The sequence below is a fragment of the Cynocephalus volans genome, chromosome 4, assembly GCF_027409185.1.
Source record: "Cynocephalus volans isolate mCynVol1 chromosome 4, mCynVol1.pri, whole genome shotgun sequence".
NCBI lineage: Eukaryota > Metazoa > Chordata > Mammalia > Dermoptera > Cynocephalidae > Cynocephalus > Cynocephalus volans.
Window position 1 is genome coordinate 86,093,307 of NC_084463.1, and position 144,179 is coordinate 86,237,485.

The window sequence follows — 144,179 nt, forward strand, 5'->3', positions numbered from 1 at the left end:
ACAAAAATTATACCAAATTGGATGGTGCAATGTGGAAATATGGGCCTTCAATTTCCACTATAAGTATACCGTGCTGGTGGTGAGGTGAGAGGAAGTGTTGGAAAAAGCAGCTGCCCTGAGTTATCCTGGGCTTCATAAACCATCAGAAGGACCAGGAGACCATGAGGCTTTTCCCAGAATGGCAGTGTTACATGAAGACAGCACCTGGTGTATTATTCAGGGTTCTCCAGAGAGACAGAAACAAAAGTATATGTCTGTAATAAATATATGGCAGTGGATTTAGTAGGGGAATTGGCTCACAGGATTGTGAAGGCTGAGGAGTCCCACGATAGGCCATCTGCAAACTGGATGCCCTTTAGCGTGGCTCAGTTGAAGTGTGAAAGCCTCAGAACAAAGGAAGCCAATGGTGCCGTTGGTTTAAATGCTGGAACACAAGAGCTGAAGAGTCTTGAGTTCTGATGTTCACAGACAGAAGAGCTGAATGTATCCCATTTCTTGCAGATAAAGAAAGATTCATCTTTTCCTCTGTTTTTTTTTTTTTTCCCTCTCAGGGTCTCCAGTAGATTGGATGGTGCCCACTCATCTCGAAAGCACATCTTTCCCACCTAGTTCATTCAGGCCCACGTGCTAATGTCTTCTGGAAACACCCTCGTAGACACACCCCAAAATATTGCTCTACCAGCTTTCTAGCAAAAAGGGATGCTGTATATAAGGGAAATTTTAGCAACATTAATAAAGCTCACAGTTCTACCTTCATAATCCATGAATACTCCTATTAGTTCAATCACCCTGGGCACATAATGCCATAAAAATGGGGAGATGGAAAAGACATTGCAGTGAATGTCCTCCTTAACACATCCAAGAAGAAAGAATCCCTCCTTCTCGTCTATCTTATCATAACTATTCTTCTCTTTCTAATAATCATTACAGACACCAAAAGACAAATTCCAAGAGTCCCCCACATCCACCTCCCTGTAATGTCTGCCAGAGGTAAAAGTCTGCACACCCCACGCAAGAAAACATCCAGGTTTTGGAGAGATATAGGATGCATCATGAGGATCACATCCAACACTAGTCCTTCTCAACTCTCCATATAGGAGGACTTGACTATTGACTCTTTGAGGATCCAGAGAAACATCCACTCAAAAAAGAAAAAGCATACATAGACATATATGTAAATAATGAAAATTTAAAGCCCTGAGATAAAAGTTGTTCTACCAAAAGGTTAATTTCCTGAAAAATATAAGGTTACAACAGTGAGAATAGCTTAGGTTGTAATATCTAATAAATTATAGGGATGATGAAAACATCTACAGAGCAAACAAATCCCTAACCAAAAATATTGAAAATTTTTGAGAATTCAAATATTGAGAGTCAAATGTAAAATCAATCTCTTTCAATTCAGTTTTCAAATCAAAATAGCCAGTAGATTATCTCCTGAACTTTCTTTTTAGTTATACAGGTTAGTATCAGAAAGACATTTCTTATTTCTAAGTAATAGTGTCATCATTTTGAATGAGATGTGAAGATATTCCCTTATCTAAGAACCTCTAAGGGAACTGGAAGAAAATCTATATGTCCATATGTGCATTTTTAAATATAACATGCAGCTTTTTATATTGTAAGCTGAAATTATTTTTGTTTTTATTACTACTTTAGTCTATAAGAAATTCCTTTTACGTTTTTACATTGTAACTCATATTTTTTACATTATATGAATACAATCTATCCACTGTGAAAAAAATTAAAAACAAACAAGCTCTAGCAAGCTATATATCCCCCCAAAATTGCTTAACAATTCAAAATTAAATATACTGAATAAATGTATAATTTTGTATGTAACATTGAGAAATTAAGCTGAAATCTGATCACTGATCCATTTATTAAAATTTTCATTTTCTATGTGTCATTCCTTTTACTAACTGTATGACTCACTACATATGAACCTGGGTCATATTTATGTTTTGCACTATCATTAACTCTTGATATTGTAAATCTGCCTGTAAGGACATACTCAGTTAAAGGATTGCATAGTTATATGATTCATTTCTGAAAATATCTAAAACCATTAACAAAGGGGAAAATATTTCTCACGGGCTCCTAACAATAAATACTAGATCACGGGAATACAGCCAATGGGTTGACACTCACCTTGGAAGTGGTTGAGCCCGTCCATCAGTCCAGTGATAGGCCCCACACTGATCTCTGGATGCAAAGGTTGGGGCGTGTGCACCAGCACTGATGTACTCCTGCAAGGACAAAGATGCAGGGCAGCCATAAAAAATATTATTCTTATATATAAGAGACTTCATCAGAATACTTTTAATGCACTAATTTTGAAATTTAAAAATTACTACCTTGTCAAATTCTTATTCACAATTCCTGAATTTTTAAGTATATTGCTAAAATGTCAGCATTTAGTCTAATTGCTCCTGCTATTGCCCAGAAATCTGTAAAGATCCTTAGTCTCTTATGCCCTTGAGCATATTCAGGAATGAAATTCTGGTGTCCATTAGCAAACTTCGCTGAAATCTCCATCTGGAAATGAGGGGTTCTCTGAAGACTGGTGTGTCTGTTGCTATCTTCACAGGGTAGAAATTGCGGAACTTCTCCAGACAGGGAGATCTGCTTCCTAAAGCAGAGCTTTCCTAGAGGAAAACACAGCTGTTAACACCTTAAGGGTTTGTTTCATCTATTTTTCAAAACTTGTGCATATAGAGTCTGTTGATATACTCTCTTTCTCTCTCTTCCTTTCTCCCCAGCATCTGCTGGCAACCTCTGTGAGGTATTTGACTTTTTCACCACCTACAAAACTCAGCGGTCCTCCTTCATACGTGTAGGCTTTGGAGAACTAAAAAAAGTCAGGAATGAAGGGACAATTTTTTATCATTTTGTTTGTTTGTTTTTGCAACATTTGTATTAAACCTGCCAAATAAAATCACTCAGCATGACACTAAAAAGATGTATACCTGGATGGGAGAGGGGAAAAGTAGATCCAGGCAGATATTGAATTAATATCCCAATAAATTATGCCATCACTTTAGTAGATCCTGCCTGATATTTGGGGAAACTCTGAAAGATCATTTGCTGGAATCCAGGTACACACTCACCTGTGCATTATGTCTCCAAAAGCCCGTGAGAAGAAAAATGGAAACAGTGCTTTTCACAAGATACCTCTTCCACTAGGTCCGGGGTAAGATTGTGAAATGGTTTCAGAAGTTATTATTTCCCCACTGTCTTTCTTCCTGGGAAGCATTTTCTATGTCCTAACAACAACAACAACAACAACAACAACAACAACAAACAACAACAACAACAACAACAAGAAAATCAGTCTACCCTACTGTCATAAATTAATGTCCTGGTAAAATCTGATTTTTGAAGACATTCTCAGTGTGAGACAAGGGGGAGGAGGCCTGGGGAGTCTCTGTGCTCTGCTATAACTATGAATAAGTTAATCAGCCATCGTTCCCAGGCCCTAACTAATTCCAAAGTTGGTATACCCCAAAATGATAGTAATGCAAGCCTAGATTCCCAAATTGCTCCATCTTTCTATGTCCATGAGTTAACCTAAATGTCAATAAACAGCTTATTCTTTTTCAAATTTTCAAAAAGTCAAAATATATTATTAATTTTTAGGTGGGAAGTATTTCTTGAGGATGTTACCTTAACCATTCTACAAAATTCTGTTGTTCATGGATAAAGTAGGAGGGATCTCTGGTTTGTAGAATCCCTTAGAGAGGCAATGTCCTTGAAACTAAGTAGCTGCAGTTTTAGAACGATGTTTTTGGAAACAAATGATGAAAATAGAATAGGAGATGGATTTCAGTTGAGACAGAAAAATAACTTCACATGAATGTTCAACATCCTGATACCCCATTTGTCAGTCATTACCTGGAACAGCTCCATATCTGTTTCCTTCAGTTCCTCATATGTCCTTAATATCTCCCTCTTTGGAGCCATTCTGAATTTACTTTCCTTGAGTTGTTAAAAAATGTCCTTGCCCTCCTTTCATAGTCTCTCTAACTGATGTTTCTCCTCTTCATGAAGAATTGCAGGCATCTTCTGACGTTCAGCTTTGGTTGCTTCTCTCCTTAAACTCATAACCCTGCAATGACACTGGGTTAGTCAAACCATCAACCTATTTCTCCATCTCCTACGGAATCTCATTGATTCTGTTTTGTATCAATTATTTTTAACCCTCCAAAAAAATTTTATTCCAATTTTTTTTGCATTAGGATAAACATAGTTTTATCCAACCAATTACAGTCACTTAATTCATGATAAAGTGTTTTCTAAGACAGTCATAAAGAAAAATTAACTTCATTTCTTACTTGCAACCCCTATGTATGGAAAGGAAACCCAGTTCACGCTTGATAGATGGATTTTACAGCTATAGCATCTGGACTGGAATCTATTATTTAGCCCTTTTTCTGAGATTTGGGGCAAGGTACTTTAAACCATTTTATATGTGGTGACCTCAGACTAGCCTGTTCCTTTCCATGCATTTCCTCCAGGCAAACCTGTTCTATTAAGGCTTCATTTACCATCTCACCTCCATTATCTCTCTGATCTCCTTTCCTTCAATTCTACTGTTACTCCATTCTGCCACATAGACCTCACGGTGGTTCCTTAAACCACCTTCCTACTCATGTTCCCAAATGCAATAACATTGCACGGGCTCTCTGCCACCTAGAATTCTCCCGCTGTGTACATGCTCATGATTGCCTTTCTCTTCAGGACTTTGTTTCAATGTGAATTTTCTAATGAGAACTTTTCTGACCCCCCATCTAAAACTCAACACGCATTTCCATGACCTACTCTTCTGTACTTTTTGTCAACTTCCCTCCTTTATTATTCTTCAAGAAACGTATCATGCTCTAACATATCATATATTTTTCTTATTTACATATTGACCATTTGCCTTTATTTAACCTTGTTAGGGCAAGGATATTTTCTGTCTTGTTTACTGTTACATTTTCTAGGTTAACAGTTGGCATAGTCTTGGTGCTCATAAAATATTTTTAATTAATATTCATTTAAATTATCACATCCTCAAGATAACCATCTACAAAGAAAAAATCACTTATTTTTAAAATTCTTTTCAAGTACTCAGACTTCTCCTTATATTTATATATCCATTTCCATATTATGGCATGTTTACATGTACCCCTCAACATACAAAACCACATCTCTCATCATATTCCCCCACCACACATGATATGTTATTCAATTATAATTGCTTAATTTCAGGGTGTCCTTAGATTTGAGCCACTGCTCCCTCTGCCTGAGATTTTTCATCCATTTCCAAATGCTGTTTGTTCACCAGCATTCAGATCAATCCTTACCCTGCCTTTGAAGTTTCACTGGAATCTTCGATGCCTCCCAAATATCTCCTATACCCAACATTTAACCCATCCCAGCATATATGACAGTCTGTCTGATGCCTCATGTAGTTGTTGGTGTATAAGTACCGTGTTGCTTTACCTGGGAATAAACTAGCATGCTTTCGGTGATAACTGTGGCTTAGCTAGAAATTCAGCACTAGCCTCCTAAGATCTGGTTGTGGTAGTTTCCATATTCAGGTTTCTGTGATTTTCACAAGCTTTTTGCCATAAAGAGTACATTTTTCTTCATAGGCTTCTCCAGCAAAATAACCATGAATTGGAGTGCCATTGAAAAGAATAATGTAACATTCATACCCTAACATATGGAGGGGGTCCAGAATGAGAGAAAAACCAGCCCCATTGAAAATAAAGAGGTTTTAATGTTTCCCTTATTTACCTCAGATGTTCGTCATATCTGGGAGGCTTGAGGCAAAGGAACTCCAGAACAGACATTCTGAAAGGACTACACTAATAGAGTCCTCTGATACCCAAGGAAACCGACCCACAGGAATTTTATTTGTCCTTTACAGAAATGGATCTTCGGAGGCATCACTTGCCCTGTGTTCCTCAGCAGCCTACTAAGATACAGTGTCTGTGAATCTTGTGCTCCTGAGATTGACAGGAGGGCAAATAGTGTAGATTTTTGTCCTCTTCACAGAAGATCTCCTTTATCTCCTTGTGGGTCTTACACATATGTTCCTCAAAACTCAGGAATTGCCAGAGACTGGCTTTTCTGGCAAGGGAACCCAGTTTCTTCATATGAATATTGGTTTTAAGTCTCTCTGCTATGCTGATCTCTTGCATTCACAACAGTGAGCAGGAACTGAGATGTCTTGCCAGCAGAGGTAGAGACATGGCCTGCAAAAGCTGCACCCACAGCCCATGGTGACTAAGTCAATGAAGTACTTCATGCAGATGGAGCATGTGAGACCCTTCTGGAAGAATGCAAGATTCTGGGATCCATGTTTCTGAGAAAGAAGTAACAGGTCATTTCTGGGCCTGGGTTGGCGAGAAGTTTCTGAAGTTCTGTGTGCATAGTGATGGCTATACCCTCTTTTCTTAAAAAATGCTCCTTAAAGCAGGATACGCTCTATTTATTCTAGGACATAAATGAAAAACTGAGGCACAAGGAGAGCTGTCAGCTTTATAGCAGACCTTACTCTGACTACAAAACTTACCACCCCTTCCACTCCAAGTTGTCACTCCCTAACAGAATTCACATTTGTTCAAGTATTGATTTCTTGGATGTGGATATAGGATTTGGGTTGTGGTCCTAATTGCTCTAAAACAGTCATAACTGTCCCCATTATTCTTTCCAATAAGTGATAATAGATTCGGGAGTGAGTGAGAATCTCTATTTTGGCCAATGAAATATGAGAAGAAGACGGTCAGAGGGTTCTATAAAATGTCCTTAGAGAGAGGAACACAGAAGCACAGCTCCTTAAAACACAAACAAAACAAAACAGAATACAAATCAAACCAATCTAGGTTCATTCAAATAAAAAAAAAAAGATAGAAATTGGGGTCATTTATCTTCCTGGGGATTAAATTAACTTCTGCCCGGTGCAATACAAACTCTGAACTGACTTTTTAAATTTTTTTTTAATGAACATATATTTTTATCACAACCCTAACTGGTGGGTACTATAAAGTATTATAATTCTGCTTCCTGGCAGAAAAATTGAGGCAGAGGGTTTAAGTAACACATCCCTCTAAATTTGTTTTAAAAGAGTTTATTTATTTATTTTAATATGAAATATATATAATCACATTTCAGCTGCAATATTTATTTTGGCAGTTCTACATAGTCAATTTTACTGTCCTTTCTTTAATAACACTGAAGAATTTAATGAAAGAACCAAGAATCTTCGAATTACAATTAGATTTGACAGGCCAGAGTCATTGTCAGGAACTTATTAATAGTTTAATAAAAGGAAAATCTCAAATCTAATGACAACGTGCCACACACATAAAATTATTCCTTAAAGTAACAATTTATTTGGTCTAACAATCAGGTTCTGATTTCTAAATTAGGATATTTCGGGAATCTCCCGATTTCCCTTCTAGTCACTGTTCTACATTTCTCATTATTATTTTAGGAATTTAAAATCAGTCCACCCAGCGGTCCTGCGGATGTCTCCTGCTTCAGCAGAGCTTGGACGGAACAGACCGGGGTGCTGCTTCCTCTCTCCCAGCTTCGGACTGCCCTCCAATCTCCTCTTTCATTCACAACCTCTGGCACCATGTTCTTGGCCACCTCCTGCTTCAGGGACTAATGAAGAGCATTTTTTGTGGTGAGCTCCTTATTGACAACCAATCACCAGCTCCCAGATTCGTCACAATTATTCCACCAAGGTGGAGGCCGCAGTCAACCGCCTGATCTATCTGCATCTGGGGCCTCCCACACCCACCTCTCTCTGGGCTTGTGTTTTCACTGTGAAGATGTGGTTCTGGGGGGCGTGGGCTACTTATCCTGCGAGTTGACTCAGGAGAAGCGGGAAGGTGACGAGCATCTTTTAAAGATGCAAAACCAGCGCGGTGGCCCGTGCCCTCCTCCAGGACATGCAGAGCCGTCCGAAGATGAGAGGATAAAACCCTGGATGCCATGGAAGCCACTATAGCCCCGGAGAAGAACCTCAATCAGGCCCTTTTGGATCTTCATGTCCTGGGTTCTGCCTGCAGAGACCCCATCTCTGTGACTTCCTGGAGAGCCACTTCCTAGTTGAGGAAGTGAAACTCATCAAGAAGACAGGTGACCACCTGACTAATCTCTATAGGCAGGTCGGCCCCAACGCCTGGCTGGGTGAGTATCTCTTTGAAAGGCTCTCCCTGAAGCACGACTAGGAGCCTTGTTGGGACAATGGAATAATTTCATCAGGCCCCTTGCCTTAGGTCTGGTTGGGGGTGGTGCTGGGCATTCTTTGTAAGCAAGTTGTGTGTGGGTGGAGTTAGTGTGCACATGTGCTGAGTGCCACCTGGCTGGTGTTGACTGCCTCAGGTGTCTGCCCTGCGCAGCCATGTACTCCATCCTATGGCTCCAAGAACTGTTTTTGCTGATCACCTAGCTCAGAGACCTGTGAGTGAAGGGTTTGTGACCCAGTCTGTGAATGCACAGGAGAAGTCTGTGAGCTCCAGACCCAGTCCTAGCTCAACAAGCCTCCAGAGCCCAACAGCCTTTGAGGGGTCTTCCTGCGTCTTCTGGTATCAAGGCTCCTGCCTGGGCCTCACCTTCCAGCCACTAGGCAGCTTTTTAACCACCCTGGAGCAGCCCTTTCCTAAGCCTTGGACCAAATGGAAATAAAGCTTTTTGCAGGAAAAAAAAAAAATAGAAAGAAAGAAATTAAAATCAAGCCTAAAAGCTGAAGATTATGAAGGGAAGCATTTAGAATATTCAACAATAACGTCTTCTTAGTAAATTCAAAGTACCAATATTAATATACTAATTACATATGTGTGTATATGTATTAACATGAACTCTATGTATTCACTATACATACATACCTATAGCAGCAAACTCTGAATATTTTAGAGACTTTGCTGTAAAATTACATGATTTTGATAACTATCTTCTGAGCCCTAACAATATATTAAACAACCACAGAATATACAAAATAGAAACAATTAATATCCTAATAATCCATAAAATGCTTAGTAGGAATATGAGTTACAACTGGTATAATTTAGTAAATTTAGGATAGTAGGACATTTTTAGTACACAAGTTTATTAGTTTTTAAATAACAATAGAAGAAATTTCCTTGATAGTAGGCTTGATAGATAAGCTTACCCCAGGTTCAATTAATGATTTCTGCACTGATTCTTCCAAAACATCTGTTAAGTACAGCATAAGATCAGGAGCTCACTTGACGCAATAGTAACTTTCACAAAACTCCACAGTGCGGCCAACTCTAGGTGCAGTTCTTCTCTGGAGAAAAATGAACTTGTCTCTCATAGGTCCTTTTATTAGACTCTTTGAAGATCACACCCACCTCTTTAAAGCAATTATAGTCTCCAGGCATTTAGAAAGGTACTATTAGGTTTATGCAGTGTTAGTAACACACCTCTGCACCATTGATTAAGTTGACACTACACTTAGTTCTAAAAACCAAGGTCTAAATGGTGCATCTCACACATAAATACTCTCATATTAGATGTATGCCAGTAATTAACTAAGATTCATTTAATAATGTTTATTGAGTTTCTTTCGAGAGACACACATTCCTCTAAGTGTTCCTCTAATACATCTACAGGATACTCCTGGAGTAGACCAACAGGGATAAGTCCCTAAACCTTAAATTCTTTTCCCTTTCCCGCACTCTAGGAGAGATCATTGATTAACAAATTAATCCCGTTCTCTTAGGGGTTGGTATCAAATTTACAAATATTTTGCCAATTTCATGGATGAAAAAATGAAATTATGGTATTATTTCAATTATTTTGTCTTCATTATTAATTAGAATTAGCTTCTTTTCCTGTTTATCAGAACTTTCATTTTCCTTGTCATGAATTAGCTCTTCATTGCCCATTTTTCTATTGGGCAATCTATTTTTTTCTGCGTATAAGTACAGGTTCTTGATTGCATTCTGCACACAAATTCTTTTTAAAACAAGTATGACATACAACCCATTCTTCTTGTTCATTGTCCTTACATCCTATAAAGTGGCCATAAGCACTGTGTTAACCAATATTGAAGCATCGCTGCTATAGCTGAAATACGGATTCCATTCCTATGAGCCTTTGGCTACAACATTTTCATCCTTCAGTCAATACATAACCTTATTTTATTTGGGTTTCTGTTTAAAGACACCTTATTTAATACATATTATTAATTCATTCACATTGAACTCACAGCCAACAGCACTGTAACTCGGGCCTTCGCAAAGCTTATGTGACACACGTTATTTTCATAAAACACATCACAGACTTCTTGTGCTTAGAAACACTAGACGCTTCAGCTCTACGTTTGAGGGCCATTTTAAGCAATGAAATCAACAAGAAAAAGTGCAAAATGTGGCACCTGATATACTATGAAAATGACACTTGTTTACAGCATGAAAGTTGAAATAGGAAGGCAGATCGTCACCATTTTCAAAATTAGCTGGAAACATGCCCCTAGCACGACTCAAATTTTTGCAGCTCTGTGCATATCCATGAATAACCAAGAAAGTCCTTTGCATATTGGTTTTTACAAATAAATGGTAGTGAGTAGGCAAATACAGAATTTGAATATTGCGGGTCGACTGTTTTTTTCTTTGTATGCCAGATTTTTGTGTTTTATGTGAAAATCCAAAAAAAGAAAACAATTTGGAAAGAGGCTATCCAAATATTTACTGAGACAGTAGTTTTTTGCCAATGGAGCACACAACCTTTGGTTGAATTAGCTTCATCTGTTGCTTATAACAGGATAGTAGAACTGGGTAATTTATAAAGAAATGAAATTTATTTCTTACAATTTTGGAGGCTTGGAAGTCCTAAATCTAGGGAAAATATCTGGTGAGGGCCTTCTTCCTGGTGGGGTGACTCCCTACAGCCACCAAGAGTATCATATGGCTAGAATAAGAGTGAACTAATCTTCTCACTAGCTCTCCTTATAAAGCCATCAGAACCACACCCATGACCACCCATTAAACCATCAATGGATTAATCCACACACAATGGCACAGTCCTCGTGATCTAATCACCTCTTAAATGACCCAGCTTTCAAATACCAAAATTGCATTTCCCATCCTCTTAACCCTGTTACAATGGAGATCAAGTCTCTAATACATGAACTTTTGGGGGACCTATTTGGCCTGTAGCAATGATCAAGACAGTCATAACAGTGAAAATAAATTTATTGGATCAAGGTGCTGGCATTTGGTGAGGGTCTTCTTGCTCTGTCATCTTATTGTAAGAGGCTGAAGGACAAGACAGCATGATCCTGCAAGGGGGAGAGAAAGGCAGAGAGGGAGAACTCACAGCCCCAGTCCTTTTTATAATCGACATGAATCCATTCATGAGGGTAAAGCCCTCAAGACTTAATAATGTCTCAAATGTCCCATATCTTAAGACTGTTGCATTGGGGATTGAGTTTCCAATACATGCTTTTTGGGAGATACATTCAAACCATAGCACCCATATCCCTACATATTTATTTTTCTCTCTTTCTCTAATGGAAACAGTGCCACAGTATATATCCTTGTATATAAATCCTTGTGCACATCTGTGGGAAATTCTATAGTTTTGGTATTACAGGGTAAAATGTGTGTGTGTGTGTATACACTGTTAAATATAATTTTTCTTAGGAGAATAATCTGGACGAGGCTCCTGCATTAAGCCTAATAGAGTTTAACCACAGTAGCTGAGCTTTAGTTAATTATATAGGAGGCTCTGTAACCAATTAACCAATTAAGCTGTGACCAATAAATTTCTTCCTACCCTGAACTCCCATATTCTGTAAACATTGTCAGATCCCATGATTGGTTAGAGTTGTCTGAACCTGCAGTGGTTCTGAGATCTGCCCCATCCGCAAGTCATTTTGTTTGATTTGCTTTATTTCTTCCTGCTTTTCTGTTTGTTTTATTTTTCTTTGCTTAGCTAAACTCAAAGTTTAAAACTTGTCCCTTAACAACACTCAAATGTTTATAAATTCCTCCAAATTGCCCTTTCAAATAGTTTTCATGTTAAGAATAATGAATACTTACTAATTAGTGGATAAATTCCTTTGAAATTCTGAGGTGATTGAATTTAGCAGAGTGAATATTTGCATTAGGTTTATAATGGGATTTAATGATGAACGAATCAGGGTGTGTTGGTTGTTAATTAGCACATGGGTCAAGGGAAGGCGTGGGTATATTCAGAAGCCACAAATTTGACAGAATAAAAACAAAACATCACAATTCCATTTTAAATGTCTCTTTACTATGGTTTTATCCTCCATTTCTGCTCCATATCAAACAGCTAAAGCAGTTGCCTTGATCTTGCACCCTCTTCCCCTCTCTCTCGCTGCTCTCACTCTCTCTCCCCCTGCCATTTCTGCTTCTCCCTTTTCTTTTCCCCTCTCCTCTTGTATTTCATCCAGATTATTCTCCCACTTTTCAGTTTTCAGGTAGGTCTTTGTAGAATAACTTTATGTCCAACTATATGCAATACTTGCTCCTTTTCATGCATTCACAACACATACTACTCCAAGAAAAGTTTTCCCATTTTCTCAGCTAGCCGCATTGCTGACTCAGCCGCCCAAGTTTCTTCTATGCCAATCTGGTGAAGTTCTCAATTCTGACAGAATTATTTTTTTCCAATAAAATGTAAACAAAGGACACAGGTGTTGCAGGAACTTTTGATTTAACCACTGCTGGGATCTGGGGGCCACAGACTGAGGGACTGCAAATGCGCACGCATCACCTCTAAGGCACTGCACTCAAGAGGCAGCATAAGACGCGTACAACAGTAATGTAAGAGGCAATGATTATTTTTTAATATAGTTTAAACATAGACACTTCTGCCTATTTGTTTAAGGAATCTGAAAATTTCACTTATGCCCGATCTGACTCACAAGCTCTTTTCTCTGTGTAAAGACCAGCCACATAGGAAAGATGGGAGAAACCTTTGTTGTGCTCAATAACCCAAATATATTGAAGTTCTGAAACCAAGAGTTCTGTATTTGAAATTAGAATTGAGGAAAGCTATAGATGAAAATAAAATAATGTTGATAAATCAGAGATTTTCTTAAAGCTTGATTTTAATGAGGACATTAAAGCCAATAAATCCACAAAATTAAAGCAAAATGTTAAAATGGCATAATTTTTAAAAAATGGTAATATCAAAATGGGCTATTCCACAAATTCTGTTTACTTTTACATTTTGTAATTTTTTTAATGGTGAAAGCTTATCACTTAGTATTTGTCAGAAAGACAGTTTTCCTCTTCAAATAATATATTTTATTAAGTTCTACATTAATCAAAAAAATGCAGTCAGTTCTTAAGAACAGATTACTTGGTTTTCTGAAGGGTGGGTTGGGACACATGAGTGAGGGGGTCAGAACAGGCTGCAGGAGGTGGAGGCAGCCAGTCCAGGTGGTGGAGCTGCATCCAGGGAGGCCAGGCTGCAGGGCTGAGGGGAGGGGCCACTCAGAGCCAAACTCTCATGATGCGGATGCAGGCAGCAAGCTCACTGTCGCCTGGTAGCCGGGGTTCTTCTAGTAAGGTTCTCTCTAGAGGTCATTTTGTAAACAGTCATACTAATTTCTATTATTTTTGAAAATGCATTTCCTTCCCTCTAAACTTCCCTTAAATATGAAGTAGGAAATGTGCCCAATTGATGTTACTTACATGAAATTTATTTTCTTTTTTCTTTTTTTTTGTGACCAGTAAGGGGATCGCAACCCTTGGCTTGGTGTTGCCCGCACCGCACTCAGCCAGTGAGCGCACCTGCCAACCCTAGATAGGATCCGAACCCGTGGCGGGAGTGCCGCACTCTCCCGAGTGAGCCATGGGGTCGGCCCGAAAAAGGTCAAGATGGATGTCCTAGGTACCTAACTCTAGAGCTCTCTTGATTTCAGTTTTCAATAATATAACCTCTTATACTTTTTGCCAACTCCTAGTTCTACTTCCTTTCCCCATTTATTTTTTACGTATCTTCTTTCTTTTGTCCCCATTGTCCCAGTTCTGGCCGATACGTATTTTACTCTCAATAGTTTCCTCGCAGTATAGAACTTAGTCCTAGAAGGGAAATATGACTGGTATGTTTCAGATTTACATAAGGAAGAGATGGCCTCAGCCCCATCACACCTTATCATGGACTCCTTGCATATTAAGGTGTACAAATGACCTTCAACATAGTTTTAGCAGCTTTTCTGATATTGTACTGCCAAACTTTTTGATGAATCCCTGTTGGTGACTTTTGGGGTTCTCAAGTTTATCAGATGTCCTGTCCCCTCTATATGCTTCCTCCTACAGATGCTGATACCCCACAGATCTCACAGCTGAGCCTGGATTGTCTGCACCAGTTCCCTATGCTTTGACATCACTACCACTAGCCTTTTCTCATTTGACAGTTTTTTGTTTCTGAAGACCAAACCCTGGAATAATTTTCTTTCAGAAAATTGTTTGCATTTTTAAAATTTGCTGCACTTTCTATCAACTGCCATTGTAGCCAAGTATCTCTCCCACCATTATTACCTACAAAAATATATCAAAACAGAGCTGGTTTTATTTTTTAAATTTCTTAAGTGACAATTTGGGTCAAAATTAGGTCCATATTCCAGCAAGATTATAGGCTTCTGTGACATTGTAGACTAATTTTAATAACTTTTTCATTTCTTTTAAAGTTATTTATCTTGTCATATATTATTTATTACTTAAAATTTTTTCATTTTAATTAAATAATGGAAAAATATGGATTGGTGGGAGGTAGGAAGGACCGAATTAATCTACCATTTTTATTAAAACTACTGTGAATGAGGCATTTTACCAGCACTAATCTACACTTATAGATTACATTTATACCTAGTTCATGAGTATACAAACAAGGAGACATATGCAAAAACATAATTGTTTTAACCAATGCTACCTTATTTTAATGGTGCTCTTAGTTCATTTCGTGTTGCTATAACAGAATACCACAGACGGGGTAATTTATAAAGAAAAGAAATGTGTTTGTTAAAGTCCTGGAGGCTGGTGAGTCGAATAACAAGTGAGGCTCTCTGGTGAGGGCCTTTTTGCTGTGTTGACCTATAAGAGAAGGGCGAGAGATCAAGAGAGCAAGAGAGGAATAAACCTGCTCTTACAACAAACTCACTCTCTGGATAATTAATCTACTCACAAAAAATAAGGACTTAATCCATTCATGAGGGCAGAGCACTTATGACCTAATTACCTCTTATTAGGCCCCACCTCCCAACACTATTGCATTGGGTTTTAAGTTACAAACACATCAATTTTGGGGGACACATCCAAACCACAGCAATAACAAATTCTGAATTTTAGTACAGATCTGTCAAATTCCAGTATTAGAGCTGCTTTTTTTGGACCAAATGATGCAGGCTCTTATAGATGATGGTCAGTCTTCTCTGGTAGAACGTTAGTGTCATGAGGTCAGGAATTATAGCATTCATCTCTGTATCCCATGCAAGGAAGACAAGGCTTAGAAAAGACTAGGTGCCTAATTAATTTGAAAATCCATGCTTTAAAATCACAAGCATATCCCCAGTTGAATTTGTGTATCTCCCTATCTAGCCTGGGTTATAGACCATACTACCACCTAGTAGCAAAAGTGGGTTATAGTATCTGTTATTTGAAGTTAAAAGAATCATCTCTTTAAAGCTAATTTTACAACTTTAATGTTGAACAGGGCAGTAAATGGCATCATTTGTAACAGTGTTTTCCAAATGCATTCCACATTTTTTAGTTATCTAGAATTAATAAAAAAGATAATCTCTAACAGCAGTAAGAGAATGAAAGTGTATTTTTCATTCTTATCACATTACTGAAACAACCTACAAGACTCTAGAGGCAGTAAAAATATTTGACAACTTCTAGCATCATCAATGCCTTTTGCATTCCTTGTTTGCTTGTTCATTCAACATAAACTCAAACAAAATAAAAATATATTTAAAATGTGTGTGGGGGGTGCATGTATGTGTGTGTTTGGTAAAACTATGGTAAAACTTTCAAAGAGATTTCTGTTAAAATTTTATTTTAATTAAAAGTTTTAAAAATTATTTTTCTCTTAAGATGTTTCATTAGAATTCTCTTAATTTAGCAGAAACAATCTTATCTCGGCCCCAATCCTTGTATATTTTCAGTTTGAATCTGAAAGAAAATTATTTATTCCATTAATTTTTATTTTATTTTATGTATTTCAGATGTACAACATGATGTTTTGATATACGTATACATAGTGAAATAGCTACTCCCATCAAGCAAATTAATATATCCATCATCTCACATAGTTTCCCTTTTTCTGTGTGGTAAGAGCGCCTAAAATACACTCTCAGCCAAGTTTCATTATACAATACTGTATAATATTATTAACAACACTCCTCATGCTGTACATTAGATCTTTAGACTTATTCATCACGCATAATTGAAAATCTGTACCTTTGACCCACACAACTCCTCATTTTCTCCTCAACGCCCACCCACCCACCACACCCCTGACCCTGGTAACCACATTTCTATTCTTTGCTTCTATGCATTTGGCCTTTTTTTTTTTCTCTAAGATTCCACATACAAGTGAGATTATGCAGTATTTTTCTGCGTCTGGCTTCTTTCACATATGAAAATTAACTTTCTATATGTCTCCTAAATACGGTACAGAAATAAACTGCTAGTCAAGGGTATGTCCAAGTTTTATATAATTATTTTCCAGCTCATCCACATGTCAAGTTTTACTTTTTGAAAAAACCAAAATTTTTGAATGCAAAAAATAAAAAAAAGGGTTACCAGGTAAATGGTAAATAACTTTTTGGGGGGGGAAAAGAACCTGGGAAGTCTCAGATTTTTGGAGTAATGATTGGTAAGGATTCCTAGTGCTTTTACCTGGATTTAATTTCAGTTATAGGTGAGTCTCTGGTATTACCTATTCTAATATAAATTATGAAAGGTGAAGAAAGAGAATGCATTAAATATCTCCAGGAGCATCATTACAATAAGATACTCAGTATAATGGCTGAGAAATTTTACTGAATAGATACACAAACTGTCCCCATCTCCCCAAATCAAAGACAAATACTAAGTGTCCATAAAGTGGCTAATTCTGCTTGTATGTGCTGGTAAATCTGATTACCAACTTCTTAGAAAAATTTTAGCATCAATAGAAAAGCTCAGGAACCATAGGTGAAATTAAAAAGGGATGCTGCGTGAAGTCTCAGTGGGTAAAACTACACAATCTGAAATCACTTGAAAAAAAGGTGAGACAGAAAGAAATTTGTGACAAGCTTTTTTTTCTGATAGCTAATTAAGTGCTGCATGAAATATGTTGGAAGGATGAAAGAAAATTAACTGCAGAATATATATGTGATGCTGAGTGAAAGAATAAGGGAACATTTCTGATAAATATTTTCAAAATTTGTAGAATCATCTCTGTCTTAATCATCCATTTAAGGGACTAGAAGACAAGTGAGATGTGCCTCACCACATGACAGGTCTTGAATAGGAAAACACTTGACACCTTGACAATAGTGAAAAGCAGGGTTTGCTCATTCTTGAATATTGAGATCTGGTCCTAATCTCAAGTAATAACATATGCTTTTGTTAAAACACTCTCTCACTCTTTTTTTTTTTTTTTCATTGAATGCTACCTCTTGGGTTTTCTTCTGTTGTGCCAGTCATTTAATTATTTTTTTCTTCTGACCCAAACAATAAAAATAAATTATCTTTTTCTGTGTATCCAATATTCCCAGATACATCTCACAGCTTGGTGTGTCATATGCCCAAGCTTAAACCTTAGGATGGGACCAGAAGTGATGAAGAAATCAAGTCATCCCCTTAAAATCAGATCTCCTTATTGGGTATTTTTTGTTTGTTTGTTTTTGTCCAACCTTCCTGCTAGACGGGTCATGGCAAAAAATTGAACTTTCTTACACACACAAATAAAATTTTTTGTTGAAAATATCAATATTCCCCTTGACCATGTCCAATATTTGGACAAAAATGTGAGAAGTGCACGCCCTCCAACTCATTTAAAGTTCGGGGTCTTTGTTAGATCAGATTAGCATGTGCCCTAACTAGAGCCATAAGAGCTTTCTGCTTGCTCTGATTATCTGTTAGAAATGAACTCTCAGTTTCATAGGATTAAGCTCTTTACAGATGATACAATTTCTTCACATTTTAATAACTATTTATCAGTTATTGGTTCTCTCTCTCAGGGACATAGGTATCACATTCTATTATAAAATTTTGTATTCTGCATCATCTGGATTATTCTTTCAAATATAAATTTGTTTTCTTTCTTCTCTTGCATAAGATAATTTATGCCATTTTATGCTTAGTAAGTAATTACACATGTATGCCAATTTAAATCCTGATAGTCTCCGTTCTTCTACATTCAATTTTCTATTCTCCTATCACTTTATATAGGATCTCCATCTTCCACTAATTTGTACTAAGCATCCCGAAAAGTCAAAACACTGTGGGATAAAATTATGTTCCAATTATATCAGACCACAATATAAAGGAATTTTCTTAGGCTGTGAATCTGGAAATCAACCTGTTTCTTATATTTTCATGACATTATGCGTTAATATTTTCAGTCCTATTATGTTACTTACATTTTTGAAAACTTTCTTAATGCTAGAATCAAATTTGTTTATATTAACTGTTTCATTCATTTATTTATCCACTAATTTACCTCATATTTATTGTATACTATGTTCTATATACTACATTGGATAATAGGAATATAGTAGCAAATAAGACAAATACTTTTCCCCCTTGGAATTTTCAATCTAGTAGTAATATGTACCAATAAGGGTTTGTTATGAGAGTTTGTTGACTATTATGGTGAGATATTATATTATGTTCGTAGGGTGTGTAATAAGAGAACTACCCTGATCTGTGGAGTCAGAGGATTTTCCTGAAAAAAACTTGTTTGAGCTGAAATACGATGCATAACTAGGATTTAGAGAAATGGTGAGTTTGTCAGATACTTGGATCCGCTCAACTAGGTCAATCTTGAAGAGAAAATAAAAACCCTGTTTCTGTTTAATAAGTTGAGATATACACCACTTCTTTCTTGTACCTCAACAAGGTTAAAATATGGCTAATAAAGCACATTGTTTCAACATGGATGAAAAAAACTCACACACAAAAAGCCACATATAGTACAATTTTATTTACATGAATTCATAAAGATCAAAAGTAGATGAAGGGTTGCCAGGGGATGTGGGAGGGTGAATGGAGACTAACTGTTAATGGGTGTTGGGTTTCTTGTCGGAATGATGAAAATGTCTTGGATTTTAATAATTATGATGGTTGCACAACTCTGGATATACTAAAAAGCACTGAATTAAATGCTTTAGAAGAGTGTCTTTCACAATGTGTGCATTTATCTCAATAAACTCTTTATACAAAAAAGAAAAAAGCTATTGCGGATATTCTGGTAAATGCTTCATAATAAAAAAATTATAATAATTTAATAAACAAATTTATACACTCGGTATAGTTATCTTATTTTGTAACCATAAAGTAATTATGTTTCCTTAAATTACAATATGTTCGAAGACAGTCTGGCACTGTCCTGTTACCTCACATAAGGTGGTCTCAGGACCTTAGTTTCCTCCGACATGGGAATTCACAAGTAAATCATCATGAAGCCTGGCTTTCCACGGGGAAGCAAGGCAAAGGAAAGGCGTAAGAGGAGAAGAGAAGAAGGAAGGAAGGAAACTGTATATGAGGGAGCTTTTGTAAACATCGTAAAAGCTCACGATTCCATTGTCGTAATCCAGAAACACCCCAACTCGGCCCAGAGGCCTTTTCACATACTGAGTTAAGGGTGGGGAGTTGGTGGAGAGACTATAACGATCACCCCTCTTAAAAGAAAATAGTAAAAATGATTCTTCAGAATCATGAATGATATCAGTATCACCTGTCCAGGAATCTTTACAGACTCCCAGAATCCAGCTGGAGGAGTGAGCCAGGTCCACCTCCCAGTAATGCCTACCAGAGGTAAAGGCCTGAGCCCCCCATGCCGCAAAACTCTCCACAGTCTGGAGCTCTCTGGATACACAGTGATGGTCATCTCCAAATATCATACTTCTGACATTTTCAGAAAGACTCATGTAGCAACTGGCTGTTTCCTTCCTCAGAGGATTATCCACTGCAGTAAGAGGCAAAAATTAGACCAACAAATGGTATCTCTACGTCCTCAGGGGCAGAGGCTTTCTGCCCAGTTATTCACCTCATTTTCCCGTCCTTCAAGGGGAGTTCAGACTTACTCATCTTTGAAGAGGATGGGTTAGTAGGACCGCTACAGCACACAGAAATTCTTCAAGTCATAGAGAAAAAGAGAAGATAACTGAAAAGCTGGCCATACCACTGTATGAAGCAGTGATTTCATGTCCACTTTTAGATAATTTGTTTCAGTACACACCTAAAACTATTTCCCCTCTACTTTTAGTAGAAAACTCTTCTTTTGTTGTTTGTCTTTAGTGGCATTCATCAATAGACATCACTTTGCTGTGATGCAGGTATTTATTAGGATACATGCTGTGCCTGGTACATTCTCAAACATCAAAAAAATTGATAGAAATCGACATGCACAATTTATGTGTTTCTGATAAGAATATTCTGGCTTTACATTATCTTATTTTTAACTATTAATTATTTTTAACAAATAATTATTAATTATTTACATTATTCAATCTAATCCCTGTCAGCTCTCTGCTGTTCACACCTGCTCTCTAGTATGTGCCTAACATGGCTACGCTGTGTGCACAGACCCCTTGACTTTCAGTTGTCTTGACATTGATCTGATAGCATTAGAATTGCTCTGCTTATGGCAATTTTAGTCGTTTTTTTGATTGGACAAAGCTTTCTGATTTTATAAACAAAATGTTATTTGTACAATGCATGATAAATGCATTTGGAATATCCAACAAATCAAAAACCACCAATGCCACATTGTAAGTATTTACAACTGGAGGAAAGTATTTAAAACTGGAAAAAAATGAATAAACATACAATATTTCTTGCTTCTCTGAGAACTAAGCCTTGTAACTCTTCAAAACCACATGACCTGCATGAATACTCTTTCTTCTCTTCCCTATCTTGTGTTGGATATAATATGTGTCTTGTTAGGCATTGTCAACAAAGTGTAAGTTAAAAGTTCAGTCTTGATTATCCTTATATAACTATGCAGAGAGAGAAGATACAAAAGTTTTGGAAATCACTCACTACTTTCATGTCAGAAAAAATAAAATAGAAATGGGGATGGCTCATCGCCAGAAATCCACTAAAGAAAGAAATTGAGGCCTGATTGTCAGAGGGCTGACTCTTACCTCTGAAGTGGTTCAGCATGTCTAGGATTCCAGTGATGTGCCATGAATTGAGCTCTGGGTTCATTGGCTGGGGCTTTTGCATCAGCACCAGCTCAGTCCTGTAAAGAATGGCACCAGTTATACTTTTGGACTAAAAGCTAATCACATGGTTATTACAAAGATAGCAGTTTTTAATCCAAGACATTTCATCAGAATTCTCTCATTTTCAGTTCGTTGGTATACATTTTATTGTAACACTCTTGAGGATATAAGTAATGTTCATTTTTTTTCCTAAATGTAACATATCAAATTCCAACTTCCCCATTCTTCTCAGACATTATTCAATTTCTAAAATGATTGAGTGCCATTTCCTCCTTCCACCTCTTACTTTACCTCAGGTAATGCAAAGATCTTGTGTTTACCATAGAGCAGAAACTTCAGGCAAAATCTTTGGGACTTCAGTCAGCAGTAGTTACCAATGATGCAGTTAGTGTCTAAAAGGGAAAGTCCATTGAGCCAGAGGCTTTGATATTTTCTGCCAAGCAAGAGAATCTGCATCATGCAAGACAGCTCTGATCCTGAGGGTCCTGAGATAGCCATTCCCCTCTGAGTTCCTGCCTACAACTGGGGCACGCTGTGATGAGCCGGGAATTGTCATTACTACTCATGGCGTAAACACCGCACTCTCACTCTCATGCTTAGGGAACCTCTTTCCTCTCTTTTGTACCTTCTACTTCTCTAGGGTAGGGGCTTCCTCTGTGATAACTGAGAACAATCTCCTTGCTAAGATTTGTTGAAGTGGGCCCAGTTGGAGAGGTCGGGGGGATTGTGTGGAAAAAAACCCAAAATAGCAAATTGATTTTAGGTATATTTGAACTTGGCCACATAAGAAGGAAATTTCCAAGAACAAGGAGCAAGAGTCCTTATGGACTCTTTTGAAACAAAATGGAAAATAGCAACAAAGAACAATGTTAATATCTCAACACATTCACAACAACTTCATAAACAAGAAACAATTTTCTCAAAAATCAGAGATCTTTAGCATAAACTCACCTTTCCAATATGTTTCCAAAGTCCTGCAAGGAAAAATAAGATAAAGTAAATAAAAAATAAGATAAATTAAATAAAAAATAAGATAATCATGAAATTTTCATCATTTTGCATTTTCCCTGGTACTTTTCCTTTTTTTTTTTTTTTTTTTTTGTTTAATAATGTGTTTTTTTTCCTTGTTCCTCTCTAGGGAAACATCCAAGGCTATGTTAACAACAGAACCTAAACTAAACTACGAGGGGCTTCCTCAGTGTGCATTAAGAAGAAAGGAACTCAAGAAGAGACCATGCAGTGTTGCAAGAAGATCCAGGTTCCTAGTTTTATCACCTCCCAGTCTACTTCCAGGGAGAGGTCTGACCACTTATGACAATTGAAACAAAACAGGGAAATATATATATAATAGACTGCATTAAAATTGATTACAGAATTCTGTAAACCTTGAGTTGACAAGAGGCAAAGCCTCAATGTCTTCAGCAAACTGATTTTGTGTGGGACAGCAGAGAGTGATGATCGATTAGGGGACATAAATGGAGCATTACCCCAGCAAAGTTGACTTTCCTCTGATCACACCGGTTGGCTGTTTTGTATAATCTCTCTGTGTGGATAATACTCCCAATCTCCTGAAGAGCATTCTATCCTATGCTATTTCATGAAATGGCAAAACTCGCCCGGGATTACCAGAATATGCATAAGTAAGTGATTGAACAAACATAACGATGGGAGACAAGGAGCACATATCACTCAGCTGAGAGAAATGGCATATGCAGGGGACATTTCAATGTCTGGACTGCGTTGCCAAGAAAAGCATTCCCGTGTCTCAGGATGGACCCTCCCCCTCACCTGGAGCAGCTCCGCGGCAGGCTTCTGGCACGTCTCAGCCAGCTCTCTGTGCATTTCTTCTAGGTGTTCTTTCTGTTGGGTCATCCTGACTTCACTGTTCCTGAGTTGCTGGAAAGTCTCCGCTGCTTCTCTGTCTAGTGTCTCTAGATGGAGTTGCTCCTCCTCGTGGAGAAACAGATGTATCTTCTGATATTGAATTTTGATCGTCACCTTCCGTAAAGCCACATAGTGCTGCAGAGATATTCAGTTAAAAAGATCACATGTCCTCATTCTCAACAGAAAACTTACAACTTCAGGTATGATTTCCTTACAACTTACAACTTCAAATATATCAAGCAAATCATTTCTAAACTTTCTGCCTCAGACCTTCAAAGGGTCTTGAATATTTTCCAGTCTTTTCTGGCCATCCTTTATGTTTCCTACTCACTCTTCCTATTTAAATCAAAATTTACAGAGTCTGAGCTTCTCTCCCTACGATGCTTCTACATAATTCTTACTACACCAATTACTTTCTCTACTTCCTGAATCTTCTTACTTTCCTGTTGTTCCTTTGCCCGATTTTTCTAAATATTTCAACATATTTAAGTATACATCATATTATATAGATTTTTTAAAATTACTGTATTTTTCTGCTATGTACTATTCTATTTCTCTTCTCTCCTTCACACTAAAACTTAAGACAGTTCAAGGCTGTCTTAACCTCAGTGTTGGAGAAGGTTTATCCGAACCTTCAAAGTTGAACTATAAATACCTATCACGTCCCATTTATCCAATATACTAGTATTCTTTGCATTAGTTTGTGTTGATCTGTATACTTGTAATAACTGATGTACCTCTTGAAACCACTACTTTTCCTGGGAAGAAACCACTATCCTTTAACATGTAATTTGACTTTAAATAGTATAAGCCAGCATTATGTCAATTTGCATAAAAACAAATAAAACATTTTCATTCTTACCGCTAATGAATGGATTTTACTAGTTTCCTGATTTAGATGGTTTTGCATTTCCTGAGTCATTTTCCGTAAGGTGTCCATTTTCTTTAGAAATTTCTCCTGCAAAATAACCAAGAGCTTTAGTGACAAAGAAGATATTGTAGATTTCATCCCATTATCTATAGGAAAATCTGTGGTTGAGCGAATAGTAGTCTTGAGTTAGAATGGAGTGGTCAAGTTTTTCCATGATAAGCAATTTGATTCTAATATTTGGGATATTAAATGTGACAGAAATATTTAATAGAGAGTTTTAAGTCACCCTGCAGATAATGTAATCCATCTCCTGAGAAATTTGTTTTTATATAATCTTTCTATAAAGGAGTTCTGCTTGCAGCAGAAGCCAGTATTCCTGCTACTAGCCACCTGCTCCACATCCGCACCAATTCCCCATATTTGGACAATGTTCCTAAGGAAAATTCCCTTACTGAGTGCTAAACCCAACCATGATTATAGTATCACATTGATTAGCAACATGGAAAGGACATATCGATAGCTTGGGATTTATATTGAAAAATTACCACCTCCAACATCTCCATTCTCATCAACTTCATTATCATAAGTCCTCATCTCTCTCTGATTTAGAATCCTATAGATTCCAAATTTGCTTTAGGGGTATCACATACCCGGTATTCCTCCGCAGCACATTCTATCGAACTGTGGCTGTGAGCCCTGTGCTCCAGTGATTCAGAGCAGGGTCCACAGAGCAGGTTTCTGTTCACTTCACAGAAGAGCCCCTTTGTCTCCTTGTGTGCCACACAGATCTGGTCCTTAGAGCTGTCAACGTGACAAGGTCTGGCTTGTCTAGCAAGTGAAGCCAGCCTCTTGAGTGCAATATTGGTTTTGAAGTCTGGCTTCTCTGATATTTCCCTGCACTCAGGGCAGCACATTGAAGTTTGGGCTTCCTCCCAGCAGAGGTATAGGCAGGGCCTGCAAAAGCTGTGACCACAGTTGATGGTGACAGGGTCTATGAAGTAGTTTATGCAGATGGAGCATGTGAGCTCACTCTGGAAGGCTTGCAAGGTATCTGAATCCATGTTTCTGAAAATAAAATCAAAAAAAAATTTAAAGAGAGAGAGAGAGGAGATAAAGTTATTCTTGTGGAAGTTATTCTTTGGAAAAAAGCTTTTGGATAGTTCTACTTGTCTGCTTGAGCTCTGTCCAATCTACACATTAATTTACCCTCAGTAGAAACCTAGGCTTGGTAAATGTAGACAGACTGGATTTATACTGTGATACAAATGAGAACATGAGATGAGATAGCCCTCTCATATCCTTTTTGTTTAAAAAAAAAAGCAGTGTTCTCAATCATACCTAAATTACTTGGACAAGCTTAAATCTTGGGGCAGAGGGTAAAAGTTGGGATGATACTAGAGTTATTTGTATTAGCTGATTAATCCAGAAGCACTTCCAAAATCTCTCTGTCTCTCTTTTTTTCTCTCCCAATGACTCCATTATTGTAATAAACAACACAACTCCTAGCCTCTCTGCTAATAGTCCATGCTCTCTGCCTCCTATGTCACTGATGCAGTTTTCCAAAGACGATGAAAAATTGATTCAGTTTACTCTATTTTAATCAACGTTAACTTCAACTTTCAATGCCTAAAACTATAAACAGTTGAATTTATTCTTTTAACTTAAAAATCAAACTCATCCTTTCAAAAAAAGCAAAAGGTAAAAATTATCTATTATTTCTAGTTTAGGAAAACAGTTTTCCCAGAGTCAATTCAGACCATCAGAGAGAGTACCTTTACTTTAGGAAAAGGTAAATATTCATCCTACAGTGATAATCAGTAACAATTAATCGATTGCCTTTAAAAAAAAATAGATAAACACAGGGCTTTCTGCTCTACACTAAAGAATGCAGAGATAGGTTAATGGACCACAAATTTATCTTTATTTCCAATATTTCCTATGGTGATCAATGCTACTTCTTGGGAGCCCTTACCAGTTGGTTGGATTGTTTTTGAATACTTTTCAAATTTTAGTCTGCAAACTGAAGGGTTTAAAGAGACAGCAAATAGGAATTTTACGATGTTTTGTAATGAATTCAACACATTTTATGTTAATGTGTATAAAAACTAGTATATTCACACATTATATTGAACATTTTAGGTGGTTATGGGTTTGATAGTTGTGTAACAACTGCAGAAAATTATTTTTAAGGCCTAAAAAAATCTAATAATATAGAAACTAATGGAATAAAAATAAATCAAATAACTTAATATAACTCAAACCATATATTACAAATGCTCTAGTTACAGATACTTTACATTGATGTCATTTAAAATAATTAGGAGCTACTTATTTGATTAACAAGACCCGAATGGGCTGACAGGTAAATTTAAAGTATTTCTGTAAAGGAAAGTAAGCATGAAGGCCTTTACTCTCAATTCCATATGCACCAGAGTCTACTATGAGCGGTCTCACGACTGGAACCTCTGGAACATCTGTTGATACCAAGGTCAGCAGTAACTCTCAGCTCTTCAACACCTGGCAGCTGGAAATTCTGTCTTCCCTGGAGAAGAGGTCTTCTCTGGACCAGTGTGCTATTTAAGTGATTAGACTCACCTAAGACCACACCCACTTCTAGGAAATAGATGATTAAGTTATGCAGAAAGGTGTGAAACTGGCTGATTGGATTTACAAACTATAGAAAACAACACCGGGGGCTGAGAGTAACAGTAGAGGAGGTTTGTGGTGAGACTAAAAAACGTTGACCTGATGCGGGTTTTTCAAAGAGATATTTTAAATGAAGCACTTATTTCATTAAATAAATTTTTATTCTATAAGAAATGACCTCACAATTTTTAACATTTGGTTTGCTACTCTACTTTTAAATTTATAATTATTAATTAAGTTCCCAGCCATTCTTTATCTGAATATGTCCGACAATAAAACATTAACTGAGATAAACAACACATCTGACTGTGTAACTGTATCACTTTAAAAAGTGCATCTAGAAACACAATTATATTTTAAACTACTGTATCTTTAATAGTTGATGGAATTACTTGTAATAATTAACTTGTAATGATTAGTTATATAAAAATAAAATCGATTTTTTGGATTCATTCAACTTGATGCATAATTTGAAATCAGATACTTTACACATGTATATATACATATATGTGTGTGTTCATATATGATATCCACCACAACGTGTGTATTTATATTAAAAATACTATATGAAGGTACTTCAAAAAGTTTATGGAAAGACTCATACATCTCTTAATTCATGTCTCTCAATTTTTACATAAACTTTTTGAAGCACTTTCGTATATAATAAATAATTATTTAAACAATGATTATGTAAATACTCATCTTTAATAAATAACATTTAGAAAATTATTTACAATAGGTGTCCCACACTACCTATATTTTGTTGTCACCTATCAGAGTTTAAGAAATTAGCAATGCTTATGTATAAGTTGTGTCAATAAGTTATCTAGCAACTGGGGATTTATATCCTTTTTAGAAACCTATGAAAATAGTTTAATCCTGTTAGAAATTGGAAAAGTGAACAACTAAATAAATGTCACCATTTAAATATAATCAGATTGAAAAAAATTATAAAAGCTAGCATATCCTAGAAAGAGATGAAGTGTTTGTCCTCTTACCAATATATAGTGATATGAATTAATAAGTTTTCTTAAGTGTCATCTGACCAGCAATTATTCTTCAAAAAAAGGTATCCTAGGAGATTAAGAAAAGGTTATCATATGTGTGGACCTTTCCAAAAACTTTTTTCTTTGAAAACTGCCTCAGTCATTTCTTACAATGTTGCATATCATCCACGTAAATAGAGAGAGGAAAGACATTCTAGTATTCTCATTTTTAAGTAATTAAAGGGTCAGTGGTATAGGATACCTTCCTTTAGTGTTGTTAAATGGAGCTTCCCCATAAGAGGGACTTATCCAACATTTGCTTACAACATCACAGTTGTCCCCCAGTATCTGTGGGGAATTAGTGCCAAGACCCCCCTCAGGTACAAATTCTGAGGATGCTCAATTTCCTTATATAAAATGGAGAAGTATTTTATATAACTTATGCATATCCCCTCATATAATTTAAATTATCCCTAGATTAATTATAATACCTAATAAAATGTAAATGCTATGTAAATAGTGTAATACTTTGTGTTTTTATTTGTCTCATTTTTTATTGTTCGATTTTTATTTTTCAAATATCTCCAAGCCAGGGTTGAAATGAAGGGCTAAAATGAAGGGCTATGCCAGGATCATGTATTGAATACACAATATGGTAAATATGTCAAATCTTCCCAAATAGACCTATAGAGTAAATACCTTTCCAATTAATGGTCATATAGAGCTTTTTAATGCACGTGTGTGGAAAAGGAGAATTTGATTTATAATAGTGTATGTGTGACTGGGGCTCTTAGAAGATGCTTGTACTCTAGAGTGTAAGGGACAGGCTGCAACACTAAAAAGGAATTAGTGCTGCATTATCAGTCTTATCAACTCCATTCTTTCCGTACCTATAGACACAAATGAAACTGCTACTACATTGTTGCAAATGGCAGAGTTTCATTTTTTATGGCTAAGTAGTATTCCATTTTGTATATATATATATATATATATATATATCACATTTTATTTATCTAATTATCTGTTGATAAACATTTAGTTTGGTTCCAAATCTTGCTATAGAGCCACGATAAACACTGGAGTGCAGGTATCCCTTTCACATGTTGATTTCCTTTCCTTTGCATAAATACCCAGCAGTGGTATTGCTGGATCATGTGGTAGTTCTATTTTTTCATTTTGTGAGGAATCTCCATACTGTTTTCCATAATGGCTGTACTAATTTACATTCCCACCAATAGTGTATGAGTTTCCTTTTCTCCACATACTCACCAGCATTTGTTATTTGTCTTTTTGAAAATATCCATTCTAACTGGGGTGAGATATCTCACTGTGGTTTTGCTTTGCATTTCCCTGATGATTAGCTGCTCAGGTCATTTGTCCATTTTTTAATCAAAGTATTTGTTTTCTTTTTTTTTTTGAGTCTTAGGTTTTTCCGTTAATGAGATCGTGTCTTCTGCAAAGAGGAACAATTTGACTTTCCCTTTTCCAATTTGGATGCACTTCTTTACTTCAGTTCTCTCTCTTGCCTAATTGCTCTGGTTAGGACTTCCCGTACTATGTTGAACAAGAGTGGTGAAAGTGGGCATCGTTGTCTTGTTTCTGTTCTTTGTTGGCCTTTGTTGTGTTGATTCTTTTCTTCTATAGCTAATTTGTCGAGTGTTTTTTTTTTATCATGAAGGAGTTTTGAATGTTATCAAACGCTTTTTCTGCACCTGCTGAAATGATCATATGGTTATTGTCTTTAATTTTGTTGATGTGATATATCACACTTTTTTATTTGTATATTTTGAACCATCTCACCCACAAGATAAATCCAACTTGATCATGGTCTATAATCTTTTTGATGTGCTGTTGAATTGGGTTTGCTAGTATTTTGTTGAGGATATTTGCATCTGTGTTCATCAGGGATAATGGCCTGAAGTTTTGTTTTTGTTGTATCTTTTTCTGATTTCAGTTATCAGGGTGATTCTGGCCTCATAGAATGTGTGTGGAATAATTTTTTCTTTGATTTTTTGGAATATCTTGAGAATATTTAATTCTCCTTAAGAGAGGTTTTAGGTTAATTATGATAATACATATTTATTACAAATATTTTTCTCAGTATGCTGTGTTCATTTTGTTTACATATCATTTACTTTGTGATTTTTTTTTCCTTAGGTTTAGTTGATCCTAATTCATTCATCCTAAAACATACCTTCATTCCTTTCTGATTCTGTGGTTGTATTCTTCACATTTAACTGTTTATTTTATCTGGAATTTAATTTGGTATTTGACTGTATTTTACCACTGAATTGAATTTAAATTATTTAGAGATTTAACTATTTGGCATCTGAATTTGATTTCTGTCCAAATAGTCCTAAATGATTTATTGAAATATACAGAAGTGTTTGATTTACTCAAGTGAATGTAGTGGATAGCATATGAATTGAAATATTTTTTAAAAACCTGAGTGATAGTCCCTGACAATCAGAGATGAAATTCCATATCCATTGGACTTTATAATCCCCTTCAGCCTTCCAAAGTTGCATATGTTTTGTTAACATTCTTATCAGATGAGTATAAAGTATTAAACCTGTGGATTAATCTAATCCATAGAGTTACATGGAGAAAGACAGTAGTGTCCTAATACTAGAACGTAACTTCAGTATGTACAGATGGAGCATCCCTAATCCAAAAATCTGAAAGCTGGAATGTTCCAAATTCAGATATTTTGGAGCACCAACATGACACTGCAAGTTGTTCATTCGCTGGCTGATGATGAAATAGCCAAAATGGTTCTGAGTCAAGGTGATTATGATAATAGTAACAATGGAGATGAGTGATTACACTGCAGAAAAAGTGCCTATAGACAAAATGGTGAAAATGTGTGATGGGCTTATTGGAGTCCTAGTGCAGCGTGCATTCATAACAGAACAAGAAGTGATGTCAGTTTATAAAATCAGAGAGAGACTTCTAAGACAAAAACCATTGTTAATGAAGCAGATGACTCTGGAGAAAACATTTTTTAAAAAATCCAGTAGAATGTCTCCTCATCCCTAGAGGACGCACTTCCTGGTCTCTAATGTTCTTCTGATGTTTCTTCTCACTTAAAAAGCAAATAAGCAAACAAACAAAACAAAACCAAAAACAAAAAATGCTGTACGGTAACATTTAATCAAAACACACTAAAATCCTGCCCTTGTTTGCTGTTGCTGTTGCCTAAGAGCTGATACAGGCATTCTGGCAATGCTGCTGTGGTGCTTGGGTGAGCTTTACGTATATAAGGTCAGTAATACCATTCCATCCCAGGATAAAAAGAACAATGAGGAATACTTCATCTATTCCATAGAGGCCCTTAATTATGCTGGAAACTGGATATGTTCTCCTAAGATTCCTCAGAATACTTTCTGTTAAATCAGCTACAGACAGGCCAATGACCCCCAGATCACAACCTGACATTTTCATAATCTCATAGGTGCTGGCAATCACTTCTTTGTGGATATTTTTCTATTGATCAGGATCTTTATCAGTTATTATATCTGAGTTCAGCTCCTTCAAAGAGACACCAGCAACGTGAACTCCACTCCACACAGGAACACTTGAGTCTCCATCTCTCCAAGGATCCACCCATGACAGCTTTCATAGTGGATGCCAAGACTGTGCTCAATCAAGAAATGGAAACGAGCAATATCTAGATTACAGCCACTTCCAACAACACGGTTTTGGGGAAATGCACTCAACTTCCTGGCTACATAGGTTAAGACATCCACTGGATTGGAAACAACAATCACTTTGCAGAGGGGGTTGTATTGGATAATACTGGAAATCATTAATTTAAAGATGGCCACAATTCACTGGACTAGAATAGATTAAGTCATGTTTCTCCTTTTGCTTGATATGCCCCTACTGTGATAATATGATAATCACTTGGCTGGAATATGCAGTGACAAAGTAATCTGTGCTGCAGACACTATTTGGCATTTTCATGAAAGGACTGTCAAGTTGAAGATCCATAGTCTCACCCTTCAGTTTGCCCTCATTGACATCTATGAGGGCAAGTTCATCATCACTCAGGCCTTTTAATAAGAGGTTGATAGTACAGACGAGGCCAGCTGACCCGTTCCTGTGCTGGAATCTTATTATGATGAACAGACTCCTCTGAAGTGAAATTCATAATAAACTGACACTTCACAATCTCCATCTTGGACTTGGGGGTGAAAAGCCAGGCACCCCTGAGCAGGCCTGGAGCTGCCTGATGGGTACACAAGGCCATGCCCAGGTACAGGAAATTCGATCCCACCATGCTCACTCTATGGCTGGCTCGCAGGATGCTTGCACCCCCGCTCATGGCTGCTCACTCAAGGGCTGGGAGAAGAGAATGGAGGAAGGTGCAGTGATGCTGGTCGAGACGCCGAGTAAGTCTGACCACTGGACGTGCCTCCACTGTGGCTGCACAGTCTCGGCCTCAGCCCCCAACGCAGCTGCGTGGCCCACCCTCAGCCTGAGCCTCCAAGTACTCCTCTGGTCTGCTCAGACTAAGGCAGGGCTGCTTCTGCAGCAAGTGTATCCTGGAGGTAGTTTAACAATCATGTATCCTATTAGACAGTTGACAGGTATAACAGGCCAACCCAGATTCCTGGAATAATTAGTTTTCTACTTTTAGTATGTACCCCGAAGAAAAACGCTTCTCTGAACTATAGATGAAAATAAGGTGAACTCCTCCAATCCATAACCCACCAGGAAGTGTGAGGTGCATGTGCTTTGTCTCCCAAAAGCTGCCCGCACCACTTCCCAGGGCTGCAGGAAACATGGGTTCGTGTGTTCTGGTGTAGCCAGCTGGAGGGCCTTCTACTGAGAAAGGATTCCGGTGCTTTTAAGCCAGTCCTGACCATGACCCACATCTGGGAGGTCTGCAGAAGCTTGACAGCAGGAGAAGGACCGACTGTGACTTACTGCAACACTAAAATCTCACCAGAGAGGATACAGCTTCTTGTGCCAAAGGAAAGCCTGGGATTGTAAGTCCCAATTAAAAACGATTCAAGAAGATAGTGATGTCACTCTACTGTGAATTTCTAAAGCTTGCCACACTGCAAAGCTGAGCACACCCACCCCACACCCCGCATAAAGTGAGACCCAGCCCAGAGCCCACAAAGAAAGACCTATTCTCTGATAAGGCAGCCATGGCTACTTTCCTGATTAAATCATTCGGGGCTTTTCTTTTTAGCCAGTGATAATGTTGTAACAAATCCAGCCACCATTCTACTGCAGCAACAATACCAAGGAAAATTCCACCTCTAACTAGGAAAAGTCATTCATCCCTGGATCCTGGAGCTTCCAACCCAGAGGAGGGTTCCCCAGTCCCAGCGCCTATTGCTGCCATGTTTATACCATAACCACTTTCAAGATACCATTTTATACCCATTTTAGAGATTTAGAAACTTAAGAACAAAGTGCCTTAATAATTTGCCTGTAGTCATACTTTGAGTAAGTGGGAGCACCAGGGTTTGAACCCAGGCAGTCTCTTTTCTAAAATTGTGCTCCTCTCATCGCACTACCTCTGTGAATAAGTTATATTAAATGGTTGCTGAAGTATGTTCTTAAGCCACAGAATTACAAAATGCTGTGGGGGAATTCGTAGTGCATGCTTGCAGTACTGACTGAAAGTTCACAAAGATTTCAGATTTCAGGTATTTTGTGGGTCTTTGTCTGTTTTTTTAGAATGTTAATGTTCCCCTTGTCCCATGTCTATCATATTGTCCAGCTCTCTATCAATGACACCAATAAAGGCTTTTAGCATGCTCAGTCAAACCTCATTACAAAGGCATTGCTGAAGTCCTAGTGCTGACACTGCTCCACTTTGCCAAGTACGTGATTTCCCAGACAGAGTCCCATATATGCGCGCTACTCTGATTATTTACGAAATGAGTGTCTGATATGGACTCTGCATAATAGCCGGGACTGGAGCCACAACTAAATAACAAACTTTGTCCCTAAAGAGCTTATGGACTAGTAGAGAATACCAGGGAAAAGACAGTCATCCTGGAAGTCCTCCTAGAAGAGATAAAATCTAATCTGAAACCCAAAGGATAAGAAGAGGAGTCATTTTTTCTGAGGGTGAAGTCCACATGACGCAGCCATTATCATGAGAAAAGATTCAGGTTCTGGCCTGTTGCTGGTTTGGTGCCCCCATCTATACTTAGGCCAAATACTTTCTAAAATGTAAATATGACCATATCCCTACCTTGCTTAACGTTACTATGTGACTTTTTATAGACTACAGGAAAATAGTTACACTCCTTTGGATGACTTCCCAAGCATGACAGGATGTATCTGATGCTTAATATATGGATGCTTTTCCCCACACTCCTTGGATTACAGTAACAATGAGTTCTTTGAATTTCTCTAACGTGAGACACTCTTTCATAAATCTGTTATTTTTTATAACATGATTACTTTGCCTGTGGGAATATAAATAAATAAAATCACTTTGAATCAGTTTGGCACTGCCCAGTAAAATTGAAGATGCACACATTTTACAACCCAGAATTTCCACTTATAGATAGGAATTGCCAGGAAAGATAATCTCTCGAATATTTACACTAGGAGACATGTTCATAGGAGTAAAACACAGAAAACATTCCAAATATCCACCAGTAGAAAAGTGAATAAATATATTTTATGCGCCAGTTATACAGTGGTTCCTCCACTCCAAAGTCACTCTTTGATTGTCTGATTTTCATAGAGGGATCTGGGCCCTCCATATATTTTTCCTTTCCCAAGTGGTTTGATGCTAAACTTTGTGAGTAGAAGGCATTGGAGAGACATTTCAAAAAGGGGATTTTTTTTCTTGCTTTCCATTGGCTCACTTGGCAGGCTCTGCACTGCAAATGACTTCTCCAGCATGGCCCCTACTGCATACATGGCTGCACCAGTGCCCAGATCTTGCATTGCAGGCTGCTGCTATAGTACCTGGTTCCTGCAGTTCATGGTGCTCAGCAGAACCCAGCAGCCAAGAGCTTCTCCTGACACTGCCCTTGGGAAGATTTGTAGTGGAATGCCTCTGGCAAGACATTTCCTCATAAATAGCTTTCCACAGTTATCTAGAAGTCAAGTTTCTGGGGCGTTCTGGAGTGAATTTGCAGCAAGATCTGCTAGTGAAGCACCACAGTGGTTTCTCTACTACTGAGTGTGGCCCATAGAGTGGAAGGAACTCTTCACTGGCGGCTCCAAATCAGCCGTAAGGATAGTGGCTACTCCTTTTCTCTGTTATTCATTTTTTTATTTAGAGTTCTCCTTACCTTTTGCTATAAAATAGTTCACTGCTCCAATGCTGTTATAATTAATCAATCTTTATATAAACTTGCCCTGTTGACCTTACTGTGTAGTTTCTCTGTCTTGATGGATCCTGACTGATAAATATTACATTCAGACAAGTGAATGCTCTATATTAAGGATCTGTTGAACTCTGGCCACAGTGATACACAGATGAAACATCAAAGGCTAATGAAATAGTCAAGTATCAGAAAAATACACGTAGTATGATTTTATTTATAAAAAGTTCAAAAACCACAGGAAGCCAAAACATGTAAAGATACAGTAATGTGTGCTAAAAGTATAAAGAAAAAGAGTAAAGATAAATCTGAAATTTAAGAAAATGATAACCTCTGGCAGAAAAGGCACAATTTATCAGCAGTACATGGGGGATCCAAACATAATGGAAATGTTTCTTTCTTAATCTGATTATTGGGTTTACAAATGTTCATTTCTATTAGTTTTAACTGTACACATATGCTACATATAACCGTATATATAAATAAAATGTTTCTTAATTTAAAAATAATAATCTCTTATGGAAAAAAATGACTACATTTACCAGGAGTGTGATTAGATCAGAGTTTCCCTATTAATATGCTAAGATAAGGTTCTTGTCAGCTTGGGGTGGCCAGGCAGGGCCTGAGGAGGCCTCTGGCTTGGAGCAGCCTTGTGCATTTTCCTCAGTGTGCTCTATAATAAACATTATTTTCTATGTGTGCAATCACATGAATAGAATTGGAAGTGCTGTAGTAGAGTTGATAGCCTAATAATTAATGCAAGGTAAGAGTTTTACTATGTTAGTCTGCTCTCTTTAATTTTAATACTTAGTTTTAATTCAACTTCAGAATAACCTTCTATAATTATAGAATAAAAAGTCTTTTTTATCTACAGAGAGAAGAAAAAAGAATGGGCAAACAAACACGCGCGCGCACACACACACACACACACACAGACACACACACGAGGGTACTTCAAAGAGTTCATGGAAAGATTTGTATTCTCTTTTAATTCGATTTTTTCATAAATTTTTTGAAGTACCCTCATCTTTGTTTGTTTGTGTGTATATCCTTCAACTTTTTCAGTTAATCGATATTACCCGTCATGATTCTCTCTGAGTGATATACCACACAAATTCAACTCGGGTTCTGTAAAGAACACTTTTAGGCTACTTCTCTCAAAGTTCCTGCTGCAGCCTGTACTGTAAAGGATGCAATAGAAATCTGTCTCTTCACCTCGCCCCAAGCTTTGGAAGGGTCCACTTTGCTTTCAATATCAAACAGAGCATCATAAATTCCTGGGAAGGATTCCCCTGCATACTTGTTGTGGCTGCTTGGAGCATAGATGATATGCCTGTTGACAAAACAGTTTGCAGTCTATTAGTTGTCCAAATGACACACAAGAGACAAAGAGGACTCTATAATTCCTGGATTGCATATTTCTAGTTTTATGATTTGAATAAGCCACTTGTCAACCAAACTTCCAAGTTCAATCATCTCCAAAGACTAATCTACGAAATTTGTGTTAATTAATTTTGACATTAAATAGATAATTTAAAGTGGCTCAGAGCTACAACAACAACAACAATAGCAACAGCTGCTGATTACCTATTATGGACGATGCCTCGTATTTATGAATTTACCTACGATTTTTCTAATCCTTATAAATAAACTCTATAAAGTTGATATTAGTATTTCAGAGGAGGAAACTGTGGTCTGAGCAATTAAGTGATTAAACGATTTGTCTCAAGGCACACTGCAAATAAGTGCTGATTTGCTGCTATACCACAGTAGCCTCTGAATTATACCCACAACTGTGATCATTAAAGTCCTGTTTGCTTTCATCCCACTTACTACTGTATTTTTTTCTTCTCTTTAAAAAAGTCACAACAGGATGCTAGAATGCTTAGCTCAAAGCATGAAGAATAATTACAAACAGTTTTGTGATGTTCCACATGACCTAGTCAGAAAACTGTTTTATTGGAGCGTCTAAGGCAGTTCATGCAATAGCCCTAAAAGAGAAGAACTAACTCCAAAGTAAAGAGGTGAAGAAGTAAATAAGCACATTCATGCTGCCATTGGCAAACCAGCCACCCTGCTTGGACGTCCTTGCTCCCAAACCCTTTGAGAATCCCTAGACTGAAACATGAGGCCATTTCCAGCTGTCTAATTATCAATTCATTCTGCAATACTTATTAAGAATAGCCTGGGAACAGTTGATGTTTATCAGAAATAATACAATTATCACAATTTAGGGGGAAAGAAAACCTAGATGTCAACATTAGGGGAGTGAGTAAATATCTATTTATTATATATTTATATATAGATTTATTAAGTGTTATGTGAATACATAAACACAAGTATATTTACCATAGGAAAGATTAAAATTATATACACCAAAATATAAACAAGATTTTATATTTGGCTAATGGGAATGAGGAGATTTTTATTTTATTCCTGTGACTTTCTGGATCTTTTAAATTCCCTAAAATGAACATATTTGTCTTTTATAAGAAGAAACGGAAAAAAGATACTTAAAAAGAAAGATATTCAAGAATCTACATGAAGAAACATATATTTTTTACTTATTGCATATATTTTGAAATTTTCTATTTGCAAGAAATCAACTATAATATTTTTCTAAAGTGCAAAAAATAAAAAAAAGTGATGTTATAGCAAAGAGACATACTATTTTTCTTACCTATAGAAAGGCCTGCCTGGTAACCCTAAAGGATCAATAAATGCTCGTTCCAGAAACATCAGTTGATCATTCATAATTCTCAATAATATTGGGCTAAAGAAGGAAATAAATATAGTTATAACTTCACAAAATGTACGTACTACTAAGCAAACAAAATTTAAAGCAACACTAAAATATTTTAAATTACCATAAGCTAATTAAATAACATACATAATTACCATATTTTTAAAAATCCTATAAAATATTATTCTGCTATTTTGCTTACTTCATGTTTTATTATAAGTATTTTATATTATATCGTCTTTGTAATCATCAATTTTAGGGTTACAAGATGTTGAAATTGGTGAATATTTAATCTAGTAAATTCTTTCCTCCTAGGCATTAAGGTGTTTTGAATTATTTGCTGTTACAATTTTATAATTCATATTTTTCTCTGAGCAGTCTTTTTCCATCCAAACTTGAGACTCTTTCTTTAAGCAAAAATTCAAGAAATGGAAATACTAAGTCACAGTATCAGAACTCTATGATGGCTCTTGAAACCGTTGCAATGTGTATTTATGCCTTCCAGAAAAATGCGAGAAAAATGCAAGAGCCCCTGCTTCAGTATACCGCCTGGAGCAATGAACACAACCAACTTTTAAATTGTTTTTAATTTAATACGAAAGTAATACAATAGTATTTTCATTTGTATTTCATTTTTTGAATTATTAGTGAACTAGAATATTTTGCTATATGTATCTTCTTTTTGAATTATTTTTCTTGTCCATTAGCAATATTTCCAACTTTGTTCTTTTGGAATTTCTTACAAAATAAGTTTCCAACTCTTTTCTCTTTGCTTTTTAGTATTAATTTTCATATTCTGAACCATTTTAATCTTTGCAAATCTAATGGCATCATTTTCCATTGCTTTTTAACTTGGCATCTTTCCTTCAAGAAATTTCCATTTTTAATAAATAAGTCTTCTACACTTGTTTACGTTTGCATAAAATGTGAAGTGAGAGTCTGAATTTACTTCTTTTATTAATTTCTAACAGAGATTATATAATATTATTTATGAATAATTCTTTCCCCATTGATTTATACTATATCCTTCATTACAAATACTTTCTTAAATATCACTGACCCTATGTCTAAAGCATCTATTCTTATTTTTCCATGTATTCTTGTATCAGTACCCAAGGATTTGATATTTCTATCATGATATTATGTTTAATACACAGTAGATGTTCATCCTCATAATTCTACTTTTAAAAAATTTTCCTTAGTGTTCTTACATTTTTTTCTTCCATCTTTATATTTGGCTCAAAATATATTTTATGTTTGTGATTTTATATAGAATTAATCCTAAATGATTAACATTTCCAAAAATAATGGCTTCACAGTATTTACCATTCTATATAAATAGAATTTAGCCAGCTGAAAGTGGAAATGAGGAATTCTATGTAGAGATAATGACTTCAAGAGAAGGTAGTGGGAAATTATGCTCTGAAAATAAGGCAATTTGCTGAAGTATGATGTATTGATGGTGAAGGAACAAGAGACAAAACTGGAGAAAGCTGGGGTCACACAGTGGAGAATCATCGATACTCAGGTGGGCATGTTGTAACAAATCCGTTGGCACGGAGGAGGCATTGCATTTCTGAGTGGCACGGTTCTCATTCAGAATGTTGGAAGCAGGTCTTTGAGAGATATGGCAGACCTGTACAGGATTTGTTAGAGGGGAGACACAGAAAACAGCAAAAAATTTCCACAAATATTTCAGCAACAAAGAATGTCAATTAGTATTTCCTTTCAAGCATATCTATTATATGCACAACTTACAAATGTAGAACATACTTGGTTTTCTCGAAGTCTTGTAGTCTCTCACTGAACTGAGAAGCAATTTCTGTAAAATTCTTTACTGCAGAAAAAAGTGAATCTGAAACAGAATTTGTGGTCATGAAAAGCTTAAGAACATTTCTAATGGAATTGTTCTACAGTTCAAGAACAGGGAACAATACAGAAAGCCATGTTCTTTTGTGTTTTACAAGGTATCTTTACTTTGTTTATCATAAGATGTGGGAACTTATGAAATGAAAAAAAATATTTATAGACAAAATATTTGATTATATGGAATAGCAATAAATAATAAATGAGCTAAAAACAAGGTGGGTCATTACACTTCAGAGATCAACAGAAACATATAGATAATGAAGTTGAAAGAGAAAGAGTAACATACCAAATGATACACCATATGTTTTCATTTCTTGTGGATGTTTCATTGAAATATTGTAGATTTTGTCAGCATACTTTCTTAAAACTACAGCATAATCTCGACAGTCAAAAGGGAGCACTACAGAATTGGCTAGTTCAAACACCATCCCTCCTCGAACCTGGGCCACAGTAAGGTGATATTTAAATGTTGGGTCATAGAACTTTTCCACCAATTCATACGTTTCATAGACACTGTGATACAGTGGATAGCTGCTGAATTTGTTTGTTTCCTACAAAAAAATAACAAAATACACCTCTTGTAAGATAGCTTATAAGAAAATGCCTAGCGCCATGTTTACTATTGATATCAGTAAGAATGCTTGGTCAATGGTGATTAAAGGAAAGTACTTAAGCACCTACTTAGTAAGCTACTTACTAAAAGACTAATATTATAGTATTTAAACACACTTTAGGTTTGTGCCAATTAAACTATATGTGTAAATAATGTAAATAATATTATAAAAACTTTTTTAAAAAGATACCTAAGAGGCTTGCCTTTAAAAATATAGATATGGAAATGTTTTTAAAACTCTGAATAAAAGACAGAACATTATTGCAGTTGAGTAAAAATAATTTATGAAGACAGACAGAGAACTTTTAGAGGCAAGTAAATAAGCATTATGCAATATTATACAGGGGAGTACAATAAATCGTTTAATCACTGAAATTCTGTGGATAAACGATTCTCTGACAGGCAGTTTGCTGAAGAGTGGAGTTTGAGAGGTGAAGGGTTCAGCAGGAGATCTGAAATCTCACTAAGGACAGAGAGGGGATACTAAGACAGGTGTAAGGAAAGCCAAGAACATACAAAAAGACAAGGAGAGGACTTTTCAAACTGTGAGTTGCTGATTTATGTCTTTGACCATTTTTAAGATGCTCCTTTTTTTGTTATCGATATAAAAGAACACTTTATATAGCAGTGTGTTGAGGAGACTGGAACTCTGAAATTATCTTTACAGGGTTTGGATCTAATCTTCAAGACTTATTACCAAAAACTTTAGGTGTTCACTTCACCTTTCTTAGCAGTAGTATTCTCATGAGTAAAATATAGATAATATCAATATCTACCCTCACCACCACCAGTATATTAGCCCAACACTCAATCTCCATGGCAGGAGATTAAAGATTTACAGTCTGAGAAGAATAACTTTTCCCCAAAAAAGACCTAGAGATACATAACGTTGGCTGTTAATCCCCAGCGGTCTTTGTTCTGTTTGGAATTGAGTTCAATCTCTTTCTGCTGTTATAGTATCCCTATTGCAATAGTCTTGAATAAAGTCCTTCTTGCCATTATAATAAGTGTCAGAAGATTTTTTTTCTTTAACAACATAGAACTGAAAAGTGAAGTTGCAGTGTAAGCATGTTATTTATAAACATAGAGGTAGGTATCAAAGAAACCAATTTTTAAAAAGTTAAAAGAGTTCATTTGATTAACAGAAATTAGTGGTGGAGTGACCATGCAAGTGAGATAATGAACCACTTTTTTAAATCATAAGCTCTTATGGTAATGACATTTTATAAACTATGTACATATGATACCTGATGAAAGTTAAAGTATAAAAGTTATCATTAACAACAACAAAAGAAATCATGAATTTTATGTGTTGATGGTGTATTATGCTACTTACTGTTTAATGATTTGCTGTTTGTTTAATGATGGGAGACACAATAATATACAAAAATTCAAATATGTTTAGGTCTGTATACTGATTAATTTTGAATGATAATGAGGATAGAGGAGTCATAGACAATTCCTCCATTTCCAACTGAAATGAATGAGTGAATACATTGCCATCAAAAGAAAAAATATATATATTTAAGGGAGTCCACGGAAGTTCAAGTTGGCAGACGTGAGTATTGGTGCCAACTGACATGTCAATATAGGGCTCAGGATATGATATGTGGGAACTATACCATGCAGTAGGAGCACCATCAACCTCTGAGACATTCTTCTGTTCACAAATTCCTCTATTCCTCTAATGTTTGAGTCACTTCATTGGAGTCAGAATTGTTTGTTTAATATATATTTATAAATATGGCAGAAAATTTCCCAAGCATGGAGAAATATGACAGCAACCAGATACAGGAAGCTCAGAGGTTGTCAGTCAAATTCACTCCAAGGAGGAACACTCCAAGACACATCATAATCAAATTATCAAAAACCAAAGACCAAGAAAGCACACTGAAAACAGCAAGAGAAAAGAAACACATGACATTCAACATAGCACCAATACTTCTGTCAGTGGATTTCTCTGTGGAGACCCTACAGGCCAGAAAAGAGTGGGATGATATATTCAAAGAGATGAAGGAAAAAGACTGTCAGTCAAGAATTTTGTATTCAGCAAAACTAACCTTCAAATATGAAACAGAAATAAAGTATTTGCCAGAAAAACAAAACCTAAGGGAATTCATCAACACTAGACCTGCCTTACAAGAAATGCTAAAGAGAGTTCCTCAATCTGAAAGAATAAGATATAAAGGAGCAGGAAGAAAACATTTAAGGTACATAGCTTATTAGTAATGTAAATTCACAGACAACCTCCAAATACTCCAGTGTTGTAAGGGTGGTGAATAAACTGCTTACATCCTTAGTATGAAGACTAAAAGACAAACCTAACAAGTAAATAACATATACACAACTATATAGGACACAGGCAATATTAAAAGATGTAACTTGAATCAACACAATGTCAAAAAGTGAAGGGGAATGACGCCAAAGCCTAGAGTTGGCTTTGTTTTTTTTCCTTAGATATCAAAATTAAGTTGTTATTAGCCTAAAATAATCTGTTATACCTATAACAAGTTTGTTTGTGAGCTTCATGGTAACCATAATACAAAAACTTAGACGTACTGAAAATAAATAGTGAGTAATCAAAATACAGTACTAGAGAAAACCACTCAATTAAGATCTTTCAGTAAGATCAGAAAAAAAAAAAATCAACAAATCAACCAGAAAAAAAAGTAACAAAATGGCAGAATATATATCAATAATAATTCTACATGTAAATGGATTAAATGCACCAATTAAAAGACACAGACTGGCTCAATGGATTAAAAAACAAGAACATCAACTACAAGAAAATCACTTCACCTATAAAGACACGTACCATCTAAAAGTGAAGGGATGGAAAAAGATGTTTCATAAAAATGGAAACCAAAAAAGGAGCAGGAGTAGCTATACTTATTTAAGATAAAATAGACTTCAAGGAATTAATATATATATATATTTATATAAGGAATGTTACTATACATTGATAAAGCGATCCATTCAATAAGAGGCTATAGCAATTCTAAATATATATTCACCCAACTCTAGAGAACCCAGTTGTATAAAGCGATTACTATTGGATCTAATGCGAGAAATAGGCTCCATCCAACACAGTAACAGTTGGGTGTTTTAACACCCTACTTTCAGCAAAGGACAGATCATCCACACAGAAAGTTAACCAGGAAACATCAGAATTAATCTCTAATCTAGGCAGATAGGATGTAACAGACATATAGAACCTTTCATCCAATGACTGCAGAATACACATTATTCTCAGAAGCACATGGAACATTTTCATATGTTAGGTCACAAAACAAGCCTCAACAAATTTCAAAAAACTGAGATCATATCAACTACTTTGTCAGACCACAATGCAATAAAACTAGAAATAAACATCAAAAGGGATATTAAAAACCATGCAAACACACAGAAACTAAACAACATGCTCTTAAACAACAAATGAGTCAAAGAAGAAATATAAAAAATTCCTAGAGACAAATGAAAATGAAAACATAACATACCAGAACCTAAGGGATACAACAAAAGCAATTCTAGGAGTCAAGTTTATAGCAATAAATGTCTACATCAAAGAAGAAAGACTTCAAATAAACAACCTAACATTATATCATGAGGAACTATAAAAATAAGAACAAACCAAACCTAAAATAAATAAAAGGACAGAAATAACAAAGATCAGAGCAGAAATAAGTGAATTAGAGATTTAAAAAAATACAAAAGATTAATGAAATAAAGAGTTGGTTTTTTGAAATGATAACGAAACTGATAAACCTTTAGCTAGACTAAAGAAGAAAAAAAGAGAGAAGACTCAAATAAGTAAAATCAGAAATGGAAAAGGAGACATTACAACTGATATCACAGGAATACAAAGGATCATAAGGTATTATTATGAACAACTATATGCAAACAAACTGGAAAATCTAGAAGTAATGGATAAATTCCTGGACACAAACAACTTACCAAGGTTGAATCAGGAAGAAGGAGAAAACCTAAAAACACCAATAACCAGTAATTACATTGAATCAATAATGAAGTCTTCCAACAAAGAAAACCCTAGGACCAGACATCTTTACTGCTGAATTCTAACAAATATTTAAAGAACTAATTCCAATTCTTTTCAAAAGTCTTCCAAAACATTGAAAAGAAGGGAATACCTCTAAATTCATTCTACAAGGCAAACATTAACCTCATATGAAAACTAGAAAACATACAATGAAAAAATTGCGAGCAATACCCCTAATGAACACAGCTGAGAAGATCCTCAACAAAATACTAGCAAACAGAATCCAACAACACATTAAAAAAATCTATCACCATAATCAAGTGGGACAGACCCCAGGTATTTAAAGATGATTCAACACATGCAAATCAATAAATGCAATACGGCACATCCACAGAATGAAGGGAAAAAAATGATCATTTCAATAGATGCATAAATGTATTTAATAAAATCCAGTATCTCTTCCTAACAAAAACACTCAACAAACTAGGTATAGAAGAATATATCTCAACACGATAAAGTCCATATATGAAAAACCCACAGCTATTATTATACAAAATGGACAAAAATTGGAGGCTTGTCCTCTAAGATCTGGAACAAGAGAAGGATGCTCATTTCTCTCACTGTTACACAACATAGTACTCGAAGTTCTAGCCAGTACAGTAAGGAGGTAGAAAGCAACAAAGGGCATCTAAATTGAAAAGTAGGAAGATAAACTATCCCTATTTGCAGATGCCAAGATCATATACATAGAAAACCCAGAAAACTTCACCAAAAAATTATTAGAATAAATAAATGAATTTAATATAATGGCAGGATACAAAGTCAACACACAAATATCAATAGGTTTCTTATATCCAAATAATGAAATCGCCAAAGAAGAAATCAAAAAGTAATCCTATTCTCAATAGCTAGCAATTAAAGTAAATACCTTGGAGTAAATTGAACCAAGGAGGTGAAAGATCTATAAAACACTGGCAAAAAATATTGAAGAGGATACAAATAAATGGAAAGATATCCCACGTTCATGGGTTGGAAGAATTAACATTGTCTAAATGTCCATATTCCCCCAAGGTATCTACACATTCAATACAATTCCCATCAAAATACCAATCACAGAAATGGAAAAAACGATCTTAAAATTTGTATGGAACTACAAAAGACCCCATACTGCTAAGGCAATCTTGAACAAAAACAGCAAAGTTGGAGGCATAACATTTCCTGTCATTAAAATATTTTATAAAACTATAGTAACCAAAACAGAATGGTTCTGGAATAAAAAGAGACAAATATGCCAATGGAACAGAATAGAGCCAGAAATAAATCTGCACACTTACAGCCAACTGATTTTGAACAAAGGTGCCAAGACTATAGAGTGGGGAAAAGACAGCTTTTTCAATAAGTGGTGCTGGGAAGACTGGATATCCACATGCAGAAGATTGAAACTTGATTCCTATTTTTCCCATGCACAAAAATCAACTCAAAATAGGTTAATGACCTAAATTTAAGACCCAAAACTGTGAAACTAACTAGAAGAAAACAGAGCAGAAACACTATGCAAAATGGTAGTGGTCAGCACTTTTATAAGTGAGACTACAAAGGCACAGGCAATTAAAGCAGAAATACACAAATGGGACTACATCAAACTGAAAAGCTTCTGCACAGCAAGGGACACTATCAACAAAGTGAAGAGAAAACTTACTGAATGGAAGAAAGTGGTTGCAAACTACACATCAGACAAGAGGCTAATATCCAGAATATATAAGGAACTCAACTCAACAGAAAATAATAATAATAATAATAATAATAACAACAACCCAATTAAAAGTGGGCAACAGACATTTATCAAAAGAAGATATACAAATGGCCAACAGACACATGAAAACATGCACAAAATTACTAATCATCAGGGAAATGCAAATTAAAATTGTAATGAGATATCATCTCACCTGAGTTAGAATAGCTATTATCAAAAAGGCAGACAATAACAAATGTTGGCGAGGATGTGGGGAAAAGGGAACTCTCCTCTTTTGTCAGTGGGAATATAAACCGGTACTGCCATTGTGGAAAACAGCATGGAAGTTCCTCAGAGAAATAAAAATTGATCTACCTTATGACCCAGCTATCCCACTACTAGGTATACATCCAAAGAAAATGAAATCAATATATCAAAAAGACATCTGCATCCCCATATTCATTGCAATGCTATTCACAATAACCAAGAGATGGAATCAACCTAAATGCCCATCAATGGACGAATGGATAAAAACCTGTCATATATATTCATAATGGGATACTATTCAGCTATAAAAATAAAAGTGATATCCTATCATTTGAAGAAACATGGATGGAATAGAAAATTATCATGTTAAGTAATGTAATTCAGGCACAGAAAGACAAATACCACACAATCTCTCTCGCATGTGGAATCTAATAAAAAAAAATGTGATTCTCAGACTCATAGAAGTAGAGAGTAGAATAATGGTTACCAGAGGCTGGGAGGGGAGGTGGGTGGAGGGAAAGAGATTTGGTGGACTAGCAGGTAGAAAACTATGCTATCTACCCTAACTGAATCATTGTGCAGTATATGCATGTATTGAAACAACACTGTATCCCACAAAATGTACAAGTAAATGTTAAAATAAAAAACATATATATTCATAAATAATCTTGAAGAAATTATTGATAGACTCACCCAATTTTTTGTATAACGTGCTCTACCTGAAGGAATTCCAAGTCTTTGGAAGAACACCTCAAAATCATTGCCAGATCCTAATTTGCTAATCCTATTAGGGGTAAAATAAGAGAATTATTTCAGAGTAATTTCTTCATCAAGTAAAGATTAAAAATCAATAAAACTAAACTTTATTCTTACTATGACAAATATAATTTTTAAGTGTACAACCTTAGACATGCAGCAAATAACGGGAGAAATATTAATTCTGATCACAAAATACCTAAGTCTGTAACGTAATTTTGTGTAGAAGTGATATTTTATGTCATTTTTTTTTAGAGATTTCTTAAGTTGGAAAATATTTTCCTTTAGATTACTTAATTCTTCTTATCATCTAAAGTTATTATACATGATAAAGTAAAAAGAATCAACTATTTTCCAGATAATTTAGAAATGTTATGCCCTTAATACTTAAAATTATTCATAATGTTGACATCTACAATCTCATACTGAGATATTTATTCCTCTTCTCTTGCTTGTGTAGATACACAGTGCTGAAGTGATGTTTATACTTTTATTAGAGTAACCACATTTCTTAACTGTATGATGTTCAGAAAAAAATAATTACAGAGTGATGAGGGGACTGAAATATGAACAGAATTACTTTCCACCATTACCTCCATTATAATCTTTTTAAAAATCTCCTATGTGTATATGTTACCTCTTGTAAAGAGCATCAGTTTTTGAAGACCTACAGTTAACTTCAAAACACACAGTAACATTTTATTTGTAAACCTAAGAATTGTTTTACCTTTATGAGATTTTAGAGCATTATGAATGTTAATTTTTTAAATTATTGATTGAAATAAAATACTCTTTTATTTTCAAAACAATCCCAGACTAAATTCTGTAGAAAGTTTTGTTTGTTTACCTGGGCACGCCACTGAACTCAGGTGAGGAACTTTTCTCACTCCAGCTCTCATAAAGAGATTTGCCTTCAAAGCCTTCATCAGGGCTTTGCAGCTACACAAATTAAAACAAACAAACAAATAAAAGACAACACTTTTAAATCAGATGTATTAAGACCTAGATATCCATTAGAATGGGAGTGAATAGCTAAACTATAGATTAGCAAAACAAGGAATGTGATCCATATATTAGCAGTCACTAAGAATTGCAGTGAGTTTCTGAAAATATGGGAAAATGCTCATGTTATCCTGTATAGATCCTGTATAGGTGCAAATACATTATAAAAATAAATGCATGAATACATAGTAAAGAAGGCTACACCAACTTATTACCAAGCCATTGTTTTTAAGTGAATGATCATATTGTATGATCTTTTGTCTGTTTTTCTATTTTCTACTCTCAAAACCATATATTCCTTCTCCTTTTATAAAAAATAAAATGGAAAGAGGCAAACTGGATAAGGGAAAAAGCAGTCCTTTCAATATTATTTCTTGCAACTAAGGGTGCCAAAGTCTTAAATAATATATAATAAAGTACAATGTTAGTAATAATGTATTTAATTAATTATTAATGGTAATTTTGTTAAGCATTGGGCTTCAAATAAATTTTCTGGTGTTACAAATGAGAAAACAAAGGGAGTAAAATATGACCTATTATTGAATACTATACACAGAGAATTAAGTGTTGTGCCAAAAATATTCAGCAAACTAAACTGTAGTTAATACCCCATAGTTATTTACAGGAAACCAAACAATACATGGTATAAAATGTTTTTATTTTATATTTTAAAAAGCACTATGTACTATTTTTCCACGAACTCAATTCAGAAAGTTTATAGAGGAGTATCTATACTGTTTAATACTTTTTGTAGATACCAGAGACAGAGATAAATAAGACATATAGCATACTCTCTAATAGAGATGATTAGTATGTAAGTAAAAATGTAGAATTCAGACAGGAGAGGCACCCAGGGAGGCAGGAGAACAGGCCAGCCACCTACCTAGCCCCACCCCACCTACACAGTTGGCAGGACCCCATGCACCATGCCACAACCATGAGTCTTCACACAGCTTCTGTGGAGGTGGTGCACAATAGCCATGAACACAGGTAATATTGTTGCAAGGATAGCTCACTGCCTTAGTAACATCCACAACTACTGTGCAGGTGGCCCACCACATATTCAACTTCATTGTCACAAGGAGAGTCACCGGAGGAGCCTGGAAAAAGAGGAAGAAGTCTTTCTCCTAAAGTCCACTTCAGAGTAACAGAAGAAGCAACTGATCTACCAGATGAGCAAACATCAACGTAGAGATACTAGAAATATGAAAAAATCAGAAATATGACACCCCAAAGGAATTCAGTAACTCTCAAGGTCAAAGAAAGAATCCTAAAAGCAGCAGGAGAAAAGCATCAAGTCACTTATAAGGGAGCACCCATCAGTCAAACAGCAGATTTCTTAACTGAAACCCTACAGCAAGAAGAAAATGGGATGACATATTCAAAATACTGAAAGAAAAAAACTGCCAGCCAAGAATATTATATCTGGCAAGGCTATCCTTCAAAAATGAGAAAGAAATAGAGTATTTCCCAGGCAAGCAAAAACTGCAAGAGTTCTTCACCACATGACCAGTCATGGGAGAAATACTCAAGGGAGTCCTGCAATGGAATCCAAAAAACAATAATCATTACCATGAATACACAAATAAGAACAAAATCCACTAGGTAAAACACAAATAAAAATGAGAAAGATAAAAGAAACTAAATATTACCACCTCAAAAAAAAAAAAAAAAGAAAGAAAAAAACCACAAACATTGAAATCAATAATACAAGGAGAAGAGAGGAACAAATGTTACTCTCAAAACATATAAACATAAAGCCAAAAAGTGCCAGGAATACAACAATACCTCTCAATAAAAACCCTAAATGTAAACGGAATAAACTCCCCACTCCAAAGACACAGACTGATGGATTAGATAAAAAAGCAAGACCCAACTATATGCTGTCTTCTGGAGACTCATCTCACTGGTAAAGGTGCACACAGACTAATAGTGAAGAGATGGAAAAACATATACCATGCAAATGGAAACCAAAAATGAGCAGTAATAGCTATTCTTATATCAGATGGAAAGACAATCTATGCTCTTGGCTTAGGAGAACTGACGTTGTGAAAATGTACATACTACCCAGAGCAATATACAGAAACAATGCAACCCCCATCAAAATACCAATGAAATTCTTCACAGAAATAGAAAAAAACAATCTTAACATTCACATGGAACAACAAAAGACCCTGAATAGCCAAAGCAATGCTGAGCAAAAAAATATTAAGCCGGAGGCATCACACTATCTGACTTCAAATGATACTAAAAGCTATAGTAACCAAAAAAGCATGGTACTGGCATAAAATAGACACTCAGACCAGTAAAACAGAATAGAGAACCCAGAAATCAATCCACAGGCTTATAGCCAATTGATATTTGAGAAAAGCAACAAGAACATACACTGGGGAAAAGACTGCCTCTTCTGTAAGTGGTGCTGAGAAAATTGGATATCACTATGCAGAAGAATGAAACTAAACATGCACCCCTCACCATATACTAAAAACAACTAAAAATGGATAAAAGACTTACTTAAGTGTAAGATCTGGAACTACAAAACTACTAAGGGAAAACGCAGGGGAAACACTTCAGGAACTAAGACTGGACACAGATTTTATAAAGAAGAGTACAAAAGCCCAGCAACAAAAGAAAAGACAAATAAATAGGTTTATATCAAACTAAGAAGCTTCTGCACAGCAAAGGAGACAATCGACAGAGTGAAACAACAACCTACAGAATGGGAGAAAATATTTGAAAACTATACATCTAACAAGAGATTAATATCCAGAATATACAAGGAACTGGAGAAATTACACAGTAAAATAAGTAAATAAATAACCCAATTAAAAAATGGGCAAAGGTGTTGAATAAACATTTTTTGAAGGAAGACATACACATGGACAAAAGGTACTTGAAAAAATGCTAAACATCACTAATCATCAGGGAAATGCAGATTAAAACCACCTTGAGATATCACCTTATCCCAATTAGACTGGCTATAATCAAAAAGACTGAAAATAACAAGTGCTGATGAAGATGTAGAGAGAAGGGAACACTCCTACACTGTCGGTGGGACTGTAAATTAGTACAACTACTTTGGAAAACAGTACAGAGGTTTCTCGGCTACAGGTAGATCTACCATATGATTCAGCAATCTCACTTCTAGGTATGTACCCAGCGGAGTGGAAATTATCATTTTTTTTCTTTTTCCTTTTTCTTTTTCTTTTTTAATTTTATTTTCTCGATATACATTGTGGCTGATTATTGCTCCCCATCACCAAAACCTCCCTCCCTTCCCCCTCCCCCCTCCCCCCCAACAATGTCCTTTCTGTTTGCTTGTCGTATCAACTTCATGTAATTGTGGTTGTTATATCTTCTTCCCCCCCACCCCGGTTGTGTGTGTGTGTGTGTGTGTGTGTGTGTGTGTGTGTGTGTGTGTGTGAATTTATATATTAATTTTTAGCTCCCACCAATAAGTGAGAACATGTGGTATTTCTCTTTCTGTGCCTGACTTGTTTCACTTAATATAATTCTCTCAAGGTCCATCCATGTTGTTGCAAATGGCAGTATTTCATTCGTTTTTATAGCTGAATAGTATTCCATTGTGTAGATGTACCACATTTTCCGTATCCACTCATCTGACGATGGACATTTGGGCTGGTTCCAACTCTTGGCTATTGTAAAGAGTGCTGCGATGAACATTGGGGAACACGTATACCTTCGACTTGATGATTTCCATTCCTCTGGGTATATTCCCAACAGTGGGATAGCTGGGTCGTATGGTAGATCTATCTGCAGTTGTTTGAGGAACCTCCGTACCATTTTCCATAGAGGCTGCGCCATTTTGCAGTCCCACCAACAATGTATGAGAGTTCCTTTTTCTCCGCAACCTCGCCAGCATTTATCGTTCAGAGTCTTTTGGATTTTAGCCATCCTAACTGGGGTTAGGTGGTATCTCAGTGTGGTTTTGATTTGCATTTCCCGGATGCTGAGTGATGTTGAGCATTTTTTCATATGTCTGTTGGCCATTTGTATATCTTCCTTAGAGAAATGCCTGCTTAGCTCTTTTGCCCATTTTTTAATTGGGTTGCTTGTTTTCTTCTTGTAAAGTTGTTTGAGTTCCTTGTATATTCTGGATATTAATCCTTTGTCAGATGTATATTTTGCAAATATTTTCTCCCACTCTGTTGGTTGTCTTTTAACTCTGTTAATTGTTTCTTTTGCTGTGCAGAAGCTTTTTAGTTTGATATAATCCCATTTGTTTATTTTTCCTTTGGTTGCCCATGCTTTTGGGGTTGTGTTCGTGAAGTCTGTGTCCAGTCCTATTTCCTGAAGTGTTTCTCCTATGTTTTCTTTAAGAAGTTTTATTGTTTCAGGGTGTATATTTAAATCCTTAATCCATTTTGAGTTGATTTTAGTATACGGTGAGAGGTATGGATCTAGTTTCATTCTCCTGCATATGAATATCCAGTTATCCCAGCACCATTTGCTGAAGAGGCAGTCCCTTCCCCAGTGAATAGGCTTGGTGCCTTTGTCAAAGATCAGATGGCAGTAAGTGTGTGGGTTGATTTCTGGATTCTCTATTCTATTCCATTGGTCAGTGTGTCTGTTTTTATGCCAGTACCATACTGTTTTGGTTATTATAGCTTTGTAGTATAGCTTAAAGACCGGTAGTGTTATGCCTCCAGCTTTATTTTTTTTGCTCAGCATTGCTTTGGCTATGCGTGGTCTTTTATTGTTCCATATAAATGTCTGGATAGTTTTTTCCATTTCTGAGAAAAATGTCTTTGGAATTTTAATGGGGATTGCATTGAATTTGTATATCACTTTGGGTAGTATGGACATTTTCACTATGTTGATTCTTCCAATCCAAGAGCATGGAATATCTTTCCATCTTCTTGTATCCTCTCTAATTTCTCTCAGCAGTGGTTTGTAGTTCTCATTATAGAGATTTTTCACCTCCTTGCTTAACTCAATTCCTAAGTATTTTATTTTTTTGGTGGCTATTGTAAATGGGCAGGCTTTCTTGATTTCTCCTTCTGCATGTTCACTATTGGAGAAAAGAAATGCTACTGATTTTTGTGTGTTGATTTTGTATCCTGCTACTGTGCTGAAATCATTTATCAATTCCAACAGTTTTTTTGTAGAGGTTTTAGGCTGTTCGATATATAGGATCATGTCATCTGCAAACAGGGACAGTTTGACTTCCTCTTTTCCAATCTGGATGCCCTTTATTTCCTTCTCTTCTCTGATTGCTCTGGCTAATACTTCCAACACTATGTTGGAAATCATCATTTTGAAGGGATACCTGCACTCCCATGTTCATCACAGCTTTATTTGCAACAGCCAAGATATGGAACCAACCTAAATGTCCATTGACCGAAGACTGGATGAGGAAAATGTGGTACATATGCACAATGTAATATTACTCAGCCATGAAAAGAATGAAACTCTGCCATTTGCAGCAACATGGATGAGCTTGGAGAAAATTGTGTGTGTCAAGTGAAATAAGCCAGGCACAGCAGAAAAAATACCACATATCTTCACTCATAAGAGGGAGCTAAGAGAAAGAAGAAAGGAAGAAGGTGACTTGGACTTGTAGAGGAAGAGAGCAGACCTAGGCTTGCAGAGTGGGGTGGAGGGGTGGAGAGAGGTTGGGGATTAACCGGGTTAGGGACATGGAGAATAACTGCAATTCGTGGTAATGGGCATGCTCATAGTATTGACCTGGCCATCACATCTTGTGCACAAGTGGTGATGGTCAGCTTTGTACCCCATGAATATGCATAATCAATTTTTAAAAAGGTAGAATTCAATTAGGTGCTATAATAGATATATATGCAAAGTTCTATCAGGACAAAAATTAAATTTGCATAAGCATGAAGAGAGATGCATAAGCATGAGAGATGTTATGTCAACATCTTAACTTGTAAAATATGAATGAATGAAGCAATAAAACAATTTGTCATGTTTATAAATTTACATGAAACTTTGATACAAGGGACAGCAAAACTTCATTTATTCTAAAAAAGGCAAATTTGAAATAGTGTGAAAGTATACTACTAAATTTTCAGTCTATGAGCAAAATTCGAAATGTTACAAATCACTATCCTAAAAGAAACACCGCAAAATAAAACAAAATATAAAATTACAAGCATCACATAATTTCAAACCTGACCTACAGTGCAATATTTTTGCAAGTCACAGGGTGCCACCAACCCAGCTAGTAAATAAAAATAACTGCGAAGCTTCTTTAGCATTCATCTTAAATTACATGAATGGTGGAAATTCTCTGGAATACCATGTTTCAGAGATTTTAATTTTTATACATTGCATGGTAATTGATAACATTGAAGGCAAATTATGAAGCTCTTAAATAACTAGATAGATATTTTCAAATTAATTTTAATTTTCCTCTAAAAGAAGTTAAGATATATGATTAAATCCCATGCTTTTGAAACCAAGGCTTAATGGCATTTAGGTTTTATTTATAATCCCTATTTGAAGAAAAAAAATGTGCTTTTCTTGGTAATTACATTTTAGTTGGTAATTTTATCATGTTGTGAAAGTTGTCAGAATCGAAATGATTCACTGTGTCAAACCCCGACAAATAAGAGTTGGGGAAGGTCATGATGGGAGGGTTCTCACGCATAAATGCTTGATGACGGGAACTATTGCAAAAGACTCTGCAAAAACCGTAACCTTGAACAGAGTCCATCACAACCTTACACACACAAAAATTCTTCTGGAAGGACATATGCCCAGCAGCTGCCTGTCCAACCTCGGAATGTTGCCACCCTTGTTATTGATCCTTGTAGCCTAGGATAATCCCCAAACCATCATGTAATGCTCTGCATTTTTCTTTTGTCTTCCTTTACCTCTCTGAATACCCACGTAGTTTACTACAGCATGTGTATTCTCACTGCAATGCCCTATTGCTGAATAAACATCATTTTCTTTTAGGAAGCCTCTCTCTGTAATTCAGTTTGACATAAATGGTGTTCAGAAGCAGGACCGAGTAAGCTCACCTTGGACAAACTGGCAGCCCCTGGATCTGAGTGCTGTGTAAACCAAGCCCTGATGCTCTACATTTCTGAGGTCACCTTTTCTGCCCTGGTGAATCTTCTCTCAGATTCTCAGACTTCCTCCCTTTGGTCAGTTCTTTGACATTACTTAGGGTTTGGTACAAAGTCACCTTATTGAGACCAGGAAAGGTTTTGTTTTTTTTATTTATTTTAATTTTTTTGGCAAGCCTCTTCTGGTAGAAAGACAAGTGTCCTGCTGGTTTGAGAAATCTGGTTTCTACACAATTTACGTTCTGTCTGTGAGGCCTGTCCTTTTTTGGTGAATTTGTTTTCAGTTCTGCACAACTGATTTATTATTTTGTTTGGTCTGCGTGCCTGGCTTTTTTTTTGGGTATTTTGGGTCCTTTTTGGTTTGGTTATGCGTGTCTTTAAATGATGTGGATCATTTCTCTTGCTTGTTTCTGAAAATACTGTAAGAGCAAAAATAAACATTCTAAATGATGAACACCGATTAGCTGATTGAAAGCCACTAGGGTGGTCACCACCATTAAAAACACTGGTCCAAAATCCTGACATTCTCTGACAGGATTTATAACATTTTCTTTGCTCTTCAGAGATTAGTAAGAAATGGAATGAGATCCTCAAAATTCTAAAGCAAACCAAACCCTCTAAGGACTTCAAATGGCTATTCATTCAGAATCTATGGTCTATTCTTGTGCAGATTTCTAATCAATGAACAAATTACACCAAGGATAATTTATGTCAATTAAAGGGATCACTCAAGCTCTTCAAATTTATTTTTTCATAAATCTTCCCCAGCTAATTCTGGATTACCTATGGATGTTAATTCTACTCAAGTAGCTTTTAATTCCATGTTTATGAATAGCCATTCTTGAGTGGTTTACAGCTTGTTAAAAGAGCTCACACAGAACGGTTAACTATGCCAACTCCTGATTTAATCAACTTAGCAAATCTACTTGCCTGCACCTTTGAGGACACCTCTCAGGAAAAAGAAAACCACTAAGAATTTTTTTAAAAAAATTATTGGTTATGAATATTCATGAGATACACAAAGCTGATTGTCACCCCTCATGTCCATGATGTGGGGGCCAGACTCATTCTGGCTGTATACCCATTACCACAAATTGCATTTGAACCCCATGTCCCCCACCCAATTATCCCCAATCTCCTTCCCCCTCCCCCTTCCCCCCCACTCCACTTTGTACCCCATAGAATGTTCTCTCCCTCTGCATGTCCAACGCACTGCTGTGGTCTTGCTTTCCTTCCTTCTTTCTCTCTTAGCTCCCACATATGAGTGAGTACATGTGGTATTTATCCCTCTGTGCTTTGCTTATTTCATTCAACATAAGTTTCTCCAGGCTCATCCATGTTGTTGCAAATGGGAGTATTTCATTCTTTTTTTTATGGCAGAGTAGCATTCCATGATATATATATTTCCTTATGCAATCTTCCATTGATGGACAGTTAGGTTGGATCCATGCCTTCATTTACAACAGATCGAAATGCCCAGACAAAGCATTAAGTGGAGACCCTCTGGTCTCTGCCACGATTGTAAAAAACTAGGTCACTGGAAAAGAGATTTCCACAATAGAAAAAGGGCCCTGAAATTTTTTTATCAACTTCCTCCATCCCCACCAGAAAATCAGTCTCAATGAACTGAACACTTCCTAAGAGTCATCCCTTTTGGAAATGTAAATTTAGGTTTTTCTAGCTAACAATTGCTTAAGGTGATAGAACAATTAATTAAAGGATTGATATTCTAAAAGTAAAAGAACTAGATAAATGTTTATAAAAGTTAGGCTCTGAGATCAAACAGGTACAAATCTTGAGCTCAGAGAAAAAATATAAGTAATTTCTTTCCTGCATAAAAATTGTTTTGTCTCCCACTCAAGGAACAGAAACAAAGCAAAAAAGAAAAAACAAAATCACCTGTAAATGGTTTTGTTTTCTTTTGGTTTTTGGTTTTTTAAAATACTTCCCTGCCCACACCCACATTGACTATTTCAACAAACCAGACTGGTAAACAAAAGAAAAATGTGTTGTTAAAGATTCAAGGCTGCTTGAATGTTTTGGTTTTCTTATACAATTCAGCTGCTATTAGCTAAAATGTAAACATTAGAAGTTTAACACTAAATTCATTTGAAAATGAAAAAAGTGTTTTACCTATTGGGGCAAATAAAGTTTATCCATGTAAACAGGTACCATGTTGTAAGAAGTATAATTTAAATCCAAGTGTCTTTATAAACCAGTGAGTTTGTATTACTATGTTCTACTGTTTCATGACTAAAATTAAAAAATTAAAACGAGGAAATCTGCTTCTATCCATGTGTTTGTGTATTTGTCTCTATGATTTTATGCTGTGTATGTAATATTTTTTATCAAAATATATGAAAGAGCTATGATTACTTATTTTTTTAAAGTACGTAAACCAAATATTTTATCAAAAATGTAGTAACTAACCCAAATGTTTTTAGTTCATGTGACTTAAGTAAATCTTTGATAAATAAGCTGGTTTTTAAGTTTGTGGATAGAATTTTTAAAATGTCTTCAGAATGGTCAACATACATTTTTGCCTGGGTTTACTGGTCAGACGATTTTAAATTTGTCTCTGTTAGATGTTTAATGGTGTCAGGGTTTGACACAAAGATTATAAAACTCTTAATCCAGCCTAAAAGCAGAATGATCTTGTTTAATATTGTTGGTTTATTGACCACAGCTATATCTTCTGAGTTACAGGCAAAATACCCATTTTTTTTTTAACTTTAAGATTATTGTGTAGGTGAACACCTGATATTCACAGGCTATAATGATGTCTATCAGCAAAATAACTTGAAATGATGACTAGCTTTGTCTAACATCTCAGTTTATATGAGCAATCTAGTTATAATTGATAAAATAAATAAATTAGGTGAATGTGAATGAGTTAATTTACAAATGAACTTTTCATGTAATTTGAAATTTCAAAGTTATGTCATGTTAAATTAAATGATTGATATTCATTAAATGTCTGTATCATTTCCAAATAAGTAAAATACTAATATGTGGCAGACAGTTCAAGATATCTTGATTTCTTGGTTTTCACTAGATATTAAGGTTACTAAGAGTTAAAAATTCTAATTAATGTCTAATTCTCTATACAAAATGTATTGAAAAATTAAGGTGAGTTTTTGATAAGAAAAATTATAAGAATGGCTTAAAATATGTCTTTATTAAGGAAAAGAATAATTTTATCTTAATTCAGAGGTTATTAAAGTGACCTACATGGTCACACCTAGCCTCTGTCCCACATTGATTTGTCCCTGGAAATCAGCACCTGGTTTTCTTATGTATACTCTTCTCAGTCAGAACTCCTCCTGTGTCTTTATTTAATTGGTACCACTATAGTAAGGAGTATAAACCAGGGTTAAAATTAAGGAAAGCCATAGGACCAAGTCATGGATCAGCTACTGTACAAGTTGTATGACTTTGGTGGTTGATATTCTTTCAGCTTGGTTTCCTCATTTTCAATATGACGATGGCAGACATAATGCTATTCAAATGCTCAGATACTGACTTACTGTGACATGGAGAGGAATGAAGAAATGTGTGTGAACAGTTTGTTGCATTTGATGCTCTACAGAGTGGATATTTATTATATGAAAAAATTAGTTATAAAACAACGCCAATGTGTAACATAATAATGGCACCTCAAGAAAACATCATTTGTAGAATTTAGATTTTCTTAAATTATATGTAATCATTTTTACCTCTTTTGTTAGGTTATATACCAAGCTATACATCAGTGGTGTACAGTCAACTCTCAGAGTGTAGTTTCCTGAAAAATAAGGAAATAGAAGATTGCTTTTTATTTCATTTATTTCTGAAATTCTTTTATTCAAAGACCATTGTTAACTCCCTAGCCAGAATGATCCTCTTAAAACCTAAATTCAATTAAAACTCTCCAACAGTTCCGCATCTCACTCTATAAAATCCTCATCTTCACCATGGCCCACTGTGCCACATATGAAATGACCCCAGGTCACCTCTCCAAATCTTCATCTCTTTACTCTGCCCAAGAATTCTGTCTCAGGGTCTTTGCACACACTGTTCCCTCAGCCTGGAACAGTGTTCTGCATTATATCTGTGTGCCTTATTCCTCCTCTGGTCTAATGTCACATTTTCTAAGAGGTTTCCCCTGACCACCCTACCAAACAGCACACTCTTCCCCACTCTCTGTCTTAACCACTCCATTTCTCTCTTAACGTTGGCTTATTTTTCTCCATATTACTCATTTAACTAACATTTCAAGTACATGTCTTTTTATTATCTGTCTTCCTACTAGAAAATAAGTTTCATGGGACTAGGCGCTCTATTTAACTTGCTGCCATAGCCCAGTGCTTTAAAACAGTTGTAGCATTTAGCATGCACCTAATACATATTTATTGTGAAAATGAATTTGTGAGCCAGGAGCCTTCTACCTGGTTCTGAATAGAGAGCAGACATGGCATTCCCATTCCTCAGGAGTTCAAGGGCTGGCAGGTGTGAGAGTCAAGAGAATCAGCCAGAAGAGGTGCTCTTGGGAGGCCTTGGGAGCACAGGGACGGGAGGCCAACTCAGGAGGACAGTGTGGGGGAGAGGAAGTTAAGACAACTTCACCAAGGGGGTGACTCTTGTACTGAGTTTTCTAGAACCAGAAGGAGACAGCTGAGCCAAAAGGAAATGGTACTTTCAGCTATGGGCATAGCCTGTACAAATGCCCAGAAATATAACAGAACACGATACACTCAAAGGATGGCAAGTAGCTTTTATCCCAAACCTTAGGATCCATGTTTGGGAACAGAAAAAGTTGAAGCTTTAGAAATAAATAGTGACACACTAGAAGGATTGCTTATGGAACTTGAAAAGTTGATTTTAAAATTCTAAAATTCATCTGGAGGAATAAATGTGCACAAATAGCCAATGCAAGTTTTAAAAGAGAAAAAGTGCTTAAAAGAATATCAATTAGGGAAGAGGGTAGATTGGGAGCAATTCTACAATTTAAATGCACATATTGCAGGACCAAACAATTATGTTTGTAGCGCTCTACCGTCCCCTCTCCTTATATAGAAAAAAGCATGCAAATAAAAGGATATTTACTGCAACAAACTGAAGCGATCTGACCATCAACTGGAGAATTGGTACAAAAATTGTCCTATTGAATATATTGTGGCATGTTTCTTTGTTTTCCAGTGAAATAGATCCATATTTATTGATATGAAAAGTTTTCCATAATATGTCGCTGAATGAAAAAAGAGCAGATGCAGAACCGTATAGCTGTAATATGATACCAAAAACGTGTAGAAAGGAGTGAGAGGCAATAGAGTGTAGTGGTTAGAAGGAAAAAGCTGAAACAGACCAGCTTGATTTGAGTCTAAGCTCAACATTACAGTAGCTGTGTGACCTTGGGAAAATTAATTTACCTTTCTGAATCTCAGTTTCCTCTTCAATACAAAGGAGATAATAAAGCATACTTACCTTACAGGATTATTGTGAGTATTAAATAAATTTTTACATGTAAAGCATTTAAGACAGCACCTACTACACTTTTGGCATTCTATGTAAGCTAAATTCTGTACTGTATAATAATGTCAACATGATGGAATCAATCCAAACAGAAGACATAGTACACTTGGACAAGGGATTAAGTTTAAGAGTGGTTTGTGTTGGGAGTGCTATGGTTTGACTGTGTTTCCCAGAATTCATGCATTAGAAATTTGGTCCCTGATGTGGCAGTATTGGAAACTGCAGCCTTTGAAAGGTGATTAGGTCAAGAAGCATTACTGCCACTTGCATGCTGGACTGGATTAATTCTCACAAGAGTGAGTGGGTTCTCCCTGTCACATGAGTGGATTAGTTCTCACTGGAATGATTAGTTCCCTAGAAAGCAGGGTGTTATAAAGCAAGGACACCCTCCTGTTTTCCCCCTTTCTCATGCGCCCACTTTCCCTTAGCCAGTAGCCCGAGAGAAGGAGGAAAAGACAACTGAAATGCACTGTGTAAACTAACTTTTAGGACAATGTAGTTCAGATGTGTGGACAAAGAAGACAGTGTAAATGTCAAAATGACTCCATCAAGGTACCATGTCCCAATTGTTGACATGGAAAATGTACTAATACACTAAAGAAAATATTCTGAAAGTCCACCCTGCACTCACATATTCCTTCATTTTTTTGCATCCATGCCACAAATATTCACTTAATGAAATACTCCATGCCACAAATATTTACTTAATGAAAAACTAGAAATCAAGGAGTGGACAAGCTAGACGCTGTCTGTTCCCTGCTGAAGAATACTATCTATTGTGGGAGGCAGTTTATAAAACAAATAATTTCTTGATAACGATAGCAATGAGTGCTATGAAAATACAGCTTCTCTGAAAAAGTGACGTTTCAGAGGAGACTGGAAGGATAAGAATCAAACAGGCAGAGAGGTACTGAAGAGCAGTCTGAGAATAGAGAACAGCAGTTGCAATGGCTGGTACGCTGCATTTGGCCACAGAATAGAAAGATTAGCGGAGCTGGAATATAGTGACAATGGACTCTTTCATTTTAGTGAAATCAACTTGAGATGTCCTTTAGTTCACCTTTTTGCTTATTAAAACCGTATCCATTCTTCTATCTCAAATTCCTATTCCAATGCTTAAGCCTTTCCTGAAGTTGCTATTATTAATTCCTCTGAACTCCCAGAACAGTTTGATTACATCCCTCTTATAGCACCTCTGTATATTATAATTCAAGACTCATTTATTCTACCATCTATACTGAGCCATAAACACCTGAGTATAAGATCATTCCCTGCTAACCTCTGACTCCTCTGAATCCCTGGAAAAGTACATTGTGCAGAGAGGAGCTCAGTAAATTTTGTTAGAATTAATAAAAAAATTAAAAATAAAAATACTAGATAATAAATGAAATCTCAGAAATCAGTTTTTTTTTCAAAATTGGTATGCATGATATTATGATGAAACTGAGGGTTAAATTTAAATGCTATTTTTCTACCCCATTCTAAATCATAAAATTATTTAGATCCATGACTTACTTATTCAACAGATAGTTAATACATTCCTGCCATATAAAAGGTAATCTGCCAGATGGAGCAAATCAAAAAATGCTGTTGTACTGAATTAGCACTCCATAGGGCAAAGCACATAAAAATTTTAAAGAATCTTTCAACTAGGGCTGCCACACGGCTGTGAGTCAGGGGTAGCAACCTGACAAACCAGCAGAAGATTCCCTAACCATACATTAATAGAATTCCTCCTGTGTTAGTGCATAATTTATGAACTAAACTGCTTATCATAGCATGATCACATCTTTTTTATGAGACAAATTATATTCACCTTCTATAGATGAATCAGCATTAATATAGGCCACACCACGCTCTTGAAGGAGTCTGGAATTCTCCTATAATAAAAAGATAGAAAATTAGAAACATAAAGTTGTAACCCACCCTCTCACCCCCCACACCTCCCTGCACATCCACATTTACTGTATGCAGATTTCTGATTTAGGCTGATCCATGTTAAGCAAAAATTTGACATGTAAGATTCTCAAAAGAGAGTTAGTTTGAAAGAATTTCAATAAAGATTATTGTTAAGAAACAACAGGAAAAACTTTTTTAAGGCTAGCATTTAAGGTGAAACTGTTCCTACACTTACGATAAATGGAAAAGGAGTTAATTTCTTATCCATATTGTTGTTTATCCTTCAAAAAATTCTCTTAGCAAACATGAATGACTTAAGAGACTTTTCAGTGAAAATCTTCCCATGAACATCTTTCTATTTAAGCAAAAATTCTTGCCTGATTCACAGGGAATGAGCTACTTCAAATTTACAGGTTGAAAAATGTATGAAGTTGATGTCTCAGTGCCTGGAACATGATGTCAAGTTCTCCTGTGGGATGCTACCACCTACTGGTGAAGATTGATAATTGCACATTTTTAGAAAACTGACAAAAAGTATTAGTTTTTTTGAGATATCAATGTGGATTCTGAGTCTCCAAAACATGCAATTCCTAGGCATTTTGAGTGTATGATAGAAAATACAAAAAATATATTTTATCAAGTCTAAGTGATAAAAATAATTTGAAAGATACAAATCAAAGCCTCAAAATATCTAGGCTCCTTCTAACATCAGCATAAATCTTTCCTGTAAAAGCTTCAAATAGGTCTACAGGAGCACTGTTTTTTTGTTTTTGTTTTTGGTTTTGGTTTTTCCCAAACAAAATTGAAGTTTACAGGGTTTCACATAATACGTGGAGTATAGCAGGAGCCAAATAAATATTTGCAGCATGACTGGAAATAAATGGAATAAATATGAACCTTGCATGTATTTACAGCTAAAGCTTCTATTACACAAAGCCAAAAATACATGCAGGTAAAATCACTTTTCAAGGAACGTAGTAAATATTATGTGATGGGACTTTCTGCCTCACTTTTAACATTATTTAATATGGAGCAGGTCATTATGATATAAGGAAGATAAACTTGAAAAGTATACCTTATTGTACAAGTTCAAGGGGCCTTTAAATGAGGTTAGCTTTCGAAGCTATTTTGGAAAGAATAATAGAATCATGATAGAAATCAAACATGTTTTGAGTATATTGTCTAGTATACCTACTTATTTGCTACCACGCTTCTGGGAAATAAAGATAAATTAATTTTAACAAATGACATTAAGTGCCTCTAAAAAGCTCAAAGAAAACTTCGGTGACAAATGGATTTTTATTGCTGATTTTTGAATTAGGTTATATTGCTTCAGATTTTTTGGCAAAAACTGAATATTTTCTCACTGGATTCACTTGTTATTTTTACATGCTTTACAATTAAGCCCTAACTTTTATTATGAAAATTTATATTATAGCAAATTATCCACTAACCTCTGCCCACTCAGTAGAACCAAGAAGACCAAATTCTTCTGCATCCCAGCTTGCAAACAAAATTGTTCTTCTAGGCCTCCATCCTAAAATATGTGCATACATGTAAATGCTGAAAAAATTAATCATATACCCCAGACATTACTAAGCCCAAGATAGAAAAAATAAAAAACAAACAAACAAACAAAAAAACCCAGAACAAAAACAAAGCCTTCACTGGTTGTTTGGAAGGAGAAAATTGTGGTGAGAATCTTTACTTATATAATTTCCTTTTGTTTATTTAAAGCTGATTTGTCAATAAAAATAGCACAATTGTATTGAAAACTGAAAAAATATATAGACATAGTAAAGCTCCTGCAAGGTTATAAAATATTCTAATAGGTGTATAATGATTGGCTATGAACAGGAAGCCATTGGGGTCTACAGCTGCCTGGAATAAAAGAAAAAATTACTAGATGCAGTCAGTGTTCTGAGAGCAGATATAGCACAGAAAATCTTTGAGAACTCTTCCCTATTGTTCTGATATCACAGGAACAATTAATTGTTCAAGCTCAGCTGGTTGAGTGATTCAACTCCATTCTCTGCCAGAATTAGACAACAGGACTCAGTTAAAATAGAATGTTTGCTGCTGCTGAAAACTATGGAAGTCAAAAGGGAGGTCATAGGCCTTAGGGGATGTAAACACTGACTTTGGAATTAAAGAAAAATCTTGTTTAAAATCCTGGTTTTCTCACGTACCAGTAATGTACTGAGGAAAAGTTATTCAAACTTACTAAGCCTCTGTTTTTTCATCTGTATTCCGTGTGTACTGGGAATAACAGAGGAAGGATGAAGACATCACTTGATAATTGGGAGGACTGAGTGGAATAATGTTTATAAAGCATTTAATAAGTGCTCCAAAAATTGTAAGTTGTCATTAAATATTTCATGTGTTCTTACTAAGTGGCTGTTGACTCTAGTGTTTTACTTTTGTCCAGTTTAATAATATTATTCAAATTTTCTATTCATTATTATTCATTTCTTTTGACTTACTCTATAATTGCCACAGTGATGTTCTGTATTTCCCACAGAAATTTTCTTGCAAAATCATAAAACTTTTTGTAACGAGTTTAAACCCTACCTATTGCATGAACTATGTACATTCAGGTCTTCATTGCTTTGATTTCTTAAAATATAAGGTGGCTGTGGGGAAAAAAATTAAGCGCCTTTACATTTTATGTTACATGAAGACATCATGCTTTGGTGGACTAGTAGCCATAAATTTGACTTTAAGCCCTGGTTCTCTCATTCTGCCACACACTAGCTATATTATCCACCTGAGCAAATTACTTGATTCTCTTATCTATAAAATGAGAGCAGAAATAACTAAGGCAACTTTGCCCTGGTTGTTATGAGTTGAAAAGAGGTAACACATGTGAAAACACTGTTTCTCTGAGAAAAAGTACCATGTAAACTTTCCATACATTTACCATTGTTTTTACTGTTGCTAAAAATATATGGATTACATTTTACAGCCCCAGACACCTTGTCTGCAGGGTCAGTAAAGAAAATGGACTTTCTGCTCTCAATGTGTAATGATTATTTAAGAAAATAACCACTTGAACTGAATTTTATGTTGGTTTTCACATGAAGATTCTAAAATGACGGGAGTGATGATGCTATGAGTATGAACCTAATTTGTGGGAGAACAAACCAGGGCTGGGGGTGTGTGAACACAGATACTAAACTTCTGACAGAATCCTATTAGGCAACAAGATCAGTATTTTTCTGAATAGAGAGTGTATCTCCTCAGCTACTTAGTACACTTGACCTGAGGTGTGAGGCTGGAAGAGCCTGAGGAACTTCTGCTTGCAGTTCTCTGACCAGGGAGCTCTGGTTTATGACCTAAGCCTAGTGTGTCCTTTCTAGTGAAGAAATCCATCTTCATCTCCTTAGTTGCCAAAAGCAACCAGTAAGAGTATAAATCCTTGAATTTAGATTAAAATTTAATATGTGAGTATCAATAAGTATTGTAGAAATAAATGCAAACATAAACAGTATAATTAACTAACCAACCTAAGTACTAGAGCTACTATTTATTGAAAACTGCTTTATGCTACAAAGTACTCTGTGCTACTAAGATGATACAGTTTATACATCCTCTCAGTTCACTCTTTACGCAAACCTATGAGGTGGGTTTTTTTAACACTCACTTTGCACAAAATAAAATTGAGACTGAGAGGCTGGCCTTTCTACTCTCTCTTTATATTACCTTCCTTTTTCAGTGTTCCAAAGCTCCTCACAATTTCATGAACAACAGCTGCTCCACTCTGAGGGTCAATCCCACCAAACACCCATGAATCTCGGTGACCTCCAAGAATGACATATCTGTCTAGAAAGTATCATTGCAAGATTATTGGTCATTTCAGGTCAATAACAGAGTAAACTGCAAGTGACTCAATGGCACATAAACACGGAGCACTCAATACTCAAAGAAAAATAGCAAGGTTGCTGAAGACTTGTGCAAATATATTATTCCTGATTTTAAGGTACGTTTCCTCTACCTGAAAAAAGTATGAAGGAAATAAAACAAACATATACTTCAATATATTATTTGTAATTATAAGTACATAAAAAATTATAAGAAAGTATAAAATTATCCTTATCCACACTTTACATAATTCTCTATTACTCCTCTCACCTTACTTACCACTTTGTTGCCAGTACTCAGAGAGAACGTTAGTGGCCACACAGTAAGTTCTCCACTTCCTACTCTTTCCATTAAATTTTCAAGGTGAAGATCAAAGAGTTTCTCTCTCTATGAATCTTTTCTATTTCCTATAGGAAGAAGGGATTTCTCTGTCTACCCAGCTCTCATGGCAATCTTTTCACATGTGTGGAAGCATTTCTCACACTTAAATGTATGGCTTCCCTCTGAAACTGTGAGCTCCTTGTTCCTGGTCTGTGTTTTTTTTGTTTTTTTTTATCCCTCCATTTCCAATACTTAGCAAAGAGCTGGACAAAACAGGAACTCAATAATATATAATAAATAGCAGTTGCATATTGCTTAGTACTCATTAGAAGGATATCAATATTCTTGAGTCCTACAAGAAAACATTAGCTGCTTGTACCAAACATATAAAATTTAATGGTATTTGTTCTGGTGAGAAATATAAAGCCAAATATTTTCTAAGGAACTGAAACATAAAGAAAAATTAAGACTATATATAAAATGTATTAGTCAGCAGGTCATCTGAAATCATGTGTCTATGTGGTTAATCAATGACTTTACTTGTGGAAAATAAACTATGTAAAGAATTTATTAATTCAAGGTTACCTTAATTTTATGAGTGCTATCTTTTATATAGATGTTTATAGTTTTCACGAAGATACTTCCTTATGCAAAGTGCATTGTAAACAAATCCAGAAAATTCAGAGAAAAAAAATTCCCAAACTCTCTCCCCCTGCCCTTCTTCCCTTGATCCTCTAAGTGAAACATCAACAGTTTATCTCTCACCATGGTCATCCACCAACCTAGCCCAAACATTCACTTTTCTTCACAAAATGTATTACAATACAAGTTAACCTCATATTTATCTATTTTTGTTCCATAAGGGCAAAGTGTTGCTTTTCTTTATTAACCCTACACTCCCAGAGCTCAGATCAGTATCTGGCATGTGAAAGTTGCTCATATTTGCTGAGCACATTATTCATTTACCTGGTTCCACTGCTCCCCTGAGAGTGCCAATCACATTGTAAATTCTTGTCACTTTATTGTTAGAATGGATGTGCATCTTGACTTTTCTAATGCAAAAATAAAGGATACATTTTAAAAACAACTGGTTAACACATCGACACTCGCAATTTTAAAATCATCCATCATTGTTTAAAGTTTTTCGTTGTACACAGGCAAAAATTACATTGCCCAATTTTAACGATGTAAGAGTATTCCCCTCTTAAACCTCTGGTTTTGTTGTCTGCTGATATTAGAGAGATTGCATTTTTTCTCTCATCCTTTATGTTCACTTTTTTTCCCCCTTGAAAAAAGCTTCCCCCTAAAAAGAGTTAAAATAAAATAGCCTCTTAACTGTGTAGAAAAGTTTCCAGTAAAGCCAGGCCCAACATTGTAGGGCACTTTGAGACTTCCTTTCCAGCTGCTGTCTGGTGGTGCTGAGCCGCCCATTTTTCTGTTGGACACAGAAGATATTATTGGATAAAGAAAAATCTTGATATAGCAAGTTAAAATGTCAATTAATTTGCTTTCTTGAGCTTCTGCTCATAATAGCTTCAGTAAGTCAGGAATAGTGAAAAGTGCTTTGCACATAATAAGCCATCTCACCCTTACTACAATTCTTATGAGGTGTTATTACTTCCACGTCACAGATGAGGAGCATGAGAGATTACATAACCCACCCAAAGTCATGCAACTGGCAAGCAGCATAGCTGAGATTCAGTGATTGATAAGAATTGGTCTCTATGTTACCAGTATCCAATAGTGAATCATGTTAAGAGTGCTCTCCAAAATATGCCCTGAAGGAAGAGCTCGATTTGGAATTTTCCATTATGTTATTTCTCCTACAGATAAATATATTCCCAAATATGTGTATGATCATCCTTTACAAAGTACTTTCGCACCCATCCATTTGCAGGACAGGGAGAGCAAAAAAAAAAAAAAAAAAAAAAAATGAATTTCACTTCAACCAGCAGTCCCTAAAAGCTTCACACTGTTTGGTTTTATTTTTAATGAAAAAGAATGATTCAGACGAACCAGCCAGTACATACCACACCACTAGCCTCTGGTTCTCTCTCAAAAGTGACCAAGAAAAATAATACAGTAATGATTATGCAACGTTGGGGTTCTTGTAGTTTCACTTCAACATATCTGCCTTTACTTTATTAAGAGCACGTTTTGGCTTATTCTTGATTTGAGCATGGGAATGAAATATACCTTCATTAAATAACAGCAGATAGATGAATGTGGTTCCAACAAATTTAAGACACTGACAGTTCTAAGTGAATATTTTCTGCTTTAACTATAACTAAATTTTGATGCAAATCAGCTGTCAGGCAGAAACAGACTTGGTATAAGATGATTAGGGTACCCTGAGAGAGAAGCTTGAAAAGTAGTGGAACTTGCTTCTGAGAAGATGCCGAACATGTGGTATATACCCTATTCCTCCTGCTAATTACAACTAAAATCCCTAAGGTGGGAAGTGTGTGTGTGTGTGTGTGTGTGTGTGTGTGTCAGAGAGAGAGAGACTCTGAAAGGTGGGGAAGAAAATAAACCAGCTAGGAACCTCTGGGCACAAGGAATGACGCAGTGGTGAGTTCCCTGGGTTGTCTTCTGGCTCGTATGTGCAGACTTGGTGCTGCTGAAGCTGGCAAACCAGAAATGCTAAGTGGCACATTTAAAACACTTTACTCAACAACACACAAATCCATATTCTCAAGTTCGCATGGAACATTTGTCAGGGCAGTCTATATATTAGGCTGCAAAACAAATCTGAATATATTTAAAAGGTTGAAATAATACAATCCCTTAATAAAAGGAGAAATCACAAGTGCAATTAAAAAATACTTTGAGATTAATGAAAATGAAGACACAATATACCAAAACTTATGGGATACAGCTAAAACAGTGCTCAGAGGGAAATATATAGTTGTAAACATCTATATTAAAAAAGCAGAAAGATCACAAATCAATAAACTAATTTGCTGCCTTAAGAAACTGGACAAAAGAGAAAATGAAACCCATAAGGCATAAGAGAGGAAATAATAAAGAATAAAAGAGAAATAATGAAATAGATAATAGAAAAAAAGAGAGAAAAATTGGTGAAACAATTTTAAAAAGATTAAAAAAAATTGACAAACCATTAGTTACACCATTAGTCATAAAAGGGAAAAAGACGTATTGCTAAAATCGAGAACACAGGAGGAGATATTACCAGTGATTGAACAGAAATAAAAAGGATTATAAAGGGGCCGAGCCCCTGGCACACTCGGGTGAGTGCGGCGCTGGGAGTGCGGCGACTCTCCCGCCGCGGTTTCGGATACTATATGGGAATGGCCGTTGCACTTTCAGTGCTGGTCACGAAAAAGACAAAAAAAAAAAAAAAAAAAAAAAAGTATTATAAAGGAATACAACAAACAATTGTATATCAACAAATGAGATAACCTAGATGAAATGAATAATTCCCTAGAAAGACATGAACTATCAAAACTTACTCAAGAACAGAAAATGTGAGCAGACTGTGATAATCAAAGAGCTTGAATAAGTAACAGAATCTTTTCGAAAAGATAAGCCCAGTATCAGATGGCTTTGCTGTTGAATTCTACCAAAAATTTATAAAATCAACACCAATTATTCACATAATTTTCCAAAAAAAATTATAAAACATTTCCAAACTTATTCTATGTGTTAAACATTACCCCGATACCAAAATCAGATAAAGAAATCTGAAGTAAACTATAGACTAATATCCCTTATGAACATTGATGCAAATATCATCAACAAAATATTAGCAAACTAAATTCAACAGTATATTGAAAGGATTATGTACCATGACCAAGAGGGATTTATCTCAGGAATGCAAGGCTGAAACAACATACAAAAATCAATCAATGTAATATTCTACATTAACAGGAGTAAGAAGAAAAAACACATGGTATTAATTAGTGCAATAAGTAAAGAAATAAACCACAAAATTTACTAAATTCCACCCTATTTTATGATAAAAAGCTGTCAGAAAACTAGTAATGTTGAAAGAAAATACAAAATGAGACTGATATTTTGTGATGACAGAACCTAAGGGAGTGCTTACAAAAGTTTGAGAAGAAACTATGTTACTTGTATATTGCTAGTAGGATGCAAAATGGTACAGCCACTCTGGAAACAGTCTGTTAGTTTCTTATAATATAAAAGTAAAAATTATGTTATATGACCCAGCAACTGCACTCCAGATAAACGAAGACTTATGCTGATACAGGAGTCTGTCCATAGTTATCCGCAGCAGCTTTATTCATAGTAATCACAAACTGGGAACAACCCAGTTGCCCTTCAACTGATGAACTGTTAAACTGTGGTGCCACCATATGACGGACTATTCAGCAATAAAAACAAACTATTTATACACACAGCAACTTTCACAAATATCCAGAGAATTATGCTGAGTAAAAAAACAAAAACAAAAAAAACTATCCCAGAAGGTTACATAGATTATTCCACTTATATAACATTCTTGAAATGACAAAATTATAAAAATGGCGAACAGATTAGAAGTTGCTATGAGATAAGTTCAGAGGATATAAATGGGGGAGGCAGTGCAGGAATTAAGTGAGTGTAGCTATAAAAAGAGCAACATGAGGGAAGTATATATTTTGTATATTGACTATATCAATATTAACTGATACCTTGGTTGTGATATTGTACTATATTTTGCAAGATGTTATCATTGGAGGAAACTCGGTAAATGGCATATAGGAACTTTCTGTATTATTTTTTACCGCTTCATGTGAATTTGCACTTATCTCCAAGTAACAAGTTTAATTCTTTAAAAAGGAGGTGGGAGCCAGATGATGAAGGGCATACAATGATGTGCTAGAACTTTGCTATCTATTATGTAACCTCTATTAAGCTGTGAGCTTCTGTGCTAAATTGTGAGGCTCTTGAGAACAAAGCCTACAGGTAATTCATCCTTTTACCTCTGTGTCTGAAATATAAAAGTTATTCCATGAACGCAAGTTGAGTGAATGGGCTGTGGGCAGCTGTTAAATGTTTCCTGAGTACAGACATAAGAATGACACAATGCCCTGACTGACAGAGGTGCCTAGTAAATGCTTGTATTCTTGAGTAGAGAATAGGCAATGTTTAACAAAGCTGTCTTTTGCAGCACAAATAAGTTTGGGTCCCATCTCTATCACAGACTCTCTGAACTTTAGTTTCCTTATCTTCTAAAAAGAGTGTCACAATACTAGCTCATATAGTTGTTTCATGGATTAATTGAGAAAATGTATGTAAAGCATTTAGCACAACAGTAAGTGCCGGAACATAATTAGCACTCTATGCACGGTAGATGCTATTACTACTGTTGTTGCTATCACTATCATACTAGTAGTTACTCTAGAAGGCAGAAAAAAACCATGTGATCACACTCCCTTTAGTACAGATATAAAAAATAGGAGAGAACACACATGGCATCCCCTTTTTTTCCAACCGAGTCAACATGCAGTTTTATTTTACTATAACTCATACTTCTTCAACTTTTTATTTATATTGTCAGCATTCGTAGGCCATTGTATGACTTTATATCTTTCCTCTTCATCTCACATATTTAATAAGAATCTTTCTGCTATGGATTGAATTGTGTCCCCCCAGATTCTATTTATTAGAAACTTAATCCCCACTGAGACAGTGTTAAGAGGGTGGGAAATCCTATTATAATAATTGAAAGGTGGGGCCTGTAAGAGGTTATTAGATTGTGAGGACTGCTCCATAGTGGCTGGATTGACCCATTCATGCAATAATGGTTGTGGTTCTGATGGCTTTAGAAGCAGAGCAAGTGAGGAGCTGGCTTACTTTGGCTCAGCTGTTTCACCACACGATACCTGGCATCGATATAGAGTCACCACCAGGAAAAGGCACTCACCAGATGTGTTCCCTGACTTTGGGTTTCCCATGCTCGGGAACTGTAAGAAATAAATTTTATTTCTTTATAAATTACCCAGTTTCAGGTATTTTGTTATAAGCTCCAGAAACAGACTAACACAGAAAATTTGTACCAGGAAGTGGAGTACTGTTTATAACAAATACTTGAAAATACAGAAGTGGCTTTAGGACCAGGTATTAGGCAGAAACTGGAATAATTTGGAAGAGTGTGCTAGGAACAATCTAGAGGCTGGTGAGAGTTTAGAAAAAAGACCAGGAAAAGTTTACAATATTTTAAAGATTGGTTAAACGCTGGTGACCAGAATGCTGATAGAAATTTGGACTATAAAGACCATTCTAAGGAGGTCTGAGACAGAAATGCGGAAGACCTTATCAGAAACTACATTAAAAGTCACCCTTGTTATAGAGTTGCAAGGAACTTAGTTGAATTCCATTCAAGCCCCAAAGCTTTATGGGATGCAGAACTTAAGTGTTATGAACCAGAGTATTTGGCGAAGGAAATTTCTAAGCAGCAAAGCATTCAGGAAGATTCACAGATACTTCTAACAGCCTACGCTGAGTTATGGTGGCAGAGGAATCAGGTAAAGATGAAATTTATAATTAAAAAGGAAGCAGAGGGTAAAAAATTGGAAAATTCTCTGCTTGACTGCATGAAGAGTGACAAAGTCTACTGGAGAGAGGAACCAAAGGTGTAGCTCAGCAAGTTTGCTAAAGAGATTAGTAGAGAAGAGAGGCATTAGCAAGAGAATGGATAAAAGACCTTGAAGCCGTTTTAGAGATCTTCGAGCTGCCTTTCCTATCACAGGCCCAGAGGACTAGGGAGACAGAATGGCTTTGAGAAACAGGCCTGAGGCACCCTCCTTGAGTTTGCTACCTAGGGCCACCTCGGGATGCTGCTCCCCACACCCTGGATGCTCCAGCTGCTCCAGCTGTGGCTAAACAGCCCTTAAATTGGGTGCAAACCAACAACATTCTGGATTTCAGCCTCCTCACCTGAAAAAAATGAGGGCTTTGCAATAGGTCAGAAAGTGCTTTTTCACAGACATTAGAATAAAATGATTAAGAATGCCTTAAACTCAAATAAGAAAAGAGACTCACTGGACAGATGCTTTGGTCTCCATCAGCTTTACTCTCACAGAAGTCCATATTCTTTCCTTCCAAAAGAATAATGGAGAAGGAGGAACGTGCTGATGGGATAAAGCAGGAAAGGAAAGGGGAAGGAGTTCTGATGATGCCAGGTTAAACAGTAACAAATGTGGGGAAGTTTCAACAATGAAAGCAGAGAAGAGGCATAGAGATGAAAATAAAATGGAAGTTCCCAGAGTATGTTATTCTGGGTCCTCTGAGAAGTAGACAGTAAGAGGATAGATAAGAGGTTTATTCGGGGAAAGGCCTGTGAGGGGAATAAGGGGGTTGCTAGGGAAGGCTGAGACAGCCTCAGACTGCAGTGTAGGTTTGATACTGGGTACAGGAGAAAGGAAAGAAAGAAAAAAGAGAAGGAGCATTGGATGCAGCATGTATCTGAGCAACTCCATCAGGAAGCCATCGAGTCAAAGTTTCTCACCAGAGGAGTCCTGTGCCTCCCAGGAACAGGCCTGTCCTGGTATCCCTACCACACTCACTCGCTGCCTGACAACACCCACGGGAAGCATGGCCTGAACACAAACAAGATGATGAATTTCAAAGCACAGTGGCTGGAGCAGTGGGTCAATTATGCTCCCTGCAGTGGGAGATCTGAAAGGCTCATTTTTATGGCTGTCATACACTGGATACCCACAGGTAAAGTAAATTCCAGAATAGAACCACTATTCCATAAAATAGTGATAAAGTTGCACACTCCACCCATCTCAGAAAATCTCAGTATCAAATAATGGAAATAAAAGCATAGCATTTGAAAACTACCCATAATGAGAATTACCCAAACGGCCATCCATTTGTTTCTTACAAACTTACTCTAGGAGTTTCTGTGCATCGTAGTATCCAATTGGATGAACAGGAATACTTGGAAGACCGACAGCCTCTGTAATTCCATGCCTATAAGCATATTCTGAAAAAAAAAATGTTTAATATATTTCCAATAAAATTCATTCCCTTTCATATGGTTCTTTGTAAAGCACATTAAAGACATTCTCATTTTGCATCTACTGGAATTGTTAAAATAAAAACAATTGACGATTCCAAATGTTAGCAAGAATGTGGAGCTACTGAAACTATCATATATTGCTTGTGAAAGCCTAAAATTGTATAATCACTTAGAATACCTTTTTTGGAAAGTAATGTTAAACAGAAATGTGGCACAGTAATTCTACTTCTAGGTATTTACTCAAAAAAGATAAAAACATAGGTCCACAAAAAGACATGTACAAAATTGTTTATAGCAGCCACATGTATACTAGCCAAATATTAATCATAGTCCAGACTTCTGACAATAGAACAATAAATAAACAGTCCATAATATGATAAAAAGAAACAAACTGTTAATACACATAATAATACAGAAAATCTCAAATCACTACACAGTGAAATAAACACGGTGCAAAAGAACATACACTGTCTGATTCCATTTACATGAAGTTCAAAACCAGGTTAACAACAATATATGTTGCTCGATATCAAAAAGCAGTTGCTTCTGGGGGCTGCAGTAAAAATTGAAATCAAAGGGGCACAAGAGTACTTTCTGGAATGATGGAAATGTCCTTATATCTTCTGAGTAACATAAACGTATAAAATTTTCAATTTATTGAAACGAACTCTTAAAATCTGTGCATTTTATTGCATGTAAACTCTAAATAAGAACACACATTCTATCATTTCTTCAGATTAAAAAAAAATTGCAGCAGCTTTTTCCTTTTTTCCCCCAATTTTTAAATTATCTAATAAGAAACGTAATTGCAAAAGGTTATTTTTTTATGGTTAAATGACATAGTCATATGTTGTGTGGGATTTGTTTTCAAATCCTCCAGAATAATAACAAAAAAGGAGGAAATGAATAAATGAAACAAGATTGACAAAATGCAGATAACTGTCTCTACTTTTGTATATGTTAGAACTATCCCATAATAAAAAGTAAAATTTAAAGAAAGAAAAAAACAAATAGTGCACCAAAGAAAATTTGATGTTAGCCCCAAAGGGATAAACGTAATTTTTTCCCCCTAAAATACCATCATTTAAATTTGAAGATCAACAGAAATATTCCAATTAATCTCATTTTATTTTCACAATTTTAGCTTTGTATAACTATAGAATTATGGTAGAAGTCACATTTTTTAAGACTTGGGAATAAAAAAGTAGATAAGTAAAACTCAGGTAGATTCACGTGCTTTTATTATAAGGTAATAAATTATTGTCAAATGAAAGAAAACAATCTATGACAATGTACTATGAACTAAGATTTACATAGACAACAAATACATAAGCTTTAGATGACTCTATAATTTGATAGAAAAATCAGATGAGAAATAAATATGTAAATGCCACAGATACTTTGGGAAACTATTTTATCCAAGTTATACCATTTAGGTACTTTTAAACTACACAAACTGAACCCAGATATTTGTACATGTCATCAGATAGCTGAGTACATGCAAAATAAATTAGCTCCCTTTGTTAATGTTTTACAAGGGAGCATTTCAGGATAAGACAACTATGTAAATGCGGGAGCCAGACTGCCTAAATTTCAATCCCAACTCCTCCTCGCTTAGTGGTGTGCTGATCTTGGGTGGATTGCAGATTCTAGTGTCACTTTCCCCCCTGTCAATTAGGGATAATAATAGCACTTAGTTTATATGGCTGTTAATGCATGTAAAGTGCTATCATTTAGGAAACACAACTTGATAATTATCACTGTTATCTTTACAGAGCAACAAAACAATATGCATTTTCTGAGCTCTATATTCTAAATATGCTATTTAACAAATTTATAGAATTCTGTTCTCCTATCCCTTATTCATAACTGAGAAATCCAAAAACCTGTGAAAACCATAAATTTGTGGGGAATTTACTTGACAACAAAACTTAATCTGACCTGAACTCCTTTGACAGCAAAATCTCACTTGAGCATACTTGAGTGCATTTATATTCCTTTTTACCCTCACTTTGTATGTTCATATACACTAAGTATGTTCATATATACTAAATATACATCACACAGTACCTTCATATATCGCCACAAAAATATTTATATGCTTGTTTTCTGCATTCTGTCCCAGCCCTCATGTGAGTGTTACATGATATATGTTATACGCAGCTTATTACTTTTTAAATATCTGAGAAAGTCTGAATTCTAAAATTCATCAGGCCCAAGCATTCCAAATAAGGAATAGGGGACTTGAACCAATAATTTTCAGAGCTTGAGATTCTTTAATTCTCAGATGCAAAGAGAATAAGGAAAAGACATACAGCACGTTTCAAAAACAATACTAAAACATAAGTTTCCTGTGATATTTGAGGCTCATCACTCACCATTTGCTGGATAACCTGGTGTGAGAGGGTCCCCTGCACCATTCAGATTTAGGATATTTCCACGCTGGACTCCACCTCCAGGAAGATTCCAGCCATCTGGATAGGGCTCCACCCCAGGAGCAAAGTAGTCAGCAGGGTCTGAGTACAGAATGATTCCTGTGGCCCCTGCCAACTGAGCATTTTTAACCTGGAAAACAGTGTCTTTCATTCTTACTTTATGTTGGTTGTTCCAGAATTGGCAACATCAGTTTTCAAAATTACACTTCAGTGAGTACTTGAACTTAATCTTCAACCCTTTACTGTTAGGCTTACAGTGAAGGACATCTCGCTGAGAACTGGCTTTTCTTCTTCCTACTATAAGCTTTTCAAAAACTGAGTCAGCCCTCAGAGCAGCAGATTTGAGAAATTTCCATATTAGTGGTAGCAAGTATTCGCTGTTTCCTTCAACTAGTCTAGAAGCACCAGCAAGTAGACTCCACAGGCCAGATTCCTATTTGTTCTATGGTTGAAAGGGAACATTTTGAAGTTCAATTTCCCACAAAAGGTAAAAATATGTATATTAACAAATCAAGTGATAGTAATTTTTAAACCTGCTATGTGTAAATTTGTTTCTCTCATTATCTATAATAACTATTTCATATTAACATTTGATTTAGAAAATATTTTTGGAGATAATATTGAAAACAAAGGCAAAGAAAGTTAGCAACAAACCCAGTTCATGCTTCTTTGGAGGCCACAGGCATAATTTGGAAGTACAGAAAAATCATCTCTGTTCATCCTGACCTTTTACACTGGCCAAATGCCAATGACCCAGTTTAAAACCATTGCCTATAGGCTAGTTAATGTGTTCTTCCTATAAGTTGTCATGTTACTGAATACAAGAGGATCACAGTCCTCAAAACTTTTAAGGAGATGCTTCTACACACGTAAGATACATTGTAACTCCCTGTACTGCGGGGGGGGGGGGGGGCGGTGGAAAGAAAAAGATGACTTTTACCTTATTTCCTCTGAAAATTTTTCCATATCTGGCAATCACAATTTTCCCAGAGCAATTGATTTTCATGTCCCGCTCCATTTTTAAAAAGTCTTCAGTCCGTGCATAGTTAACATACACTAGGTCACCCTGTTGAAATAGGAATAATTTAGTATAATTTATAGTACAAGGAGGTTGCTCTGTGTGAGGACTATTTGACATCTCTGAAAGAGGGAAGAGGCAAGAGCATGTAAGAGGGACAGAAAAGCATGAGCCTCAAGTAAGTTTCAAGGGATAAGTGAATTTAAACTGAGAAAGCAATTACGTGGGTTTCAGACATATGAACTGAATAATGAGTTTTGTTTGTATTTGTCTTTTATTTAGTGGCTATGAAGCTTTAAAAGCACTCTCCCAGAAAAATGCACATAAATATACACATTGCCGCATACAATTTGAAAGGGGTCCAGGAACCCTAAGTTAAGAAGCTCTTGATGAGAGTTTTATTCTCTTCAGAGTACATTCACAAATAGTAGCTTAATGGGTCTTCATAGCCACCACATAAGGAAAAATGAACAGGTAATAAGACTTCTGTGCAGGTCTGGTTTTAATCACTAGTATGATTATGTTCAAGTCTTATAATATCTCTGTCAATACTCTCACTTGTAAAATGACTTCTTAGATTAAATCAGTGATCTTCCAACATTCTTTGCTTACTTAGTCTCTAAATTAAGTTTGCAAAGCAATGTACCCCCACATATATTTCAAGTTGACATCCAAAGTTTTTATCATACCTTTAAGTAGCTACAGAGAATGAAATTTCTGGCATACTATAAATATTAACATTTTCAGAAGCAATTTTACACAACTTTTTATATGTATCCAAAGGAATTTAAATACTATATTTATGATTCGGTATCATCTATTTAAAAAATACATGAACACACTCCTCTACAATCAGAATTTTATCATTTATTTTTCTCTTTGAACTTGTATTTTGTCCCCTTTCTCCCACAGCATTTTACTCTAAAGTAAAAAATATTTTTGCAGGATACTGGGATGCACCACCCACATTCCCACTCAGTGAAGGACTTCTTGCCCCAGCTGCGGGGAAGGCTTTCTGCAGACAGCCTTCAGCGATCAGCCCCTCAGTTACTGTCTCAGCTGCAGACAGCCCCTTGCTCAATGTCATACACCTTCTTAGGGTGCCACACATTCAATGACTGATGTGAGAGTATAAAGACCTGCACATCTCATTCCAATGAAGGACAAAACTGAAGAACTATTCCAGAGCTCCCCATAGGGTCAGCCAAAGCTCTAGAGCTAGCTAACCCAGCTTCCTTCCCCTCCCTGTCACAGAGGTTGATCCCAAGAAAACATTCCTTAATTATCATCTAGCACACTAAATTCCATCTCTGTTTGCATTTTCTAGAAGCTGGGTATGCTTGAAACTCTTTTACTAATCCTTGCCTAATTTCCTTGAGTAAGTATATGGATGTAAATCAGAAATTGTCTTATTTATTGAAACATGATTGTACATACCTGTGGGGTACAGCAATGAATAATACCTGTGTGCAATGTGATCTCAAATCAGGATAATTAGTATATTCAACATCATACAATGTAATCATTTTTTGTGGCCTTTTACCAATTCGTCCCTTACCCCCCTCCAACTCCCCCTTTCCCACTTCTGGTAACCTCAGTTCTCTTCTCTTCTTTTGAAAGTTCAACATATTATTACGATTGCTGAATCTTACTTTTTAAAATTATTTCTTTATTTTGTTCTGTTTTGTTTTAGCCCCCAATTGTAAGTGAGGACATGTGATATTTCTCTTTCCATGCCTGGCTTATTTCACTTAACATAATTTTCTCGAAGTTCATCCATGTTGCTGCAAATGGCAGTATTTCATTCTTTTTTTTTACAGCAGAGAAGTATTCTATTGTATAAATATACCACATTTTCCTTATCCAGTCATCGAATAATGGACATTTAGGTTGGTTCCAACTCTTGGCTATTACAAATAGAGCTGCAATCAACAAGAGAGTGTAGGTATCCTTTTGGCATTATGATTTCCATTCCTTTGGGTATACCCAGAGTAGAATTGCTGGATCATGTGGCAGTTCTATCTGTAGTTGCTTGAGGAACCTCCATACCATTTTCCAAAATGGCTGCACAAATTCATAATCCCACAGAAAGGGTAGGACGGTTCCTCTTTCTCTGCATCCTCACCAGCACTTGTTATTCTGTCTTTTTGATAACAGCCTGTCCAACAGGGGTGAGATGTTATCTCAAAGTGATTTTTATTTGCATTTCCCTGACACTTAGCAATATTGAGCATTTTCTCATGTGTCTGTTAGATGTTCATATAACAGATGGTGTGTGTTAAGAGAATTCCTCAGGAGTAAGTTATCATTATAATTACGAGTAGTACCAAATTAAGTCTAACAACATCATTGCAAATTTTTATAAATAATGCATAAGCAAAAAATTTAACCAGAAATATATCTTTTAATACAGTGAATAGGAAAATAAAGCATTATCTTATGCATCTGTGAGTGAGTGAATTATTGCTACAATGAGACAATGATCAGCAACAATTGTATTCACATTCTTTGTTTTACACATTAGTTCTGAGTAACCTTGGATAGGAATTATTTAAACTTCAAGTTACAACTCAAAAATCACACATTGATCTATCCTCCAAGTGATTTTCAATGATGTCAGCTGGACACTTACTTGGGCTCACCTCTAACTTTAAGTGATTTGCCAAAGGATTTGTTGGCCAACTATTAGAATTGTTGATGATGTTAATATTGAAAGCAATATTTCTAATTGTCTCTTTTTTGGAGCCCCAGAGAATTTTGCTACTCAGAGGAATACTTTATATTGTGTTTTAGGATGGGTGGGAGATGTCTTTCATTTGTAAAGTAAGAGAAAAATGATTGTAAATAAAAAGGAGGGGACAGAGTACCAGCTGGACCTCATCACAGGCTAGTTCTTAAATCCATGAAAGAGTACACTGGGTAATTGATGATCTGGAAACTGATTTTCTTAAAGTGATACCATGCCTGCCCTTGAAAGGTCTGTATGCACCCCAGTCTGAAACTCCTGTCCTAGATGATTTCCAATATTCTGTAATTTTATTTTGGTTGTTTTCTTTTTTTTTGACTACATTTCTCATTGCATGTACACAACAAATTCACATCAGATACTAAAATAGAGTTGTTTACAAGTTGATTCTATGACTCATTTAGCAAATTGGTTGAAGATCTGCCATTAGTGCCAGGCAGTGTTTTTGGCCATACAAAAAATTCCTGCCTTGTAAGTTGCTATACAACTTACACTGATATGGATGGGAGAAAGATAAGATAATAAACATTACATTTAATAACTAAGCAAATTATGTAGTATATTAAAAGTTGATAAGTGCCATAAAAATATCAAAAAAGGTTTAAACAGAGTAGGCAAACTGTGAACTAGTGCTTGAATAGGTGAAATTTTTAAAAAAATAGAATGAGGAAAGTCTAATTGAGAGGGGTGCATCTGAATCTTCGCTTTAGTAAAAGGATTTCTTTTAGAACTTGTATTTCTTCATAGGACCAGTACATTATTAATACATTATTAATGATATCACTATGTCTGATTTATAATTGTTACCTTTCTCTGGAGAACATTCATTCTATTTTAACTGTAGCTACAGTCATTAAGCAATTTGATTTCAGAAAAAAAAAATTTAGTGTAAGTGTCCTATTTGAAATTTATCCTTAAAAAATGTCACCAACTTAGGGGAGACTATTATTTTTTAATGACTCTAAATGGTTTCTTTCTTTTGGTAAATCAGCATTCCTCACAAAACAAATTATAATGGAGAAGGGACTGGAGAAGACATTAGTTTAAAAATCATAGTAGACTTTGAAAATGAAAACCAGTGCGATAGATATGCCCTCTCAGCACTTCTCAAATCCAGGCTGTCACCGAGTTAGAAAAAAGCTTTGTTCTCAGATAATTCCTTTCTTGTATAATTTACACTGTACCATTGTTCTATGACTGTGAATAATACAATGTTGTACTAACGGCCTGGAATTTTCCATTTCCTGCAAGCTTCACTCTTCCTACCCTTGTTAATAGAGATAGAATTGGGAGGCAAGACCAGTGGTCCTCAACACGTGGTCCTTGAACCCTCAGTAACAACATCACCTAGGACGTTTTTAGAAACATAAACTCCCGCCCAGATGAACTGAAACTCAGAGGTGGGAACCAGAATCTACGTTTTACAAACCCTCTGATACTGTGATACATACTAAAGTTTGAGAACCACTAGATTAGATTATATCATACACACATTGTAAAATTGCTGATTTCAAATAGACTAAACTAGAGTCCAGCATTTCACATTCCAGAGGATTCAGATGTAGATTCAATGATTACTGGTAGTGAAATATCTTAACCACACATACAGACATACATATGTTTAGAGAATTAACACTTCACTGGCTGGTTACAGGTGATCCGGCGAAGCCCGCCAGCCAGCAGACGCATCTAATATTTGAGCATGAACAGCAAACCCACACACTGTCACATGCTCCTTCCGGCCTGCCACTGATCTGACAGAGTTTAAGTCTACTGGAAAGAAATAAGAGACAATCATCTCTATGACTCTTTCTTATGAACAGAATAATTGTGTCAAAGTCCAAAAATTATTTGGGGGATTTTAATTGGTTACGCAATAAACCTGTAAATTAATAGGAGTGTAATTTTCTTCTCATAACATTCAACGTTCTATCCTCCTTTCCGGAAACATAAAGTTTTTTTAATACATAATCTTTTTCCTGCTCAATACCTTTCACAGTATTCTTTGACTAGTGCATACTAGTCAAAGTGCATTTTATATTTTATAGCTATTTTAAATTAAATTACTTTATTATATTTTCTGCTATCATATATCATTTGTCTAAACATGCTTAGCTCAAATCTGGTAATATTAATACCATTTTTGCATATTCTGCTTATACAGACATATCACGGTAAATAATGAAGGAGAGAATTAATAAAGAAGACACATAGTATAGAAACATAAGAACAATCTGACAATATCAAAATTAAAGATTTCTGTTCAATAAAGGGCAACATAGGTAAAGTGAACAAAGGATTAAAAATTAGGAAAATATGTTTGCAATATCTAAAACCAATATGAGATGAATAATTAAAATATTTAAGAAACTTCTACAAATTAATTAAACAAAGGTTAGAATTCAACAGGAAAAATGAAAGGTTATAATTAATCATTTCATAAAGTTATAAACCAGAATAGCTAATAAATAAGTATGTATAGAGATGAATAACCTTATTTATAATCAGAGAAATGTGAATTAAAAGAACAAGAAAACGGTCCGATGGGTAAAAATAATTTCAAATGTTGGTAAAAATATGAGGAAAGAGGCACATCATACACTGTCAGAATATAAACTGCTACAGGCGGGATCCTGTGAAATTAAATATTCGCTATAACCCAGCGATCCCCTGCTTGGCTTACTGTTCACACAGGAATTCTCACAAGCCCGTAGGGAGACTCTGATACTGTTTGTGGTAATGGGGATTTAGAGGCAAACTATGTGTTTCCACTAAGAAAATGGGTAAATTACTTGTGGTATGCATGTAAGATGAAATAATATGCCACAGAGAAAACAAATGAACTACCCAAACATAAAGCAACATGGACAGATTTTGAAAAGACTGTTGACTGAATATAGTAAGAAATGAAGGGGGACCTAAAGTATAACCCTATTTATGTAAATTTAAAATACATCAAGTGCAAAACTAAGCCATGCGTTTTCAAGAACACGTACGTATATAAGGACATAAATACAATAGAGTAGGTGGGGAATGAGGAAGAGAGATAGAATTGAGAATAAGAATAAGAGATGAAAAAATAAAATAAATGACCTCATGTGGACCCATAATGCTAGTATGCCTTAACTGAAAAATAAGCCTAAATGAGTTCAATACACCTACGATCTAAAATATACTGATGCTTCATTTTCAACTTTTTTTCCCTTATTTCTATTTCATGTCAATTATGAAATGAGTACTATGATTGCAAGCATTTTTGGTATGTGCCAATTTTTAATGAGAATTTTTCTAGTATACCATTAAATATGTTTACTGTTCATTTGAAATAAGTTTCATACAATCAATAAAAATATTCTTCAATTCTAAGTTTGTGAGACTTGCAAAAATTAAAAAAGTTAATAAATCAAATACATTTGAAAATCATAAAAATAATACATATTTTTTACCTTACCTAATAAAAATATGGCATAACCTGATATCAAATCATCATTATGTTTTTACAAAAAATTCTAACTGATTGGTGAAGATAGATTTTAAAACATCAATTCAATTCTAAATACAAACATTTTACTTAGGATTTTTTCAATAATAGTTAAGCTCTTTCTTCTCTATTAAGTTATAGTCCAATATATTCAACTATCAGCTAGCTAGCAAGTTATTGTGAATACATCCTAGGCAACTCAAACTCAACACATCCAAAATTGAATTTACTTAATGTTAAGTCTTATATTAGAAGAAAGATCTTTTTAAAAGATACTAATAAATTATATTTAACCTCTTCAGATTTAACTTTCTCACTGCTATGGCATGAATGTCTCCTCCAAAATTTAAGTGTTGAAACTTAATGGCAAATGTGATAGGATTAAGAGGTGCAGCTTTTAAAAAATCATTAGGCCATGAGGGCTCCTCCATGAATGGGATTAAGGCCTTTAAGAAAGAGGCTTCACTTTTAGTATTTGATCTGCATGCCTTTCTAACTTCTTCTGTGTCTTTCCCCTCCTGAAGATACAGCACAAGATGCCAACTTGGAAGCAGAGAGCAGCTGTGACCTGACACTGGAAACTGCCAGTGCCTTATTCTTGGACATCCCAGCCTGTAGAACTGTGAGAAAATAGATTTCTGTTCTTCATAAATTACCCAGTCTGTGGCATTTTGTTATAGAAGCACAAGTAGACTAAGGCACTCACCAAAAGCAAAGCATTGTGTGTGAATCTGAGGATTGATTATAAAATTTCAGATGATACTCATGCACAGTATATTAAGTAAACCAAAATTTTCTAGAATGGACATTCATGCTCTTCACTTTGAAATGAAAATACCTTTATTCAAGCCCTTTCAAAATTAATCAATGTTACGCAAGTATAATAAAATACATAGGATATTCATACAATGGCAATTACTCAGCAATAAAACGAAACAAACTACTGATACATTTTAAAATATACGAATCTCACAGACTCTACGCCTAGTGAAAGAACCTAGACCCAAAAACTTACATGCCATACAATCCTGTTTATAGTCACATGCCTCATGATTATGTTTACATCAACAGCAGGCCTCATATAAGACGGTGATCAGAGCGATAGGCTGTACCATGTAGCCAGAGCGTGTGGTAGGATATTCTATCTAGGTTTACGGAAGCACACTCTATGATGATTCCACAACAACAAAATCAGCTCAGGACACATTTCTCAGAACGTATCTCTGTCGTTAAGCAATGCATGACTTATGAACATTTAGAATAGGCAAAATTAACCTGTAGTGGCAAAAAAATTTTAAAAAGCTGAAGAATGACTGCCTCTGGGGAGTTGATTAAGAAGAGGCATAAGTAAACTTTCTGAGGTGATGGTAATATTCTATACATTGATGAGGTTTGGATTACACAATAGTATGCATGTGTCAAAAGTCAATAAATGTACATTTGAGATTTGTGTGTCTCATTGTAGTAAATCTTATCTTGAATAAACCACAAACAAAAAAAAGTCAATATTCCTTTTTCTTACTAAGAAATTCTAGTTTCTTAAATGCGACAAGAGAATGAATTTAGATTACATCAAAAATCCCCTTATTACTCTTTAATTATTGCCTGCATGTATAAGGGGAATGAGGGCTTTCGTTTGTCATTTTTATTTTATTGTGTTGCATTTTTACCTCTGGCAATCCTTGTGGAGAGAAAGCACTGAAAGGTGGTACAACATCTGAGACATTTTCATACCCTGGAGGTGGTGGTTCAAATAATGATGTGTTGAAAATCTAGATAAAGAAAATACAATAATCAAAATAAATCAGTTAATGTTTGATTACTACAATCAAACAAGGAAAAAAATGTGCATTATCTCTTCGGTCAGTAGAGGGTTAATCAATCCTTTGGTATTTTGATAATACATATCAAATATCCAGCACTGTGCTAGAAGCTGTGAGGAATTCATGAGACGAATAAATGACAGACCCTGTCTTCAAAATGGTAAATCTACTTAGGGAGACAAAGCTAAAATCAAAACAAAACATATACAATAAGAATGCAGAAGTAACCTAAATACTGCACACAGGGAATTTCAAATAATGCAAATGGAAAAAAAAAAAAGATTAAAAAACAGTATGTTTGACTAAATAAAATCAGCATGTACCATTTTACAAGGAGTGATTTAAACATGGGCAAGTTTGAAACTAAAAAAATTGAAAAAGAAATACCAAGCAAATGCTAACTTAAAAAAGAAATTATTTTATAACATGAATTTTAGCACAAACTCAAAGAATCTTATTAAGAGACAGAGAAGGCCAAGAATTCTAAATTTGTTTACATCGGATAATAGAGACTCAAACTATAGGAAGCAGTAATTGACAGAATTACAAAGAAAAATTTTTTAAAATACACCATTATAATGAGATAATTTAACATTTCTTTTTCTGTAATTAATAAAGAAAGCAGTCAAAATGAGAGCATATGAAGGATAAAGGAGATTTCAGCCAAATAAAACTCAAATGAATGAAAATAAAACATTAAACCAAACAACTGACAAATACATATTTTTCCAATGAATTACAGAACATTTATAAAAATTGACCACATATTAGGCCCTTAAGAAAGCCTCAACAACAGTCAAAGAATTAGTGTCTGCAAACCACATTATCTGATCACAATACATTTAATTTAGAAATCAGATAAGATAAGGAAAATCATACTTAAATTCAGAATTTTAAAATACTACTAAAAAGTTCCAGGATCAAAGAAGAAAATATTTGAATTAGAAAATATTTAGATATTATGATAACTAAAATACTTCTCCCCCAAACTTGTGAGATCTAGCTGAAGTGGTTCTTAGAGAAAAACTTAGGGCTGTAAATATTTATATTAGAAAAAGTTGAACATCAATAAGCTAAGCATTCAACTGAGGATGTTATAAACAAGAGCAAAGTAAACACAAAAAAAGGTAAAAGAGGAAATTCTAAATTAAGAACAGAATTAATATAACATAAATCACAGATATATAAGAAAAAATTGTCAAACAGAAGTTTATTCTTTAAATACACCAGTAAAATTGGCATATCTCTTTTGAGATCAATAAAAAATATAGTAAAAGCACAAATAAATAATATTAGTTATAGAAAAAGCAGATCTACAGATATGCACAGACTAAAAAAGATAAGAAAATACTAAGAATAACTATGACCATAAATTTGAAAATATAAATAAAATGGAAAAAGGCACGTTAAAAAACTTGTAAAAACTAACACAAGAATATACAACCTATCAGAGAATATTAAAAACTCAACTTATTTTATAAAAGATATACTCCAGAAACTACGACCCAACAAGTAAATTATAAAAATACAGACTAATCATGTGATGAATATAAATTGAATATATATGGATAGGTAACTTTAAAACCCTAATACTGACTAATATCACAAATTTCAAAAATGTAAGGATAGTTTAACATTAGAATATCACTTAATGTCATCATCAGATTAAGAAAGAAAAATCACATGCTCATCTCAGAAGAAAATGTGTTGTTAATTCAACATAAATCCATAGAAAAAGGTTGTAGTAAACTTGGAAAGGAAGTAAATTAAGTTAGCCTGATAAAGATTACAGCAAATATTAAAATTAATGGTGAAACAGTAAATGCATTCCCTTCAAGACCAGAGGTCAAGCCTACTCGCTATCACTACTTCTTCTGACATTATACTATAGGTCCTGGCCAGTGCAATGATACAAAGATGATGGGAATGGGAGTAAATCTGGGCTGACCTTAAGTACAGCACCAGTTATCTCCCTTTTCTGTGGCTGATAGAACCTAAAATAAAACCAAATCAACTACTACTCCCCGAAATCCTCACATCTTCCAAATTTCCTATACTTATTCTGTGATCCACATACGGGACCAACTCATCTGAATCACTGAGAATAATGTTAAGAGAAACTGAGAAACTATGCTAAGGTGCAGTAAAAATCTATCTAGAAACAAAGTCATTATATCAGCAAGTCTTTCAAGCAAGGGAGTATTCAAGCTTGTCTCTCTTGATTTGCCTTTATACTAATCTTCAATTTTACAGCACCGCTGTGCAACAGTAAATTTTACAGCAAGTTTATGAGTTATTCTAATAACCAGGAAAAGTTTTTTTAAGGTCAACGAAATAACTTTTTTCATTGACTTTATCAAAGGTAGAATATATAGCAGTCTTAGAGCATTATTCACTTTCCAAAATTCACTAGTAGCCTCAAATAATGTATCCTGAGTATATCCAAAGCAACTTTGGTTTACAAATTTCAATTTACTTATTTTGACATAAAAAAGCAATATATAGTTCAATGTATGTGGTATATAATCTCTGCATGAACAAAGGTGAAACAATGTGTCTATATACATTAAAAATATCTCTGATAGGATCCACAAAATACTAATAACATTTGTTGTCTATGGGGAGGGGAACTTTTCTGTATCATGCAGGATGGTAAAAAGAATCAGTTTACCACAAAGCTCAGCTATGAATAGTCAGTCATAACATTTAAACAACACTGGGAGATGGGAGATAGCAAGAGAGCACTGGTGGTTGGACAGAGGGATGGATATAGAGAGAGCTGAATTGTCATAATGTCAATATATAACACCTGAATCAGAAACAAAAGCAACATAGGCTTGTTACTTATAGAAATATAGGTAAATATCAAAAGAATCAACTGATAGTTCAATAGTGATTGCCTCTGGAAAGGAGAAAATAAGAGAGACAGCAAGGCACTCTAAAGAACTATGGGATTATGTGTATGTGTAACTAGGATATAAATTAAAATGAACTAATAATATAACTTAAAAAATTAAGAATCTTAATTCAGGAAAATATCCAACATGAAGCTTCTACATGATCCATTTTGTACTATGTGACAGGCTTTCACAAGTTTAAAAACACTTGTAACAGCCAAAATAAATAATGAAATAAAATAATAGAAGCAATAGTACAGTCAAAATTGAGAGGTGAGGAAGAAAAAAATAAAAGGAAGAAAAAATAAAAGGACGAAAAACAAGTCTTCTATTTTTCTCATTGTAAATAGACAATCCCCCAAATCTGATAGATCAAGACAGAAGTTTGAGTACTTGTACATTTTTAACATTGTCAATATTTTATGTCATACTTTTAAAGACCCCTTAGTACTTAACTTAATTGTATAAATATGCCACCACTTATTTTATGTTATGAACCTATGTGATATGTACTGCTATTCCCCATACCTTTTTAAAAATACTTTTAAATTTTGAAATAGTTTAATAATATTTTTAAAGTTAAACTGTTAACTACTATGATTTAAAATAGCAGTTATTATATAGTAAGCTCCAAATCATTTTTAAAATTTTGGCATGCTATTATATCACTGCCTGCAAGACATAACAGCATATTAATCCGTAAGCATATGATTCATCTACATATGGATATCTAGCCCGTACCTCTCGCCCTATACCATAATTAACTTAAAATGGATTAAAGACTTAAATCTGAGACCTGAAACTACAAAATTCCTAGAAGAAAACATAGGAAAAGCACTTCAGGAGGTAGGACTGGTCATGGGCTTTGTGAATAAGACTCCAAAAGCACAGGCAACAAAACATAAAATAAACAAATGGGGTTATATCAAACTGAAAAGCTTCTGCAAGCAAAAGAAATGATCTACAGAATGAAAAGACAACCTACAGAATGGGAGAAAATATTTGCAAACTATACATCTCACAAGGAATTAATATCCAGAACATACAAGGAACTCAAACAACTTAACATTAAAAAAAATAATAATAATCCAATTGAAAAATGGGCAAAGGAGCTGAGCATGTATTTCTCAATGGAAGACATACAAATGGCCAACAGGAAGAGAAATATCACATGTTCTCACTCACTAGTGAGAGCTAAGAAATAAGTAAACAGAGAAAGAAAAAGAAAGAAACAAACAAATAAAAAAACAACAATCACAATTATACGTTGAACTTTCAGAAAGAGAGGAGAGACTGTGCTACTACAGGAAGGAAAGGGGGAGGGGGTTAGGGAGAAATCAGCTAATGAATACAAAGAATGATTACATTTTGCAATGACCAATAGGCTAATTAACCTGTCGATCATCACATACTGAAAACAAGTATCGATAGTCAACTCTAAACTGCACAAATATGTATAATCAATTATATTTCAATAAATAAAAAAAAATGAGAGAATGATTCATTAGTCATTCATTAGCCAATAAAGGGAGGTCGACTTTTTAAAAAATTTAAATAAATATTTAAAACACATGACAATTTTAGTTCACTGATTAAGCTGAACATATTTGAAGCTATATATAATTTGTAAGGCTCAGGTTTAAAAGGACTGAAGGAAGCTCTCTAAATTGAAAAGGACTATTCTAGAGATGGTTGCTCTAAAACTAATGTATGCTCTATATCTAAAAATACATGAGTTGTATTTTATGAGTTTTCATATTGCATAAATCAGCATAAGAAGTATCTCAATTATCACATTATCTTCTCTTTTTCAAGTATGTGCTCCAACTTGAAAACAAGATCGTAAATTCTTTAGAGTAGATACTCTATACACCTTGTCTGCAAACACTCTTCCCTTTCAAATGTCCACACATAATTTCTTGGCACACAGCTGTAGACATGGTCATTTGAGACAATCATTTTTATGCTTTTTAAAAAATGAAATATATTGATTATATGTATTTGTGGGGTACAGAGTTATATTTCAATACATGTATACAATGTGTGATGATCAAATCAGGGTAATTAGCATATTCACCATTACAAAAGTTAGTCATTTATTTGTGATGAGGACATTTGATCTCTCTCTTGGCCTTAATCATGTACCAATAAAAACCTGCCAGTTCAGAACTGGCCAGCCCTCCCCATCCCCCCCAAAAGAAAAGAAAACCTGCTGGCTCAGACTGCACACTGTGTCTGTGAATTTCCTAGCAACCCCAAACCTGGGCAGTGTCTTTTCAGTCTAAACCTGTCAAAAATGTATCTATTTTCGTTGCTTGGAAGTTTACTAAGTATATAATATTTGATATTGGTGTGCAATACTAAAACATAAAAAATAACAACTGTCATCAAGCATTATTGTTTCAGAATCTTTCCAATATCACATTAAATTGAAACATCCTAAGAAAGTAGTTGACACTGATAATGAGATATTAAAGATATTATCCAGAAGTTTTAAATAATATTGATTTCTATCAATATTTGGAAATGGGATAGGGCATTTTTTTCATAGAAGGTATTTGAAAAGTGCAAAGACTGGGAGGGGAAAAGGTTTTCTTTATTCTTTTGTTTTTTTTACCTCATTTCCATCTTCATCAATTATTGAGATGTAGTTAGGATGAGTCTTATTTGGGTAGGACAACAGGACATCATAATGGGCTAACTCAACAGAATCCAGGCCAAATTCTTTCCACTGGGATCGAATTTGCTTTGCAAGCTGAAAGTTTTGTTCTGTTCCTGCTAAATGTGGTATCCGTGTAAAATTACTGGTGAACAAAAATTGAAAGTGGTTAGAAATTAATCTTTAGTCAGCCTTTACCCCAAATCAACAACAACACAAGGCAGATTTATACGAAAATACTTTGAAGTGTGATATGTTGAAAAAGCAATGCGGTACTACAGGCATTCTTGCAGCAAATAGATTTTCAAAGTCTGCTTTAAAGTTTATACCGTAATTTGTACTAATTCAAGAGAAAAATTGGAGAAACTGATCTTTGCACAGTATCGCCATATGCAATCCTACGGGTATATCTTATCCTTTCCTGAAGATCCATGCATCATAGAAGTTTTATGGAATGATATGTTTATTTCAGTGTATGAAATATATTTGATAGAGGAAAAAATATTTTATCCAAAGACCAAGCTGTGACATGGCAGGAATTACTAATAATTAAATATATTTAAATACCTTAAATTACAGGCAAGTGAGGAATTTTTTGATTAGGAGCCATTTATAAAGTATCTTCATTAAATAATCTGAATATATTGATACAAGCTCAGACTGAATCTCTTGCAGTCCATCCATTATGCAGAGTAGTATACTTAAAATCAAAGACAAGAATTTATCTGAAGAGGAATATCTTTAACAAAGAAACTATGTGGCCAAAATTTGGCTACTGGAAATATTTTCATGAGTAGAATAATATCTCATTTAACACATCTAGATCCTGGCACTTTTAATTTCAAATGTTTCATTCTACTGTGTATCTTAATTTTTTAGTTTGGAAAATCAACTATGAAGGGAAATAACTCTCAGTATTGAAAAGAGAAATGGATTTCTGATTAGTTTACTTTTAATAATTATATTTAAATTATTTAAATTTTATTTATAAAAATAGAATTCAAATCCTCATTTGGTACATTTTTAGGGGTGTAATACCTGACATGGAATTTCTAATGTTTATTTGTAAAATTTGGTAACAAAAAGGGCACAAACTTAGGAGGCAGTTAGGGAGTCTCTATACATCCCTTCATCCATGAATACTTGCAGAGAAAACAGAAAAACAGCCAACATGTTGCTATTTTCTTCTACATTACACAAATCACAAACCACAACATAACCAGGACCCATACTATGCATAATTCCCAAATTAACAACAATAGCTCTATTCCTACATGCAAGAAGAGTTGCATGGGGGATCTTGAACCTACTCACAACAAAGGGGGAGGTGATCCTTTTCAGAATTTGTTATTATAAGTGAAATACCTTGTAACAGCTTTGTCACTAACAACTAGAACACAACATTGTGTTATTATCAGGGTAGTGACCCACTAATTTGGAGCAAACAGATTGGAAAAAATGAGTAGAAAAACGGTGTTTCAAATGATAAATAAATTAATTTGCATATATTATATAAGTGATGTATTACAGATATGTCACTAACTTGGTGTGGAACCCTAGCTATGTCTTAAACTTTTCATCTATACATGGAGAAAATATCACTATCTCACTACTTCACAAAGCTTTGAAACTCAGTAAGATAACTGATAATAAACAGTAGTTCTTAACTTTTTAAAATCACTTGAGATGTGTTTCACAAGTAACTTGTTAATCCTATTAGAATATCAAGGTTTTTTTTAAAGTTAAAAAGAGTAAGAATAATAATTTACAAATTTGTCAAAATAGCAAAAGTTTGTTCATATATCCCTGTCTGGCTGATTTAAATAAGTCCAAAGTATGGTCATATTATCTAAATTCATAAAAGGAGCTATTGGTATTCCTGTTTTGATACATTGTATCTGATTTACAAGTGATGGAGCAGTGTTTAGAGGAGTTACATGATTTAAGGGCAGCTAGTAAAAGGTGGAACTAGAATTCAAAAACACACCAGTAAAATTGAGACCAAAAGTCTAAAATGCTCTTTTAAAAAACCTTGTCTTCAAAATAAGGCAGAGAAGGAAAGTCTCTCTGGAGATGCAAAATAATGAACAGACCTGTCAATTCAACCGGGTGCTTACAATACAGAAGAGAAAACCCAGGACAACACTGCACTACAGACAGATTGAAAATGCTCCTCCTAAATCAATCCTCCTGTCCACTACTCGGAGGATAGGACAATTACTTCACTCAGAGACAGTCGGTATCTTTAAAAGCACAACAAAAGATTATAACAGGGAACAAGATAGAAGGTCCCAGGCTTTCATGGCCTCTGATCCTTGGGTTTATTTTGATCGGAATCTCTCTGATGGACAAATGGAAAACTGGAAATCTGAAGAGCCCTGGAGTCCTCTGGAAATTCTTGCATCCTTGGAGAGGTGAGTGAGAGTTCTCTTAATCTCTTTCTTTTGTTTGTTAATGATAACATCCTTGAGTTCTAAACAGCTTGATGAGCTTGGCTATAGTAAAGGAGAATAAACAAGAAGCTGATTGCTTAGATCTTGCTTGAGAGTTCAGAAAAAGAAACAAAGGAAGGCTGTCATTTTTTTCTTTGTTGGTCAATCCACATAACAAATTAGGAAAGGAAGCTGGTAGCAGGGGCAGCAGCTGTCTAAAGATATGAAGACTATATCTTGCCAGACCTACACTTTTATTTTACCTATTCTACATGATTATGGTGGAATAGATGCAAGAGGTGTATCTACAAAGATAAAAATGTTTAAACTTCAGGATCTCTCACTTGAAAGTGCCCTTCCAAAGACCTGGGAAATGCCCTAGCAAATTTTATTCATAGTTTTAATTCTATTGTAATCAATATACAGGTGTTTGTATGTGTACGCAAGTCTATGCATATCTATGTACATATAATGATCTTTTCACGCAAAGTTACAACTTGCATTTACTAGGGAATCCTTCAGTCACTAGAAGAACTTCAAGTACTTTGAACACATGCACTAAGCCAATTTGTAAAAAAGAAACAACAAAAAAGGACTTTATGTTTTGAAAAAACTAAGCATTCTAATCAGTTATATATAATGTAGGAAATTGCAATAGAAAAGTGTAACTTTAACCTACACTATTTGCCTGTATAATTTTAACCTGCACAAATTGTAATAGAAAAATATAGCTCTAACCTGCACAATTCTGCAAAAGCTTGCTAAAACGGGGAAACATACCTAAAGGCATTTTAAGTAAAGAGTTCAAGAAGAGGTCAGGCAGATTTAAGAGGTCAGAAGAGGTCAGGCAGGTTTAAGAGTTCAAGAAGAGGTCAGGCAGACTTAAACACACATTCCAGGAAGCAGTTGGTCCCAAGGACTAAACCAGCCCCCCCTTATCTTCAAGACACCTGGCTGGACCAGGGAAGATAAACGCTTAAAAAATGTATCATCTCTTATCAGGGTGCAAGCCTGTTAAGGCGCCTCAGTTAATTAGCAGTTATTTCTGTTATGAAAAACTGTCTAAAAAAACTATAAAAACCTTGGTGTTAAAAAACTCAGGGCCGCTTATGACAAAGCGACCCAGCATGCTGAAATAAACCTCTTGCTTGATTGCAGCGATCTCTTGTCTCCTGGTCTTGGTGAAGTGAGCCACCCTTGACGTGTGGGATTTGTGCTTGATGCATGGGTCTTACAATAATAATTTTATAGAAGTGTTTTTAGTTGTAAATTATTTTTAAATTTACTCATTTATTTCTTTTGTTCTACACTGGAAATAGCTATTTCAGGAGGCAGGGAGCTAGATTTTTTAAAAAATATGTTAAATATATGTTCTCCAATTTTATCCTCATCACAACAATATCATTATCTCCATTTTACAGATGTGGAACTGAGGGTTTAAGAATGTTAAATATTCACCCCAAGTTACTTTGTCAATGGGCAAAAATGGAATTTAGACTCGTTTGTCTGACTCCAAAGTCTTATCTTATTTTTTTCATGAATAAGTCAGCAAATTAAGTTCCACTGGCCAAATCTGGCCCCCTGCCTGTTTTTGTACTATTCGCAAGCTAAGAAGTTTTGTAGTTTTCTTTTTTTTTTTATTATTTTACATTTTAAATAGGTAAAATAAACAAAAGAAAAACGATAGTTTGTAATACATCAATTATATAAAATTCAGACTTCGGTACCCAAAAACAAAGCTTTAAGAGAACTGACTCACTTACTTGTTTCTGTATTTTCTTTGGCCTCTTTTGTGCTACAATGGCAGAGCTGAGTAGTTGTGACAGACATCAACTGTCCTACAACGGCTGGCTCTTTTACAGAAAATGTTTTGCTGATTCCTGCTCTAAAACTTCTGCCACGATAAAGTTTACCTGAAAAGTATAATCCTCTCCAGAAGTAATGTGACACAAGATCCTCAACAGACGAAACTTAATAAAAAGCCAGTTTCTGTACATAACATTGGATTAAAACTTTAAACAGAATGATAAATTCTTTCAACGAACTGTCCATGTAGACTCTCAAGTATCTGCTTACTGTAAGAACTTCTTGATGTTCTCAGCTTTCAGTTCATCCAAGAATGCCTTCTTTACGCTGTGCTGTGGAACAACGTAAGCAGCTTCCCTGGAGTATTTTATAAACCACCCTGTAAAATACATACAAATGTAGGAGTGAGATATGAGTTTATAGACGAGTCTTATTTTTTATTGTTGTTTCTTTCATATGAAAAACACAGATTATTAATTACCTCTGGTGTTAGCTGAGATTTTCTTAAATTTAACTTCTCTTGCCTACTTCCAATGAAAAAATATCATGCAAACACATTTTTAAAATACAAACCAATTGCAACATACTTGTTATCCAATTTCAAGACAGGTGTTTTTATTATTCTAAGAAATGTTTAATAAGGAAATCAGCACTAAAATTAAATATTGTATAATGTTTCAACTAATGGGGATAAATAAGATTTTTTGAAAGTGAAAGTAAAAAGTAGATCCACCTTTCTCTATAAAGCTTCTGTCTTCAGTGGCTGCTCCTCTGTTGACCCACAATAAGCTTTTAATAAATATCTATAATGAAATCATTGTGAATATATTTCAAGTACTTGAATTATTTCAAAGTATTGAAGGCAACTCAGACATCTAATTTGCTCTGGTTCTGAAACTAAAACAAAATGTGTTGAGATTCTTGTGTTTCCAGTTGAATAGGCTTCAGAAATTCAAGTTCAGAAAGCTACAGTAAAGCTACAATTTGCCCAACATCTCCACGAGACACCCAGTGCACACAGGAAGCCAGAGGCAATGGATAGCCAGGTCGGGTAGAGGCATTAGCCCCTGCAGTTGGTGTTTAATCTGACAGAGATACAGCATCATTATGGGATATTTTTAAAGAAATTATGTGATCTGGAAATAAGATTGTTGCAAAGTCAAGGCTCAGCCAACTTTCATGGAGCTTTCCAACTATTAATCACATACATACAGACACACACACACATATATGCGTGCATATTAAAATCCAGGACTCTACCCAAAGGGATATATGATTCCACCTGTGCATAAACAAAAAGACTTGTATTACACTGTGGATCAGGGAAGGACACACTGAGGATGAGATGCTTGAAAGGTGGACAGGATGAAAAGGATGAAGCCTGTGGCGGAGAGGAGAGCAGAGAATCCTAAGAAAAAAGAAACAATAAGAACCTCTTCTGCGTCAGCCACCGAGTAGTGAATACAAGGTTGGGGGTGAGGGCAATATCAAGAAGAATAAAATGTCTTTAAGAGACCCAGGAGATTTTAATCCCCAAGCCAACCTTGCCAAGTCTACTTCCCGTTTCTGAAGTGGAAGAAATGGAAACAATTTGAAATGTATCCTTATTGGGCACTTTTTTAAGTCCCAAAACAACCCCAGGTGGTTACTAACAACCACATGTTAGGTACGAACTGTGTGGCTCAAATGTCCCTTAATGATGCCAAGGTCATACAGCAAATTAGAAGAGGCTAAATTTGAGTGAACCCAGCTGGGCCAGCCCTGGTCTTTTAAACTCCAGAAAGGGGATACAAATTCAGAGCAGGAGTGAACTACCTGGCAATACCTTTCTTAGGCTAATCCTGTGCATTAAAGTCCGATCAGGCTCATCTCCTTTCCAAGAAGAAATAAAGCGCCCAAAGCCCCAGTACTGTGCTATTTCATTTGCTATTAGTTATAAGCTGTAGACAGCATTATCCTTGTCATGAAGATAGGGAAACTGAAGCTGAGAGGCTCAGTAATTTGTTCAAGGCCATTAAGAAGTGGCAGAATCGAAATTAGAATTTAAGGGCCCGAGTTTGCCTGTGCAAACTTGGTGAAAATCGTGCTGATTTTCTTGGAGAGTTGGGTTAAATCTGTAAATCAGTACACTGGGAACAACACAAACCCTGTCGGTAAAGATCTGGTCCGAGCGCTGACAATAATTCACCCAGTTCCCAAATGTGCCTCTGTTACTACCAAGGACTAAAGAACGCGAAGAGAAAAAAGATTTCCTTTGCAGCAATACCCTGCATTCTACCATACACCGGAAGCAGCCCCAGGTACTGTCAACGACTAGATAAAAACTCCACGCAGGTAAGAGAGACTTTTTGCAAAACTCCCTGGGCGACCTGGTTTAACAGCCCGCAGAGATCTGCCGCTTGTACCGAAAGTGCAGGGTTTGGCAGCGTTCCAGGGGGCGAAACCTTTCTAAGACCAGTTTCAGGTTCTCTCCATTCTACGCCTTGACCTGGGTGACGCCGTCCTACAAGCAGCCGGTGTAGAGCTCAACCCTGCACCGCCCCCCAGGCAACGCTGGCACCACCTAACTCGCGGGGGCTCCTCCCCACGCGGCCCGCGCCCAAAGCGCCACCCCTCGGGAAGATCAGCAGCAGGACCCCGTCGGCAGCCGGCCCGCGGGTCCCAGGGCCGCGGAGCTGCTGGGGAGGCGCCAAGGACCGCGGGGAGCGCGCCCCTACCGCAGAGGAAGCCGAGGCTGAAGAGGCCGCCGGCCAGCACCAGGGCCCCAGCGCAGAGCTGCCACCGGCGGCGCCCGGCGACCGCGGCCGAGTCGGTCTCGGGCAGCAGGTTCCACATCCCGGCGCCCACCGAGGCTCCCGCGATCCGCGCCTCGCTGCGGCCCCACGGCGCGCCCTGGACCCGCAGCAACGTTCGCTCCAGCCCTGGGCTCTGGTTCCTCCGCCCTGATAGTCTTTCTAGCGGACTCTGAACCAATCCGAGAGAGAGAGAGGGAGGCAACGTCTGCCTCCAGGAGAAAAGAACCCGGCCCATTTCGAGAGGCGCTTCAAAAAAAAGTTATTCTTGAAAACGTCTAGCTCTTGCGTACTTAAAAATGAGAGAGACAGAAAGGGACAGAGAGAGGGACAGAGAGGGACAGAGAGCGCGCTACTCTCATCTCTCCACTCCTGTAATTCAGTAGGACGCTCCTCCTGTCTTCCTGGGAAAATACATAAGGGCCTGGCTCCAGGCTAGTTGTTAAAAAAGACTAGATCATCTCTTAACTTTTTCTCAGTCTGAAATCCTGTAAAATCCTTCATAGTACTATACCGAGTAAAGTCAAGCAGAAAGTCCTTGCACTGTTTTGGAAAGTCAGGGAGGTTTGGCATCAATGTATATTACCTCCTTGCTCTTTCTCATGATAAATATCATTGTTATTTTTTTTTTTTAAAGTAGGGAATTATCTTCTATTTACATAGCAAAACCGCTTTTAAAGAAATAACATTGGGATTTGTCTAAGTCAGAGTTCATTTTCATATCCCAGCAGTGTTTGGTCTCTTTCATTCTACAGATATGAAATCAGTCTCTATTGAATTAACCAGAAGAATCAATCACACATAATTTTATCCCCATTATAAATTAATAATAATAATAATATCTAGAGAGAGAGAGAATAATTGCATGCTTTATAAAATCAAGTGTGTTCTCATAATCCATGAGGGAGACCATGCATTGACTAGGCATTCTTTTATGAAAGCATTGATTTTATCAAGATAGTGAAGTGCTGGTAGGATCTGAACAAGACAGTGAGGGGCAGGTAGAAGATGAGAAGAAACATCAGGGGCTGGGGGCCAGCAGGGTAGACAAAGGCCAGAAACTCAGAGTATATTCAGAGAATAGCTAATAGCTTACTTTAGAAAAGGGAGAGAGCAGGATGAGAGTGGGGAAAGATGGGCTGCATTATAGAGTCTTGGGTACTTTGACAAAGAATTCCTAAGTAAAGAAATGTAGAAATGTGGGGAAATTAATCTGTGAACAGTTTACTTGAGCAAGAGAACTCTTACATAACATAGAACAGGGAAAAACGGAGTTTCTTAGTCCTTTTCTAACAAAACCCTATATTTATTATATCTTTCCTAATGTTCCCATTGTCAAATCTAACCAGAAATGGCAGAATAATACTAGCTAATATTTACTGAGCATTATTATGAGTGATGCACTTTATATACATTTTCTCATTTAATCATCATGGGAACACTTCAAGGTTTGTCCTATCTTTCCATTTGACACACGGAAAAAATGAAATTTAGTGAGATTAAGTGAATCATCCAAAGTCATCAAACTAAGATTTAATATGGTATCTGTCTTACTCCATACACTCACTATACCGCTCCCATTGATCTAGTGTACATTTACTGAATTTGCCTGTAGTATCAGAAGAAGCTTAGGTCTTGGAGTCAGATGATTAACTTAAAGTTTGGATCTAGTCCTGTCTAAGCTGCCCACCCTTGCTTGCCAAGCATGCAATTTACCAGAATATATTTCCTCATTGTAAAATGTGGGATTACCCAGTCACATTATCCAGTACAGTTGGTTAATGAAGATGTTTTGAAAGTCATAAGTAACTATACGTGAAGCAAATGTCAATTAAAAATAAGAAAGAATTTTTGAATAACAGAAGAATTACCTAGTAATTGAATTAATAAGGCTCTATGGTTAAGAGGATGCATTTGAAGAATTCATGGAATGAGTGATCATCTGTCAGATAGTAGTTCCATGTGAACTTACAGTTTAGTGGGGAAGATGTGCCTTAAATAAGTAATTAATAACTAACTTTATGAGCACTTTCTATATAGTAGATGCTATGCTATGTGCTTTATATGCATTAGTGCATTTAAGTCTCAGGATTTATCCTGAAAGAATTTAAAATCTCTGGGAAGAGATCAGGCAAACCACCTAGATATTTTTCTTGTCACATTTATTATTATTTATGTTTTACAGATAAGAAAATTAAGGTTTAGAAAAATTGATTAATTTTCTCAAAAAAATAAAATAAAATAAAACCACAAAACTGGCAGATGTTTATTTTCTGAACCCCCTGATACTCATTAGGCCACACTTTACTTCCTTGTTTAACTATTGGGGAAAGAGTGAAGATGAGTCTTTCTTCATATCAGGATTTGTAGAAGCAACCATGAACTAAATCAAAGTATACACTCACTTTTTTTGGTCTGTCCTTGGCAAAAAGAAATAAAATAATTTTAGCTGCTCTTATTTCCAGACTCTAACACGTAATTGCTTTGGAAAAATAGTTGAACTTAGTCAGGACAAAAACATATTTTACTCTTCTCTGGCTTCTTCTTAATCTGCAAACACAGCATTCCTTAACTCTAAACTGCACACTAAATAGCATAGCTCTAGGAGATAAAAGTTCTAACTCTCTTTCCCAAGTGATTTGATATTTTTAAAATTACAATCTTTTAAAATTGGGAGTTAGTTACATAAGCACATACATTTGTCAAACTCTTAGTTTTACATTTAAAATCTGTGCATTTTATTGTACATAAATTATAAATGAAAAAAAAATGACTTAAGCAAAAAGATAGGGCATAGATAAATGAGAATGTTTCTTAATGGTTTGTCCACTTCTTCAAAGTAAATAATTCTCGATCTCATTATGCCTAGTTGCCCTAAACTAGGGAATCTTTGTGGAGAGAATCTTTGCAGACAAGGTTCTTTGCCTTGGAATTCTGAGAAATAGAAAATTTAGCAATACTCTTTCCAATTTAATGATGGAAAGGGATAGTAAAAGAACATATTTTCAGGAAAAAATGTTTTTAACATTTAAATCAAATGTAGATTTTTTCTCCCTTAATTTTTATTAGTAAGATAAAACTAGCTTATTATTTTTTTAAATGTATATAGAAGTGTAGGAAGTAAGAAGCTCAAGTATCATTTTATACCCTGCTAGGGTCTGAATGTTTGTCCCCTAGAAAGCTCATGTAGGAGCTTGATTCCCAGTGTGGCAGTACTGAAAGGCAGAGCCTTTAAAAGGTGATTGGATCGTGAAGATTATGGTGTCATGAATGAATGCATTAATTCATCCATGGAAAAACAGGTTAATGGTTTTAATGGGTTATCGCCAGTGTGGACTGGTGGCTTTATAAGGAGAGCAAGTGAGCACATTAGCAAGTGCTCTTGCAAGGCCTTGCTGTGTGATTGCCTGTGTCACCAAGGGACTCTGTAGAGAGTTTCCACCAAAAGAGAGCCCTCATCAGCTGGGCCTTCTACACTCTGGTCATCTCAGCATCCCAAACTGTAAGAAATAAATTTTGTTTTCTTATAAACTACCTAGTTTTAGGTATTCTGTTACAAGACAAAACGAATTGGTATACATCCCTTTGTCCTTCCTCATACCATATCACCCTCCAGATGTATAAACATTTTGGTACTAATCCCTCCAGATATTTTTTCTATGTGTACAGACAATGCTTTTAAAATACAAAATAAGGTTATGCTGTGCCTTTATTTACTCATTAGTTTCAAAATAGCTTTTAATTAACAGATATATACATACAGTACACAAGTCATAATTCATTTTTACAAAATGAACACGTCTGTCATTTAGCATCAAGGTCAGGAAACCAGATCACCAGAACTCCAGAAGCCCTCCTCCTGTTCTTTTTACATCACTGCCCTTCATGATGAACGATATCCACTACTGTCGTCTTCTGAATTCTAACACCAATGCTTAGTTTTGCCTCTTTTTGAAATTTCCATAATTGGAATCATACAGCATATATACTTCTGCGTTTGGCTTCTTTTCCTCAGAATTATGTTTCTGAAATAGATAAATAGTGTGCTAGTAATTCAGCTCTGCGAAGGAGGGTAAAAGCACTGATCTGCAGCATTTACTGATCTCCATGACACAAATTCTCCCACCATGGTAGATTTCAGGCTAACAAAATGCACTGAATATGCACTTGGGAAGAGATGCCCATAGCTGCCCCTTGTAAGCTGGTAGGTGCAGGATCCAGCACACCACTGGACCATATCCCTCCATGTAGCAATAGTCCATTCATTTTCAGTGCTGTGGACTAATCACTTGTACAAATACACCAAAGTTTATTCATTCTCCTCGATAGATATTTAGGTTGTCTCCAGTTTTTGTCTATTAGAAGTTGCGCATCTATGAATTTTTTTGTGCATGTCTTTTGGAGATCATATGTACTCATTTTTGTGGGTATATATTTAGAAGTCATAGGTGTGTATATATTTGGCTTTAGTGGCTACTTTTACAGCTTTCTAAAGTGTTTATTTATCCCTCTTACCAGCAGTGTATGTGAAATTCTAGTTCCTCCACATCCTTGCCAATTAACTAGTATTTCTCTGATGATTAATATAATGGAGGAGCTTTTCTTGTGTTAGTTTGTTTGTTTGTATTCCTCTTTTTTGCTCTGACCAAGTGTTTTCTCCCATTTTCTATTGGGTAGTCTGCCTTTTTTTTTCTTTTCCTGGCCAGTCAGAGGATCCAAACCCTTGACCTTGGTATTATTGGCACCGTGCTCTACCAAGTGAGCTAACGGTCAGCCCTTGATTTTTTCTTCTTGATTTATAAGAGTTTTTACATATACTTAGGCTTATAATTTTGTAATTTGTTTATTTTACTCAATAATGCAGCCTTTTACATTGGTACATAAAAATATCTACCTTATCTTCAGTCTCTATAGTATTTTAAAGAATAGACATGAAAAAATGTATATTTTATTCTTATTCATTCCCCAAATTTCTATGTATAGCTGATTCACATAAAAATTTAATATGTTGAATCAAATCAAACATCCATCCTGGAAAGTAGCACCAGAAATTGTATTATGAAGACTGACCCTTAAAGGACACTTGAAAAATGAAAAGGCATTCTTCAGACAGGCGAAGTATAAAGGACCTTTTTGTTCCACAAACAGTATAATCACAGAATGTTAGTGATTCTAATGTGATAAGAAACAAGGTGGTGTGATTTGTATGGAGCAAAGTGAAAACTGTTGAGATTTGTTTGGAAAGTAAAAGTAATAACTCAACCAGAAGCTGATTGGGAATATATGCAGTCTTGGCAAAGGGCATTATTTTGAAGGTTGTAATGGGAATTCTGAGCAAACATATCACGACCTAAACTGAAGGGGACTGAGTGAGCCTGTATCTAAACAAATGATCTGCTTCAAAGCTCCTCAGAAAATATGGAGAACAGTAAACTGAATGTTCAATTAAAATGTAGTTTTATTGGGGAAGGGAAGGAGTATGGATTGAAAGGATATATCATTATTTATTTCAAACCAGAAACTAAAAGCTACAATCTCTGCTTTAAAAATAATTATTTTTTAAAATGCACAAATATTCACAAATACAAAGCACATCATGTCAAAGTTGTGGCTTTGAAATCATACATACCTGGTTTTAAATCTATATCGGTTACTCATTTTTGCAACTATAGGCAAATCATTAATTTTATCTTTTATAATCTTTACCACTCCACAGAAAAGTTTCATCTCAAGTAAGCAATAATATACAACGTGCCAAATTCTCTTTACTTCTCTCTCTTTTTTTTATTATAAATGGCATGACTATGCATCTCATGACACAGTATAGCTGTGAGATATCTCTAGACTCTTAAGAACATAGAAAAAACATGACAAAAATGTAGGCTTCCATCAAAGTACTTAGAACTTTGCATGACAAAATTAAATCCACTGATATAACCACCTGGGTAGGTTTGGTTTGCAGAATCCTGTGAGAAAAATTAGGAAAAATCGAAATACAAGCATGTAATCTTGGTGGACTACATGATCTGCAAGGCCATTTAGTGGGCTGATATGGTGACTACAAATAGGACTCAGTATGTCCTGTCACTGTCTCAGATATCAGTGTCCCTAGTCAGTATGTCAGATCAATATACAATTTCCACCCATCTAAGAGTATCCTCAAGGATTCTGTGATGACTTGGTCATTTCTTCTGTAGGAAGGCCTATTTTTACTCCTAGAATATTTAATTTAAACATAAAAATGTTCAGGTAATTTAACCCATTAATTGTAAGAAATTTAGGCATATTCAGTATTTCAAAAATGTGATGTGTATTGCTTAAAATAATTTGCCCTATTCAATGAGTCTTGATTTTAATATAAGCTGTATCATTGAGTAATTGAGTTCATCTTTTGGATTTTAAGTTAAAATTACTTACATATTTATATGCACTATTACTGGAATATGTAAAAGAAATTAAGATTCCCCATAATTATAAATTAAATTTATTAGACTTACAAGAATTAATTTTAAGTACTTAGGAAGGTTGTTAGAAGGACAATTAAAGTATCTAAAAAGTTAACAGACTATATTAAATTTATAAATGCTATTTAAAATGTTTAATAGTATTGAACTGTGTGTGTAAAATAAGACAAAATTTATGAAAGATACCATAAGTTATTGTTAAAATTTATTAGATTCATAAATAGAATAAGATATATATGTTAAACATAAAGGAGCTAAAGAAGATTTTAAAAACATTTCTAGTTTCAATAAGTAAAATATTGATTATAAAAATCAAAATAAAGCTGAATAATTTCTGTATATAAACCTGCCTTCAAGGATATGAAAAAGTCACAGTGCAGACACTCAGAGGGTTTAACAAAGTTAATTGCTAGTTCCCTCATTAACACTTTCTCTTCTGCACTGTATGATACCACTCTGCTGTCACACTGACTGGAATCCCTTCTCAGTCTTCTTAGCCATCTTCTCTGCAAGACCTTTAAATGTTGTGGTGTCTCAGGACCCAGCAGAAACTGGCTAGAGGTTCACCAAACACATTTCCCTCTTGTCCTAAGCACACAGATAAACTACATGTCTAAGTGTCCCTTGAAGGTAGGTGCACCCACTGTATTCAGTAAGAGCTAATAAAATATGAGAGGAAGTGAACTATGCTGTTTCCAAACTTAGCTCATAAAAACATCCTACACAATTTACCCCTCTCTGTCTTTACCCCAATTATTTGGCTGAATACTGAAGATCTAGCAGAGGATTCAGAGCCCTAGGGGATAGTACAACCACCAGACAGAAAGAGCTTAGATTCCTGTATCATTGCTAGGAGCAATCAGCAATGCCCATTTGGATTTTATAGAAGTGGAAAATAAACTATTTTTTTTTAACTGAATGGATTTATTTGTTACAGAAGCTGTTATCACCAAATACCTTTAATTTTGATGGAAAGATTGTCTGCTTAGATTTCTCCCGAAATTCAGAATTAAATATGTCATTGCTTAATCAAGTTTCTCCACCTGGCAGCTTAAACTCCACACAGTCAAAGAGAAGTTGGTCTACTACTCACTGTCCAGCAAATTTATTCTTTCCCTCTCCCTATCAACCCCACCTCTTTCCAGGCTTTCCTGCCTGCCCTATCTGAATAAACGGCACACTCTCCACTGCTATACAGGGTAAACACCTAAATCATTCTTGATTCTCCATTTTATTTTATTTATTTATTTATTTATTTTTTGTCTTTTTGTGACTGGCCGCACGGCGCTCAGCCAGTGAGCGCACCGGCCAGCCTTATATAGGATCCGAACCCGCGGCGGCGGGAGCACGGCCGCGCTCCCAGCGCTGCACTCTCCTGAGTGCGCCGCGGTGGTCGGCCTTTGATTCTCCATTTTATTGATACCTACTACCATTACTGTAGCCCTTAAAAAAAAAAAAAAAAAAAGAAAGACAGAGAAAAAGAAAGGTTATGTCATCTTTTTGCTTGAAAACCTTTGCCTTTACTCTTTTATTTTTCCCCAACAAAATAAAATATTCAAATATTTCCAGAACCTTATACAAATCTATTCTTGCAGTGGACATCTACCTAGAAAACCTCATGTCCCTGGACATAGTTAATTAAATGAAGAATAGATACTTGATTCAGTTTAAAGTTTGAAGTGGCTGGAAGTGTTACATGTACAGCTAGTCAGTTCCTGCCCACCACATGGATGAAATAACAGAGAAAGCAGGATTAACTAGAAGGAAGAATAAAGCAAGTGCCCATGGAGGAGCAGAGACAGTACTTCAGAAATGGAGCACTCCCTTCAGTCATGACCTTCATGATCTTGGTTCCAGCATTTTTTGAGTCCCACTGTCATCCCTACCCTTGGGTTCTGTGAGATGTTCTTTTGTCTTTATAATAAGCCCCTGTTCCCCTTATTCATCTCCTTTTCAATGAAAATAACTCCAGTTATTTTTCTTTTACTCACAACATAGAATTTCGAATAATTAAAATATTTTTTGAATAATTAAATAATAATAATTTTAATTATTCAAAATTCTATGTTGAATAACATACACATATTATTCTCCAGTCTCATCTCCCATTCATCACTACTCTCCTATTCCCTGTCTCCATCACATATCATAAAAACTGGTTATATTGAGCATCAAATGATGTCTGGAACAATCCTGGTTATATTGAGGTATTAGGATTTTATCTGTCTGTAATGCTCACTGCCACAACTTTCTGGAAATGTTGTAGTTGCATCTAAGGGTCATCTCAAACATCATTTTGCATTGGACTTATTCTGAACTTCTGCAGGAAGATGTTTCTATTCCATCTTCTGTGCTGCCACAGTACTCTACATACACATCTGCATTAGCAAGAAGGAAATGAGATCATTATCGAAAGCTCTTCTTCCTCATTAGACTGACTCAAGGGCAGAAATGACACCTAATTAATTCTTAATGCCTCAGTATAGTACCCTATCTGACACACAGTGCATGTATGTATGTCAAATGAAGGAAGGAATACATGAAAGAGGAAATTGTGCTAGCTCCAAAAATTATTGCTTTAGCAGATGACATCTATTTTGTTTAATTTTTAAGATGATTGTTTTGGCTTGTTTTTTTTAGGTTATTCTTCCTTTCTATGTTTTATTACCTGTCAGCAGTAAAAGCCTGGAGGTGAAAGAAATAATTGTGATTATCAGTTTTCAAACCTGTTAATTCTCTTCCCTAGCATTTTTCTGAGTTTTTATTTTGTTCTTACTTCAGGGCTATACTGCCTAGAAAGTGTGTTTAAGATCTCTGTGCTCCCTTGCAAATTTGTGTAGGATGAATTTAAGTTTGGACATTTGCTGCATTTTAAAACACGTGCTTTGAAAAAATAGAGGATGGAGTAAGAAATTAGCCTAGGGGCAGGGGAATGAAAGGAGGAAGATTTCCCTTAGGAAGTGTTGCTTTATCTCAGGGCCAATGGATACTTTATCCAGACTGAAAATGAGAGAAACAGCTTTTGAGGTAGAAGCTGCTAAATGCACAGTGATTATGATGTAGGAGAGAGCTCTGTATGTTGGAGGAACTGAAATCATGACAGAGTGCCAGAATGCAAGGCAGAGACCTCTCATTTCTTTTTCTGTTTGTTTTTTCTTTACGTAGACCTTCTTTCCTGCCGCTATTTTTACCTTCTCCCTCACTGACTGCTGACTTTCTCACATTCACAGAAAGCTGCTCATCTATCAGTTCAGGATTTTGAATTTTATTCCACATCCAGAGGGTATAGTAAAAGGGTCTTTACCCAAAGATATCTGTATTGCAAATTATTTAAATTTTTAAGAATGTTTTTCATTGATGGAGTGGGGTTTTATTAAGAAAAATGTTTGAGGGCTTAGAAAAGGCTGTTTGTGAGCTATTACACAATTTTCTGATTTGTATAAAGGTACTCAATGACCCCCTGCACTAAAATACATAGTTATATTCTTCAGAGATGTCTATTTTTTGATTGTGTCCATTTCCTATGTGGACTATATCTTGGTTAAGGAATCTACTGATGAGTTTCCAACCTTCTCTTTTGCCAAGAACTGAACTAAACAAGATGTTTCTTGAGCCACTAGCCAATAACAAGCAAACAGGCTTTTTCTTCTGTGTAAACTTACTAGCTATGACAGTTTTGTATGACAAAGGCCTCTTTAGCCTTCAGAAGCGGGAAAATCATGTTGTTCAGCAAGCTTGGCCTGTCCACCTGTGATTCAGGCATGATCTTATTTAGTGACACTGCCGTAAACTTTCTGTCTCCAGCTGCTGATAATTCGATGAGGAATTCGATCTGTTCCACTCTAGCTCTTCCCCTCCACAGCAAGTAAGTCAAAGAAGAGAGAGTTGGGGGAAGGGGAGAAGGGGAGAGGGGAGGTTTCAAGGTGGCATTCTCCAGAAAGCCTGAAAAATCATGCCAACCAGTTAGAACACATTTTGAGGAGTTAAATTTGGATTAATTCAGATTAGAATATTTTTTCTATTTTTGTTCCAATTTAAAAATTTTTTCTTCTTAAAAACTTTTTTAGTACGAATTGTGTAAAAAATCTCCAGCTTTGTTCTAGCTGAACTTGCAGGAAAAGGAATGTTTCCAGGTCTCAGAGCTGAATAAATAATAGAACAGTGTATTTCTAAAAAGGCAAGCCAGGAGGGATAGTCCCAGTTGGAAAGCCCAGTAACAAGAAAGTTGATATGATGAGGGAACTAGGAATTTCTCTGAAAAATAACTCTTTACCCTATGTTTAAATAAAAGGACTTATTCCTTTTGGATATTCTAAGGATTTCTCAACTATTGCTAATCACTAGTACTCTTGTGATTAGCTACAACTAAGCAGGAAGGAACAGACTAAATCTTTAGACAAGGATAAAGTGTGTGTTAGAACATAGCTGTAACATAAAAGTGAGTTGCAACATAGTCTGAAGATTCCAGAATAAAAGGATTCCCTAGCCACAGATCACCAAAGTATTCTGTAATAGTTTAGCTTCTACTTAGAGTGTTCAGTCCTATCTCTCTTATAAACTCTTTTTTTTCCATTTCTTGGGAAATCTGTCCAATTCCATCTATTTTTCTATCTGGATATTTAGCACTTATCATAGTCTTATTACTGTGTATTATTCAACCAGATTTGTGGTTTAATAGAAAGAACTTGGACCAGGAATCAAGAACAGTGGTTTAACACATTTAAAAGAAGTAATAATGTAACAATAACTAACAGTTATTGCTTATTTATTCTGTGTTAAATGCTTTACGTTGGGAGGTTGAGAATAAACGAAGTGTTAAGTGAGCAACAAACTATGAAGGTAAATATGTATGATAAAAAAGCAATTTGGTAACAGAATAAAATATAAAATAAAGTTACCTATGGTGTATGTGGGATTATTGCTGTGCTCTGAGTAGGCATAAGTAAGGAGCGGGGGGAGTACTTCAGATGAACGTTGTTATTTCTTCAGGTAAAGCCAAGTCACTCAATAGAAAACAAATCTGCCATTAATATTTTTCTACTATTTTGTCAAGTCCTACGTCTAGTAGGAAAGAGTACCCATATCTTGGACATTGCAAGACCAGTGTATTTACAGTTGTAAATACTTAACACAGTTGATTTATTCAGGAGTTCCTGGGAAACATGGTGCTTATAATGGGATGAAATGGGAAACAGGGAGAAGAGGAAGCAAAACTTCATTGGATTATGAATCCAAGATTCTTAAAAAAGTTGAATAGCTTTCTCTTTCTCATTTGTTATGTTTCTTTTTTATCTCTACTCAATAGAAGAGACTTGGGATCATAAGTGTTTCTTTTCTTTTCCATTTTAATTATTGGCTTTATACATAAGTGGAGTTCATTATTGACAGAAAGGTCCCCTTGTGGTCCAACATAAAATCCCTCATTCAGTTAAAATTCTGCACACAGAAAGTTAATTTAGGTAAATAAGCAAGTGGCATAGGTGCTCTATGCTAGGTCATATTTCCATAGGTTGCATACTTCCAATTTATTTGTTTATTTTTGAGTAGCTTACCTTGTATTTGTACTTTTTGGTATTGAATGCTTGACAGCAAGAATTAAGTAAGGTTGTCACAGCCCCGTAAATGGAGGAGTTCGATAACCCAAAACTTTAAAAATTAAAGATTTTTTAAAAGACAAATAATTACTTCACTTTAGAGAAAAGAATTAAAGCTGCTTACTTTTTAAAATGCCATTAATTTGAACATCACTATAGATAATAGATTACCATGATAAATGATGGGATTCTGGCAGAGCCAAGCATTGCACAGCTCCTCTTGGGACACACATGGTACTCAGTGTGGATGGTGCACCCTAGAGTCATTCCACATGGGGTCCTAGTGTTACCAAAACCACACAGGTCTGTTTGCTTGCCGCTGAACAGTCAATAATTGAGAGACAAGTGTTGATGTAAGGCAAGGTACCTTTAATCAGGAAGCCGGCAGCCTGGGGAAATGGTGGACTCATGTCTCAAAGACCAGCTCCACTTTTCCCAGACTTGCGAAAGGGTTTTATAGGAACAAGTGGTAGGCGGCTAATTCATGGTGACCTAAGCAGGGACATGCAGGCATAATCATAAAATTGCAGATAAACATCAAAGAATTTCTTGGGTTGGAGCTGATTCATAGTGACCATCCTCTGTGAAGTCAAGTCACGGATTCAGTTCCTGTTAACCTCGAAAAGATCTAGTTAGTAAGTTAGTAAAGAATGACCATCTGGGTTAACAATTTCTTCTATAATTATCCTGTGTACAATGTGAGCAAAAGTCATTATTTTCTAGCAATCATGTGAACAAGAATCATTGTATTCTAATGTCCACCTGCAAGCTATGCGGTTCAGGTTACAAGAGTAAGAAAAAAACTTTTTAATTTAGAAGTTCAACAAAATGGAGTCACTTCTGTTCAGGCTGTTACACTAGTCTGGCATAAATATTTATTCTCAATTTAGTAATCCCTTAACTAAGAGTGGCTATGAGAATGGCTTTTATTTTGTCTTGCTTAAATTCCTCTTTTTAGCCTGGCCCAAATTTTGCTAATCTTCTTCTGCATGTCTCCATGTTCTGTTCTTGTACCACACCCATCGGTGTTCACATGATTCTTTGAACTGAAAAGAAATTTACACACACATACAGCCACGTTTTCCAAAGTTCATTGTAAATACCAGGGTGTGTGTGCGTGTGTGTGTGTGTGTGTGTGTGTGTGTGTGTGTGTGAATTAACTCTCTATACCTGAGGAGATTTTATTTCCGTCCAATGGGTTCTACTTTATTTTTTAATGTCAAGAAATAACGCTACTCTCTCTGCACATGTATGTGTATTCACCATTCTGCCAACACCATTTAAAATGCAGCTCTCTTCACAGAAAGATTAAATTATTCGTGGAAGTCTCAAATGAAAAACTGTCCCGATGGACAGAAATAAGGATGCCCTTGCACTTCTCATACAGCACCATTTAACATATGCCTTTAATTGAAACAGTGTAAACTTATTGCTTAATAATTCTAATACCATTTAATGCACCATAACATGTTAGGGGAGCATGATAATTTAACACATCCTTTCTATATTCTTGTTTGTTTATTTTTCATTCTGTTGTTTTTTTGTACATCTTCTGTATGTCACCTCAAAATTTTTTTTCACTAGATCTAGATCTTCTCCTATACTCCAGCCAGTGTGCCTAATGTGAGTTATGTGTGTTCCCCCCACCCCTGCCATTCATATGTTGAAGTCCTAATCCCCAAAACCTCACAATGTTACCTTATTTGGAGATAGGTTCTTTACAGACGTAATCAAGATAAAGTGAGGTTATTAATGTGGGTCTTCATCCAACATGACTTGTGTGATCATAAAAAGAAAAAAATTTGGAGACCTGCAGTGGGAGGATGACTAAAGATAGTCATCTATGAGCCAAGGAGAACGGCCTGGAACAGGTCCTCCCTCACAGTCCTCAGAAAGAACCAACCCTGCTGACTCCTTGATATCCTGCCTCTAGCTTCTAGAACTGTAAAACAATAAATTTCTGCTGTTTTAAGCTACCCAATTTTGGGCACTTTATTACAACAGTCCTAGGAAACTAATGCAGAACCTCCATTAAAACATTTTATCTTGTTTACTCCAGATTATTTTTCTTTGGCTTATCTGTTCCAGACTGGACGATATACTAATTGAGAGAAATGATCTTGCCTGCCATATATTTTACTCTATACTTCACTCACATACTTCACTTTGTAAAGGACACAAAATGTAAGCCATGATACCTGACTTAAGATCCAATGTTTATTCATCAGGTACTCAGTGAGTGCCTATTGTGACTATGTAACAGGCATTCATCAGGACACTGGTCATGCAGTAGTGAACACAGAGAAGATCTTCTCTCTCATGGAGCAGTCTGGAAGATGGCAGCGGGGGCAGACATTAAAAACAAACACAGAGAAAAAATAATTGCATATTGTGATAGTTTGAAGGAAAATAAGTCAAACCACATTTTTATTACAGTGATTTCAGTGCTTACAAATATGTAATAATTGCCAAACAGGAGAACTGTGTGTAAAGAAAAGGAAGCGACAACCACTCCTGGCCATGGATGACCTGGGAATGCCTCCAGGGGAGGGCACTTGAGCTCAGCCTACAAGGAGCGGTACATTTTGTTAGAGGGGACAGAAAGAAAGCATTTCCACTTGTTCAAGAAGAAAATGGGGAAGGACCTCTGGGTCACTAGTAGTTTATTTCCCTGGACTATAAAGTACTAGAATAAATAGAATGATAATGATAATGATTGTTTCTTTTTAAAAAATTCCTACTAAAGTACCAGGAACTGAAATAAAAATTTACTTTATCTCATTTACTCTCACATTTTCTGAGGTGGTCTGTAGTCATCCCAATTTACAGATGGTTAAGACTTGATTAACCATCACTTTGAACTCATGTTATTATACCATGCTACATGCCACCCAGACTTATTCCTAGGGATAACTGTAATTTTGAGTGAGGTTTCTGACTCCACAAGCTCTGTTCTTTTCTCCAACAAAAGACTATCCCTCAGAGTCAGGAAGATAAGTTTCAGGCAGATTTTAGAATACTTTGTATTTCCAGTTAAAGACTAAAATGTTTACAGGGAAAAAGGGGGAAATAGAACTTCTGCAAAGTAGTCACATGACATACATGCTGAAACATTGAAATAGAAAAATATCGAGAGAAGTGGGATCTCTTAGCACTTCTTAAAGAAAAGATCCAGGTGAAAACTATGGATACATTATTAGGATGGCTTAGTGTAAATAAGAAGAATCTCAGGTTCCTGCTAAAAATGTCTATTTCCAGGCACCATCCCAGGGGATTGCTGATACAAGGAGGTTTTAGACAATATTCTGTTCTTACCTAACCAAAGGATTAGGGAGGCACTGTGAACGAAACTTCCTTCTTCACAGCAAACTGTTGGCCAGCAGGGACCAGATTTCATTCATCTTTTTATTCCCTTTCCCCTTAGGATTCAGTCCCATGCTCACAGCAAGCATTTGGATGATCTGAATTGAACTGTTACAGTGAAAGACTCTTGTCAAAGAAGAATCATTAGGATTGTGTGAATTAAAAAGGAGAATAGATTCAAGAAAACATGCTTTGTAAGTCTGGGAGAGAGAACACACAGGGACAGTGACATGTGACCAAGGAAAAAAGATTACAGTGCAATCTCTAGCCAATTATATTTGAGTGATCTGCTGCTTAGGGTGCATGATTGAATTCTCAGCATGTCTTACATCTGTTGGGTAATTTTTTTCTGCAGACTCTGAAAGCAATTTGAAGACAGTGTGTCACTATTAGGAGACAATATAAAGCACCACTTGATTGGAGTCCTTCACCCTGGAAACATATAGGAACCATTCTCTTTGTTGAATGCCATAGGGAGGAATTAGAGAATAGCTTTTCCCATTGAAATAGTAGGAAGATATGGAGAGAAGCAAAATGTGGTTTTCGAGTGGGAAGTTGGCTAGAACACAGGGATGTGGATGCCCATGTTCTTGAAAACATGCTGTAGATATGAGTGGGGTGGAACCTATCAAAACAAATGACAGGATCATACAGTACTGAAATCCTCCCATAAGAAACCTGCGTTTATTGACCTGGTTGTAGTTGGCATTCTAATAAAGATCTGTTGAGACAAAAATATCAATAAAAAACTTACGAATATTTGCTCTCCACTGGTTGTTAATTTGTTTCTCATGCCTTTTCTGTCACTAGACTTAGATATGGAAAGGTTGTCCTTTTTTTCTCTTGCTTGATACTGCCAGATCATTTTCCCCAGTCTTTTTTAAAAAAATCCATCAGCCAGGATGCTCATATCATCAGATTTTATTATGTTTTACCCTTCCTTGTTGCTTCAAGATTTTATGATGTATGTCTTACTATCAGTCTTTACAACACTACTCCAGGCATAAATCTTAGTAAATATTCACAGACTAAAATTCCAACATTCTGGACTATCATGTGCTTGACTTCCTGTCTTTCACAGAGCTTCCATTTTACTTCAGCTACCCAGATCCTTGGTTGTACCCTAGAACTTTTCATTACCAATAACTGTTCCCTTCCGTACATTTAATTTGAAGCATCCCACTCTCCAGTCATCACCTCCTAACTTTTCATCTCATTGCTGCTAGTGCTTTATCTCCAAACATTCTTTGGCCCCACTGTACTTACAACCCTTTAGCTCTTACACTTTTTCCCAGTAATTTGTAACTTTAAAATTCTCAGTCTCCTTCTTATTTAGCTAATATTCCACAATCTATCACTTTCCTGCAAACCCCCTCAATAGCCCCTCTTTCCATTTATTGTGTTAGTCTTGTAAAATGCAGGCTCTCTTTAAATTCAATTTTTCACTTACCCTGTGCCTGAACATATGCAGCTGATGTGGCTGGAGAAAAACAGGGATATTGACTGGCCTTGTATTAAATTCTTAACCCCTAATTGCAAGTGTCCCTTGGTGCTTCCTGGCAATTCTACTTTATATTTTTTACATCTTTTTCTTTTCCTGAAGCACCAAAATTGCCTCACCCTGTTTCACTTTAGTTTATAATCATGTTTCCTATTACACTGAGGAAATAGAAGCAATCCGTAGATGACTCCCACATCCTGCCACCACCACACCTACCAACTTATCCTACCGTACATGTATATTCTCTCTTCCTTCTGTTACTAGAAATGAGCTGTCCATGATCCTATCTGGTGACACTTATACACTGGGTCTCATTCAGCAATTAGATTCTCTGTCTTCCTTGCACAATAATTTTCCATCTCAACTGGATCATTCCCATAATTGTGCAAACATGTAATATCTTTCGTTTTTAAAATAATCCCCTTCATTAAAATAACCTACAACTATTGTAGGCTATCAATTCCTCTGATTCCCAATATACAAACTTTCTTGAAAGAAATTTCTTCTGTTCACTCTTTCCTCTTTCCGAGCCTTCCTTGCCCACTGGAATCTACTCCAAAATGTCTACCACTAAAAAAAAAAAAAAAAAAAATTTCTCATAGCTTGTATCACTATTACCCACGGCTTCTATAGTTCAGTAGTGAACCTAGTCTTTGTCTTAACTAACCTCTCAGTACCTTTGATTCAATGTCACTCCCTGCTTCTTGAAATACTTTCTTCACTTGATTTCTGAGAGTTACTCTCAGTTCTCCTATTCACTTCAGATGCTTCTTTAAGCTCCCTTTACTGGTTCTTCTAATCTCGCCTTTGGAGTTCATTAGGATTTGGTCCTTCCATCGCTTCTATTCTCTATCAGCAACACTTCCAAGATGTTATCCCTCAATCTTATGGCTCTAAATACCATCTGTATGTTAATGATGCTCAGATGCCATTTCCCCTGAGCTCGAGATTTTATTCAACTGCTACTAGACATCCTCACTTGCACAGTTAATACATATCTCAAATACAATATATCTTAAGTCGGACTCTTGTTGTCCTGCTCTTTCAAACCTGGTCCTCCTGCACATTTCCCGATCTCATTTAATGTCAATTTCTCCCTATTGCTCAAGCAACTTGGATTACCTTCCACGTGACTTTTCTCTTTATCTCATGCATATGTGACTCAATTAGTTCTGCTAATTGTATCTTCAAAGTGTATTAAGAATCTGATTAGTCCTCTCCCACTGCTAATTCTTTTTCAGATGGCCTTTGTCTCTTTCCTGGATAAATACAATACTCTACTTTTGGTCTCTCTGATTCATCCCTGCCTTCTTATTGTCCATTCTGAACATAGTAGTTATGCTAGATGGGTCATGTCAGCTCTCTACACCGAACTCTACAGTGGTTTCCCACCACCTTCCTTACAATTGCCAGCCAGGCCCTATGTGATCTAGTCTCCACTTCTGTTCGGACCTCATTTTTTCCACTTCCTCTGGACCTCAGTCATTAGTCACACTGTTTTCCTTGGTGTGCTTCACACTCCAACCATACTCCCAGCACAGGGATTTCCCCCTTTCTGTTCCCCCTGCTCAGAGCACTCTCCCACAAATACCTAAGATGCGTCCCTCCATCACCTCCGTCAGGTCTTTCCTCAAGTACCAGTTTCTGAGGGAGGCTTTTCCTGACCACCCTACTTTAAAATTATACTTCCTTTCCACAACACTATCTATACACATCCCTGAATTATTTTTCTTCATAATACTTATAGCTATCTGACTGATGATACATTTTACTTATTCACATACTGACTGTTCTTTCCTCTAGAGTGTAAGCACAATGAGGTCATGGATTTTGTTCATTGTTTTATTTCCAACACCATGAAAAGTGTCTGACACAGAGAGGATGTATTAGTCAGGGTTCTCCAGAGAGACAGAATCAATAGGATATGTTATAAATACGTGTGGGGGGATTTATTAGGGGAATTAGCTCACATAATTGGGAAGAAAAGTTCCATGATAGTCTATCTGCAAACTGGATGCCAGTAGAGTGGCTCAGTCCAAGTCTGTAGGTCTCAAAACCAGGCAAGCTGGTGGTATTCTTAACATAAGTCCAGGAACTCAAAAGCTGAAGAATCTCAGGCTCTGATATCCACAGACAGGAGAGTAGAGTGTATCCCAGTTCCAGTGGATAGAGAGTGATTTGCCTTTTTATTCCATTTGTTTTCTCTTGGGGTCCCCAGTGCATTGGACGGTTTCCACCCACAGTAAGGGTGGATCTTTCCTACCCTCAGGCTCTTATGCTAATCTCTTCTGGAAACACCCTCATTGACACACCTAAAAAGATAGCTTTACAAGGTTCCTCGTCATTCCTTAATCTAATCAAGTTGACACCTAAAATTAACCTTCACAAAAGGCATGACATAAGTAACAGTTGAATACTTCAAAGTCAAAGAACACTGGGTTCTGTCCTGCAGATCTAGTTACCAGGAGTAGAAACAGAAGTTGAGAATATTAAGTACACCCAGTGTTATTGACCAGAAACAGTAACATATTTGTTTTCTCTACAAGGATCAAGTTAATTAATAATGAAAAAAGGTCAGTGACAATCATACACATGAAATAAACTTTAATAAATATATATTTGGATTTTATATTTTTGTGTTATATTTGCTTACTCAGTCAGGTGGACTGTTAATCACTCTTTAAGCCTCAGCTAAAAAGATTTCATTTTCTCTGAAGCCTTCCTGGCTTCCCTGTCAGTAACCTCTTCCTTGGCACCTCTCAGCATATTTTATACATATCTTAATTGTAGCCCTTATCACATTATTTTACAGTTCCCTGTAATGGGGTTACTTCCCCAGCTAGGCTGTGAAGTTCCTAAAGAAAGGAATTGGGGATATCTATCTTTGCGTCCCCAGTGGCTAGGACTGCTTCTGTCATGCAGTAGGTTCCCATAAATCTATGTTGAATAGACTATGTCATTTAGGCTCAGATGGCACAAGATTGGCAATAATTCACTGTTTTTACAAAAATAAAATTACTATAGATAGAATAGTATAAATATTTTAAAAATAGAATTACACTTTGTATACAAATTGAGGCAAAAGGGAACCATGAAACGCTACCTTAAAAAATAATAATGTGTCCTCCAGCTTTTAGATTAATCATCCTATAGAAATATCAATAAACAGAAGTGCATGGGTACTTTATTTTTATTCTTACTATATTTTGTATTACCCTGAGTTAAACACCAGATGTCACCAAGAGACTGTGGTCCCTTGTCACTATTTCTGTAAACAAGAAGGAAACAAAGACCTGACATTGAAATATGAAGCGTAACCTCTTTCCTTGTAGAAACTGTTCTGAATGTTAAGCCTAGTAGATTTAGTATTTTACTTTAGAGTGGATTTTGATATTGCCTATTGTAGAAGAAAGAATATTGGACTGGGATTCAGAAATCCTGGGTTTTTGCTACAATTCTGCCATTTACTACTTCTTTGACTTCTTGGTAAGTTTTTTCACCTTTCTGGACTCTAAAAGATTTTATCATCTGAAAATAAAGGTGGCAACAGAAGATGGTTCCCCAAAACCTTCTAGCTCTAATATTCAGTGATTCTGTCTACTCTTCTTGCTAATTCCAAAGATAGCAGCCAGGGGGTCTTCTCCTCCAGAGGTGACCGGGAAAGTAAGCTTAAGTGAGAATTCTGAGTACCCGCTTTACACTCTATTTTATTCTAAACACAGACTTTGCTGGATTTTGACTTACTGTGAAGCTGGAAAACCTTTATGGTCTTTCTCACTTTCACACAGTCTCCATATATTGGTTGACATATTTTATGAAATACCTTTTCCATCTAGAGAATGCTCCATTTTTATTATAAAAAGATGAGAAAATTTATTTAAGATGTCATGTAAATACACTTTTAGCAACTGTCATTTTTGGGTTTCACTCTCAGTGAGAAGTGAATTACTTATATTCAATATTTCTGAATACCTAACCCGAATATTCCTCCCCCCTCCTCCCCACCCAGTTCTCTGCGCTGCCCACTCATCCACCTACCTAAAACGCATGGCTTAATCTTTTATTCATGCTGCTCCACAGCAGCCTCCTATCATTACCCACTTGTAGTAGACGCAGACACTGTCGTTGTGTGAATGCCTCATTTATCTCTTTCTGTGCATATTTATGCTTCAGTTAGCTGTTTGCATTTCATACAGTTCATTCCATAGTGTGTGTTCTCTCATCTCATTTCTTTGCAATTCTTTTTCACTCAGGGTTAAGCCACAGAAAAAAAAATATTTTTGAGAATATTGTAAATTAGGTGTAACCCTTAACACTTACAGCTACAGTCCTGTGCCCAGATTATATAGACTAAGTTCACAAATGTTTTTATGGAATTTATTCATTCCTGGAATGTATAATGATTATTTATGAAGCACTCCACACTGCTGATGTTCTGGGATTTAGACAGCAAATTCAGACAACAGTGTGGCATGGAGACAGCAGAAACAGGTATTTCTGTAGCCAGGTAATGACTGCTGCAGTGGAGTTATGTGCAACTCACAGCGGACGCTGGAGGAAGGCACCTAGGCTCCACAGAAAATGTTACAGACTAACCTTGAGGTGACTTTCAAGGAAAGTCAGGAGCGTTTGAATTAGAGGTTGGGAGACTATTCAGGCAGAGGGGGCAGCAGAGGCAAAGAAAAAGACTACAAGACCACATATTAAACTGAACTGCATATGGTCCGTGTTAGTGAGTAAGAGGGAAGATTTGCTGGGAGACTGAATGAGACTGAATTAATATTAATCTTTTTGAGTTCTCTTTGAAATTTATGAAAGGTTCTTCTTGCCTCTCCCCTTCCTCTCTACGTATTTTTGTTCTATTCATTTGTCAGTTCAGGTGTTTCTTAAGGAATTTGTTCTTCATGATCTCTGTGAATTTACATAAAATATATTATGTATATTCTGTATACAGACTATTGCTATTCTTTACTTATATGTTAGTTATATATATAAGCTCTTGCCTGAGCTAGACAGTGAGTTCCCCAAGGTCACTTTTGTGCTTAGCAGACACATTGAATTATTATTATATGGAAGGATAGAAAACAGCAAAAATGAAAAGAATAGAGAGAGGAAGAAAAGAAGGTAAGAAGGAAGGAATAAGAAAAGAGGGGCACGATGAATGCTTGTAGTGCAAGATGGAATTAATATTTCTCAAGAGTATGTTAGATTCTGAAATATATATATATGTATTATCAGAAATGTATTAGAGCAGTAGAATTGTGTGAAGGTTTTAGAATAATATTCATCATTGTCCAGGAGAAAAATTATCTTGAACATGTGAAACAAGAGGAAGCCCCAGGTTAGACATGCATATAACCAAATAAATAGCTATTGAGTGTGTTTTGTGAGGTAGAAATTGGGAAAAAACTGCCAAATGGAGAACTCTGCTCCAAAACATTGGGCATGGAATTTAAATTCAGCACATATAGGTTATATAAAATTATATCACATTTCAATCTTAGATGCCAGAGTCTCCTAACAAGGCAATAGAGTAGGGTCTTTTTTATTGCACTATCTTGATAATTTAAGTCAAACTGCTTTTTGGTTCAAATCAAGGAAAACTTGAAAGGGAAGCTTCTGAGATGATGACTACCAGAGATGCATAAGCTGCTTAGGGGAGCGGTGGGGAGAGGCTGAAATCAGGCAAACATAGCTGTGTGTCCTGGGCCCAGCACGTGGCAGCTACAAGAACTTGACCTTGATCAAGGTGTTTTATTTTTTCCCACACTTCAGTTTCCTTGCCTGTTATATGCAAGTAATAACAATTCCTTCTTTCTGACAGGGGGGACAGCAGAGACAAGAATTTGACTAAATGAAATGGAGTTTCTAAAGAGGTCGGTGTGGTGCTTGACCCATACTGAGTGCTCAGTAAATAATCACCATAATTATTGTTGACAAGATTGAAGCAATGGAAAAAAACAAAAGATTGAATTATAGGTTAAAAAAATATTAGGTCTAGTTCTAGCTCCATCTTTATATCAGTAACATATGTCCTTTTATTATACCTACTCGGCAACATCATATGAGAGAATTTACATAAAGCAGTATACAATCTAAGGAATCATTTTTGTTGCAGCCCTAATTTGAAAAATGCAGGGTTCTAGACCCTCAAAATTGAGTACCTGTGTCTTTTTCTACCTGAAAGCCTAGTACTGATGCTATTTACAGAATTTTAGTGCTCTCATTACTGAAAGCAGCATCATGTGGCACTGTGAAAAGTGCAGTGGCCATTTTATGGGTTTATTAACGCACACATGCCAAAGTTGAGAGTCTAATTGAAAATGCAGCAGTCTTGCATGGTGTCTTATGGTACTTCACATTTTTTAAAACAAAATAGGTTAGCAACATGGGGTTTTGGTTGCCATGGTTATCATAAACTTCTAAGTCACAACTGAGTGTTATTCATCTGCAAGTTATTTAGTCAATCATTCTACCAACTATTTTTAAAAATTGATATAAGGATACTTTTGTTTTATTTTATTTTATTTTATTTTTATTTGGTTTATATCACAGCATTTGCATATATGAAGTCAATGCAGTAAATATCACTTGCTTATTTATATTGTTACATTTTGTTTTATTTTATCGCTAATACTTGTGTATCAAATCGTTATAAACTTACCTTACAAAAAAATTTCTGCATTACCCATTTTGTTGCATCTTATCCACACCCTTTGAAGAACACAGGGTGGTTATGACTCCATTATTAATTCTATGTCCCAAATAATGACATTGAAATTCAAAGAGTTTATGGCCTTGCTCAATGTCACATAGCTAGTAAAGGGAGATCCGAGTATTTAAACACAGATCTTCTGACTCCACGCTTACTTTAATCAACCACAAGCAAGTTTTATTTAAATCAAAATATTAAATGCGTAGAGAAAGTAAACTTGAAGAAACAGGCAAGTCAGTTTTGCCTTTTTCTCTGCTTAGAGGCAGAAGTGATAATTTTCATTCTCTTCAGAGCTCTGGTTGCACAGTGAAACTAGACACTTCCTGCCTCTCCTGAACTGGAATCCCATTATTTAATTTAAAGTATTGTCAATCCTTAGAACATTAGATAGAGTCATGTTTAAGCATAAATTTCTAAACTCAGTCCAGAGTCAGATATGCCATAACTGTTTTTGGATTTTCTATACAAATGCCTTTATCCACCAGAGCAGATAATTGAGAAGTGCTTCTGTATGTGCTGTATATGAGGATACTTCAAAAAGTTCATGAACAAGATTTGTATTTTTGAAGTACCCTTGTGCATGCTGCTTAACCTGGCTTCCTTATTTTGGAAATCTCTTGGTTGCTTTCACAAAACTGCAGCATTATAACTCCAGAGGAAAATGTAAATTTGATCATTTTGTGTTTCTTTTAAGAAATAATGGTTATTATTAAATGTTGATTTGATTTATACTGTTATAGTATAAATATGTTGATTATTTATTTATATGATGCTTTCTCTTAAGAAGACATTGAGATAGGCTCATATATGCAGTAAATTAGTAAAATATAAGTACACATGAAAAATAGAAAGTAGTTGAAGAATGATGCACGGTGCTTGAAAAAAAAAAAACAGAACAAAGAAGAAATTTTCCTTGAATTCAGGCATTATTTATATAATTTACAACCAGAATTCTAGAACAAGAAGGAATTTTTGACTTTATATTACTGAATACCTTTTACAACTGAGGAAACTACAAACCTAAGTCTTTTGCCAAAAATCACAGAATATTATAGGTAGAAGCACAAGGACCAGAACATAAGTCGTTAAATTTTAACTTTGTGCCAGAATCCCCCCCACTCACCACATCTGACTTCCTTAATAAAGTATTACTTAATAATTTAATTCCACTTTAACTTCTCCTTTGTAACCCCAAAGTGGACTACATGACAAAAAAGCAGAAGTTCTGAAAGAATATATTCATGATCAAATTTTCAGTTTTCCCTTTCAAAAGTATTTCTTTAATTATTTGCTTAAGCGAGTACTTTGAGTAAAGAATAGCATCTAGCAGTCTGTTTATTCAATGTGCATTGGAAATAACTACCACAAATACTGTAAACCACTAATACACCTTCCTCTTTTCTCATTCCAAATGAGGGCATAGTTAGGGGACCAGGTGAGCATCTCCTCATACCATGGCTGCTTTATGAGCTAGTACAACTCTGAGCTCTTTTCTCCCCTTCCAGTCACTTCCAGACATGCTTTCCCAATCCAAGGACAAGATCATTATCCGAAAATCTTGCAATTTCTCAGAACAAAATCCTCAATGACTTATTTTAAAAAGTTTTAAATCTAAACTTTTATAGTGAGGTCTACAAAATCTAACCCTATGCACTAGCATTGTATTGGGGGAGAGCATATATGCATGGGGTGATTTTTAAATTTTAAACTGGGGAGGAGTAAGAGCTTTTTTGGGTGGATACATGGAAGGATCCAATTCTGATAGTGGTGTCAGAGGCATAATCCATGATGACAAAGGGAATCAGAAACAATGGAGACAAGATACAGTCTTCTCAGAAAAAAAGCTTGACCTATTAGAACACCCTCTTCAAGGAAAAAGGCACAGGTGGGGCTTCCCAAGGGCTCTCCTCCCTACAGTGCAGGCCACTTGGCACTTTCTGGGGACTGGGACCCAGCTGCTTCAGCCTATGGGGTTGCTCCCATAGGAAACCCACACTGAGGTGGTCTTACTCTACCTTCTATCTTAACCTCCAATTTCCTGAGCAAGTTTCACTGAATTGAATTTCTGATCAAAAGCAGCTTTGGGCTGTTTGAAAGAGTTCTCTTGACCTGAATACTTCTTTCTTCATCATTAAGTGGAAGTCACCCCAGTTCAATTTTTTATTGTGAGATCAACATACCTTTTTTAGGTACATGTTGAAATAGTTCTTTGACCAAATCAAGAAGAAAGAATGATAGATCAGGATATGACATTCAGAACTGAACTTAGGAAAACTTTTGCTCTGGAGGCACTTTGGGAAATATGTAAGAAATTGCAATGTAAAAGGAATATTTTAACACTTCTATTACTAATTATCTTCATCTAAAATTAAAATAAGTATAATGTAATATAGGTTCATTAATATTTAACATAATAGATTAACATATATATTCATTATTCATATATTGAAAGTACATTCTCCAGAATTTGCACTAATAAAATGCATCAAAGAAGTCTGGAGACTACTGCTCTAGGCTTTCTCCTCATACGGTCATGAACTTTGTGGAAATATTTACTTTACTTTCTAGAAGGACACAAGTAGATTAAAAATGAATCTATTTGGAGGAGCTAGGAATGTGGTTGTGAAGACAATGTAAGTTTTCCAAACCTAGTGAAACTGAGGGGCCAAAGAAAGGATACAAAAATGCTTTGTTTTTTTTTTTACTTAGAATATAGACATTCAATAGATACGAAAAAAATAAAAATAAAAAGAGGAAAACTGAGGTGCAGAAAGATTTGTTAAAATGCTTAAGACAACAAACCTCAGAAGAGGCCGACTGAGCATGTGGATTCAGGTCTGTTTTTTTCAAAGCCTGTGTCTTGCTGCTGCAACATGCTGCATTTCTTCTTTTGCTCATATTATTCTCATGGCATGACAGCCCCTTTTCTGTCCTTTCTTTTATCTAATCCATCCCTTCTTTCAAGATTCTGCCCCTCTTCTCCATGAAGACTTCACTGATGACTCCAGCACTTATTAATCAGTCTCTTTTTCCAAACTCTTGGCACGATCTTTGTTTATTGCTGGTTTGCTCTGGACCAGCTATACAGGCATTTAACATTATCTCCTCACATAACACTGTGAGTTGTCATGTTAGGCAGAGTAATGGCTCCTGAAGATGTTCACACTCTATTTTTTTGTGAATATTTTACACAGGAAAAGGAATTTTGCAAATTACGGTAAAGGACCTTAAAATAGGAAAATTATCCTGGATTATCTGGGTGAATGCAATCTAATCACGTGAGTCATTAAAAGCAGAAGAGGAAAGCAGAACCATTAGTCTAAGGTGTGACAGAAGAAGACGCAGAGAGATTCAAAGCATGAAAGGGACATGACCCACTGTGACTGGCTTTGAAGATAGAGGAGAGGCCATAAGCCAAGGAATGTAGGCAGTCTCTAGAAGCTGGAAGTGGCCCTCAACTGTCAGACAGCACGGAAATGGGGATCTCGGTCCTCCAACTGCAAGAAACTGGATTCTCTCCACATCCTTAAAAAGTAAGGGAATGGATTCTGCCCTAGAGCCTCCAGAAAGAAACAGCCCTGCTGACATCATGATTTCAGTCTCGTGGGGCCTAAAGCAGAAAAATGAAACAAGCCCACCTACACTTTTGACCTATAGCACTTAATTGTGAGATAATAAATTTATGTTGTTTTAAGTTTCTAAAATTGTGGTCATTTGTTACAGCAGCAATAGAAAACTAACACAGATGTTATCTATAACTTCCAAGTAAAAATTTGAGCCATACCAGAAATAGCACACACAACTGGCAAGTGTCAGAACTGATGCTATCAACTATGCTCTCCTTTTTCTCAAATGTGTTACGTGGCCTGTTTGACTGTTTTACTTGAAGGGGAGAACCATATCTTAAATATGCTGCTCATCTGTCATGTCCATATTATCTGGTGTACTCTTCGACATATAGATATTCTAGAGGGTGGACATTTGATGCGATGCCCAGATCCTCCATCAGTGTAGGACTTGGTGCCCTGACAGGTGAGAGTGTTATCAGCCCCTTCAGAGATTGTCCCAGCTACATAGCCACCTTGACCAAGCACACACTTTCTCAGGTGGTCCACATGAAATGACGGATCCAATCAGAGTATAAAGAACTAGCCATGTTGGCTCAAGTAGGGACAATGCTGACAGACCCTGGTAGCTAAGGAACTCCCCACAGGTCAGCTGAGGCTTTTGAGTTTGTGTCAAGAATCAACTTCTCCCTGCTACATCCTGTTTCCTTTCTCTTCCTTCAACAGGTGGGGACTCCATTAGCACTCCTTAATAAGTATTTTTCAAGCTAAACTGCTTCTCAGAATCTGATTCCCAGGGAACTCAACCTGTGGCATCCCACCAATCCCTTTGTTTGGTTAGCATATCCAAATATTGAATGAAGTTTATTTTACCTATTAATTTGGGTGAAATATTAACTCCTTGTTACAAATTTCCAAAGTGCGCAGGACTATTTAAATTGTGCTTGTAAATTTTATCCCTCATTTTATGAATTTGAAAGTTGCAGATTAAAAATTTTATAATCTCACTTTGTTTAGTGTATGAGCAGTGTATGTGCACTGCATAAACTAGACGGTACAGTGTACGATGCATGTATCAGTCACCTCAGGGACAGAGGAAGACCAGCATGCTCCAACACAAAACACAAATTTATGATTAAGGAAGGATTATGTAGCAAGTTGATACCTACCCTCCCTCAGTTTTCCTCCCTGCCTCTGCAACCTGGCTGTGATGTTCCTTGTTCTGTAAGTTAACTTAGAAGTGCTAGAACAGGGGGAGGCTCTTCAGCAGGGGTTTTTGTTTTCTTTTCTTTTCTTTATTTTATTTTATTGCTAAAATCACTAAAGCTACATTCCTGGTACCTGTGATAAGACTCTCCCCTACTGGTCTTCTTGGTGCTTGCTCTATTATCACAATAACCCCTGCCTTTCAGGAATTCACTGACCAGTAGGTCACCTTCTTTTATTTTCCAGTAACCTTATGTGCTCTCAGAATATGTGGTATATAAGCAAAACACTCTCAAACATCAGAAGAGGTTAGATGACAAAATCTTTTGTTCTTATAGTTGTAATCTTTTTCTCCCTCTCTCCCTCTACCATTTTTTTTTTTTTTGTTTTTAACAAACAGAAACCCCTTCAACTCACTTTGGAATATCTCCTTTCACTACCTCTTCAAGAGCCTCTTTTTCCCATAGTGTAACTTTATTAGATATTTATGTAAGTTTTCCCCAGGAGTGTTGCATTTCAGTACTAGGTTTTTATTACATTCAGTTTCTGGGGTTTTGTTTGTTTGTTTGTTTGTTTGTTTTTGCTTTTACTATTGTTTTATGCAACAAAAATTAGAAGTACTAAGCAGAGTTGTATTTTTAACTCTAGGAACCCAGGCCAGCTTTAAGATAGGTGATAGGCTGAGAGTCAATGAAGAAGAACTTTAGTAGTCTATATGCCTTTGATACAATGGTGAGGACTTGTCCCTTTGCAGTCAGGAGATAGAATTCTAAGACCTCAAGTCAAAGTCCACATTTAAGTCCCCACATTCAGCTTCCTATGATGCATGCACGTTCTTGCCCTTTGAACACAATACATCCCATAATAGCTGTTTTGCAGTGAATGCACATTCCCTGGAGAATTGAGGTTGCCTGCTAGCCTTCTAATGCCCTGTGCTGCACTTCTGTCATAGGTTTTGCCTTGAAGTTTCATTGGCAAAGTTGTTACCTTTGTGCTTTCAGTGTCCAAGCACAGGCAGGAACATAAGTCATCAGGATAGCATTCTAAAAGTACCTCTATTTCTTCCTGTTGGCAGTACATCCCAGCAGACTAAATTTTCTGTTGTTTCATTTTATCTATGGCAAGCCCATTCCTTAAAAGATATATCTCAACAGCAGCCAAGCACAAGCAATCAAACTCAGACTTATTATGTTCTTTTTTTTTTAAAGAAAATGTAATTTTATTAATATTATTTTTTACATTCAAGGAAGTTGTTGCAGTGCAGTAGGGAGGGAGGGGGAGAGGGGAAAGGGGAAGGAAATGGGATGGAAGAAGGAGGAAGGAGGAGGGGCAGGATTGAGGCCTGTGGCATCCCCCTCATTCCCACAGGGGAGACGGGGGGCTTTCAGTGGTGACTTGGTCATTGCCAGGCTGGGTACAGATGTCAGGGGGGTGTGGCAATAGCCCTTGCTCCCCATGGTACCAGCTTGGGAACCCAGAGCCCTTCTTGCTGCGGCTTGCTGGTGGTTGCTGGGCCGGCTGCACATGTCAGGGGGAATGGCCAAGGCCTGAGGGTTTCACTGACTTGAGCCAGAATGCTTTCTGCGGTGGTTCAATAGTCATCACTGGGCTGGCTGTGTGTGCCGACTGGGGCATGGCCAAGGCCTGAGGCCCCACACCTCCCTGGCTAGGGAGTCTAGGGCATTTCCTGTGGTGGCTCAGTGGTCACTGTTGGGCTGGCTGTGCATATCGGGGGGTCATGGCTGAGGCCCTCATCCCCCACCCTCTGGATTGGTTGCCTGTGTCGGGGACATTGCTGAGGCACCGGTCCTCCCACCTTTCTGGCTTGGTAACCCAGGGGACTGCCGGTCCTTTAGGTGTTATAGGTGTTCTTTGGTGAAATGAAACTTTTACTAGTTAATATGAAACTTTGTCTCTGGTTGCAGATACTTTGTTTTTTCTTTCATTTCTGTGTTGGATTATTTGCTGTTCCCACCATTTGAACTCTGCCCTGGAACTAATTTGTTGTCTTTTGCTTACTTCTAAAATGGGGGAACTTCCTGAGGAGATCAGTATTTGAGCTCTGTGGTTGAGCTCAATTGCTACTTTGCTGCTGATTTCTAGGGAAGACTTTTTGTGCAGCTCAGGTTTTAATGGTTGACTTTATAGGTACTTCTGGCTTGCATGAGATCTGGTGCACCTGGGTTATGTAGAAACTCTAGTTACAGGCCTGAGTCTTTTCATCAAGCTGCACCTCCTGCAATTTTATATTTCTGACCAGTCTCTGAGTGGTCCTATGCTGACTGGGGTGCAGATCAGCTGTCCTTGCTGTGCCCCAGTGTTCCCCTTGTGGGTCCGTCTCCCCCACCACCCATGCTGAAAACATTTCCCATGGGATGGGTCATGCACTGGTCCCTTGTGATGACTCACTGGCTTCTGAATGGCTCCTATTCGTCAGTTGTTGTGGCTCCTTGCTTCTATGTGGGTCCACGGGAACACTATTAGTGGTCTTGCTGGCCTGGGGGCCACCATGGCCCTCTTCTCCCCTGCCGCCTCCAAGGAACTTCATCTGAAGGGCACAGTTGTGGCTTTTTCTGGCTCCTGCTCCACACAGTCAGCAGCCCCAGCCTGGTTGTAGCTGGTGCTCAAAATAGAGCAGTTTTTTCTTTCTCTCATCATGTCTTCTCCCACCTTTATGCACTCCGTAGGTCTCTCCTCTTTCCCTGAGCTCTAGCAGCCCCAGTTTGGCTGTCAGTGCATTTTTATAGTTGTAAATTGGTTTATTTGTGGGAGAGAGTGACACTGGGGACCATGTATTCTGCCATCTTGATCAGAAATGACTTATATTCTTAATCGCAGTTCACACTTCGATATATCCATGTTGGCCAGATTTACACTGATTGAATGCTACTTGTGTCCTGTTTGTTGGCTACTGTCTCAGCTTATCTACAATTTTGATTCACTAAATCTTCTTTTGCTCATCTTCTATTCACCTGTATGCAATTTGTGTTTTGCCCTTGCCCTCACCTGCTATCAGCCTATCTCCTGGTAAAGTCCACACAAATGTTGTTTCAAAATGCCATAAATAAGGTGGAGCAGGGAAGAGATCTGGATAGAAAATTACCATGGAAGAAGTCATAGGGGCCTGATAAGGACATATTGAGGGTATGGGGACATTTGATATGAGGAGAGAAGCAGTATTATCATCAAGAGACTGCCAAGTACATATTAGTTACCAAAGCCAGGAAGCAGTATGGATGCCAAAATAAGGCTTGAAGCCCTAGTGTTGCCTTTTTTGTAGGTACCACCGTCACCTATGTTGAGGTTCCATGTTAGCTGGTTCGGCACTGTAGGACAGCCCATCATCACCCACCTGCTCCATATATGAGGACCTTCTAGAAGAAATGCTGCATAGCTGTGCCGTGAGATTTGTCGAGGACACTTGAGCTGCCTGTGCTGCAGCCCTTTCTTTACGTTTCCCAGGACATCCCAAAGGTCTGAAAACAGAGGAAGGTGTCCTTGGCCAGTAGTAGGTTGGAAGGGAATTCCCATTACACTCTCAGAATCTGCATTTGAGTAGAACAAGGCCACAGTAAAATGAAGTTCATTACACAAATATTAGTTACTAATTCTGACTCTTCCTGAAGCAACTACGAACATTGTATTTCTATTTTGATCGGAAGGAATTAAGATTTGTTCTCAACAATGTGCACCAAGTTCTATCTGAACTGATAATTTCAGCCTTGGCTTTTATCTCGTTTAAATCTGAGGTTTTGCTTCTATCAACTCACTGTCACTGAAAGTAAAAATATGGCTGTAAAAGTAAGTGCAGCATCTTTGTGCTTTAGTGATTAAAATGCCAGGATATGCATATTCTAAGAAATCAAAGTGTGTGTCAAATCAAATACAACATAAGGCACATTAGGTTTTATTAAAATTTCATTTCTTGGGCCGGCCCCGTGGTGCACTCAGGTGAGTGCGGCACTTGGGAGTGCAGTGGTGCTCCCGCTGTGGGTTCGGATCCTATGTAGGAATGGCCGGTGTGCTCACTGGCTGAGTGCGGTGTGGGCGACACCAAGCCAAGGGTTGCGATCCCCTTACCGGTCATAAAAAGAGGAAAAATTAAAAAATTTCATTTCTTGGTAATAATTGTTTCTCTCTGGACAGTCAGTCTGCCTCTCAAAACTTAATCTAATGCTTCCCAGTTGTTTTATAGGTATGCTTTCTCCCTTTTCCTCCCACAGGTGTTACCTCTATGAGATTTTTTTCCTTACGACTCTATTTCAGCATTTGCTTTCCAGAGAACCCAGCAAGTGACATCCCTTAAAGCTTTCACTTTGACCTCTGTGAGAGCTGGGACTTCTGGCTGCTTTGTTCAGAGCTCTATTTCCAGTGCCTTGCACTATGGATGACATGAGTGAATAGGGACATTGAATGTTGAATGAATGAGCATCCAGACTTACTGACAACAAACCTAGTGGCCACTGAGTGTCATGATTAAGAATAGTTGCTCTCTGGAATCCGACCTTCTGAGTTCAAAATTTGGCTCCGTTGCTTCTTAGCTTGTAACCTTAGACAAATTCATTAACTTTTCTTTTTTTAAAAAAATTCTTCATCTGTGAAATCAGGATAATACTTGTATTCACAAGATAGTTTTTGTTGTTTTGTTTTGTCTTGGTTTTTTTGAGGATTGAATGAGTTGTAAAGCACTTAGGAGAATGCTGGGCAGGTGGAAAGTTCTCAGTTAATGTTAATGATATTATACTGTGTGAATGTTTATAGCGGCAGAGTGTTCACTATCTTATTAGACGGTTCTTATTAGTTTTAGAGATTTTCATTTCTCTAATGGCCTTTTTACCCTTTCCTCCAATATATTCTATCATAGAAGCCTGTTTATTATGTTCAGAGCACTAAGCAGTCTCTGAAATAATCTTCCTTTGGTTTAATTGTTTTGTTTTTCCACCTGAAATGGTAGGTACCACCATCACCATTGTATACAGTGTCATATCCCATGTTAAATAAGGATGTTCTGCATGTAATAGTTATTTAATAAATAATTATTTATTGAATGAATGCATTCAATAAATTATTTAAAAGTTTTTTTCTTTATATTAAGCCAAATTTGACCTTACAATTTTATTCACTGGTTCTAGTTTAGCTCTCTAGAGTAATACAAAATGGTTTTGATGCCTTTTATATATGACAGTTCTTTGGACATTTGAAGACAACTACATTTCCTCTTTTTTTGCTCTTCTTTTTGCTGGCCCTAAAATCTTTTGCTCTATGGTAGGTTATGGGAGATGATATGAATACAAGAGGAGATGTAGAGAACTCCCAAGAGAGAAGCTCTAGCTCCAAGAGCTGCAACGTGTCATGTGAACTCACAGAAGGAAGAGAATTCCAACACCATACACAAAAATCTACTCAAAATGGATTAAAGACTTAAACATAAGACTTGAAATCATTAAATTTCTAGAATATAACACAGGGGGAAATCTCCTTACCATTGGCCTGTCAGCAGTAATTTTTTTGGATATGACACCAAAATCTCAGGCAACAAAAGCAAAAACAAACAAGTGCAACTACCACAAACTAAAAAGCTTTTGCATACAAAGGAAACAATCGACAAAACAAAAAGGCAATGTATGTTTTAGGAGAAAATCATTTGCAAGCCATATACCTGATAATGAGTTAGTACTGAAAATATGTAAGGAGCACATAAAACTCAATAACCAAACCAAACAAAACAAAAACATGGTTAAAAAATGAGCAAAGGATCTGAATAGATATTTCCCCAAAAAAGATATACAAATGGCTGACAGGTATATGAAGAGGTGCTCAACACTGCTAATCATCAGGGAAATGCAAATCAAAATGAGAAATCACCTCATACTTAGAATGACTATTATCAAAAATTAAAAGAAAAGTGTTAGTGAGGATATGGAAAAAAGGGAAAATTTTTACACTGCTGATGGGAATGTAAGTTACTACAGCCATTATGAAAAACAGTATGAATGTTCCTCAAAACATTATAAATATACCTACCATTTGATATAGCAATCCCTTTTCTGTGTAAATACCCACAGAATATAAAATCAGTATGTTGAAGAGATATCTGCATTCCCACGTTCACTGTAGCATTGCAATAGCCAACATGTAAAAACAGCTGAAGTGTCAATTGATGGATGAATGGATAAAGAAATTGTGGTGTGTATATATACATATGTACAGTGGAATATTTTTCAGCCTTACAAAAGAAAGAGTTTTTTTCCTATGTGACAACATGGATGATCCTAGAGGACTCTATGCTAAGTGACACAAAGAAAAATACCACATAATCTCACTTATATGTGTAATCTAAAAGTTGAAGGTATAGAAACAGAGTAGAATGGTGGTTACCAGGGACAGGAAGGTGGGAGAAAGGGAAAGAAGTTGGTCCAAGGATGCATAAGTTTATAAATTTAATGTATGAAACGATGACTGTATTTAATAATACTGCATTGTTATAATGGAAATTTGCTAGGGGAGTAGGTTTCAGGTGCTCTCAATACACCAAATAAAGGTAATGATGTGAGAATATGAATATGGTAAGTTGCTTGAATGTGGAAATCATTTCACTATCCATATGTATGCCAAAATACCATGTTGCACACCTGAACTGTATACAATTTTTACTAAGAAAATAATAATAAAATACAAAAATATGGAGGAAAAAAGCTCATATACCACTAAACAAGGCTTTTTTTTTTACAAACATATAGGAAGATAAAATAAAACAAGAGCTTAGGACATCTAGAAATTTTATTTTACTTATTTATTTAAATTTTAGTCCAAATAATTTGACTTGGCACCAAATTCAAGAATCTGTAAGGACATATTGCTGTCTTCAGTTTGTGAGTTCTCTGTTTTATGACTTTAGGTATCAGAGAGACTGTACTGAAACTCTATTTGGTTGAGCTCAGCTTAGGACAGTGACTTCTTCTTAGACCAATCAATCAACATTTGGGTCACAAAGTCATGTAAAGTCAAGGACATTAAAACCATGTGAATAGAAGGAAATATTGACACATACAGCAACACAGATGAATCTCAAAAGAGATTATGGTGAGTGAAAGAAGCCAGACACAAAAAAACTACATGCTATACAATTTCCTTTATAAAAATTTTTTTTATAAAACAAAACGATGGTAACAAAAAGAAGACAAATGATTGCCAGAGGTGGGAAGAGAAGAGTGATTATAAAGGAGCATGAAGAAAATTTTGGGGGTGATGAAAATCTTTATTATTAGGATTTGAGTGGTGGATACACCATGTTGTATATTTGTCGAAACTCTTTGAATTGTACTGTTAAAATTGGTAAAATGTATTGTATGTAAAAATATATCCCAATAAAACATTGTTTTAAGAGCAATAAAAAAAGGGGGATGGGGTGACAAGCACTTTTAGGAAAGAAGAGATGCTGGGCAGATAATACCAAAAATGTCTACCACAGATACAGTTTGTAAGTGGTAAACAAATGATAGCAACAAAGAACTATGGGAAGAGGCAATAGGACAGGACATTAATTTACATATAGGTGAAAATGTTTGCATCAGAGGTTTGTGTCAAATGTTTGCATCATCAATGGTTGAGAAAAGGATAGAAGCAAGTTGTTCCCATGAAGACTCCTAGACATTTTTGAAGTTCAGCTAAAGAAGCATAAGTGAAGAATGTGGCTGTTTTAAAAATAATAATAAAGTAAAATTTAAAAAGGCTGTGTATGGGGAGGGACATGCCGGGGAATGGAAATGGACTGGGAAAGCCAGAGGGGAAGAAGATAGCCACTGAACAAGAGAGAATTTCTGTCCATTGAAGAGGAAGAAAGAATATAGCATTTTCCAGCAAAAAGGAATGAAGAATCTTGTTCCTCTCCATAAAAGAAAACAGGAAAATAGGGAGGCAGAGATATAGCAAAGAAGAATCCCCAGTGAATAGGCTTGGTGCCTTTGTCAAAGATCAGATGGCAGTAAGTGTGTGGGTTGATTTCTGGATTCTCTATTCTATTCCATTGGTCAGTGTGTCTGTTTTTATGCCAGTACCATACTGTTTTGGTTATTATAGCTTTGTAGTATAGCTTGGTATGGAGGTTCCTCAAACAACTGCAGATAGATCGACCATACGACCCAGCTATCCCACTGTTGGGAATATACCCAGAGGAATGGAAATCATCAAGTCGAAGGTATACCTGTTCCCCAATGTTCATCACAGCACTCTTTACAATAGCCAAGAGTTGGAACCAGCCCAAATGTCCATCATCAGATGAGTGGATACGGAAAATGTGGTACATCTACACAATGGAATACTACTCAGCTATAAAAATGAATGAAATACTGCCATTTGCAACAACATGGATGGACCTCGAGAGAATTATATTAAGTGAAACAAGTCAGGCACAGAAAGAGAAATACCACATGTTCTCACTTATTGGTAGGAGCTAAAAATTAATATATAAATTCACACACACACACACACACACACACAAAAAAAAAAAACCGGGGGGGGGGGGAGAAGATATAACAACCACAATTACTTGAAGTTGATATGACAAGCAAACAGAAAGGACATTGTTGGGGGGGAGGGGGGGAGGGAGAAGGGAGGGAGGTTTTGGTGATGAGGAGCAATAATCAGCCACAATGTATATTGAGAAAATAAAATTTAAAAAAATAAAAATAAAAAAAAAGAAATAAAAAAATAGCCCTGAAAAAAAAAAAAAAAAAAAAAGAAGAATCCAAGGCTGCAAAGTAGGATTTTATAGGAAAGGAAAGTGATTTCCTTCTAACCATACCCCTGAACTTTTAAAATAACTGCCAGCATAAAATATGACTATTGCATCCTACTTCATTTGCTTAAGTTTAAGCTTCCTTAAAAATCAGCATAGAGTAGCAACGACTTATAATTACACATATTCCATTAATTCAGACTTCTTATTTATACTTAACACATCTTTTCTCTCCACCCTTGAGGGATGCTCTTTTTCATCAGGAAATGTGCAGGAGACACTCAAGATCATCGACAGTCAAATGGGAATATTGCACAGCGAGGAACTGAGTTCTACATCCAGTGTGAAATTGCTGAATTGTGGTACTCCTACACACTCTGTGGTAGTGGATTTATCTTGACCACTATGTCTTTTCATTTACTTCGACTGATATACTTCAGTAAAATTGCACCTGGGTTCTCATGATTTATCTAGTGCTAAGTTTTTTATTCAGTAGATATTTATGGAAGACTGATAGGCATAGGGTGCAGTAATAGATAATAACTATGCCCTTGAGGCTTATGATCTATCAGGCTAACAACCAGGTAGACAAGTATATATATATATATACACACACACACACATACATATATATATGTATATATGTATATGTATATATAGTGTAAGAGCTAAGTTTGTACAAATACAGAGAACTTCAAGAGCTGATGACAGCAGGACTCAGGTCCTAAAAGTAGATGGGGTTAAAGGAAAGGCATAAAGATTTCTCATCAAAGATAAAATTGAGGGATGAATAGGAACACCCCAGTGGGAAAGAGGTAGAAAACCTGGAGATGAGTGAAATCAAGGGGCCTTAAGGAACCAAAAGACATTTAGTGCTTGAGGGGTGTATCTAAGAGTAGAGTAGATAAGATTGGAGAGAGATCATCTGCAGTTAGATCAAGATGAACCTTATCATTCAATAAAGGAAATTAAACTTGATGCTCAGGGTATCAATGGAGGCTGTATTAGACCTACTTTATCTGTTCGGTACTTCTTTACTTGAAGAATCAATCTTTCCCTGCATAATGTGGTGATGATGCAGGTGTTATCACCACTCCTTCTCACAGCTACAGGCATGACCACATGACCCAGGGTGGACAATCACAGTAACTTATTCCTCTGGCCATAGTAAGTGGTTCAGAGATGAGAACCTGACCTAAGCAAGGCCACTCAGAGACTTACTATGAGATTTGATATGTACACGACAAAGAGAAACGGTTCTCTACCTTTTGGAGGGAAGCTGTATAGAGATAATAGCTACTGCAGTGGCCGTATTTCTTACCCAATGGAGAATGAACATGAAGCCAAAGCACTGTAAAGGGAAGGAAAGAGAGTTATATCTCCATAAGTCCCTGGATCCATCCATGCTGAAAGCAACCGCATCCCTTGGATTTCCTAGTTACATGAACCAATTATTTTCTCTTTTTTCTTAAAGTAGTTTGAGTTGAGTTTCCTGAAATTAAAATATTCTTGACTAACAAAGATTCAGTCTACTCACGAGGTTCTTGTGAGGATCAAATTTTAAAGAGCACATGTAAAAGCATGGTAAGCCCTAAAGGACAACTGAGTCATTATTCGACTTTTAGCAAGGTCATTTGGCCATGGGGGGAAAAAAAAAGAACAATTGTTCTCTCCAAATAGTGGTAAGTTGTACACTTCATGAAATAAATGACAGTAATAGATTTTTGCATATGCTGTGATTTTAAATCATACTGATTCTAATTGCCTATGCGTTGGGATTATTTCTATATATGGTACTTTGCTTTAGCTAGTATTTGAAACCAGCAAGTCATATATTTATTCAAGTGCTGATGGACAAATATACTTCATTACTTAGAAAAAACCTCTTTTCTTACCTGAGCAATGGTTTCTTAATAGAGAAAATGAGGAATTATTTTTCTTTAATATGATTGTAATAATAAAGCTGGAGACATGTTTTCATAGCCAAGCTTTCTTGGAGATATTTATAATGGTTGATTGCAAACTGTGCCCTGTATCCCTGTGTTTCCTGCTCATTTTCTTTGTTATGGAATTAAGGGATTCCCAGGTATTGCAGTAGCAGTGTAGTTGCTACATTCATTTGCTATCTTACCTCTTTTCTAAAATATTTCACATTCTTCCTGTCAGCACATCAGGAGTAAAAAGACCTATTTGTTTTATTCCTCAAAGTGTATATCATTGCTTCTATCATATTCCAGATGCTCACAGTCCCTTCCTTAGAAATGTGCCAGAATTTCCAGTCACTCTGATGATATTGTTAGGGAACAATGATAAACTATGGCTGAATCATTCACAATACCAGATGTTACTGGCAATAGTCCTTGTATAAAAATACATCTTATATATACCAGAAGTGAAAACTACCCTCGGTGTATTGATACTTGATATATTTTCACCAGATATTTTCTCAGTAAACTACCTGGATGGAATGACTAAAACAACAACAGCGTTGGTTTTTCACACAAAAGTTTGGAATCTTCCTTTCAAATACAAAAATATTTTCTTCTTATTCTCTCTTGCTGGAAATCCACCACTGCAGTAAGGCAAAAAGTCTCTTTTAAGGGCTTAGTACATACGTTTAGACAAGTCAAAATAGATATGACAATTTACAAAACAAACTACTATGATTTGCATAACAAATAAAATGTACTCAATTACAGCATCCAACAAAATTCATATAAGCTGAAATTGTTATAACATCACCTCATTCAGACCCATATGTTCCAAGAGAAGATTACACATGAATTGGTTTATCCTAACTCTGAACTCATGTGTTTGAGAGAAGACCATTGACCCACTATTTCACCTGTTTATCAATTCTGACCAACCCCTGCCCAGACCATTTTTACTAACTTAACGCTAAAACCGCTTTGTCTACCTTCTCTGCTTGCCACTCCCACCTTCAAATAAATAAATAAATAAATAAATAAATAAATAAATAAATAAATAAATAAATAAATAATAAAACTACAAGTACCTTTCTCTAAATTTTCCCTTTGAGAAATACGGATAGTCTGGTCAATGTTGTGCTATCCATTGCTCAGCCATCTTAACAAACTAAGCTTCTTGTGATCAACAGACCCCTGACGATCTTTACATGGGGCTGGGATCTTTCATACACAATGGCACTGCTTTCCTGGTCATCCATTATGGTACCCACACTCTGTGCCTTGCTCCTAGAACTTAAATATTCATAACGAAAGATATAATGTTTGTTCCTTCCTATTAGGTAATTAAGAGATATCTAAGAATTGATAAAGACCAAAGACATATTCTTGTTCAAACTCAGTATTCATTGGCTGGCTTCATATCTATCGGAGGCCGATCAGCACCAGGTGGTAGCCAAAGTTTTTACTTCTGAGCAGTGGCTCTGGTTCTGCAGAGTCTATAAAACTGAGCCACAAAAGGCAGTGTCATGCATGCGTGCTCGGTGCGCTAACCCTGGTTTTCTTTTTCTTACATCACACTACCTAGGTTAGATGCTGAACCAAGGACATATGTGCAGAGGCTACATATAGATGGCCCTGAATAGCTATCCAAGCAGTTGGCAACTTGCTTTGACTAGCACACAAAGTATTCTTGCTGTGGATAACTTCCTTTTCAATAAAAGGATGTCATAAAAATTACAAAGTAGGTAAATTTTGACTTGTGCTGATTTAGCCCATCTTTTTTCCCACTCTTCTTCCATTGGTTCTGTTTTGCTGCTCTCTACCACTGTTTACTGATGTTTTTAGTACATTCATATCGTACTCATTTGCCCAGGATCCTTATTTTAGGCCTGTGTTTAAGAGCTGAACATCATTCTTACACATGTGATTTTATTTTCTGTGTTGAAACTAACATAATCATAAGTAAGCTTGTGAAGTTTAGAACTCCAAAGGATATTTGATTTTATCAGGATCTTCTTGAAAGAAATAATGACTGAAGTAAGAAACAGATGTTGGTATTTCACGTATCATCTATATAGTAGCTGCCTACTTTTCGTATAGATCAGATCAGTCCTGCACAACAGTATTTTCTAATTCACATTGTGAACACATCAAGAGCTTAGTCAAACATCATGGCTTTCAATCCATTGCCTAACAAGAACTTGTTGGACACTGTATTAAAAACAAACAAACAAACGAACCACCAAAACTAAGCACATAAAAAAGAAATTAACAGGTTTATATTGAACATAATAATGTGTTAAACTATGAATTTTATATGTTTTTCTCACTGATTTCCAGTAATCTAGAAAGAATGGTTTTATAACCTTCATTTTACAGGTTTTAAGAATGTATAAGTTACTCAATATCATGCATTTTTGTAAATGTTACACTTTGCTCTTAAGAAGCTTCTAATCTGGCTGAGTAAATAAAAGTATTCATGGAACAGTTATATAACAACATAAAGACAAAAGACATGTCACAAAATATTTCCCTATTATTTGTTCTCCCCTATTTGTGGAATCTAAATTTTCTGAATTCCAAAAAAGGAAAGATTATCATGAGATGGACTATATTTAGGAAGCTTTCTAAAAGAGGTGGATAATTACACTGGGTTTTGAAATATGTATAATGGCAGAATATTTATTGAAGAGAGGAATTGCTGAGAGCAGAGAAATAATACATTCTTGGAAGGAGAAACTATCAGGAGCAATGGTTTGGATTATCAAATTATCAAGGACATTTTCAATGTCTAGTGAGGCCATGAATGGGAGGTAGGGGAAGAGAAATAACGAATTAATAGGTATTAGTGTTGAAGGATGTGAGAAGTATAATTGGTAGTCGTACTATCCTTTCCCTCCATGAGCTACTTGGTACTATAAAAAAATTGGCAGCTCAGGCGTATTCTAGTGAAATTCACTGGTACCTGCACTAAGAGTTGTAAGAGTCACATTTTGAAATAGAGAGAAATTGGAAGGATGGCTTGACAACAGGCAAACATCAAGGAAAATTATTTATGTTTGTCAGTCAGCTTATTTGTTCAAAGGTTGCCTTTTTCAATCTTTTGACAGGTAACAAGATGGGAATATATATAACTGAGAGTAAGAGAAAGAAAAAACTGAACATTTGGCTACAATGGTATGTGGTAAATGGAAAGGAAACTGGTGTTTTTAAATACCTAATGTGGATCAGGTACTGGGCTACACATTGTTTAACTTAATCCTCACAGCAACTGTAAGAAGGAGGTGTTATTTACAGAGGGGGAAGCTGAGGTTTAGGCAAGTTTAATACCTGGCCCAAAGTCATATAGTGATACGTCATATAGTTATAGTTACAGAATCTCTCATGATTTAGTGTTAACTGGGTGGCTTTTCTGCCATATTGGATCAGATGGCAACTAATTCTGCAATCATCTGGAGGCTCCACTGGGCTAGAACGTCCAAGACAGTTTATTTGAATGGCTATAGCTGGTGCTAGCTGTTGTCTGGGATCTCAGATGGCACTGCTGAACAGAATGCCTTGGTTCTCTTTCACATAGCCTATTCAAATGGCTTGAGCTTCTCACAGTATGGCAGCTGGATTCCAAGGGAAGGAACACCCAAGTGCTCAAAAATGTAAGCTGCAGATCTCTTATGATTCAGCCTTTATGTTTACATAGGATTTGTACTGCCATATTCTATTGGTGAAAACAAGTCATTGGGCCTGCCCAAACTAAAGGGATAGAGAAAAAACTCCACCTTTCAAGGAAAAAGTGGCAAGGAGTTTTTGGCCATTTTAAATTAACATCCAACTTAGTCTACCTGTGATAAAAGTTAAGGTGCGAGATGGGAGGAATGCAGAGGTGATGATCGAGAGCAAACCTCACTAGAGGAAATTTTTGTTTGTTTGTTTCTGAGAGTATGTACTTGGATTCCAGGAGAGGGACTGCAGACAGAGATAGGAATAGGAAGATTTCATAGATATTAGGAGCAAGATAGATGAACATTTATAGACATTTTTTCATAATTCCTACACTCAGGCTGCAGGTACAAAATTAAATATTATGTTTGGTAATTAAATTTATTTTTTAACCCTGAATTGATTGAGCAGCTATTTCTAGAGGGTTTGGAAGGAAACATAACTGAGAGATGATGATATTCCTAGTAATAATGATATGGGATCCCTTTGGAACTAAATGTCTTGTAGCTAATTTCATGTGGCTATATTCTGCATAGATACTATAATCTGTATTCTGTGTGGGTAGGAGCCTTACTCCTATTTTCACAGCATTTTTTTCATTCCTTATGCTCAATAAGTGTGTTGAGCTCATTCAGACTGTTCTAAAAATAAATGCTGATTAACAATGTTTCCCCCTAAGTAATCACCTATACAAAAAGAGACATAATAAAATTAGCCAACCATTTTGCTTCACAAAAATCGGTCTGGTAATTTAAAAAAAAATAACCTTTTACTTAATACCCTCAGTGAGGAAACCTGCAGCCTACACCCGGGTGAAAAATTTCATCCCACACTGACCTGTCTCAGGGACAGGAATGCACATGCTGAAGAAGCAAGTTCTCATTATTAATTAGTAATTCATTATTGCATGGTTGCAAAGGAATCTTATGACCTGTCAAATCTTAAAATGGGCACAATCATCAATGTTTTCATCATTTCAGAATAGGAAACAATTTCAGTCTAAAGTGCATGACTTCTGGAATGTTATTTCTAAATGCTTCTGTTCTTTTACAATGATTTTTGTAAGCCAAGTTAAAAAAATAAAAATTAGATTTTATCCTGAAATTATTAATTTTCTCTACTATTGACAATTAAGTACATTTACTACAAAATTGGCATTTAAAAATTTTTTGCTATGAACATAAATTTATTTGATTCAGAAAAGTCAAGCAACTAAAGTTTAAAGTCATTTCTCTGAATTTTAACAATAGTGTAAATGTGGAATATTTTTTATTAAATGTGGTACATGTTTAGCAGATAAAGTAAAAATAAATGAGTATTTTAATTACTACTAAGAAAATAACTAGTTAAAATCATGTGGAATCCTAACATAGGAATAGTAAGCATGAGAGTCGATTACAAGTAACAATTAGAAAAAAAATTTTTTTCTTTTGTTCCCCATAAATCTGAGGGCAAGTGTTCTAATGAGAAAAATAAAGCTACTGATGACTGTATTTTATTATCAAATATCATTATAAGGCATATTGAAAATGGGACCACCTATTCTTCAGTCTTCTAAAAATAGGTCAAACCCAAAAAACAACTCCAAAACAAAGAATGAAAATTACTTATATAGATATACACAGAAATTTTAATAGAAGTCAGTTTATAAACATACAGCATTTGGGAAACAAAGTTGAATTCATAAAGACAATTTAAATTATTTAACAAAATCATTAATTGATTTCTACCTTAAAAATTTCAGTGAAATTGTGTTTAAGCCACTAATCCAATGTCTCTATTGGTTTCTGCCCTATTTGAAACTTTTTGTTTTTCATTTCTACTCTCTCTTAAAATGTCCTCTTGCCTTGGCTTAGGGGACACCTCTCTATGTCCCGGTTGGTTTCTTACTCTCTGATTTCCTTTGTTGGATCCTTTCTCTCCCCACCTTGTGTTCTAGGTGTATCTTCATATCACTCATTCCTACCAGTAAACTTATATTTGAATCTCAGAATCTAAGTCACTAGAAATCCTCTCTTTATGATCTGAAACTCACCATTTCACAATTGAGTACGTTGTCTTCCCACAGAAATGTTTTCCTTCCTAATTCGTTTACTTCTACGGTGGCATCGCCAGTCTCACCGTCTTCTCAACAGAGATCTGAGTCATCAGGAAGCCGTTATTCCTCCACTTTCCACACTCCTGCATATAACACATTTCTAAATTCTCACACTTCAACTTCTGATATTTTTCTTGAATTTGTTCTTTCTTGTCCTACCCATATGATTCTAGGCCTTCATTCAGTCTCTTTCCTCAGAGATTCTGCTATTTCCTTTGTTTTGTTGATCCCAAACGTTGTCATTTCCAGTAACCTGAGAGCTTCCTCTTTCTGAAATGTATAACAGGCCATAAAACTCTATAAAATCTCTGTATTTCCTATTAAAAATATACAAATTCCATAGATGTCATTCAGTATTCTTGAAGATTTGCCCTCCACCAGATCGCTAGTTTCATCTCCTAACATTCCCTGTCCTCTACCTTTGTTCTCTAATGTTG

At 36.0% G+C, this 144,179-nt stretch overlaps 2 protein-coding genes and 3 pseudogenes across 4 annotated transcripts; 1 reads left to right on the forward strand and 4 right to left on the reverse strand.

Annotated features, from left to right (window-relative positions):
• Positions 1-686: 686 nt before the first annotated feature.
• LOC134376258 (tripartite motif-containing protein 51-like) lies at positions 687-4,104 on the reverse strand (annotated as a pseudogene).
• A 245-nt stretch (positions 4,105-4,349) lies between these two features.
• LOC134376259 (ferritin light chain-like) lies at positions 4,350-8,231 on the forward strand (annotated as a pseudogene).
• An 11,402-nt stretch (positions 8,232-19,633) lies between these two features.
• Positions 19,634-25,258, reverse strand: LOC134376260 (tripartite motif-containing protein 64C-like). The gene is made up of 7 exons (XM_063094868.1): positions 24,848-25,258; positions 24,743-24,745; positions 24,189-24,284; positions 23,231-23,461; positions 22,394-22,416; positions 21,362-21,459; positions 19,634-20,181 (listed from the first exon to the last, which is right to left on the reverse strand). The coding sequence occupies exons 1-7, from the start codon at positions 25,256-25,258 to the stop codon at positions 19,634-19,636; spliced, it is 1,410 nt and encodes a 469-aa protein (XP_062950938.1).
• Positions 25,259-31,027: 5,769 nt separating this feature from the next.
• LOC134376261 (L-lactate dehydrogenase A-like 6B) lies at positions 31,028-32,132 on the reverse strand (annotated as a pseudogene).
• A 4,150-nt stretch (positions 32,133-36,282) lies between these two features.
• LOC134375391 (glutamate carboxypeptidase 2) lies at positions 36,283-98,896 on the reverse strand. 3 transcript variants are annotated; one of them, XM_063093784.1, is made up of 19 exons: positions 98,779-98,896; positions 96,332-96,440; positions 91,782-91,968; positions 86,115-86,216; positions 78,140-78,265; positions 77,143-77,329; positions 74,635-74,728; positions 68,105-68,203; positions 67,735-67,820; positions 66,289-66,408; positions 64,041-64,123; positions 62,504-62,567; positions 58,893-58,960; positions 47,964-48,055; positions 47,054-47,144; positions 40,038-40,302; positions 39,656-39,737; positions 37,820-37,912; positions 36,283-36,472 (listed from the first exon to the last, which is right to left on the reverse strand). In XM_063093784.1, exons 1-19 carry the CDS (start codon positions 98,894-98,896, stop codon positions 36,283-36,285), a joined length of 2,256 nt encoding a protein of 751 aa, XP_062949854.1. The 3 variants fall into 3 exon arrangements, with proteins under 3 accessions (XP_062949854.1, XP_062949856.1, XP_062949855.1); XM_063093786.1 differs by lacking the exon at positions 68,105-68,203; XM_063093785.1 differs by lacking the exon at positions 37,820-37,912.
• Positions 98,897-144,179: the final 45,283 nt, after the last annotated feature.

Coding starts and splice junctions, on each gene's coding strand:
- LOC134376260 (XM_063094868.1), bottom strand. CDS start 25,258: ATGGATTCAGATACCTTGCAAGCCTTCCAGAGTGAGCTCACATGCTCC. Junction 23,462..24,188: donor GTAAAATCCATTCATTAGCG/GTAAGAATGAAA, acceptor ATATCTCTGCAG/CACTATGTGGCTTTACGGAA. Junction 22,417..23,230: donor CTGCCGCGGAGCTGCTCCAG/GTGAGGGGGAGG, acceptor TTTTCCTTGCAG/GACTTTGGAAACATATTGGA.
- LOC134375391 (XM_063093784.1), bottom strand. CDS start 98,896: ATGTGGAACCTGCTGCCCGAGACCGACTCGGCCGCGGTCGCCGGGCGC. Junction 78,266..86,114: donor CTCCACAAGGATTGCCAGAG/GTAAAAATGCAA, acceptor CTATTTCAACAG/GGTGACCTAGTGTATGTTAA. Junction 37,913..39,655: donor CAAGACTTCGAGAAAACCAA/GTATGTTCTACA, acceptor TTCCTTCTTTAG/CCCAATATTATTGAGAATTA.